Source organism: Lacerta agilis, chromosome 2 (assembly GCF_009819535.1).
Source record: "Lacerta agilis isolate rLacAgi1 chromosome 2, rLacAgi1.pri, whole genome shotgun sequence".
Lineage (NCBI taxonomy): Eukaryota > Metazoa > Chordata > Lepidosauria > Squamata > Lacertidae > Lacerta > Lacerta agilis.
Genome location: NC_046313.1, coordinates 101,570,933 through 101,709,518, shown reverse-complemented (window position 1 = coordinate 101,709,518; position 138,586 = coordinate 101,570,933). Strand labels below are relative to the sequence as shown.

Sequence of the window (138,586 nt, the reverse complement as noted above, 5' to 3'; positions counted from 1 at the left end):
TGGGCTTGCTCGGGGCTTGCCCGCTGGCAGCGCACTGCTACAAAGCATTGCACGCCGCCGGCAGACCCCGAGCAAGCCGCAGAGTGAAGCTGCCCGCCTGGGGCTCTCCCGCCTCCGGCGTGCCACTCCCAGCACGCATGCACAGCATGCTTCTGACGCATGCATCGTACGCATGCTGTGTATGCATGCTAGGAGCAAAACCATGCTCCCGGGTGCTTCCGGGTTTGCCGCCCTGGGTAGCCAGGCGGCTTCCTCCGCCCCGGTGCCTTCCGACCCTCTGCTGGCAACCACAGGGACCAGGAGCTGCAGACTTGGGCAACCCTTCTTTTGGGAGGGATTTATGGGGGAGGCAACTGCTGCCTTTCAGAAAGACCTTACCTAGCTTGCTCAGATTGAGAGATGCAGGAGGCTCCTGCTGATTTGAATGAACGCTGAATCGTCACCGGGCAGACTGATTCCATCTTCTTGAGTTGGTTAGATGTGAGTTGGGTAAGAGAACTGCTCATGGTGAGGTTTGGGGTCCCATCACGTTTCACTCATCTTAAGAGTTCCCAATCAAGCCCTTTTGAGAGATTATGCTATGTGTACTTACTGTATTTTTCCATGCATAACGACCCCTATTTTTTGGGACCGCAACAACAAAAATTGGGGTGGCAGGATTGACCAGAGTTCTTGCGCTTTTTCCGGGGGGGGGGGGGAGATTGCCCAGAGTTGTTGAGCTTTTTTTGGAGGGGGCACCACCGCAAAACGCTTGTCAGCCTACCCCACAATGCAAATCGCACACATCACCAGACACCAATCTTCTACACGCTCACTGCCCAAAGCCCAACTGCCCAATTGACGCAACCACAGCCTGCTGTCACTTGCTCATTTAGTCATGTAGATGAGTTTCCATCTTTGCTCATAACCCCCCTTGCCTTTTCCTATAACTGCCTGGGTGCCCCAGAGACTGCTGCCGCCACCCCATTCCCAACTAATGAGTTTCAGCACACACACACACACACACACACACACCCATGTACAGTGCCGTCTTAAGCATATCCGGCGCTGTGGTGCAAAGATCCCTCCAGTGGCCGCCCCCCCCCCCCCCGTTTCCCAGAGTTGTCAACCTTTTTTAAGGTGGGTGCTCTTTGGGTGAGGCATATTATATAAACAAAAATAAAAACAAAGGAGCAAAATATTAGGGGACTTAAAAGGTTGAAATAGGCTTGACATCCACTTGATGGGAAAGTTGTTTTGGTCTTTTCCTCCCTACCCCACCCCTCCATTCATACTACAGTGGTACCTCGGGTTACATACACTTCAGGTTACAAACTCCGCTAACCCAGAAATAACGCTTCAGGTTAAGAACTTTGCTTCAGGATAAGAACAGAAATCGTGCTCTGGCGGCGCAGTGGCAGCGGGAGGTCCCATTAGCTAAAGTGGTGCTTCAGGTTAAGAACAGTTTCAGGTTAAGAACAGACCTTCGGAACGAATTAAGTACGTAACCAGAGGTACCAGTGTATTAGTGAATGGATTAACTATAAGGTGTTCTATTCTAGATTAAAAATGAGCTTGTTCATTCAAACATCATTAAGAATAATACTTGTTAGTTTCCGCTTGGCATTCGTACTTATGCGGCTGAGTAAGATATACTCATATCCAGTTAACAATTATATACAGCAGTTAAAACAATAGGCATCTATGATGAAACACTAGGTTTTCTTTCTCTCCCCACACATACCACTATTGCAGGAGGCTGGACTAGATGACCCTCAAGATTCCTCCCAACACTACCATTCTATGATATGATGAAATACTATACTACGTGTGTGTGTGTGTTTATTTATTTTATAAAATTTATACACCGCTTGACTGTAAAAAAACCCCAAAATGGTTTACAAAAGTAAAAATACTAAAACTGATTAAAATTACCTCAACTTTCTAAGCATCTGGGTTGGTTTGTCTAAATAAGAATGTTTTTAAACAGGGGCAGAAAAGAGAACTGTGAATATATGTGTGTGTGCATATGCAGATGTGTGCCTTTCTCAAACTCGATTCTCCAGATGTTGCACGACTACAACTCCCATCGTCCCTAGATACTAGGATCAGTGGTCAGGGATGATGGGAGTTGTAGCTCAACAACACCTGAAGGCTGACGTGTGGGGCTGGTATATACCAGGTTTCCCTGCCCCTTTGAGCCACTGGGAGCCAGGGAATCATTCACTCCAAGAATAGTATTGAAAATAGCAAATACAATCCTCCAAGGTGGTGGTTGTTGGTTTTGGTTTTTTTTTTTAATGCTCTCAAGCCACACTATTCTTTTAGAATCAAATTCTCTGCTTTCGGATGACTAAGCTCTGAATATAGCCTTGGGTGTACAGTATGTAACTTCTGCTTTAAATGCAAAAGTCAGAAGAGTTTTCAAAGGAAAAAAAATCACCTGATGCTAAAAAAATAAAATGCCATGTTAATGACAATGTATTAAAACACACTTTTTTTAAAAAAGCACCCTAGGTTCTTTAGGCTGCAGTTCTTACCCAGGAGCAAGTCCCACTGATGTAAATGGGGCTTACTTTTGAGTAGAGCTGTACTGGCTTTCACTGTTACTGTTGTTTTTAACACTTGCTTCCTTCCTCCTTGCTTCCATAGCCATTAAAAAAGAGAACGAGATCTCTGCGGTAGTGGATGGAGCACAACAGCTGCCTAAGATTAATCACACAAGTGGGGGGGGGAGGGAGACCCTCGCAAATACATGGGAAGATTGGGGGAGGGCTTGCCTGCAAGGGCTTCCTTTGCTTTTATTTTGAAACAGGGCCCGAGCCCAAACCCGAACAACCCCTCCTTGGCCATTAAAACAGACATATAGATGTTCTGTAGAGCGATCCCCAGGGGGAGGGGATTTGAATTGGATTCGGAATATGCAAAAGGGTAAGGGGAGATAGGAAATTCCAGATATTCTAAGAAAAAAACTGCTCCTTTTCCCCTTACAGGGTACCCAAGAGCCCGTACAGAGTCCTTATGTAGGTTCTCTATCGGTAGGATAAAATAACAGAGGCCAACTAGAGATTATTGAGAAGCAAAGCAGCTAGTAAGCATGATCTTTATTAAACTGTTGCAACAGGGTCCCCCCACTTACTCCATGCAGGGAGGGAGGAGAGGAACCCAGAACAAGCTCTTACAGTATATAGACGGTTGAAATTGCCTACCCTGTAGCTCAAGACCACCCTCCTAAACATCATACATACATCACAGAAAGAGGTGGTCCCCAGCAAAAATTTGAGTGTGTTGCTTCTCTCCTGTCTGCCAGGATATCTGATAATGCCTTATCTGATTGCCTTTTCTGGGTAGCCTGGCCATTCCTTTGAGATGGTAAGAGCCAGTGTGGCGTAGTGGTTGAGAGCAGTGGACTCACAATCTGGTGAACGGGGTTCGTGGCCCCGCTCCTCCACATGCAGCTGCTGGGTGACCTTGGGCTAGTCACACTTCTCTGAAGTCTTTCAGCCCCACTCACCTCACAGAGTGTTTGTTGTGGGGGAGGAAGGGAAAGGAGATTGTTAGCCGCTTTGAGAGTCCTTCGGGTAGTGATAAAGCGAGATATCAAATCCAAACTCTTCTACTACTACTACTACTTAGTTCCTGAATCTCTTATGCATATTGATAGTGTGTTCAGCTTAACATATACTTGCCAGACTATTTACAGGGAGTTGTAAGCCCCTACAGTCCAAAGACAATTGGAAAGCCTTTCCCATTTCCTTCCTCCTTGCAAAGAAATATTTGAGGTAAATTTGGGAGAGTCAAAATGGCTTCAGGATTGTTCTCCTGGACTGTTTCAGACACTTGGTTTATATACTTATGTATGTGTTTGCCTTGTACATTTATGAACACACACACACATATATGACCTTAGAATTCCTATAACATTCTGAATCTGGATATTCTCTCCCTGACACATGAAGGGCTGCCAATCCAGCAGGCATCTATTATTTAGGGCTGTCAATCCGCACCTCTATTACTTAGGAATTGCCCACACTCACTGCAGCAAAGTAACAAGCTCTTCATAATATGGCTGTTTGGTGTCTCTGACTCATGTCCCGACTTCTACAGATTTGCAAGTGGTTGAGGCACAGGCTGCAACAGGGGCCTGGCACTTGAATCTCAATTCTGATTCATTCAGTGGAAATCCACAGTAGATAAAACCAAGGAGAGGACTCCCCCCCCACCACCACCCACTGAATGATTCTTTTCTTAACTTCATTTTGCAGTGTCTGAAAAGACTTATAACAAGCAATCCCCATATATCCCCCCACCTCCAATAAAAATTACATTTAAATATCGAGCTGGTTTGTACAATATTTTAAGAGTTATCAGTTAAGTGTCTTCTAATCTCCGCCTTAACAGATTGTTCCATAGCGAGCATGGGTGGGGAAGAGATAGCATTGTCCTTTCCAGTGTCATGAATAAACATACACTATACTGTTCCAAAATCATCTTTGGCCTTTGTGTTTCTTAGTGTTTGTTAGTTTCTCCATAAGAGTTGTGTTCTGTGGTCTGCCTTACCATGCCTCTTGAGTTAAGTTTGTAGCTGTTTTCCAATATTGTACTAACAGGTACAGTATCTTGTTGCAGACATGAGAAAGATTGGTAGGTTCATTAAACAGTAAATTTTTATGGGCATCTATAGACAGATTTAGTAAAGTTATCATTGGATCAGCTTGTGCTATGTGTCCTGTAACAGAAAAAAAAATATGTATTCAAATACCATTTCCCAAAATAGTTGCAAAGGCTTGTCGCCCGTTTGTGTTATCAATTTCACCGTGCAAATCCATTTCCCACATCGATTTTAATGAGATTGGATCCCCTCTCATCACATTGCAGATAATACTGTAGGCATCTGAGAGTAATTTTTTGATGGGTAAGTAGAATTTAAAATTGGTTCCAATAGGTTTTACTTTTCTAAGTAAAGGTGGAAAAAGTTGCTTGAAAACAAGCTAAGGGGATTTTTCAACTAGTTTAACACACAGTTTTTAATAGAGTCTGGGATGAAGGCAGCAGCATCTAATCGACTTAAATGCTTTGATGTTTCTTAGACCAAATTACTTTCCCCCACCCACTCTTTTTAAAATGTAGATTTTACCGCTTTTCTCCCCACACACGTCTTTCGTTTTTCTAGTTATAGCTGTTCCTTGCTGCTTTTGCTGTACTCAAATGATAGTTCTTTCTCCTCTAGTTGCTTTTGTACTCAATTCTTTATATGCACTGAATTCTTTCTCTTTAATTTTTTTATGGGTTTTATTTCTCCCCCTGGTTTTAAACTGCTTTTATGTGTCCTAGTTTAACCTGTCTAGCTGCTTTACTTTTTATCGTGCAAAACAATTGTTAAATGCCATTAACTGAATAAAAACACTGTGGTCTAAACCAGTGTTCCCCAACCTTGGGCCTCCAGCTGTTTTTGGACTACAGCTCCCATCATCCCTAGCTAGCAAGGCCAGTGGTCAGGGATGATGGGAGTTGTAGGCCAAAAACAGCTGGAGGCCCAAGGTTGGGGAACACTGGTCTAAACCACTGAGCCTTGGGCTTGCCGATCAGAAGTTTGACGGTTTGAATCCACGCGACGGGGTGACGGGGTGAGCTCCCATTGCTCGGTCCCAGCTCCTGCCAACCTAGCAGTTTGAAAGCATGTCAAAGTGCAAGTAGATAAATAGGTACCACTCCGGCAGGAAGGTAAACGGCGTTTCCGTGCGCTGCTCTGTTTTGCTAGAAGCAGCTTAGTCATGCTGGCCACATGACCTGGAAGCTGTCTGCAGACAAACATCAGCTCCTTTGGCCAATAAAGTGAGATGGGCACCGCAACCCCAGAGTCATCCGCAACTGGACCTAATGGTCAGGGCTGCCTTTACCTTTACCTTTAAAAACGCTAAAGGAAGCCTTCTTGTTTCTAATAGCTTCTTTGACCCTCCTTTGTCAACCATGCTGAAATCCCCTTGGCCTAGGTGTTACCTTTCCTGATCTGTGGTATAAATTATAGCTGAACTCCTCTTATTGTGGTTTTGAGCGTTCTGGAAAGATTTGAGCCTGTTCTTCCAGCTTCCTTTTGCCAATCCCCTCGCTTCTTTGGAAGATTCCTCATTCGAAGTCAAACTCTGCTTGGTTTTCTCCACCATTTGCAGATCTAATATTTGCTGAATCTGATAGCGCTATGGTCACTGTTCCCTGTTGCATACATAAGATTAAGTCCAGGGTTAGCAAACAAAGAAAGCGGTGTGACTTGTGCAAGTTGCAGAAAACTAAAGTAGTATTGCTAATGCAAATTAGAAAGTATTACTAAGGCGAGATCTCCATGTGGCCGAGATTAAATCTCTTGGATAGTGTAATAACATAGAACCAGCATGTGGCGTATTGCATCTCCAAGGACATCCTGTCATGGGAGGGGTGTGTGTAAAAGAGGCAGGCTGTGAAGGCCAGAAAGAGCCTGGAGGTTTGGGTGTGTGTGTGGAAAGGGGGTGGAAATGGGAGGAGAAATCTTGAGAAGGGCCGTGAGAAGACTCATAAAAGGTGATGCTTGCTGTTAGATGATCGGCAAATAAAGCTCCTGTTGCCTTCATAAAACGAATCGAGGTCCTGTCTGAGAAACAACCCCATAATTCTGGCCTGAATCAATGGAAACAAGAGACACAACTAAACAGAACCTGGTAAAACGTTCTTTTATCTTTTCGATGTATATTTTAAACATTGCATTATGTATGCTCTTATGATTGCGAATTGCTTTCGGACATGTTGTATGGAGTAATGGCAATTAACAAATGCTCATATTAATGACCAGTGCTTTTTTTCTGGGAGGGACGCATAGCCCTAAACATTTTGTGAATCTAAGTTTGGCGTCACTGAGGGGCAGTATTTCAATATGAGTAGGAAAATGAGAGTACTCCTAAACATTTAGGGGGAAAAGAGCACTGGTGGCGATATCCCTATTTTAAAATATACGTGATATTCCCATGTAGGGAACTGCCAGCCATTAATTTGAAATTCACCTGCCCACAGAGAATTTTAAATCAATATGCAGAGAGACAAGGGAAGGGTATGAACATCTAGTTAGGGCAATGCTTCCCAGTTCCCAGGAACTGCTTGATTATTTCACATCTGGGAGGAGACGCCTCATTAAAAAAAGGAAATGTAAAATGGTTTGAATCTTCACCTCAGAGGGTGCGCAATGCGCATGGACTCTCAGCCAAATACAAGTTGAGCAACCAATATGAAACTTGCAGCCAAGATGGTTAACACATTGGTTTTTTTAAATCATCTTCCTCCTCCTCAGTCTTCTCTCTCTCTCTCTCTCTCTCTCTCTCTCTCACATGGAGGCATATTTCCACATCAATTTGCATAGAAATTAAAACCGACATATTCAGTTCATCAGGTTGTGCTGGAGGTGGGTGAAGCTGCCTCAAATTATTATTATTACCTTAAATAACTCTATTAATTACAAAGAACATACACACAATAACTCAACTTGAAACCTACCAACCAGACAGCTTTCAAAGATCAACTCACACCCAAAAAATCTTTGCACATGTTGCCATGGGATTTCGGTGGATCGCGCTTACTGTCTCATGTATTCCAGAAGTGGTTGCCATGTGTTATTTTTTAAAAAAAGTGTGAGGATTTCCTTTCCCTTTGGGATGTGCCTCAAATCAGGCCTATGCAGAGCTTGTCTGAGGCCCAAGGCAGAAGTCTTGTCCATAAGATGTGCCACGGCCATGCCGCTGCCTAATCTGATCTGACGCTACTACACACTAGTATGCAATAATGCAGATCCAGATTTTACTATCGAAGCCATGCAGTGCATACAGCCAGCATGGCTGTTTTGCCCAATAAGTTCCCGGTTGGCTGGGAGGCATGGGGTCTCCTTGGCATGGCGGCTTGGTGGGGACCCCTGGCACTTAGCCCTTTGAGTGTACCCTGCTGCCTCCTGCCTTGCATGGGCCTGTCTCGAATTATTTTAAAGTTGCATAGTTGGCTGGGTAGCCTCGGACAAAAGACCCGCTAGCCCCTCCTGAGTGAAACCCCAAGACACAAACTAACACCCTGCAGGACAGTTTTGTCTTTTCCCTGGGTTTCCCCTCCTCATGAGCAGTTATATCCCGCTGGACCCAATAATCGACGACGACTGACTTACAGCAACAAAAGCTAGTCTTTATTTATTTAGAGCATAACAGTTTCAGTAAAACAATAGTTTAATCGTAGTTTCATAACAGCATAAAAGATTTTCTATTCAGTATAACATACTCAATCTTAAACCTAGCCTAACCTACCCACCACTATCCTGGCCTCTCACCCTCTCTCCCTCAGTCACCACTCACTCACTCACTCCTTCTCTCCCCTCCCTGACCAACTGCCGCTCCCTCCTTTTAAAAGGGCGAAACGTCCCGCCTGAGAGAGCTGCCATTCACACACAGTGAATTTTAACTCCTAACACGCTGGGGTTTCTTTACCATACCCTGACTTAGGACAGATCCGTTAAACTCCCCATTGTCTCTTTGCTCACAAATCCTGTCTTAAGGGCATATTGTGTATGAACAGGGTGAGCCTGTGACCTAGATTCAGGAACTAAGTATTTAGCATCTCAAAAGGAATGCCCAGGCTGCCCAGGTAAAGCAATCAAGTGACCATTATCAGTATCCTGCCAGACAGGATTTCTCCTGTAGCCCACCCCTTTGTGTGATGTATATATGATGTTTTGGGGGGTGGTCTCTGGTTACAGGGTGGGCAACTTCAAAAGTCTATATAAGGGCATGCACACCATTGTTCTGGGTCCCTCCTGCCTTCTGTGTGTGGTTGTGAGCACCCTGTTGCAACAGTTAATAAAGATCAGGCTTACTAGCCGCCTTGCTTCTCAATATTCTCTGGCCTCTGTTATTTTCTCCTACCGATAGAGAAGCTACTTAAGGACTCTATACGGGCTCCTAGATACCCCATAAGGGAAAGGGAGCAGTATTTTTCTTATAACATGGCACCTCTATTTGTTGTTGTTAAAAAATGTGGCACTTACCGAAACAACTTCATGGTGAGTTCTGCACTGGCCACCATCCTTTAATTTCAGCCCCTAATTTTGATAAGGGGTTAACAGTAACAATATTAGTAGTACTTGTAATACTACTACTGCTGCTGCTTGTTGTTGTTGTTGTTGTTTAGTCGTTTAGTCGTGTCCGACTCTTCATGACCCCATGGACCAGAGCACACCAGGCACTCCTGCTTCCACTGCCTCCCGCAATTTCGTCAAATTCATGTTGGTAGCTTCAAGAACACTGTCCAACCATCTCATCCTCTGTCGTCCCCTTCTCCTTGTGCCCTCAGTCTTTCCCAGCATCAGGGTCTTTTCTAGGGAGTCTTCTCTTCTCATGAGGTAGCCAAAGTATTGGAGCCTCAGCTTCAGGATCTGTCCTTCCAGTGAGCACTCAGGGCTGATTTCCTTCAGAATGGATGGATTTGATCTTGCAGTCCATGGGACGCTCAAGAGTCTCCTCCAGCACCATAATTCAAAAACATCAATTCTTCGGCTATCAGCCTTCTTTATGGTCCAGCTCTTACTTCCATACATCACTACTGGGAAAACCATAGCTTTAACTATACGGATTTTTACTACTATTACTACTACTACTAAAGGTTTTGGTACATATTATTAAGATAATCATTGCAAAGCACTTTGAACATGCCGAAGTGTTATATTATGCATTTAATCAGTAGGAAAAGAATAACTGGTTGTATGCATGAATCCAAGCATGAGTAAACATCACTGAGCAAAAAGCTTTCAGATGGAAATTACTATCCTTCCTTCCTTCCTTCCTTCCTTCCTTCCTTCCTTCCTTCCTTCCTTGCTTGCTTGCTTTTTACCTGCCCTTTACCGCAAGGTCCCTGGCTGTTTACAGCAATTTAAAAATACAATTTTAAAATGAGTCTAAAACAAATTAGCGGGGGAAGGTTCCTAAAATATGAATATTCTGTTTTTGTATCCTCAATTTCTCACGCAAGTGACCAACAGGATAAAGTTCTGGTCAGGCCAAGTCAAATTCTGCTTAAATTCTAGGAACACAGACAAGTTCTCAAGGTGGGCTTATTAGTTAAGTACAGTCTGGTTGTTTTATATACATCTGACCATAGGCTAAGATGGCTGTAAGTAAAGGCAGGCACAGAGCAATAATAGTATATGCCTACATCATGTCTTCATCATGGCTTCCTGACCGATGTCCAGGCAGGCTTGAACCCAGGACGTTTTCATTTTAGAAACGAAGCGCTGCTCAGGTTAATAGGGGAAAGATACTCCCCAGAATAACACATGATTATATTTAATTACATACTGCCTACAATCACTATGGATATTCAGGAGCTGCTCCTCATTGTGATGCTTTTAAAGCTTCCTTTCATTATGAAACTTGAACATTATTATATAAATGGCTGTTATCTGCCCCGATAAGACCTGGCAGGTTCTCACTATTACTGTGCTAAATATAATTGTGACTCCATGTGTTCCTGGACTGCAAATTAACCCTTCTCCTTATTCTGATAAGTTTAATGCCAGCTCCCCACTCATTGTAAATAAACTGGGAAGGAGGGGGAATGTTTATCAGGATAATGATAAGGGGTTTGAAGGGTTAAAAAAAACCTCCGTCCTATACTGTGGTCTTCATCCTGATTGGCCCACCACCAGCAGCTGCTGTTTAAAGTTTTAAAAAGAATCATGCGGACCAAACCGTGTGAAATGTGTGCCTATTTTATCCTTATCAGTCAATGTATCTTGCCACTAAGTAAGACTGCAGTGCTATGCATAATTATCTGAAAGTGAGCCCCACTGGAAACAGTGGCCCTTACTTCTGAGTAAGCGTACACAGGACCAGGTTTTGCATACGTGTATGGACTTAAGGAGGGACTTGGGTGGTGCTGTGGTCTAAACCACTGAGCCTCTTGGGCTTGCCGATCAGAAGTATGGCGGTTTGAATCCCTGCGACGGGGTGAGCTCCCGTTGTTCGATCCCAGCTCCTGCCAACCTAGCAGTTCGAAAGCACGTCAAAGTGCAAGTAGATAAATAGGTACTGCTCTGGCAGGAAGGTAAACGGCGTTTCCGTGTGCTGCTCTGGTTTTGCCAGAAGCGGCTTAGTCATGCTGGTCACATGACCCGGAAAAACTGTCTGCGGAGCGGACAAACGCCGGCTCCCTCGGCCTGTACAGCGAGATGAGCGCCGCAACCCCAGAGTCGTCTGCGACTGGACTTAACTGTCGTGGTCCTTTACCTTTACTTTTATGGACTTAAGGGAAGGGCTTTTTTCTCCAGCTGGAACTCGTAGAAACTCAGTTCTGGCATCTCTCAGGCCTTTGCCATTCTAAGAGAACAAAGGAGGTGTTCATGGTGAGTTCCGGCACCTCCTTTTCTGGAAAAACAGCACCGCTTGTGGGTATTGAAACAATGAATTCATTTATAACTACACTAATGAGAATAGGCGCAAAGGTGTCTGTGACATGAGAAAATGGCTCCAGGAACAGAGACCAAGGGTTCAAAACCACAACATGAAGAGTTGGTTTTGTATTATCAGAGGCATACTTAGGGTCCCTTGCACCATTGACAAAGAGCTGTAGTGGTTCCCCTCCCCAACTAAAAAATAAATACTGTAAAATGTCTCTGTACTGTGGTGGAAGATGGACAGTTTGCCAACCATGCTATTCCATTGACAAACAGGTCTTTTCCTTATCTCCACCCCTTTAAACAGGGGGAGAAGGGAAAGGTGTCTATGTATGAAAAGGAAAACAAGCAGCAGTTTTGGAGAGGCAGAAAAGGCCACAGACATTAAAGTGATGAGCATATGTCCTGCAACCCTCCGGGTATTCATGTGAGGTGTTTGTAGATCTGCCATATTTCAAAAAGTAAAATTCCTGAAACCCGCAAAGTTGTTGAGGTTTTTTTTTAGGAAACCACCAAAATTGTTGAGCTTTTTTTTTTAAAGAAACCCACCTTTGGGGGGGTAAACAAACCCAAATTCTTGAGCTTTTGGGGGGAAACCTAGCCCCCAAATAGTGATTTTTAAGGTTTTGAGCTGTTTCCGCTGCTTTTCCCATCGCATTGCCATACACCCGGGCTTTCCCTGACATTTTGCCGTTTCGGCAAAATTCCCCTTCGGACGCCATTTTTACACCCGAAAACCAGGACATGTCAGGAATTTTCCTAACGTTTGGCAAGCCTACATCTTCCCATTCTACATCTTCCCATTGATCATGTTGGAAGGGACCACGAGGGTCATGTAGTCCAACCTCCTGCAGGAATCTTTTGCCCAACCTGGGGCTCAGATCCAGTTTCCAGTATTAAAGAATTAGGTCTCTTTGCCAATCAGTCTTGTCGCAGCAGCCTGAACCACATTGATGGAAAAGGCCCCCCAACATACAGTGAGAAGAGAAAGAATGTTGATTTGATACCAACCTAGAAAGTGAATCCAAGGATATCTGTTTCTACAGGAGTGTCGGCTAGCTCCAAGCTACCTGGCTCGTCGCACGAAGGATGTTCTCGCATGACTCATAGGTTGGTGGTGGTGAAAGGTCCTGGTTGTATGTAGTAAATATGAGTTGTATTGGCACCACAGAACGAGATGCACAGAAAGAAGAAGAAGAAGAAGAAGAAGAAGAAGAAGAAGAAGAAGAAGAAGAAGAAGAAGAAGAAGAAGAGGAGGAGGAGTTTGGATTTGATATCCCGCTTTATCACTACCCGAAGGAGTCTCAAAGCGGCTAACATTCTCCTTTCCCTTCCTCCCCCACAACAAACACTCTGTGAGGTGAGTGGGGCTGAGAGACTTCAGAGAAGTGTGACTAGTCCAAGGTCACCCAGCAGCTGCATGTGGAGGAGCGGGGAAGAAAACCTGGTTCACCAGATTACGAGTCCACCACTCTTAACCACGACACCACACTCACTGCAGAAATAGCTGCAGTGTTGTATTTTCTGATGGGACAAATACCTGACAGCCTGCCTCCTTCCCTCCAGACCCCTCAGGTGTTAAGATCGGCAGAGGGGGCCAGTTGCACTACCCTCAGAAGCTGGGGGGGGGCTGGTGTCCCTGGAGAGGCCATTCTCTGTGGCAGCCCCTAAATTGTGGACCTCCCTCCCCACAGAGGTGTGTCTTGGCATTTTTGTTGTATACGGCTTTCAGCAAATGCTGAAGACACACCTCTCTACCCTGGGTTTTGGCACCCGAGTTGTACATCTTTAGAACCCGCCTTATTTCTTGTGATGGTATGTTGTTTTGAAATGTTTTCAATACTGCGTTTTAATTGTTGCAACCGCCTCGGGACCTTAGGGTGAAGGGTGGGCCATTCATAACAAAGATAGCAAGAAGAATAACAACTGAAATGCTAAGACTGCTATGAGTTTTCATTCCTCAAAAGGGAGGGGCTCCTTTTTCGGGCATCGGTATTTGGAGCAAAAGCGAAATCAAGCTAGATGTAGGTAACAGCTGCCATCCAAGAAGTCTTGTCGCACCATTTTTTTAAAAAAAAATATTGCGCGTTTTAGTTGCACGTTTTTCCATGGACATGAGCCCTCTGCAAGGTATCACAAGCTGGGTATGTTTAGCCTGGAGAAGAGAAGGTTAAGGAGTGATATGATAGCCATCTTCAAATATATAAAAGGATGTCATATAGAGGAGGGGGAAAGGTTGTTTTCTGCTGCTCCAGAGAAGCGGACACGGGGCAATGGATTCGGACTACAAGAAAGAAGATTCCACCTAAACATTAGGAAGAACTTCCTGACAGTAAGAGCTGTTCGACAGTGGAATTTGCTGCCAAGGAGTGTGGTGTAGTCTCCTTCTTTGGAGGTCTTTAAGCAGAGGCTTGACAGCCATCTGTCAGGAATGCTTTAATGGTGTTTCCTGCTTGGCAGGGGGTTGGACTGGATGGCCCTTGTGGTCTCTTCCAACTCTATGATTCTAAGCCTCTGTGTTGGTTTTGCTGCCGCAGACTGGAGATTAAGTCAGTCCTTGAACATTTCAAGGGCTGCAGTATGCACACTAACTTAAAATCATATTTAAGTTGTTGAGTTGGAAGGGACCCTGAGAATCATCTAGTCCAACCCCCTGCAATGCAGGAACATGCAGCTGCCCCATACAGGGATCAAACCTGCAGCCGTGGCAATATTGTCTTTACGCTCTAACCAACTGAGCTATCATCTGTGTTTAACTTGGAAATAAGTGCTGTGGAACTCAGTGGTGCAGTTAGATATTTTTAGATTCTGAACTTGATGGTGTTAACCGGGGTGGTGTGAGGGCACTATTCTTTTAGATGGCGGCGTGTATCACTTCACATTTGGAAATACAGTGGTACCTCGGGTTACATACGCTTCAGGTTACATACTCCGCTAACCCAGAAATAACGCTTCAGGTTAAGAACTTTGCTTCAGGATAAGAACAGAAGTCGTGATCTGGTGGTGCGGCGGCAGCGGGAGGCCCCATAAGCTAAAGTGGTGCTTCAGGTTAAGAACAGTTTCAGGTTAAGAACGGACCTCCAGAATGAATTAAGTACGTAACCAGAGGTACCACTGTGTAGACCACAAACTTGACATGAGTCAACAGTGTGATGCAGCAGCTAAAAAAGCCAATGCAATTCTGGGCTGCATCAATAGGAGTATAGCGTCTAGATCAAGGGAAGTAATAGTACTACTATATTCTGCTCTGGTCAGACCTCACCTGGAATACTGTGTCCAGTTCTGGGCACCACAGTTCAAGAAGGATACTGACAAGCTGGAACGTGTCCAGAAGAGGGCAACCAAAATGCTCAAAGGCCTGGAAACAATGCCTTATGAGGAACGGCTTAGGGAGCTGGGTATGTTTAGCCTGGAGAAGAGAAGGTTAAGGGGTGATATGATAGCCATGTTCAAATATATAAAAGGATGTCATATAGAGGAGGGTGAAAGGTTGTTTTCTGCTGCTCCAGAGAAGCGGACACGGGGCAATGGATTCAAACTACAAGAAAGAAGATTCCACCTAAACATTAGGAAGAACTTCCTGACAGTGAGAGCTGTTTGGCAGTGAAATTTGCTACCAAGGAGTGTGGTGGAGTCTCCTTCTTTGGAGGTCTTTAAGAAGAGGCTTGACAGCCATCTGTCAGGAATGCTTTGATGGTGTTTCCTGCTTGGCAGGGGGTTGGACTGGATGGCCCTTGTGGTCTCTTCCAACTCTATGATGCTATGATTCTATGGCAAGGCAGCCTTCCTGCATGGGGGGCGGGGTGCTACTTCTTAAGCCCTGGACTTCAAAGACCTGCTCAGCTGGCACTCCTGGTGGAATTTGCTTCACTGGGGATCCTGGTTGCCAACTTCTTTACTTGTTCCTGAGCTTTAAAACAGCCAATGCTTATCTCCAGGTTGCAAAAGGTCTCCTATCCCGATTTCTGCTATTAAAGGCACAGAGCAGAAGACCAAGGCAGGTTTTCCAGCCCTGGCCAGCTGGGCATCCGATTTGAAATGTACTGTTCTGTCATCTGAATAGGAACGTCACAGCGGGATGTAAAAAGGAAAAGTTAGGAACCAGTGGAGTCCAGTGGCCAAGTTGCAAAGCCACAGATCTGGAATCCGTGCTTTGAATCTTGCGCCTGCCATGAACTCACCTAGATCCTTAGACAAGCTGCTGTCTCTCAAGCTCAGTCTCTCGCATCTGCAGTATGGGAATAATCATACTGAACTACTTACAACGATTGCCGCAAGATAATATATGTGAAGCACTCTGAATGCTGTCAAGCATTATGTAAGTAATATTATTAACTTCTCAACTATTACCCAAGGCGAGGAAAGCTGAGAGTTATGAATTTAGGGCCCCACCTTAATATTGGTTCATCTAATCCTGTCAACCCTGACAGCCAGCAGGTCTTTTAAGGTTTTACACAGAGATCTTTCCCATCACATGTACTCCATCCACGCAAACTATGGATGGCCTTTTCCTTTTGGAAATATGCATGTCAATCAGGTTTTGAAAGGGTCACCCTCCGATCCCCAGGTAATACATTGAATCTGTATTAGTAGTAGTAGTAATAATAATAACTCAGAACTGAGCTGAAGGGTTGAGCCAGCCTGCTTATATAGTACTCAGTAACATGCAACAGTAGCAACTCTCTCTTTAGCTACCCAATCCGTGAGCAGCCCTCTCAATCCTTCATTTGCATGTGCAGACCTGAATGAGAACTGCAGCCACGGTAGGCAGAGTAAAACTATATACACAACACCCCTAGTGGTCTAGGGTGAGAACTTCAATACATAACAATAACAATAATATGTGTGTCTGTATACACTGACTTTTAGACATTTTGAATTATGGTGCTGGAGGAGACTCTTGAGAGTCCCATGGACTGCAAGAAGATCAAACCTATCCATTCTCAAGGAAATCGGCCCTGAGTGCTCACTAGAAGGACAGATCCTGAAGTTGAGGCTCCAGTACTTTGGCCACCTCATGAGAAGAGAAGACTCCCTGGAAAAGACTCTGATGTTGGGAAAGATGGAGGGCACAAGGAGAAGGGGATGACAAAGGATGAGATGGTTGGACAGTATTCTCGAAGCTACTAACATGAGTTTGGCCAAACTGCGGGAGGCAGTGAAGGATAGGCGTGCCTGGCGTGCTCTGGTCCATGGGGTCACGAAGAGTCGGACACGACTGAACGACTGAACAACAACAACAACAATGTATACACACCCCGCCCATCTGGCTGGGTCTCCCCTTCCACTCTGGGTGGCTCCCAATAGAATATTAAAAATACGATAAAGCATCAAACATTAAAAACGTCCCTAAACAGGGCTGCCTTCAGATGTCTTCTAAAAGTCAGTTGTTTATTTCCTTGACATTTGATGGGAGGGCGTTCCTTAGGGTGGGTGCCACTACCGAGGACTTTCCTTAGGGCGGGGCACCACTGCCTTCTAAACCAGGCTTCCTCAACCTCGGCCTTCCAGATGTTTTTGGCCTACAACTCCCATGATCCCTAGCTAGCAGGACCAGTGGTCAGGGATGCTGGGAATTGTAGTCTCAAAACATCTGGAGGGCCGAGGTTGAGGAAGCCTGCTCTAAACTGTAATTGACAACTTTGGGGTCATAAACTGAACCCAGGTTTAGAGGAAGAGAAGACATTTGGTGTATATCTCTCCACCTCCCCAACATTTAATTTCTGCCTTAGAAGGGTACTCTAGAGAATTTATTTCTTAACATGATGGGTTTACCTTATCCCATTCCAGTTTGCAAGAGCCATGTAATCTGATATAATCCCTTACCCTGCCTCCTTTGAACCAGGGTAGGTGAGCCTTCGTTTAAATAAAGCGTTCTGTGCAAGCATTCACAACGACGACAACTCGCTTAGCAGGGTCATCATGTAAGAAACAAGTGGGTTAGTGACGCTTTAAAGTCTAACCAACATGGTATGGCATAGGATCTTGCTGATCGGGATCAGATGAACGAATCTGCCATTTTAAGATCATGTGTCTGATCCAGGGGCATAGGAAGGGGGGCGGGCTGCCCCGGGCAGCGCCCTGCTGGGGGTGACACTTTGGGCGGTTGCCCTGCCCCCCTGGGCTTTTTTTTAAAGGCTATTTTCGGCACTGCCAGGGTGGAGCCACAGGGGCGGCCAGCGAGGCGGCATGTCACCCCCCTCGCTGGCCGCCCCTGCAGCTCCGCCCCGGCAGCACCGAAAATAGCCCCCCCTCCAGCGGCTTGTTTCACCGCGGCATGGAGGCAAGGGGCGGGCCAGCGAGGAGGGGTTGCTACCCATCCTCGCTGGCCCGTCCCTCTCCCTGCCCTGACTTGCACTCCGCTGAGGGAGCCTGGGCGGCGGCTTGGGGAGTCTCTGCACACTGCAGAGACTCCCCAAGCCGCCGCCCGGCACCCCTTCTTGCGGCAGCTGCTCACGCAGGCACGAGCAGCCACGGCACGAAGGGGTGCCGGGCGGCGGCCTCGGGAGTCTCTGCAGCCGCAGAGACTCCCCAAGCTGCCGCCCAGCATCCCTGGGGGCAGGGTGTTGCGCTGTGTGCATGCGTCATGACGTCATGACGCACGCACACGCCACAATGCCCCGTCCCGGGCAGCCAAGGGCTAGAAACACCCCTGCGTCTGATATTGTGTACTTTGATCCATGAAATCTTGTGCTGTAATGAATTGGCTGGCCTTTAAGGTGCTGTTAGCTTGGGATGGGGGAGAAATCCTATTCACTTCATATTTAAAGGTGTGCCTATCAAACTCGTGCTTTCTTAAACAATATGCAAACTGAAACAAAGCTGTCCTTTTAAATTCACACTTCTCTGAATTTTGCAATGAATTTCTCAACCATTGTTTACAAAAATGCATATATATTATAAGGGGGAAATGCAATTCTCCTTCTAAGCTACTAGTGTGCAATGTATTACTTGCTATAAAGACGCATTATATCTGGGGAAATTGCTTTGCAGAAAAGTGTACGTTATTCAAAACTGCGTAAAGAAAATGTGTTTATTAGGAGAAATACGTGCCGAGATGCTGATGAACGTTCCTGAGGATTACAAAAGAACCCACAAATTGCCGTGGAAATGTGCAGAACTGAATTTAAGTTTGGGGAAATGAGAAACTGCGAGAACTGTAATTGACAGATCCCTCCATCCCTTACTGCTAGCCCGTTTGTTGTTTTGGTCAAAGCAGGCTGACATTGGGGGGGCCCTCTGGAAATGGTCATATAAGTATCATTTCACCCAGTTATATTATTTTACCCCAAACACCCTTCTGTGAAGTAACCACCTTGCTGGAGCAAAGCAGGTTTGGATGGGAAACTGCCTGGGAACCTCCTGTAAGCCTAGACAGCTCAGTTGATGAGAGCATGGTGCTGATAACTCTAAGGTTTCAGGTTCCATCCCCGTATGGGACAGCTGCATCTTCCTGCATCGCAGGGGGTGGGACTAGATGATCCTCAGGATCCCTTCCAACTCTACAATTCTATGATCTCAAAGCCACCCTGAGTTCCAGCGTGGAAAAGAGGCAGGTTATTAATGCAACACACATCGGGAATGCTGCCCTGCCTCCCAAGTCTGCTGTGAATCTCTTGAGATCATTGGAGGCGTTTTGAATACTATGCATGCAAAGTGTTGTCATGTGGGACAGGCAAGGACCCTAGATAATGGAAGAAGGACGTGACTTCCAGGCTGTTCTGAGCTCTCTTGTTTCTGAAATGTAAACACTAATGTTTTGGGCCGATGGGACCTTGCCCAAGCTGTGTGAAAAAAACCCCAGGTTTCCTGGCCTGATCAACGTAACCTACAGGGCTTCCTGTTGCTCATTCTAATCAATGTGTATTTGTGCCCTTGGGAGGTACCAGCCAAGATCCACATGTTGATATTTGATCAGAGCATCACGGGTGTGGCAGAGCCAGGCCAGAACGGTTGGCTCCTTGACATGGCCTCAATGGAAGACGCTCCCTCCTCTCTTTCTCTGCCTCTCCCCACCCAGTGTTTCTGCTCGTGCTTCCTTTCACCACATCGGCTTATGCATTGCTGTTGGGCGTCCTCATTACCTGTAGAGTCAGCCCAACAGGAAACCTCAGCTAAACCAGGTCACCCTGTAGCACGTCCCCATTTCCCAACTTCAGTTCTTGTTTTAGAATATATATTTTAAAAAAACCCACACACAGAATAAAAAACCTGTAGGTGGGGACGGGGCAGAGAAGCAAGGAAGAGTTGACTGTGCAGTAGCTGTCTGAAAGAAGGGAATTTGATCTGACGGGGAGTCTGCCAAGGTAGGTAAGTTCAAGCCCCTTTTGGGGGGGGGCATTGCATGCAGGGCCGTCTTTAGCAGATGTGGCACCGGGGTGCAAATATCCACCCAGAGCCCCCAAATTACCACGGAAAGTGTTGGGGTGGCCATAGCTGCGCACTGCCAGCCATCGGGTGTGTGTGTGTGTGTGTGTGTGTGTGTGTGTGTGTGTAACTCTCCCCCATGCCGCTGCGGGACAGCAATCCCCGCAGAGGCTTGGGAGTGAAGTTGCGCCCCTTCCAAGCCTCCATGGGAGGAGAGTGCAGCTTCCTTCCCAAGCCTCCTTGGGAGGAGAGCAATCCCCGCAGAGGCTTGGGAGGGAAGCTGCACGCCCTCCAGCCTTATGGTTGGCGGGGCGCAGCTGGCGGGTGTGCGGGGAAAGGGGAGGCCGCTGGGAAAGCCGCACAGCTCCCCCACTTGCTGGGGCGCCCCTGAGAGGCCGGCGCCCTGGCACAACGCACCAGTAAGCCCTAAGGGAAAGACGGCTCTGATTTCCTGTTCCAAAGTGGCTAGGACTAAGCAGGAAGGCCATCAAACTTGCTCCCCTGAAAAGCTCTCCCTTTCATTTGAGCTTACTTCCACCTGCTGTAAGACTGCCACCCTTCTCCCCCAGGAAGATGCAAGACGCCTAAAATCCTGGATGCAGTCAGATGCCTTCACTCTCTTTGCAGCATTGAACTTGTGGTAGTCGGCGTGGGAACCTGCGGATGCTGTGGGCACCCAGCTCCCATGCCAGGATGGCCAATGGTCAATAATATTGGGGGTTGTAGTTGCAGGTCACTCTGTGGGGCTCTCCTTGGTATATAGTGCTGGCCAGGCTTGTGGTGCTGCTGCGGGAGAGCAATATTCCACACATGTGCCTGCTTGTGCACATTGACACAGGCAGGGCCGGATTTAGGTTTGATGAGGCCCTAAGCTACTGAAGGTAATGGGGCCCTTTATATGTCCAGCTGTCCTTTGTCAACAACAAATCGTCACTGCTTTTTTGTGTTGAATATATGCAATATGGTAACTTATGGACCTAATAGATATCTAAGCCATTTGCACATGCAGAATGTAGGCACCCTATATCTAGAAATGAGCAAACCAGTGATATTTTAGGGAGCAGGCTAGCAGGCGGGGTCCATCACTTACATCATAGGAGCCTACACAACACAAAACACTGTTGCTGTATGTAGGTTTTATTTTATTTGTTTTTTTATCTTATATTTTGGAAATGCACATCCAGTTTTCTTTTCTTTTAATTTTTTTTTGGGGGGCGCAAGAGAGTGGGGCCCTAAATTATAGCTTGTTTAACTTATACGTAGATCCGGCACTGGACACAGGCATCCATTTTTGGAAACCCTACTCTGTTTCGCTACTGGGGGAAACTCAACTTCGAATGTTGGTTGAGTACATAAATGGTTCAGACTGTGGCAGGAATCCACCCATGGGAAAATGTGCTGTGACCTTAGGGTAATCCAGTGACACTTCAATACAGAGCATGACAAAAGTCTGTAATTTAACTGGGGCGGGTTATTTGTTGTTTGTGGTATACCTCAGGTTAAGAACAGTTTCAGGTTAAGAACGGACCTCCAGAACAAATTAAGTTCTTAACCCAAGGTACCACTGTATAGCACACTTTTTTTTTTAAGAAGTAAAGTTTTTATGTCCCTGAATTCCCAAAGTAAACATTGGGTGCCTGTCCTTCAATATAAGCAATGTCCCCTTCGAGAACAACAGTAACTTCCTCCAGTCAAAACTTTTCATATGTGTGCGATGCTGATGGCTCTCTGATTGATCTGTGTTTCAAACCTCCATGCAGATAAGAGAACTGGAAACTACCAACGAACTTCAGGACTGCTTCTTTGCGCCGGTTCTCAGTTGCAGAAGAAGCAAGGCAACACAAGCAGCCCAGCTGTTCCTGATCTTGCAGGGTCCTTGCATTGCAACCAGGTGACACTCTTTATCTTTATCTCTTTATCTCATGTCGCAGAGATCCTGAGAAGTTGAGAGTGTTGCTAACCACCTAGGCAACACAGGAACACTCCCTTTCCCTTATTCCCCCCCACGACAAGGGACCCAGGTGGCGCTGTGGTCTAAACCACTGAGCCTCTTGGGCTGGCTGATTGGAAGGTCGGCAGTTCGAATCCATGTGACGGGCTGAGCTCTCGTTGCTCTGTCCCAGCTCCTGTCAACCTAGCAGTTCGAAAGCACGCTACTGCTGCGGCGGGAAGGTAAACGGCATTTCCGTGCGCTCTGGTTTTCTGTCACGGTGTCATGTTGTGGCAGAAGTGGTTTAGTCATGCTGGCCACATGACCTGGAAAGCTGTCTGTGGACAAACGGCGGCTCCCTCGGCCTGAAAGCGAGATGAGCGCCGCAACCCCATAGTCACCTTTGACCGGACTTAACCATCCAGGGGTCCTTTATCTTTATCTTGAGCTATTCCCCCACGGCAATGGGCAGATCCCTTACCTGGGTTGTGCCACAGTGCCTGCAAAGCTGCAGCAATGGGTTCCAGTCAGATCTCGCCAAATCTCACGAGATCTCGGGCATTGTGCAAGGACTCTCAAGAGCTCGCTGGAACTCACTGCTACTGCTGCTGCTTTGTGAACAGCAATGTGGAACCCAGGCAAGGGAGGCTTTGGCAGAGGTAATGTGGCAGAGGCAAGGCGGCAGTTCTTATTTTGCCTCAGTTTCTTGTTTTGCCCAAAGGGGGAATGGCAGTGCTATTTTTCTAGAAGCACTGGAACTCAGCCTCAGGCAATGGCACCCACTTTAAAGGTGCCGGAACTGAATTCCGGTGAGTTCCAGCTGGAAAAAAAAAAAGTCCTAGGGATTGGTTTCCATCTTCACAGGCCACAAATAGGTGAATTAAAGACGGGGGGGGGGGGGAATGAGAAGGTGAAAGAGCCAAAATTGACAAGATTCACTCATCTGTATAAATGACCAAGAAATAATAGAACTGGGCAGCAGAGGGGACAGGTTCCTAGATCTAAGCATTAGGCAGGGACATTCAGACCCCACATGACACTTTACCACAAAACTTTCCAAACTGTGTGCTTGACACATCAGTGTGTCGTGTCGTGTGTGCAGTGTGCAGGAGTGTCGCACGAACGCTTCCCACGCTCCTCACAGGGCTAGAAAAGGGTTAGTTTATACCTCTGGTTTGTCAGTAAAGCTGAATTATCGTGTCGCGCAATGCTGCACGTCTAAAAAGTGTGTCACCAACATGGAAAGTTTGGGAAGCTCTACTTTACAAGCAGCAGGATACAGTGGGCAGCACCCACCTAGCATCCCCTCATCCTCACTTCCATAAAACAAAGAGTGGCATACTCTGCAGGGCTGTTGTAAGGAATGAATGAAGCTTTGCTCCTCGGCATGAGCCTGGAGTGTAGGGTGGGCTTTAGCGCTGTAAGAGTTTACATGTGACAGGGAGAGTCCTCTCGGTGGATTCATAGGTCCTGGTTCATGGGCATAGCCAGGATTTTTGTTAGGGGGTGTGTGGCCTTTTGTTGTAGGTGGGGGGGGCAGAACCTCAGTTTGCTATGTATTTTCATTGCTTGGGGGCAGCTGCCCCTCCCTGCTACCCCTGGTTACGCCCATGTCCAGGTTGCCCTTTAACCCCTTACCAAGGGCTAGAAATGATTAAGCTGAGCTGGGCTGTGTTCCTCCTCTCAGAGAACCCTGCAAAGGCATGGGGGCAGAAGGGGAAACGGAACCCCTCTGAGTTGCGGGTTTCGCAGGCTGTCCTAACAACAACACCCAGCAGCTGCTGGAACAGCTGCAGCTGCAGTAGCAGCAGCAGCCGAGGAATGCAGGCAGGCCAGACTGGTTAGGTTGGGGCAAGGCAGAGCAGGGAACGGAGAGACCGAGGGGTGGAGACTTGCCTGCGGCTGCCTGGCCTAGGTGTGCTGAGATCTGACTCTTCGACTGTTTAACAACAGCCATGTTCCGGCCTAGCTGAGCTCCAGCCCGGCACTCCATGGGGAGGACCACGCTGAGTGCCCTGCTGCTGCTGCCCACCGCCTTCCTGCTGAGCCTCTTGCATGCTGCACCCCGAAATCACCTGCCTCCTACCCGCCCGCAGCTCCTCACCAACTTCGTAAGCATGTTTTTACTTTTACGGGCGCAATGATATTGTTTTGGGGGCAAGGGGCGGGCAGTGGACGTTGCAGACCTCGTGCAGTGCTGGCAATTTAAGACGCAGGGCAACCCCAAAATTTGAGCGCTGAACCTTTATCAGTTGATGGGAAAGAGGGACATGGAAGAAAGCTGGGCACCCTTCTGAGTGCCAGGCTGTTTCTTGCGCTCCCTTGAAGCCAAGAGTTGCCCGGGCTGCTTTCTTGTTTGTTGTTTTAATGCAGGTGACAGGAAAATGCCCTTCTAGCTTCCTCTGCTTCTTTTATATGGCTGTCTTTGGGGGTTTGGGGGAAGCATGAGGAGAGATAATGCTGTGGTACGATATACCTGCAAATGTGTTCAGTCAGGGAACTGGAAAAGAGGCAGTGCGCTTAAGTATTGTCAGGAATGTGGTTCATAGTCCGTTAACGATTATGACAGCAAGGCAGGGTTGCAGTGCCCCGCAGAGCAACTGAAGTGAGGGCTGTCCGTGGTGGAAGTGCAGGATAGGGACCCTACAGCGGAGGACTCTCAGAAGAATCTGACACTCGCCCTGCTCTTTGGCTCTCTGGTTGGTTTTTTCTCTTTCCCCCCCTGTTGTACACACAACAGGGTGTATTCAGCTAAGTTGCCCTCACAGTTCAAATCAATGGACGTAACGTCGATTTCTTTCTTTCCTTTATGGTACTTTTATTTTTCAAATTTATGTAATAATCTGACAGTTGTTCAGGAAAATCAACAAATCTGCCATAGGAAATAAAATGGCTCCGGATCATAATATTCTGCAAGAAAATACGTCTTAACATAAAATTCTCCTAAGAAACGCTCCAGACCTCCTTGTATTTTTTTTCCATGGGAAGCAGTTAGTTTATGATGGGGGGGGGGTCATATAGGGGACAACCAGTTACCCCATAATTTATTTCTACATTCACTTGTCAGAGTTGTCAGTCTCCTTTTTTTGCATTGGGAAATGGCGCTGGAAAAAGGGAATTTCCCGCAAAAAAGGGAAAGTTGACAGCTATGCTTGCAATTCTTGCTCTTAGTTGGTTTTTGCCATTATAGCCAAATCCCGAACTTGTTAAGCCATTCCTTTCCACTTTTGAGCCATTAACATCCTTGCAGCTGTTAACAACTGGATGTATAGATCCTTACATTCTTTCTTTATGATAGGTGTTAACTAATGTCAGTGGGTCTACTTTGAGTAAAACTTAGGGCTTTTCCACACTTGTGCTTGGCCCGCTGCTTTCCCCTGAGAAAACCCTCAGTTTATTGCTGAATCGGTCCAAACGACAATGGGGCTTTCTATGGATTGCTGTTTGTTCCAGTTCAGCAGTAAAGAGCATGTTTTCCTGGGGAAAACTGCATGGCAAACAAAAATCTGCCTAGAAAGCACAGAACAAGCAGAAAACCTCTCGGACCTGTGATTACTGGATGTGGGACAAGCAAAGTGTGGATGAGCTGTTAGTTGGCTACCAGCCCTTATATTTCACAGAATCCCAGAATTGTCGAGTTAGAAAGGACCGCGAGGGCCATCTAGTCCAACCCCCTGCAATGCAGGATTTTTTTTGCCCAACGTGGGGCTCGAATTAAGAGCTTCATGCTCTACCGACCGAGCTACAAAGTGCATTGGTTCCCCTCCCCTCCATAAATAATTGCAGGAACTGTAGTTTACCCCTCAAAGAGCTACAGTTAGCAGCACCCTTAACAAACTACAGTTCCTAGGATTCTTTAGGGGAATTCATGAGCTTTAAATGTGTGTAATGCAGCCTTAGCGATTCCCATATTGCTAAGATAAACGTGTGCAGCTGGTGCGATAAAAGTGAATGCCAGTGCTAGGGGTTGTTAGGAAAGGGACTGAAAATAAAACTGCCGATATCGCAATGCTGCCAACTCGTGTACCGTTCTGGTTGCCTCACCTCAAAAAGGATATTGTAGCACGGAAAAAGTTTCAGAAAAGGAAGATTCAGAAGAGACAAAAGGAAGTATTTCTTCACACGGCGCATGGTGAAGCTAATAAACTCCTTCCTACAAGATGTGAAGAGCTGATGGCCATCAACTTAGATGGCTTTAAGGGAATTAGATTATTGCATTTTAATGTTCTGTTGGAAGCCACCCAGAGTGGATGGGGAAACCCAGCCAGATGGGCGGGGTATTAAAAAATTATTGTTATTATTATTATTATTATTAAACACATATCAATCAGAGTAGAGTCATTAAAATGAATGGACCTAACTTAGTCATGCTCGTTAATTTCAGTGCGTCTAAATCTTAGTTGAATACCACCCACAAACCCCATGCCTTATAAAAATATGGGGGGGGGGAACCCACCTGCTAAAACATTCCTTAAATGTCTTAATGCACTCACTCAAGCGAATGTGATCAGCGTTTCACATTATGGTAGACTAGGGATTATGCAGATCGAGAGTACATGTCTCCCTCCTTCTCACAAACTTTTGTGACAAGGAAATGGCTCATTCCTTATGTTTCCCTTTCCAGTGATGTGGAGCAGTCACCCTTCTCATGTGCCCTTAACATGCGACAGTCATCAGTTCTAATTGGGACAGTTTTAACCCAGGGGTCAGCAACCTTTTTGAGCCGTGGGCCAGTCCACCGTTCCTCAGACCAAGTGGTGGTCCGGACTATATTTTGAAAAAAAAATAATGAACAAATTCCTATGTCCCACAAATAACCCAGAGATGCATTTTAAATAAAAGCACACATTCTACTCATGTAAAAACACGCTGATTCCTGAACCATCCGCGGGCTGGATTGAGAAGGCGATTGGGCCGCATCCAGCCCCTGGGCCTTAGGTTGCCTACCCCTGTTTTCTTATCCATCGTTTGTTTTCCTACCGGATTGTTCCCCCCCCCACTGCCTCCGTATGCCAGTATCCCTGTAGTTAACAGTGGCCTCTTGGTTTGGGCCTGCTATAGGACTAAATAGCAGCCTCACAGATGATTCAGGAAGAGGGGGGTATACAGTGCTATTTTTCTAGAAAAAGAGGTGCCAGAACTTGTCACAAACACCTCCATTGTTCTCTTACAATGGCAATGGCACTCACCTGAGAGGTGCCGGAATGGAGCTCTGAGTACATTTCAATTTAAACCCACGGCACCCCCCTCTCATCCGCAGGGGCACATATCTGATTGAGTAAAATTTCAGCGGTAGCGCATGACCGCCTATTTGCCAGTGATTTATTATCGCTGAGGTGTGAGATGTTACACAATCAGAGATCCCTCTCTCCCCCACCAAACTTTGTGTGTGTGTGTGTGTGTGTTGTGTGTGGATAGATAGATAAATAGAGATCTAGTGTGAGAGAGATCAGCCTCATACATATGGAGAAAACCACATCTGTCGGGGCATGATAAGTATCCCTCCTCGGTGAGAATCAAATATGTGAGAGTCGAAGATGGAAGCGGAAGCAGCTTGTAAATTGTCACTTTCCTGTGATAATGATCACTTGTGGGTGACTAGACAGAAGTGTTAAAATCGTGGCTTATTCCACCCTGCCTTCCAAGCCACAAGTGACTTAAGATAGGATTGGGTGGGTGGGTGAACTAGTAGACTCGTCGTTTTTTTCAAGGCCGGCTCTACCCTTAAGCAGAGTGAGGCAACTGCCTCAGGCAGCGGCTCTTGAGGATCACAAAAGGCAGCAAATTATGAGAGGCACTGGGTTGTGTTTTTTTTTTAATGCTCATTTTTGCCTCAGGTGCCAAAATACCTTGGGTATGCCACACCTTGACTTTCATAGGAGGAGGGGGCCATTTGCTGTTCCAGTTCAGGCAGTAAAATGCTTTTGCTAGGCAGAGCTTTAGCGAGGCATTGAAACACCGGAGGCCTAGGCTGCGCACACATTTAAAGCACCCCTCCCCACAAATGCTGGGAACTGTAGCTCCATGAGAAGAAAACTACACTTCCCAGAATTTTTTGGGGGGTGAAGTGTCTTGGCTTCGTTGCTGAACTAAAGCACCTGGGGAGCTTAGGAGCCAACTCTTAAGGGGCCGAGGTCCCTTTGCCCCCCCATAAAATATTTAAGAGGGCCACCCCCAAATTGATGGGCATTTCCATTCAAATGGTGTGTGATCAGTTCTGCAGGGTAGGGTTTACCTGCCCCCCCTTTTATTCAAGTTGGTAGCCCTGCTGGGGAATAGCAGTGGCAAAGTGAGTTTTGTTTTGTTTATAAAATTTTATACCACCCTGCACCTGAAGGTCTCAGGGTGGTTCACAGCATAAAAATACAAAATAAAAACACAAAGTACATAATAAAAACAAGAATACAAACAAAACAAAACAATAGCCCCCCCTTCCCCCAAAACATTTCAAAGGACATATTGTTTCATTAAAAAAGTGCTATCTCACTGGGCGCCAGCACATTCACAAGGTTACTGATAGTCATATATTGTGGCTTAGTGTAATTGCGTGAACCAGACCGGTGGGATCTTCATAAATGAAATGCATGTTGTGTGAAGAACTACAGTGGAACCTCGGTTATTGAACGTAATCCGTTCTGAAAGACCGTTCGACTTCTGAAACGTTCGACAACCGAGGCGCAAAGGGCTGTCGGCAATTTCAATTGAGAAAATTGAGAAACGCGCCTCGGAAGCCATTCGATTTCTGAGGCGCGTTCAAAAACGGAAGCAATTACTTCCGGGTTTTCAGCATTTGGCTTCTGAGACGCTTGAAAACTGAGGTTCCACTGTACTTTCTTTACCTCTCAGCTTGCTTGGACTAGCAAACATTTGTGGACCCTGCCTGTCTGCTTTGCTTCCGGCAAATATGCTCCTGCCTTAGGATTGCAGGGGAGAGATACTGATTCCACTTTACCCCACTGAACTTTTCTTTCTCTCTTGTTTCTTTTTTCCAGGAATGCTGGAATGCTACTGGTGAGTAAGAAAACAAGCGCCCCTGTACCGCTGCTTGTGTGGCGGCTGTGATTGCAGCAAGGAACCATGGGCATTTTGGGGTGGAAATTGAAGAGAAAAGATTTTGGAACTCCTAAACTCTAGGATGTTGCTTGGCCTGGAGTGCAGGAAGGGTCATTGTGTTGCAGAATATAACAAAGGGTCCCTCTGGGCAATGTGTTTATCAAGCATTCATTGTGATTTGTTTGCATGGTGGTTATATGACAGTGAGCATTTGATGGATTAATCAATCTTGTAAAAGTTATATACCACTTGATTGTAGGGGGGGAACCTTAAAGTGATTTACCAAAAAGGTAAAGCAATAAAATTATCTCTGAAAAATTTGCAACCACAATTGAAAACATACAGAAAGTTAAAACCGTGATAGATTCGGTTGAAGAAAATTAAGACTTCTGCAAGCGTTCTAAACATCTGTGTAGGCTGCAATAGTCCTGTGTTCTTCCTGAATTGTTTGTGTGGTACTTAGATGTCTCCCCGTCATTCATTTTTTTCATCCCACACTTTTCAATGCATTACCCCATCGCTAATCCAAACCGCCAAAATAAATAAATCCTGTTTTGTTTCTTAAATCCGGATTTGTTGCTCTAGGGTGACACATGCTTCAATCTGCTTTAATTGCAACTGAATTGCTCCCACAAAATACTGACAGTCTGGAGGTTCCCAAAGGCTCAGTGCAGGCCAGTTTATTAAAAGTGTCACAGAGGTGTGAAGGTACATGCTTGAATGTTCCCCCATGGAGGGGTGTGTGTGGAAACCTGCGCACATAGAAAAAAGTGTGTCAGGGAGGCTCAACTGAAGGCTCAACTGAATCCTCCACCCTGACATGCTAGCTTTCTAGGTGTATGGAGCCTTACAGAGGGGGAAGGGAAAGAGAGACAGGCTAATGGCTTTTGAGTTGGAGGAGATGGCAAAGTGCTGGCAAGTGTGCTTATAGCTGGCTGGAGTACTGGGACTATAATTCAGATTTCCAGAGAAGACCCATGTTAAATCTATTGCAACAGAAGCGACAGAAGTTAGTTCATAGCACTTTAAACCCTAAGGCACCCTCCAGACGGGTGGTTTTTTTGCAGGTGTGTAACAGCTGTGCATTCTGCAAAGTGTCATGGACAGAATAATGGTGCATTGATGGGGGATTTATACTGGGCTGCCCACACCTCATTCCTCTTGGCTGGTTGTTCCAAGATGCTTCTCCAGCGTTATCCCATAATTGCATTACTGTTCTTTTCTACAGTGTATGGTGCCCTGCCTCGGTCCAAATTCCGATGCCAGCGGAAGCTGCAGGAAGACCTATCGTTGCGTGTGCCCAGCCTTAGCCTAAGCCCAGTTCAGCTGTTCCGCAAGGGCCAGACGTGTGTGCGTGTTCGCTTGGCTTTGAACGCTACAGGTATGATGTGGGAGAAGGCGGGGTGGGCCAGGGCCTGATCCAGCCAGGGTTCTTACAACAGGTGTGGCGAGGAAGAAGATTACAGTTAATATTTTTATTGTCAGGTAGGTAGCCGTGTTGGTCTGCCATAGCCAAAACAAAATAAAAAATAAAAAAAATCCTTCCAGACACGAAAGCTCATACTTAGTTGGTCTCTAAGGTGCTACTGGAAGGATTTTTTTATTTTTTTATTTTATTTTTATTGAAGTGTTCTCATGATGCAATAAGATATAGAAAACGAATGCAAATTGGATGTCGTTCAGAAGGATTAGGAGCGTGTCCAATTCTGGGCACCACAATTTAAGAAGGATGTTGACAAGCTGGAACGTGTGCTGAGGAGGGCAGCCAAGACGATCAAGGGTCTGGAAACCAAGCCTTATGAGGAACGGTTGAAGGAGCTGGGTATGCTTTGCCTGGAAAAGAGGAGACTGAGAAGAGATATGATAGCCATCTGTCACATGGAAGAGGAGACAAGTTTGTTTTCTCCTTCTCTGCAGTGCAGGATTCAAATCAATGTCTTCAAATTACAAGAAAGGAGATTCCAACTAAACTTCAGGGTGGGGGGGACTTTCTGACAGTAAGAGCTGTACGACGGTGGAACGGTCTCCCTCTGGAGCTTGTGGTCTCTCCTTCCTTGGAGGTTTTTAAGCACAGGTTGGATGGCCACCTGTCATGTATGATCTAGCTGAGGTTCCTGCATAGCTGGGGGTTGAACCAGATGACCGTTGGGGGCCTTTCCAACTCTACGGCTCCCAAGCTTTGATTAAATTCTAGCACCTATTGGGCCCAGGAATTTAGGGGACCCTGGCACCCACAAACTCATAACAATATTATGTACTTGTTCAGTAGACCACCTTGTAAGCGCCAGGAGAGGTAGACTGCTTCTACTGCTTCGAAACTGCCGTATTAAGTGGCATACAAATTATTCAATAAAAGTAATAAATAATACCAGGGTTCAGTGAAGATTTGTGTTGCCTTGGACTGCCTCTCTCTCCCCTTGGCACTATTTTCTCTCTCTCTCTCTTTCCTGACCTTAGGCATTGAAGGACTGGAGCTGCATTTCCTGGTTATAAGTTCTAAACGCTCTGGCTGGCTTCAGATCTTCAGAGGAGCAAACGCTGGAACCTTGGTTAGTTATCACCATTCCTATGGACGTGTTGGAGTCTGATTGGGAGGCTTCTCTCCTGCCACTCAACAGGATGTAGCTGCCTTCTGTTTATTAGCTGTATGAAAGGCCCAAATTCAGCTGATTAAGTTCTCCTTTATCTCCGTGTTGGGAAATGCTTCAGAACTTCTGCTTGCCAGCACAGGAGTTCTGTGCCAGGAAAGAAAGGTGGAAACATATACACCACAACCCCCTTTTTGACGGTTGCTTTGGGAAACGACTAGTCTTCATACATTCATAGTGGTGTCTTTCAACAGCAGCGCATACATATTTGCAAAATGTAGGAGCAACGTGTAATTTTCTGGGTACCTAAATTCTTGGGGTGGGAGGGAGTTGTAGTACGGTAACCTCTGGAGGGTCACAGATTCCTCAACCTTGGCCTCGGTTTTAGAAATGGCAGAAACTTGGCTCTGCTTCCCAGTCCCCCATCTTTCGATGGTCCTAGCAATGTATCAGACGCCGAGATTATTTTGTGTTCTAAGGGATGTCTGTGGCCTGAAGTAGAAAAGGTACAGAGGACAGGACTGAACCCTAAAAAACTTGCTGTCAGTGGTCAACACAACTCCTTGAGAGAGCCAGTGTGGTGTAGTGGTTAAGAGTGGTAGACTCGTAATCTGGTGAACCAGGTTTGTGTCCCTGCTCCTCCACATGCAGCTGCTAGGTGACCTTGACACTTCTCTGAAGTCTCTCAGCTCACCTCACAGAGCATTTGTTGTGGGGGAGGAAGGGAAAGGAGAATGTTAGCCACTTGGAGACTCCTTCAGGTAGTGATAAAGCGGGATATCAAATCCAAACTCTTCTTCTCTTCTTCTTGTAAGTTCATAATGAATGGGGATGTCCTTGAGTTTGTGCACAGTGAGGACCTGTTGGGTGACGGCAACAAGCATGCATGCTCTTCTAGGCTTAGGGATCGTTGTGCCCTTGAGTTTCAGGCGGACTTGAGGAATGGCACCCCATCTCTTACGAGCAAGGCTTGTGGGGAAAATAATGTGTGGAAGTACAGTGGTACCTTGGTTTAAGTACAGCTTAGTTTACAAACAACTTGGATTAAGAATGCTGCAAACCCAGAAGTAGGTTTGTGAACTTTGCCTTGGAAGCAGAACATGTTCCGCTTCCTGTTGAGTGTGTTCCATTTATAAATTGAATCCCCCGCTGCTATGGGAAAGCATGCCTTGGTTTATGAACGCTTTGGTTTAAGAACAGACTTCTGGAATGGATTAAGTTTGTAAACCAAGGTACTACAGTGGTACCTCAGGTTACATACGCTTCAGGTTACATACTCCGCTAACCCAGAAATAACACTTCAGGTTAAGAACTTTGCTTCAGGATAAGAACAGAAATTGTGCCCAGGCAGTGCAGCGGCAGCGGGAGGCCCCATTAGCTAAAGTGGTGCTTCAGGTTAAGAATAGTTTCAGGTTAAGAACGGACCTCCGGAACGAATTAAGTTCTTAACCCGAGGTACCACTGTACTGTACTTCCTTTCTACAATTAACTGATGAAGAAGACTTGGGAATTAACATAATTTGCTTCAGCCTTTTAAGGTTAAATTCATGAGGGCTTTTTATTTTTATTTTTACAAATTGAAAACTGGTATGTTCAAGACCCTGCGCAAGTCACTGGATTTCATTTTGTACTCACAACTGCTGCTCCATTGCCAAGATATTCACGGTGACACCTCATACCCCAAAAAGCACTGGGTGTGATGATGCAGTAGAGTGTGAAGTCTGGCTTGTATGTTTTGTGGACTCTTGCTGTTTAAGAGATTCACCAGATAATCGCTTACAGAGCAATAGCGTAGCAGCAACAAGTTACAGGGGTTACTCCAGCTTGGGGCAGGCCAAGATTCCAGCATGATTTACAAGCAGGGGATATGGGTGAGCAGCACCATTCTCACTGTGGCATTCCCTTCTCCAGTGGCAGGTGCTGTTTGACTGTTTCCCAGCAGAGAGTGGCCGCCGGGTGCTTGTTTCGCTGGAAACCATTCCTGGCGGGGTGCTGAGCATGAACGAAAGCCTTTTCATCCCTCACAACCAATTAGGTAAGACATGGCTAGAATACACACAGGCCTGGCCTACTGCCATTGCTGAGGGGTCTGGAATTCTGTGCCTAGAAAAATCTTCAAATTCTGTGCTGGGGGGAAATGGTGCTCAGTAAACACTGGTCATAGATGGTATTCAAAGTGCCCTCCTTGGCATCCCAGAATTGTTCTGAGTAAAAGGACTCTCTGAGTAATACCCCTCCCCACTCTCTCACTATATACATAAGGGTCTGGTGACTTCTGTTTCAGTGTATCTGAAGAAGTGTGCATGCACACAAAAGCTCATACCAAGAACAAACTTAGTTGGTCTCTAAGGTGCTGCCGGAAGGATTTTTTTTTTTTTTTTTTTTTTTTGGCTATGGCAGACCAACACGGCTACCTACCTGAAACCAGAATTGTTCTAGTTACAGGTGGGTAGCCGTGTTGGTCTGCCATAGTCGAAACAAAAAAGAAAATTCTTTCCAGTGGTGTATCTGAAGAAGTGTGCATGCACACGAAAGCTCATACCAAGAACAAACTCAGTTGGTCTCTAAGGTGCTACTGGAAAGAATTTTCTATTTTGTTCAGAATTGTTCTGTGACCAATGCAGAAGGGAGAGAGGCCAAGGTCTTAGATGAGCATAACATATTTCTGTTACTTGCACATGCAAGAATTTAATCCTATATCAAAGTACACACAATGGCTGATAGCCAATAGAATATGCAATAATAGCAGGATAATCCTGTGTGGCTTTGCAACATTTCCATACCAACGCCATGTGTTACCTCACATACACAAAGCCTTGAAACACATCTGTTGCAGCAGCAGCAGCAGCGTTCCAAATGTCCTGCTCCAGGTTGGGTTTTCTCCTCTGCCACAGCCTGTTTTTCCTTCCCCAGAAGTTCCAGAGTTCCACCACAGATGGGTGCCAGCAGCACGGGCTATTGAGGTGTCTGTCACCGAGGGCCCTGACATCACAGTACGCCTCTGCCACCAGCTGGCTCTGGAGTGCGAGGAACTGCGCCAGCCTTTCCACCAGCAGGTGAGACCTTAGAGGGGAAGGATGCAGAGGAGGAACAGAAATGGACCCATCTAAAAGAAGATAAAAGTCCCTACCAGAGAAAAATGGCAGATCATGTTGATGGATTATGACGAAATGGCTAAAACGACCGGAAATAGCCAACATCAGGAAGACCAAAATTTTAATAAGGAATTGGGGGGGGGGGGAATTATAACTTACCTTAAAGACCATTGTAAACATTTAAAATCATTAGTAGGATTGCAATATCACTTGTAGGTTAATGGTGAATTTTGGACACAATGGAGATTTAAAAGATCTGGATCATCGTAAAAGATGCGGGAGGAAATGATTAACAATAGGAACCACAAAGGGGAGGAGGGAAGTCCAAGAGATTCCTTGGAATCTTGTTTTTATGTTTGGTCTATGTTTGATATATGACTGCAAAAGTTTAATCTGAAAAACCAAATAAATTTAGAAAGAAGGGAGGAAAAGAAAGAAAAGAAATGGACCCGTCTAGTAGGAAGGAAGAGCAAGGAGGCTGTTGCTTCCTGTACAAACAATAAAACAATAAAATAATGGGGGCGTGGGGGAGGAAAAGGCAGGACCAACAGACTGGAGGGATATGAAGGGGAATGTATGGGCTGAGTAAGAAGAATTACAAGCTTATATTCTGTGCCAGAGCCTCAATGTTATGGCCTTGTTCTCCTCTTCCCAGGTTCTGGTCTCCAAGCATCACCCTGCTCTGCTGACGTATGAGCTCCTGCTCCCATGCTTATGTATCGAGGTGCGTGCACATCATGCTGAGGGGCCCACCGTTCCAACACTTTTCAGTGGGAGGCACGTCTAGAGACACATCTCCCTTGTGGGTGGGTGGTTGGGCGGGGAGATGCACAAACCGAACAGGGAGGGGACAGAACAGGGGTCCCCAAACTAAGGTCTGCGGGCTGGATAAGGCCCAAGGGACTTGTTTATCCGGCCTGCGGTGACCGCTGCCACCGCCCGCTCTTACCGTTGCTGCACTACGCAGCTACCCACTTTCTGGTCGGAGGAGCACTGGAAATAACTTGTACGCATGCGCACACGCTATTTCCGGTGCACATCTGGGTCGGAGAAGGCACACAAGCTATTTCCGGTGCTCCTCCAACCCGGAAGTTCGCCGGAAATAGCGTGTGCGCATGCGTATGGGCGCGCGCTCCCCTGCCCTCCGGCCCGCCACGTGATTGGTGCTGGAGACACCGGCCCGAGGCGCGGTAAGTTTGCTGACCCCTGGGGAAGAAGGATTAAAATAGCCTTCTGCAACCTGGTTCCCTCTGACTGCTTTGGACTGTAACCCCCCACCAGCTGTTGTAGTCCAAAACAACTGGGGAGCACCAAGCTGGGGAAGGCTGGAGGAGAGGAACGTGAGCTGGGGCTTACTTCTGTGGCTCAGTCTTGTGGCAGGTTTCGCTTAGGTTTGTGGGTGGCTGTGTCTTTTAAAGATTCTGAGAGCCCCTCCCACCCACACCAGGCCCTCTAAAGAAAGTGGCCATGTGGCCAAGGCTGGCCAGGGGACAGAACATCCAAGAATGCTTCCAGATGGGTGTTGATTGCGGGATGGTTGCTCTTTATGCATGCAACTTTTGCAGCTTCGTTGGCATCAAATTCCAGTCCATCATTCCCCACGCCCCCACCAATTTCATCCGGATTTGACTTGTTTGTGAACGACCCGTTTACAGTGTTAAGCCCCCCACCCCAAGCCCACAATCTGGAAGCACCCCAGGACAGAATGGGCTCACCTGTCATTTTTTCTTGGGTGCCTCTTAGCACATGGGTGGGAGCCCCCCTGGGGACCGCAGAGGGAATCAAGGCTGGGAAGCAGCCCACTTGGATCTAACTTCCCTCACTTCTGTTCCAGGCATCGTATCATGAGCACCACGACAGCCTGCGCAAAAAAGCGTGCCCTTTCTGGGATCAGCCAGAGGCCTGTGAGTTTTTGCTTTATTCTGACAGCGGGGCTCTGCCAATGCTGTCTAGCTCTGTTGCTGCTAGGGCTGCATGGTGTGACGAACCTCCACCTCAAACTCTCCCCTTGTTACTAAGTTACGTTTTTACTCAGGTGTTCTGGGTTAAATTAACTCTCACCCCACCTGTCCCTTTGAGGTCCGTCTGTTACTGTCTTTCCCTTTATTTAATAAACTGGGAATCTCTTAGTAACAGGGGTTTTACTGTCCAGCGGACGGGTTATTTCCACTGCTCTGGGCTTTGGGGTTAAACCTCTCTTTTGCCTATAGTTCGGGGCCTCTCTTTATTAGATCCCCTCACTATACCAGTTGACTAAGCCCTCTTAGCAACTTTGTGGCAAACCCAGGTTTCTTGCCCACTAGCCCCTCCTGAGGGAATTCTAAGACACAAACTATCTTCTTTCAGATTAGTTTTGCCCTTTACCTGAACTCCCCTCCTCAAGAGCTTAGATAACCTGCTGGACCAAAAGAACGACGACTTGGCTCAAAAAACAAGAGTTCTTTATTTAATACAAAGCATAGCGGTTTCAGTATAGGTTCATAAGCTTAGTTCGTTATCAGTGTATATTCTTTGTTTCATCAACATAAACCTAAACACATCTTTAATGTTCCTAACCTAACCTAAACCTAACTTCTCCACACACCCTCCTTCTTCAGTCACCACTCTCCAACCCCCCAATCAACCACCCTAACGGCAGCTCCCTCCTTTTAAAATGCGGAATGTCCCGCCTCTCAAGGGTGTCTGTCACTCTACCTGGGGATTCCATTAACCCTTAAAACTCCCTGGGTCTCTAAACAGCCCCTAACTATAACCTGATTCATCACATACATGGCTATTATGGCAATAGTGTTTATTTTAGGTAGGTAAGGTCTGCTGTGGAGGACAGGCATGCCAAATTTATTTGCTAGTGTCAGGGAACTGCCACCGGGCAGCGGGAGTGGGGCTGAGGCTCTGTCAGAATACAGAGAGCCCCGATGCCACCTGGACAGCAGTACCTCTTCCGTCGCGGGAAGCAGCAATGCCTCTAGTAGGGAGGAGAGGGAAATGGGCAGCCGGGTGGGGAAAGGGCTTGGAGATACTGCGGAGAGCCCCAGCGCCTCATCTCGTCTGGCTGACCAGGAGGGAGGTACGACATTTCCAGCCCCAATTGCGCAGAGGGGTGAAACGCAAGGAGGGGAGGAGGAGGAGACTCGGGGTCCCAAAATTCTTACGTTGGGGATGTAGCCAGAAAGGGCCACTCCCGGATTCTGCGAGTGACTGAGATGGTCATGAACTTGCTTGCTCTGCACTGTAAATAATTTTGCACAATAAATCTGATAAAAGACATGCCGGAGTTTCTGCCTCGTTACTCCTGAGTAACCACCATAAGGACCTTACAGCTAGCCTCTGCTCCTGTGCCTTTGACGGGACCTTGGTGTGCAGGTGTTAGCAAGTATGCATAGCTTCTTGCTGTGAAATGTTCACCTGCTGTTTTCTGCACATTGAGCTGCTGTTAAAGGTGGAGAAGTAGAGCAGACTGCTTTTTCTCTGGTCAGTTAGCCCTAATGAAAGAATGCAGCCCCCTGTTCAATTAGAACTAAATTGCTCTCTGGCTCTGCCCATTAGACTAATAATGCATTTAAAAAGGTAAAGGGACCCCTGACCATTAGGTCCAGTCGTGTCCGACTCTGGGGTTGCGGCGCTCATCTCGCTCTATAGGCCAAGGGAGCCGGCGTTTGTCCGCAGACAGCTTCCGGGTCATGTGGCCAGCATGACAAAGCCGCTTTCTAGCGAACCAGAGCAGCGCACGGAAACGCCGTTTACCTTCCCGCCGGAGCGGTCCCTATTTATCTACTTGCACTTTGATGTGCTTTCGAACTGCTAGGTGGGCAGGAGCTGGGACCGAACTACAGGAGCTCACCCCGTCGCAGGGATTCAAACCACCGAACTTCTGATCGGCAAGCCCTAGACTCTGTGGTTTAAGCCACAGCGCCACCTGGGTCCCTAATAATGCATTTACTTGGGTATAAAAATGAGGTGCTATTGGTGTTCCTGCCCCCCTTGTTTTTTGTTTTGCTGGAAGTGCCTACTTGATTCAATAAAGAGTCCAGCAGACAAAGAGAGAGCCAATGTGATGTAGTGGTTAAAGGGCACAACTTGAACTAGGTAGTTCTGGGTAATAATAATAATAATAATAATAATAATTATATTATTATTATTATTATTATTTTCTTCTTTCTTTCTTTCTTTCTTTCTTCTTTCTTTCTTCTTTCTTTCTTCTTTCTTTCTTTCTTCTTTCTTTCTTTCTTTCTTTCTCTTTCTTTCTTTCTTTTCTTTCTTTCTTTCTTTCTTTCTTCTTTTTTCTTTCTTTCTTTCTTTCTTTCTTTCTTTCTTCTTTCTTTCTTTCTTTCTTTCTTTCTTTTCTTTCTTCTTTCTTTTCTTGCTTTCTTTCTTTTTTCTTTCTTTCTTTCTTCTTTTCTTTCTTTTCTTCTTTCTTTCTTTCTTTCTTTCTTTCTTTCTTTCTTTCTTTCTTTCTTTCTTCCTTTCTTTCTTTCTTCTTTTCTTTCTTTCTTTCTTTCTTCTTTCTTTCTTTCTTTCTTTTTTCTTCTTTCTTTCTTTCTTTCTTTCTTTCGTTCTTTCTTTCTTTCTTTCTTCTTTTCTTTTCTTTCTTTCTTCTTTCTTTTTCTTTCTTCTTTCTTCTTTTCTTTCTTTCTTTCTTTCTTTCTTTCTTTCTTTCTTTCTTTCTTTCTTCCCCGCCCATCTGGCTGGGTTTCCCCAGCCACTCTGGGCTGCTTCCAACAAAACATTAAAAATACAACAAAACATCAAACATTAAAAACTTCCCTAAACAGGGCTGCCTTCAAATGTCTTCTAAAAGTCAGATAGTTGTTTATTTCCTTGACATCTGATGGGAGGGCGTTCCACAGGGCAGGCGCCACCACCGAGAAGGCCCTCTGCTTGGTTCCAACAGCATGCACTAGGCCACAGGTTCCTCATCCCTGTTATAAGATATCAGTGTCTATTGGGGACTCAACAGTCTTAATCACCTCCGCTCCTGCCTCTCTTCTAGATGGTCCAGATCTGTGGTCCTCGGTGATTTTTCGCAACTACAGCAACAGCGGCAAGGCTGAAATGGCTATGTCTCTGAGCGGCCGCTGCCTGCTTCATCCCACTGCTTCCCTATGCTGGAAAGAAAGCGCCGCTCCGGGTGCGGCCTGTCAAGACATCCCCAATTCCACAGTCACAGGATTACGTCAGGTGAAGGGGTGGGACGGTCATATTAGCTCGGTGGGGTGGTAACGGGTAACGATCCAAGGGTGCTCTTATGGTGACGTTTGTTCAGAACTGATGCCTGCCTTCCCTACCTGCTTGTGGTAGAGCTCGGTTTGCCGCAGCAGGTAGGGAAAGGGAGCAGTAGAGGCACGTGGAGGGATATTTAGCTGCTGAATCATTGCTTGATGCCTTTGAGCCACCAAGGCAGGGGACTGGCAAGCCTGTTTGCACAAACAAGTGGTTCAGGCTTAAGCAGTATGTGCTCGTTAAGGGTAAATACTTATTGGTGCTCCTTCCCCAATGTAAAGAGTAAAAGAGGGGAGATTGGGGTGTTTAAAGGATGGCTGAACTGGAGGAAGCGTTAGGGCTTGTCAACACGTCCACTTGTTTCGTGCCTTGAAAGCACAGGTTCAAGCAGTTTCCCACTTGTCCTGTGCTTTTTTGTGCTGGGTGCCAGCGTGGCGTAGCGGTTAAGAGCGGTGGACTCGTAATCTGGGGAACCGGGTTTGCGTCCCCGCTCCTCCACATGCAGCTGCTGGGTGACCTTGGGCTAGTCACACTTCTCTGAAGTCTCTCAGCCCCACTCACCTCACAGAGTGTTTGTTGTGGGGGAGGAAGGGAAAGGAGCTAGTTAGCCGCTTTGAGACTCCTTAAGGGGAGTGAAAGGCGGGATATCAAGTCCAAACTCTTCTTCTTCTTTTCCCAAGGAATAATAATAATAATAAATTTTATTATTTGCACCCTGCCCATCTGACTGGGTTGCCCCAGGCACTCTGGGCGGCTTCCAACCTATAGAAAAACATAATAAAACATTACTCATTAGAAAGCTTGCCTTCAATGCTGAATTGCATCAAATGTCAATCTGTTGGCCCGGCTCGCAGGAGTGTATGGGAGTTGGATGCCAACAACATCTGAAAAGTCACAGATTCCCTCACCCTTGCTATGTCGGGTTGTGGAAATTGATATAGGAGAGAAGATAACAGAGTGCTTTTGAAATGATCTTACTGTGCCTTATTGCATAGAGGTCTTGCATACTAAGCGATAGATGGATATTGCGAATAAACGAAACAAGACTATCCTCGCATGTGTTTTTTTCTTTCTCTAGGAGTATATCTTTAAGGAGGTGGATGTTCACCCTCGGCTCTGCTTCAAGGTGAGGCCTGCTCCCCAGTCGCTACTCGCACCGGACACTTGCAAGTCGGTTACCTAGTGCCAGATCTTCTCTGCCCAAATCTGTTGCCACTTGCAGCCATCTGGACTCTGCACAGTCTCAGGAAAGCAATGGAAAGCTTGGGAGTTGTATTACCATCATAGGATTGAGTAGATAGCATTGGGATATAGATGTTTGTGTGCTTTAAAAAAAAAGTGAACTTCACTTCTGTTATTGCGGAAGGATATGACTTGGCATGCCCTGATCTGGACAAGGTGGTCCTCAACCAAGGGATGTCCTCTCAAGGCCTATCCAAGGCTCACCTAGTGTAAGGTCCTTAGTTGGTTGCTCATGAGTAAACAGGCAGGACTCCGCTGTTTCCTTTTATAGTTTTATTGTGCAACTATGTACAGTGCAGAGCTAAAAAGTTCATGTCTGTATCAAGTGGTGTCAGAATCCGGGAATGGCTCCTTCCGGTTCTGACCCCAACAAAAGAGTTTCGGTATACAAAAACCCCGCCTTCCATCCTTTCGTTTCACCCCATGACGCCTTTGGGGCGACGGAAGTTGCGTACCCCCTGTATCGCCCTTGGGACCAGGGAAGTGTTGGGTCTCTCTTACATCCCCAGAGCCTCAACTCCCCTTCCCCTGAGAACCATGCCCCTCCTCTCCATGCCCCTCCTCTCCCTTCGCTGCCAGAGGAGGAGCTGCTGGCCAGGTGGGACTGGGGCTCTCTGTAGCATCCTGAGAGCCCTTCCACCACCTTGCGCTGCATCGGGGACAGTTCCCTGACACCTAGGCTTGTCCCAATCCTAGAAAGCCCAAGCCTGAGGTACTGATGAGCTCTCAGTCCCTGCTGGGGGTTTTCCATACGTCACAGAGTATGAAAAAGGTTACACTCGATAAGCCTTCAAAAGCATAAAGCTTTTGTCCAAAGGAAGACAGACCATGTGATGTGCAGTGCAGTCATATGAAGGTTGACTCAGGAGGAAGTTCCACTGTGTCCAATGGGGCTGACTTTCTTATAAATCTTTTTTTTTAATTGTGTTTTACATTGCGAATTTAAATTCAAACAATAAACAACAACATCTTCATCATCATTGAGGATTCCCTGAATCCTTTGACTCCCCTCCACCCTTCCATGGTTACCATTTCCAATCTTTTCCAACTGCTTCACTTATTTTCTCTATTTTTCTTATATAATCCAATTTTACCTTAGTTTTTAGGACATTGCAAACGTTATCCAAATCCTGCTGAAGTTTTTGGTTGTTTACAATGTACATGGTGCTGACTCCCAAGTCTGCAGTCTTAGGGGCTCCGGATAAGCCATAGTCGTGGGCTCAAACTGCAAGCACAAAAATTCAGTTAAGACATTAGGAAGCTGCCTTATACTGAGTCATCACACCATAGGTCCTTCTACCTCCACATTGCTTGCACTGACTGGTAGCAGCTCTCCATGGTTTCAGGCATATTCTCACCCTGGTCTGGAGATGCCAAGGATTGAACATGGGACCTTCTGTGTGCAAGGTGGATGATCTGCCGCTGAGCCAAAGCCATGCTGTCCTTGCGACTGGCTAACTGTCTGGGTGTTGGTGCACTGGGACAGGTTGCTTTCTGGGGTGGCGTGGAATCTTCATTGCTGGAGCTCAGGGATGTGGCTCAGCGGTAGAGCATCTGCTGCTTTGTAGGCAGGAGGTCGCTGGTTCGATCCCCAGCATCTCCAGGTAGGGCTAGGAGTCTGAAATCCCGGAAGGCCATTTCCCAGCCATTGTAGGCAGTAGTGAGCAAGATGGAACAATGGTTAGACTCGTTAAAAAGCAGCTCCCCATGTCTTTTATTATAAGAGCAGGTTTGGATAAATACTTGATGGTTTTAGTTTTAAGTTGGCTTGATCGATGAGATCAATTCAAGTCCTACACAGTGGTACCTCGGAAGTCGAATGGAATCCGTCACAGAAGTCCGTCCGACTTCCAAAACATTTGGAAACCAAGGCACGGCTTCCGATTGGCTGCAGGAAGCTCCTACAGCCAATCGGAAGCTGCGTCGCACGTTCGGGTTCCAAAGAACGTTTGCAAACCAGAACAATCACTTCCGGGGTTGCAGCATTCGGGAGCCAAAACGTCCGACTCGCAAGGCTTTTGGGATCCAAGGTACGACTGCATTCAAGGTTGTCCGTCACTGGAGGAATGGGGAGGTGGGTTTTCTTTCCCCGCTAAAGGTGTTTGAAGGAAGGCAGGGGGGTAGAATTGAGGACTGCTGCTGATTTTGTTGTTCTTTCATTCTGTGAGTGTGAGTTGCTGGTTTGGTTTAACCAGCCCCAGCTCTTCCAGTGATCCGGTTTCTTTGCTGTCTGTCTTTTCTAGTTTTCCTATGGAAACAGCGTCCACATTAAGTGCCCACTCCAGACAGGTGAGTCTGCAGCTCAAACCCACTGGTTTGGTATCATAGGTTGATGGGGAGGTGATGATTGGGGCAAGGGAGGCGATTTCCTTCTCACTGAACCAGAGATCATGCTCATTAGGGTTGCAAGCACGGACCCAAAGCTGTTTTCTCTGCCTGTACATTCCTTTCCCATCATGACAGTAAGACACAAGTCGTCTCATTGCTGTTCAGCTGTCAATGGAGGCTGGTGCTTGTTGGGACTGGTAGGGCAGAAGGGAAGGAGGCCGACAGTAGATGGAGCCAGAGCCAATGGCAGGCAGAGCCAACTGAATCTGGTTTTGTGTCCATTCTCTGCCATACTAAGTCCTATAAAGGGAACACTAAGGAATAGGATAGAGGCTGTCAGCCACTGCTTTCTCTGTCTTGGCTGTAAGTAAGGAGACAGGCTTGTAAGGGCAGTCTGGGTGCCCCCACTCAGCTGTTAATGGCATGATAGCCTGCTTTGAGATTAGTCACTGGCAACCCCAGTGCTCAGACAGAGTCTCTGTCTTTGCCTCCCTGCAACATAATGTTGCACACCACCCCAATCTCATGAGCAGTGGGAGATTTCAGGGGTTGCAGACGCTTTCCCAGAGTCGAGAGCCCACCCTGCTACCTGTGATTTTTTCCCCCACCCCCTTTCGAGATGCCAGGAATTAACCCAGCACCTTTTACAAACAAATCACAGGCTGTACCTCTGGGTTACATCCCTTTTGCACGTCGTCGCTCAAGCTTTCCGTCCAGGGAAGCTGTCACTTAACCAAAGGGAGAAATGCTGTGCAGAAAAACTGATCTGTAGTACAGTGGTACCTCGACTTATGAATTTAATCCGTTCCGAATGCACATTCGTAGGTCGAAAAATTCGTAAGTCAAAAAAAGCGATTTTCCCATAGGAATGCATTGGAAACGAAAAATTCGGAAAAATTCATAAGTCGAGTAAACCGCATCTAAAATTCATAAGTCGAGTAAGCCCCATCTAAAACCGCCAACGGATGTCCATTCGTAAGTTGAAAAATTCGTATGTCGAGTAATTCGTAAGTCGAGGTACCACTGTATTTTTATTGCGGGGGTACAGGCCTCTGCTAGGGAGGAGAGAACCCTGATCAGCTGATGTTGTTTTCCAGCATTTTTTGTGACTGGTAGCTGCCCAGCTGTTAGTGTAAATCAGGGGTCAGCAAACTTTTTCAGCAGGGGGCCGGACTATATTTTGAAGGGGGGAAATGAACAAATTCCTATGCCCCACAAATAACCCAGAGATGCATTTTAAATAAAAGCACACATTCTACTCATGTAAAAACACGCTGATTCCTGGACCGTCCATGGGCCGGATTTAGAAGGCGATTGGGCCAGATCCGGCCCCCGGGCCTTAGTTTGCCTACACATGGTGTAAATGCACGGTCCTCTTAACTGGCAGAAAATGTGTTGACCATAAACAATGAACGAATGAAACAAAAGACTTCCTTGGTGTTTGTAGTAAGTCTAAAGCAAGGTGAAGATTCTCGCCCCAACGTTGTTTTGTGAAAACAGCATGGCTTGTTATGTGGATTTTAAAGTTGAATGTCCCTGCTTAGTTTTGAGCAGTCTTGTAACTTGTTTCCCTTTAATCTGGAAGAGCTGTGTTTGCATTGTTAACACTGAAACACAATTGCACCCTCATGTGGTGAAGTAGCAGAAACAGAATGCTCACAGCCTACAGTTGTCGCTGGTGTAAGTGGCGCTGAACTAACCGCAAGGATACCTATTTATGGTTTATTCACTTGCCCCTGCTTTAGTTTTTTTTTTATAAACCTGTGTTGATTTGGATGTGTTTTCAGAAGATGGCAAAAGGATTTATCTAAATTTATCTGGCAGGGGAAGAAACCTAGAATAAAATATAAGATCTTGACAGACTCCAAGGAGAGAGGTGGATTCTCCCTGCCAGACCTAAGGATTTATTTTGAAGTGGCAGCCTTTTGTTGGCTAAAGGACTGGTTTAAGCTAGAAAACACGGATGTGTTGGACTTGGAGGGACACGATAATGTTTTTGGCTGGCACGCATATCTTTGGTACGATAAGGTTAAGGCCCACAAGGCTTTTAAGAATCATGTCATTAGAAATGCCTTGTATCAGGTTTGGATTCGAAACAAAGACTTATTGGAGAGAAAGACCCCTAGATGGATATCTCCAGTGGAGGCTAAGGCCTATAAGAGTGATTTGGATGCGTTGCCTAAACTCCACCTTCTGGGATGTATTTTATGCATGTATGATGTTGTTACGCGGCTTACGCGGGCATTACGTTCCAAGGCACCGTGCGTTTATGTGAAATCGCGTATATTCGAAACACCATTGGAAAAGCCTAGAAACACCCCCATTTCACCTCCACCCTGTTCTGCCCTTTTCTGTGTAGTTTCTTTGACGTTTCCAGGTTCAGCGCACATGCGCAGTCACATGCATATCGGATGCGCCTAAAATTTTATAAGAATCTAATTTTTTGTTTAAAGTGCAAACATATGCCTTAAAAGGTCTGAGACATTAGAACAACTTGGTGCCGTTTTTTTCTTCCTAGACACTGCCTGGAATGTATCTATGAGTGTCAAGCCTTGGCAGCTCCACTTGCACTTTCATTCTCGCGTACCAGCATCCTTCAGCTCGGCCTTATGTCAGAAGCAATCTCCGCGCCAGTGTGAGCCTGAACCACCTGTCTACACCATCACCCATGTAAGTGACTTTTGGAGCTGGAGAGGAGGAGGGTTAACTTGGGTTGGGATCCACGCGGAGTGGTCCAAACCAACAAAATTAATTTCAGAAGGGAGAAATGTAAGGTTCTGCACTTAGGCAGGAAGAACCAGCTGCACAAATATAGGATGGGGGACACCTGGCTCGCCAGTAGTGCGTGTGAAAAGGATCTAGGGCGGGTCTTAGTGGACCACAAGCTGAGCATGAGTCAACACTGTGATGCAGCAGCAAAAAAAGCTAATCCTATTCTAGGCTGCATCAGTAGAAGCATACAGCGTCCAGATCAAGGGAAGTAATGTTGTTGTTGTTGTTCAGTCGTTCAGTCGTGTCCGACTCTTCGTGACCCCATGGACCAGAGCACGCCAGGCACGCCTATCCTTCACTGCCTCCCGCAGTTTGGCCAAACTCATGTTAGTAGCTTCGAGAACACTGTCCAACCATCTCATCCTCTGTCGTCCCCTTCTCCTTGTGCCCTCCATCTTTCCCAACATCAGGGTCTTTTCCAGGGAGTCTTCTCTTCTCATGAGGTGGCCAAAGTACTGGAGCCTCAACTTCAGGATCTGTCCTTCTAGTGAGCACCCAGGGCCGATTTCCTTGAAAATGGATAGGTTTGATCTTCTTGCAGTCCATGGGACTCTCAAGAGTCTCCTCCATCAGCATAATTCAAAAGCATCAATTCTTCGGCGATCTGCCAGAGTAATAGTACTGCTCTATTCTGCCTTGGTCAGACTGCACCTGGAGTACTGTGGCCAGTTCTGGGTACCACAATTTAAGAAGGATATTGGCAAGCTGGAACGTGTGCAGAGGAGGGCGACCAAGATGATCAAAAGTCTGGAAACTAAGGGTTGTGAAGAACAGTTGAAGGAGCTGGGTATGTTCAGCCTGGAAAAGAGAACACCGAGAGGAGAGGAGATATGATAGCCATCTTCAGATATCTGAAGGGCTGTCACGTGGAAAACGGAGCAAGATTGTTTTCTCCTGCTCTGGAGGGTAGGAGTCGAACCAATGGCTTCAAGTTACAAGAAAGGAGATTTCGGCTAAACATCAGGAAGATCTTTCTGACAGTACAAGCTGTTTGATAGTGGAACGAAATCCCTCGGGAGGTGATAGGCTCTCCTCCTTTGGAGGTTTTTAAGCAGAGGTTGGATGGCCATCTGTCGTGGATGCTTTAGCTGAGATTTCTGCATTGTAGGGAGGTTGGACTAGATGACCCTTGGGGTGCCTTCCAACTCTACAGTTCTATGATTCTATAATAGGTGAGGGAAGGTGCGGTAAATGGGCTGCATTTTGTTCTGGAGTGAGACAGAGGACTGGGCCTCATGTCCAACTCACCCTTATGTTTTGCAGCTAGAGGGATCAAGCCTGGGAGACCTGGACCTCATCCTTCCTTGGCGGACCTTGACAAGTTGTGTACTGGTAAGGACCAACCTAAGCCCCAACCCACCCTGTGTTGTAATATACATTGGATTGTATCCACTGCTAGTCCTGCCCAGAGGAGTCACCTTGGAGTTAATAGACATAGTCAAAACAAAATAAAAAATAAAAAAATTCCTTCCAGTAGCACCTTAGAGACCAACTAAGTTTGTTCTTGGTATGAGCTTTCGTGTGCATGCACACTTCTTCAGATACACTGAAACAGAAGTCACCAGATCCTGCATGCACACAAAAGCTCATACCAAGAACAAACTTAGTTGGTCTCTAAGGTGCTACTGGAAAGAATTTTTTATTTTGTTTTGACTATGGCAGACCAACACGGCTACCCACCTGTAACTGTTAATAGATATAGTTAGCTTAAGTTAATTAATTCCAGTGGGTCTACTTTGAGTCTTCTTCTTCTTTGGTGATCATTTGTAGCCGAGTAAGATTGTCTTCCATAAACACGGTTTTAACAGCGAGTCTGTAAGTGACTGTGGGGGCCAATTCTGGATCCATTCTGGAAACGGTAGGTTTCCAGGCGGGAGTTGATCACGGTGAGGGTTTGCCAAGCGCACCTTCCTCTTAGCACGTTTCTCCCTTTCATCCTGAGTTCGAGCGTCTTCAAGGCCCATGACACCTTAGGTAAAGGCTGATCTCCAATTGGAGCGCTCGCCGGCCAGTGTTTCCCAGTTGTCGGTGTTTATGTTACCTTTTCTTTTTTTATAGATTTGCCTTGAGAGAGTCTTTAAACCTCTTTTGTTGACTTTGAGTAGAACCTTGCTCAGTAGAGAACAGTTTCAGCAGTAGGTAGGGCTCGATCCCGGAGGCCGGCACCACTGGCCAACCATTGCAAAACGTGTGAGCTACTGCGGTCTTGTGTCACTAAAACCAGTTTCAAGTGTTCTGCCTTCTCTCTTCTTCTGGTTTGTCAGGTCTGGCGTTCAGATGTGCGCTTCGCTGGCAAACAGCTTCTGTGCCCAGATGGTAAGTTGCCATCCCGTATTAGTTTGGGAGTGGGAGGGATTTAAAGAACAGCACCTTGCCCCATTGTGGGGAGTGGCTGCGTGTGTCATTCCTTGCGAGACGGTGCCTTGTTGTTTTTCTGAGGGAGCAGTGCTGGGTCCCAGCCATGGGCGTAGCCATGATTTTTGTTAGGAGGGGCAGAACCTCAGTTAGCTGTGTATATTTTATTGATTTAGGGGGGCAGCAGCAGCTGCCCTTCCCTGCCCGCCCCCCACCACCCTTGGCTATGCCCATGGCCCCAGCTAAATGTGGAATAGTGAAAAGTCTTCTTGGAAAGAGTAATGAGTCAGAACTAGATGTTCTAGATCTTGTAGTATACGGAGACGGGTTGTAGTGCATGAATCACTTGTTCTTTTGTGCAGGCAGGGATGGGGAACCTGTTTTGTCAGCCAGCGAATGGGAAAAAATATCAGTACCCTCTGGGAGAACATAGAATCATAGAGTTGGAAGGGACAGCAAGGGTCATCCTACCCAACCCCCTGTGATGCAGGAATTTCAAATGAAGCATCCAAGACAGATGACCATCCAACTTCTGCTTAAAATCCTCCCATGAAGGAGAGTCCTCAGTGAAGACTCTACATTGAAGGACAGAGTCCTCAAGGCGTGTTGCTGCAATGCTAAGGCTCCCTAGTAGGGTTAGTCATAAGAGGATTAGTAGCACATATACATACCATGGAGAGAAAGGATGGCATCAAATCTTTATATTTTAGGATGGGCAAGTGGGCCCTGCAACAAAAGGTTGCAGTAGGGAGTGCTCCCATTCAGGTTGATACTGTTATTATTTATGGCACTCTAAGCAAAAGGACAAAAAAAAAAAGCTTGGTTGAAAAGGGAAAAAAGGGGTTGCCTGGTGCCTACATGTAGTCAGTGATGATGTCAGGCGGTGCCTCCCTAGGGAGAGCATTCCTTAAGTGAGGAGCCACCACTGAAAAGGCCTGTTCTCACATTGCCACCCTCCACACCTGTCTTGGAGAGGGCACAACATGAAGAAGGACCTCCGATGATGAATGCAGGGTCTGGCTTGGTTCATGCTGGGTTCCTGTCAGTCCTGCTATCTTCCATAATACTCCATTCCACCCCCCCCCCACCCTCCAAGAGGCATTCAACATTTTGTGGCCACTGAGCACGTTCAGTCTTCATTGGTCTGTTTTGGTTCTCCTTGACACACACACACACACACACACACACACACACACACACGGCCCTTAGATTTATTTATTTATTTTAAAGTGCTCCCGCATACCTCGAGGTTCCCCCAGAGCCTGGCGATACCTCCCACTGTTGTGCATGAATGGATGGTGCAAATTTTGGCTCCATGAAGATCCACACTCAGAGAATGAGTTTGCTAGGAGCGTTTCGGATGGAAAGGGAAACAACGTACATTAGATCCCTGAGCAGATGGAAAGGTAGTGCAGGATTGTTTTGTTTTTTCGTTGGTTTTTTTACACCTGCTTTCTCACCTCCTTTCCCCCCTGCTAGTGACTCACAGGCACTGGGGGCTGCTGGCCTTTGGAGTGAGTCTAGGACTAGTGTTGCTGCTGGTCGCAGTCGTTCTGCTAATTCGCTGTGTTCTGCGCAGGCTTCATAGAGGTAAGAAGCATCGGAGGGATAAGAAGAACTATTACTGTGTGTTTGTGAAAAGGCGGGAAATGCCTTCGAAATAATAATAATAATAATAATAATAATAATAATAATAATAATAATAGTTTATTTATACCCCCACCCATCTGGCTGGGTTTCCCCAGCCACTGTTGGGTGGCTCCCAAAAGAATACAGTGGTACCTTGGTTTGCAACCACTTTGGATTACAACCGTTTTGGATTACAACCACGTCAAACCCGGAAGTGCGTGTCCCTTTTTGGGGGGGGATTACAACCAATTTGGGGGGGGAGGCCCCATTGGCGAAAGCGTGCCTTGGGTTACAACCTGTTTTGGTTTACAACTGGACCTCCGGAACGGATTATGGTTGTAAACCAAGGTACCACTGTAATAAAACACGATAAAACATCAATCCTTAAAAACTTCCCTAAACCATGCTGCCTTCAGATGTCTTCTAAAAGTCAGATAGTTGTTTATTTCCTTGACATCTGATGGGAGGGCATTCCACAGGGCGGGTGCCACTGAAGCGATGGCCCTCTTGCCTGGTTCCGTGTAACCTCACTTCTTGTAGTGAGGGAACCGCCAGAAGGCCCTCAGAGCTGGACCTCACTGTCCAGGCTGAGCGATGGGGGTGGAGACGCTCCTTCAGGTATACTGGGCCGAGGCCATTTAGGGTTTTAAAGGTCAGCACCAACACTTTGAATTGTGCCCAGAAACGTACTGGGAGCCAATGTAGGTCTTTCAGGACCGGTGTTATATGGTCTCGGCGGCCACTCCCGAAAGGCAACACACTCTAGTAATTCAGTCCCGTGTGGTGAGACAGTGTCAGAGCAGTAGCATCCTCTGTATTTCATCACATAGGGCAGAGGTTCCCTGCAAATATTTTTGTGGGACTGCAGCTCCCATCCGTACTGACCATTGGCCATGCTTGCTGGGGTTGATGGGAGTTGTAGTCCAAAAACTTCTCAAAGACTCCCTCTGAGATAGGGGCAAATTTAGGAATTGCCCTAAATTACAGCCATTCTTATTGTTTAACACCATAAGTATACATAATGTTTCATAAAGCAACATAAGAAAAACTTCAATGTTTTTTTCAGAAAAGATGGGCTGAGAATGACAAAAACAATTCTTACCACGTGGTGGCATTTGTGTGTAAAAATGTTAGTCCATCTACTCTTATGCAGGTCTGTTTTTCCTTGCCTGAAAGAATATGGCAGGACAAAGTTACTGATTCATTAATTCATTTCAATTATGAAACTATTTCTGTAGTGCCTTTCACTCCACAGAGTGCCAAAACAGTTTACAACCAAGAAGCAATGACAGTATAAAAAGAAGTCTGAAAAAATACCCATAAAAACATATGAGTAAAATATTAACATCAGTTACAGTAATTGGGGTGCTAAAAACTGGCATTAATGGCCAAGGAATGCCTGGGCAAATAGGTATGTTTTCAAAGCATGCCAGAAGCACCCAACATTGGTGCTTGCCCAATCTCCATGGGGAGGTGCCACCACAGAGAAGGCTCTTTTCTGTACCAACATAAAGCAAACGTCTGCAGGCCATGCAGTTAAAAGCCTCTATTAATGGCTCATTCTTCTCAGCATCCAGCTTTTATTTTCATTTCTGCTCTAGTAGCTTATCATTACCAGAGCCTCCATTTGCTCTCCATTGAAGTATGATTTCATGGTGCAACCAGGAGCGGACTGCATTCTGATCAGGACACTTGTCTCAGCTAAAGCAGGATGATGGAAATAGAATAAACACCAGACATTGTCATTCCCATGATCTGCTGGGAAGGGCTATTTCATAGTCGCTGGCGGTTCGTACTGCTACACCCAGCCTCAATTGGCGATCCGTTGTAGCTCGTGGTTGGCAAGCCCCCATTTAGGAGGAACCTAAGAACTTTATTATTTATGTTTTAACGTAATTTTAATCTCTGGTTGTGGCACCTGCCCTAAGGAACACCCTCCCACCAGATGTGAAGGAAATAAACGACCTGACTTTTAGAAGATATCTGAAGGCAGCCCTGTTTAGGGTAGTTTTTAATGTTTGATGTTTTATTCTATTTTTAATATTTTGTTGGAAGCGGCCCAGAGTGGCTGGAGAAACCCAGCCGGATGGGCGGGGTACAAACAATAAATTATTATTATTATTATTATTATTATTATTATTATTATTATTATTATTGGATTCATGCCACACCCTTCCTCCCCAAGGAGCCCGTAGTGGCAAAGAGATGAGACAACTTTACAGATAAAGTAAAAGCATTCTAAAGCAGTCAAAAACATTTGAAAACAAGTGCGACTCAACTAAAAAGCCGTTAACAGAATCACAGAATTGGAAGGGATCCCGAGGGTCATCTAGTCCAACCCCATTTGGCGTGCAGGAATCAAAACTAAAGCAATCCATGACAGGTGGCCACCCAGCCTCTGCTTAAAATATTCTAAAATCAATTAAAACCCTATTTCTATTCAATGATCTTGAAGGTTGGCCAGGAACAGTATCCTCTCAGCCACCACAGGAACGCTTTCAAATTCCTCCTGAAAAATTAATGATGACTGAGAGAGGTTGCACCTCACTAGGGAGGGCATTTCACAGCTGGGGAGCCACCACTCGAAAGTCCCTGTCAAGGAGCAGCGCCTTCTTATGACAAGCATTCCTGATTCCGCTTTCTCCCTTCTCTCCCCAGACGTACCGGGCAAGAGCCATTCCCGCCCCATCCTGCTGATCTATTCCCCTGACTCGGAGGAGCACAAGCAGTTGGTGTGCGCTTTTGCGGCGCTGCTGCGCTCGGCCCTGGGCTGCCCCGTGCTCTTGGACCTCTGGGAGCTGGGCCACGTGGGGCGGCTGGGCATCTTGCCCTGGGTGTATGCCCAGCGAGAGCAAGTCAGCCGGGAGCAGGGCCAGGTCCTGCTGCTGTGGAGCGTCGGCAGCGCCCGCGCCTACGGGCTGTGGCAAGGGAAGGCCGCCAGGTGCGGCGGCGCGAAGGCACCGGAGCCCCACGACCTGTTTGGGGCAGCCATGGCCTGCTTGAAAGGCGAACTGCAGGGGGGGACTGGGGCCGTGCGAGGAAAGGGCGACTGGGTCATCGCCTACTTCAGCAAACTGTGCGGCCGGCGCAATATCCCCCGGGCCTTGCACTTCCTTCCTCGATACCGCCTGCCTCAGGAACTGCCAGGCCTGGTCAGGGTGCTTCAGGGCCCTTCCAGCTCAGCTCCAAGATGGCTCCGCGCCAGCGCTAAGGCCCTGGTGTGCCGCCTGCTCAAGGCCGAGAGGAAGAAAGCTCCGCAGAGCCAGAGGCATCAGCCTTGGAGGTCGGCCACGGAGAAGTTTGCGAGCTCCCTGGTCCCTTTCGCTCCTCATCCCAAACTGCGCAGGCCGAGCTGCGCTTGAGCAGCTACACTTGAGGAGAGACACGCATCCCGGTGGAGAACGTGTGGGGTTGTGAAATGGGGCTCTCCCCCGTTACAGGACCTAGGAAGCCAGGCGTTTGCAGCCTGCTAGGTCTGCGGATGTGAAAAAGGAAGGTCCAAATTCGTTGTCCTAAGCTAAAGGAGAGGCTGCTCTGCTTGATAAGGAAGCCCAATGCTACAAAAAAAGAGCAGCCAAACTTGGCCGAGTTGGAGGCTTCTCCACCGGCTAGGCCTCGTCTCGCACAGCGGTTATGGAAACGGTTGCCATGGAAATGATAGTGCGGTGCAAGTTAATGCCAGCCATGGCACAGGAAAGGTCAGGAGGCCGCGCTGTGTGGCATTGGCGCCAGAAGAGGGGCTGTGCAATATTGGAGTCGTGTCTTGCCATGAGTAATTTATGTGATGCTGCAATACCCCCAAGAGAAGTGCTCTGGAGGACAGTCATATCGACCCTACTGCAACTGAATTGGCTAACAGGAAACCTTAAACTGCTCACCGGCAGGTCATTTCAAGGCTGTAGCTGCAGAACTAACCTGCCCCCCCTCCACTCTCTGCATTTTCTGCTTTCATTTTAAAAGCGGGTTTCTCTAGCAATTTAACTTGTGAATATATGAGGGGAATTATGGAGGCAGCATTCTGCCCAACGGTAAGCTATTAAGGAATATACGATTAAATAACTACAAATCTATCAAGCTACCTGTTCTGGTCACCAACCTGCCTCTCGTCCGAATAAATACAAAGCAAGCATGTCACTAAGGATTACGTTGAGGGAACACTTTTTTGTTTTGTCGTGTGTTTGTCGAATGTGTTGGGGGGTATCTTTTATATGAATCCTTATGTTCTTTCCCCCCCTGTTTGGAATACGATAATAAAAATTACTTTAAAAACGCGCATGCATCTTTGATATATAGATCACTTCTGTGCTTGGGGTGTACATACAATACCATTCAACGTTGAAAAGGCAGATTGAGACCTGTGTTTGTTGCAATGCACACATAACTTGCTTATGTGTTACAGAACTTATTAAGCTTGCAGACGTGTCACCGAGGTATCACAAACAAGTCTTCACAATGAACATTAAATTACAGCTTTTGATGGTGATACCAGCCACGGCCAGGGGGTGGGGCAGGGTGTGTTAGCACCTGTTTTCAATTGATAGTAAAACGTACCACATGCTTGCTTTCTGAATTATTGCATAGCTGTCAAGTCTCCTGTATTGGCCGGGATTCCCCCGTTTTTACACGTGTTTCCCGCTCCTCTCCCGGATGCCTCAAAAACCCGTATATTCCCGGGTTGTGTGGAGGTGGAGTAGGGCCGGGAATGCCCGGGGGGAGGAGAGACAAGCCGTCGGCGCTTCCCTCGGCTGCAAGTGGAGCAGGAGAGCCAGGAGAGTGAGCGAGAAGCCGCTAGGGGGAGCGCTCTGTCGGCAGCCCGGCCAAGCGCTCTCTCTCTCTCTCCTCCCTGGCTGGCTGCTGCGCCGAAACCGGCAGCGCTTTCAGGGGCCGGGCGCGCCTCTCGCTTGGCGGGCGGGCGGGCTGGCCTGCTTCGCCCTCCTCTGCTCGCCAGAGGGACTGCTTGCTTGCCTGCCTGCCTGCCCGTGGTGGCCGCCACAAGCCCACAAGGGCGCAACGGGGCGGGTGGGCGGGCGGCACGTGGAGCATTCTGCTGAGACAGCCGGGCGAGGGAGCGGCGAGCAGACGGGACGGGCGCAGCGCCGACGCTGGAGCACCAGCCCGCCACACAAAAGCGACGGCCGAGGCGCATTCTAGCTGCTCCGCCCACTTTTGCTTCTGGCTCCGCCCACCACTGCCATGTGACTGTCAGGTGAGGCTGCTGATCCCTTATTTTCAGATCCGAAAGTTGACAGCTATGTTATTGGCATCTCCTCTAAGCCCTTGTAGGTGTAGATTGCAGATGTAAACAGAAGACACAATAAGTTACATGGTTTCTATGTGACACACACTTAGCGGTGCTGCCCGTAGCTCAAAAGACCTTTGTTTGCTGCTGGTGACTGAGGGTGTGGTGGCACCAGGCGCCAGTCTGTCCTGATTGCTTCTCTTGATTTTTGCCAAACAGAAGCGTACAGGTGGGAAAGAATAACCTTTTAAACCAAACTCTCTCCCCCCTAGTACAGAGGTTGGGAAATGGGGGCCCTCCAGATGTTTGCTGAACTACAACTCCCATCAGCCTCGGGCAGAATGGGATGATGGGAGTTGTAATCCAATGGCCCCTGGAGAGCCAGAAGTTTTCCATCCCTCCTGTAGTATACCGGTAACTGACGCCCTTGGGCGCAGGGTGTCAGTGGGCCCCTTGATTTCTTCCTCAGGCCACACTTACCCCTCCTTCTTGGCTTCACTCTTTCGAAGTACAGTGGTACCTTGGTTTACAACCATAATCTGTTCCGGAGGTCCGGTTGTAAACCAAAACAGGTTGTAACCCAAGGTGTGCTTTCGCCAATGGGGCCTCCCCCCCAAAATGTGTTGTAATAATAATTTTTAAAGGGTTGTAATAAAAAAAGGGACACGCACTTCCAGGTTTGACGTGGTTGTGATCCAAAACGGTTGTAATCCAAAACGGTTGCAAATCAAGGTACCACTGTAAAACAGATCTCAAGTCATCTTGCCAAAAAGAAAACAATGTGAAATGCCGAACTTTCAAAATGATGCCTTCCATAGTTCCAGTTACAGGTGAGTAGCCGTGTTGGTCTGCCATAGTCAAAACAAAATCAAACTCAGTTGGTCTCTAAGGTGCTACTGGAAAGAATTTTTGATTTTGTTTTTTTCAAAATGATGCTTGTCATTTCCTCGTTATTCAGTAGATACTCCACTCCCATGCATCTAAAAATAACCCTTGTGTCTCTCTGCTGTTCTGTCATTTTACACTTCCTTCTTTGGAGATGACATTTTTGTACAGGCAAAGTATGAAAATAAAAGTTTGTTTCTTTGTTTAGGAGTATTTATACTCCTATCCTGGTGAACTACGCAGTGGTCTTTGGGTGAAAGGCAGCATAAAAAAATTAATTAAGCAATAAATAAATTATACCCTGCCTACTGACCAAAGTTCTCAAGGCAGTTTAGAATATAGTAAATACACATCTTGCACGCATTTAACTTGTGTGCATTCAGCTTTATGTGTGTTAAAAAAGAGTGAAAATAACATTCCTACCCACGATAGATAGATAGATAGATAGATAGATAGATAGATAGATACCGGTATGTGATTTTGGCTTTAGGCGCGATCCCTGGCACATAACCCCCGCATAAATTATGGGTGTGAAAAAAGGAAAAGGTAAAGGACCCCTGGACGGTTAAGTCCAGTCAAAGGCGACTATGGAGTGCAGCGCTCATCTTGCTTTTCAGGCTGAGGGAGCCGGCATTTGTCCACAGACAGCTTTTCAGGTCATGTGGCCAGCATGACTAAACCACTTATGGCGTAGTGGAACACTGTGATGGAAGCCAGAGCGCACGGAAACGCCGTTTACCTTCCCGTAACAGCAGTACCTATTTATCTCCTTGCACTGGCATGCTTTCAAACTGCTAGGTTGGCAGGAGCTGGGACAGAGCAACAGGAGCTCACCCTGTCGCGCGGATTTGAACCGCCAACCCTCTGATCGGCAAGCCCAAGAGACTCACTGGTTTAGACCACAGCGCCACCCGCATCCCTTGTATTACGGGTGTACTGTACATATAAAACACAGTAAAGTAGATACAGAAGTTGCCACAGCAGGACAAAGGTATATATGAGAGCCCCCTCCCCTTGTTCTCCAATGTTCCAACAAATGCCATTCTGTGGCTGAATCTCCTGGATGTTAGTCCTCCCTGGGTGGCTGCTGTTGGTGTCTCCCACAGCCCTGGTGGCAGATATTTGAAAAAACAACATCCATAACATAAAAAGACCTATCTACTGCCACATCCTGTTCCCAAATGATCTAATGGGAAACTTGCACGCAGGCACCAAGTGCAACTGTGCTCCTTGCCTGGTGATTCCCACTGGTGATAAACAAGACGCATTTTGCTTCCAATGGTGGAGCATAACCATTCTGGCTAGTAGCCTCTGAAAGCCTTATTTCTTTAACAAAACAGGATCCTATATCACTTCAAACAACAAATGCATATATATAAAATGTACACACATATGAGCCGGATACTGCACAGGTTCTTAAGAGACTGCAGTTTTATATCTAGAATTATTCATGCTCCACCTGCCTACTATGTAAATGAAGGCATACGCAAAACCAATTTGTTTCTCCACGAAGGAAGATACATAAAAGTGTGATCCTAACCACGTCTTCTCACAAGCAAGTCATGTTGAATTCAGTGGCACTGATCCCAGGTAAATGGGATGAAGATTTCAGCCTAAACAAGGGTGGGGGGGGGGAGGGAGGGGAAGAATGTTGCAAAGCAAGCCTTGCATTATAGCTATTTCTGTAAAGTATAATATAATATAATATAATATAATATAATATAATATAATATAATATAATATAATATAATATACCAGTGCTGCATAAATGCCTCCTTAGCACGAAGAACATTGTAGATGAAAGAAAATATAGTATGTATTGGGATGTGTGATCTTGCCCCCCCAACCCCAATGTTTTCAAACACGAAATGCTCAGGTCGTAAATATAAACAAATACATGCTAGGCTACATCAAAGTTACATTGCAGAATATAAATTAAAATAAAATTATAAATAAAAATAAAAAATAAAAAAATTGTCCAGTAGCACCTAATAATAATAATAATAATAATAATAATAATAATAATAATAATTTGTTATTTATACCCCACCCATCTGGCTGGGTCTCCCCGGCCACTCTGAGCAGCCTCCAACAAACATTAAAATACAAAGTCACAAATTAAAAACTTCCCTAAACAGGGCTGCTTTCAGGTATTTCCTAAATTATCTCTCTGATGGGAGGGCGTTCCACAGGGCGGGCACCACTACCGAGAAGGCCCACTGCCTGGTTCCCTGTAGCTTTGACCCTTGGCGTTGGATCTCAGTGCTGAACGATGGGGGTGGAGACGCTCCTTCAGGTATACAGGACCAAGGCCGTTTAGGGCTTTAAAGGTCAACACCAACACTTTGAATTGTGCTCGGAAACGTACTGGGAGCCAATGCAGGTCTCTCAGGACCGGTATTATGTGGTCCCGGCAGCCACTCACAGTCACCAGTCTAGCTGCCGCATTCTGGATTAATTGCAGTTTCCGGGTCACCTTCAAAGGTAGCCCCACGTAGAGCGCATTGCAGTAGTCCAAGCGGGAGATAACCAGAGCATGCACCACTCTGGCGAGACAGTCCGCGGGCAGGTAGGGTCTCAGCCTGCATACCAGATGGAGCTGGTAGACAGCCGCCCTGGACACAGAATTAACCTGCGCTTCCATGGACAGCTGTGAGTCCAAAATGACTCCCGGGCTGCGCACCTGGTCCTTCAGGGGCACAGTTACCCCATTCAGGACCAGGGAGTTCCCCACACCTGCCCACCTCCTGTCCCCCCAAAACAGTACTTCTGTCTTGTCAGGAGATCTTAGAGACCAACTGTAAGTTTGTTCTGAGTATAAGCTTTTGTGTGCATACCCAGCTACTGGACTATTTATTTGTTTGTTTATTTATTTATTTATTTCGTCTACGTCAGGCCAACATGGCTATCTGCCTGATTGCATAATATAGTTATTGAGGGGTAAGTCATTGCAACCTCCAGTGGCATGTTCTCAGAGACTGCCTGCTTCTAGGCAGCAGTAGCCACAACAAGCCGATTGGGTCTATTAACAGCATAAAGGTAAAGGGACCCCTGACCATTAGGTCCAGTTGCGGACGACTCTGGGGTTGCGTGCTCATCTCGCTCTGTAGGCCAAGGGAGCCGGCGTTTGTCTGCAGACAGCTTCCAGATCATGTGTCCAGCATGACCAAGCCGCTTCTGGTGAACCAGAGCAGTGCACGGAAACGCTGTTTACCTTCCTGCCGGAGTGGTACCTATTTATCTACTTGCACTTTGACACGCTTTCGAACTGCTAGGTTGGCAAGAGCATAGAGCATAGAGTCCCCTAAAACACAGGGTCCAGGCTGTCACACTGATTGGCGAACCCTTTAAAAATCTACTGGTGAGGTTGTGTTGGAGCCAGTATGGGGCCCATTTGAACTCCTGGACCCTCAGCCAGTGCCCCACCTGGCCCACTGCTGGAGCCAGTTGGAAACTGGTTTTAAATTAAGCTCCTTAATAAGTGTGTCTTAATCAATAGTCTGATGTGGATGAAGCCCAGAGCAGATGGCTCATAGGGCCACCATACCGGCCGACTCTTTCTTCCTCTTCCAGCATGTTGTGGTCACATCCAATGTTTGGATTTATTTTGTCAATTTATTGCTGCTGTTTAATTAGGGTGAATAGCATGCCACATGATAAGAACAGCTTCATTGGTTGAAAAACTGACGGATGTTTATCTTGAACCTCCTAGTGACCTTGTGCGATAAATCGTAACGAATCCAGTTTTACGAATGATTAACCAGGACTGAAATAATCAGGCTAGCCACTGCCACACTGCCGAGTGACTCTATAGACTGCCAATATGAAGCCATATGTCTTGCAATCAAATCCACTATCCACTGTACTAAACTAGTTCTTAGAGCCATTGGGATCAACGGGTCTGGACAGAGCAATACTGTTATGTGTTGAAGTTCTCACCCTAGGCCACTAGGGGTGTGTGTATATAGTTCATTCTGCTGCAGTTCTCACTCAGGTCTGCACATGCAAATGAGGGATTGAAAGTGATGTTCAGGGATTGGGTAACTACAGAAAGTTGTTACTGTTGCTTGTAGCTGAGTTCTATATAAGCAGGCTGCTGAGCCCTTCAGTTCAGTTCTGTTCCAGCCTGAGAAAAAACAGAGCTGCTTGGAGAATCACTGTGTCGTCTGCTATGTCCACCCACTATTTAATAAATACAAACTACAGGACTCTGCGAGGGGGCATGGCTGCCGAAGATCTACAAGTGCAAAACACACTGCATCCAAGCTCTGTCTGATGGCAGATGGGTGGGCAGAAACCCCCAAAGCACCTACACTTGGGAACTCCCTGCCTGTTGATATCAGGCAGGTGCCATCGCTGTATTCCTTTTGGGGCCTGCCTAGAACATTTTCAGTTAGGCAAGGCACAAAGATGTGACATGCGTTTTTTTTGTTTTTTAGCTGGTTTTTTTAAGTCTTTTATACTATTCCAAACACCTTTTTTATATACCATATACAGTAATTGTAGTGTTTTGTGATATATTATTGTAAACCACTTAGAGGCTGTTGGCTTTTTCAGAAATCAAGTTTTGCTAAATACATACGTGAATACTGGAGTACTGGGACTTTTCGCAATGTTGTGACTATCAAAATGCCAGCTTGTACTCCCCTGCCCCCAGTTAATCCAGGTTTTTCATTATCATGGAAAACCCATTAACAAAAGCAACCCATTATGCACTCCTGGTCACCACTGGTATGAAAGCTTATTAGCGCATTTATTTGGGCTAGGGTTTCAGGAAGCCCTGTTTAGGGAAGCTTTTAATGTTTAATAGACTATTGCATTTTAGTATTCTGTTGGAAGCCACCCAGAGTGGCTGGGGAAACCCAGCCAGATGGGCAGGGTATAAATAATAAAATTATTATTATTATTATTATTATTATTATTATTATTATTATTAGTCTGGGAATTCCCGGACATGTACTCTTTTGGGGGTCCTACATGCCCACCCAAGGGGAATTTTACATTTTAAAGCAAATGTCCTGGATTTGGGTTTTTTATTATTTTATTTTATTTTAGTGCGCGGGAAGCTCTGATTCAAGCTCTGGCTCTGGCGTGGATGACTCTGGCTCTGCGGTGGCAGAGGGGCTATTGGGTGATTGCCTTTCTTATAGGAATTCTAAGGTCTTAAAAATAGAATAAATGTTGGTAATTGCACAAGGTAAATACACATCCATAAGTACATAAACCACATGTCTATAATAGTACAAGAGAGCAATCCCAAAGCCACCTAAAGATTCTAGGATGGACGGAGTATAAATAATAAATTATTATTGTTGACAATTATTATTACTACTACTACTACTACTACTACTACTACTATTTCATCTGCCTCGTTAACCCCCCCTTGCCTGAGAAGAACAGGTAGGCAGATAGTAGCAATCAGGGGAAGTTCCTTAAGGGATTCCTCTCCTATATCTATGAACCTCCTTTTATTAATTGTCATTGTTTGCCCAGATGCTCTGCATTGAGAGATCTCTGACGGGCATCCTGATTGTCTTATCAGGTTATTATTATTATTATTATTATTATTATTATTATTATTATTATTATTATTATTATTTATACCCCGCCCCTGGGGGCGGGGCGGGTTGGGGAGGGGGAGCCCGGTATGCCGGTGGGCGCACGGGGCGCCCCTGGGGGGCCCGGCGCCCTGGTGCGCTGCGCCACCAGCCCCTATGGATAAGACCAGAGTTTTCCTTCTCCTAGATGGGCTACCTTCTCAGGTTGACGAGCCCCATCTTTCCTGGTATTGATGTCAGGCTGACTGGGCGGTAATTGTTTGGGTCCTGTCTTTCCCCCTTTTTGAAAATAGGGACAACATTTGCCCTCCTTCAGTCTGCTGGCACTTCGCCTTTCTCCAGGAATTCTCAAAGATTCAAAGACCTCTGTCAGTTCTTTTAATACTCTTGGGTGTAGTTCATCTGGCCCTGGAGACTTGAGTACATCTAAATTAGCCAAGTATTCCTGTACTACCTCCTTACTTATTCTGGGCTGTGTTTCCTCTGCTGAATCATCTGCTCCATATTCTTCAGGTCGGGCATTGTTTTCTTTCTTGGAGAAGACTGAGGCAAAGAAGGCATTGAGGAGTTCTGCCCTTTCTCTGTCCCCTGTTCGCATTTCACCATCTTCTCCTCTAAGTGACCCCACTGTTTCCTTGTTCTTCCTTTTGCTACGGACGTACCCATAAAAGCCCTTTTTGTTGCTTTTAACCTCTCTAGCAAGCCTGAGTTCATTCTGTTCTTTAGCTTTTCTGACTTTGTCTCTACACGTACTGGCTATTTGTTTGAATTCCTCTCTGGTGGTTTCCCCCTTTTCCCATTTTTTGTACATATCCCTTTTAAATCTTAACTCAATTAAAAGTTCTTTAGATAGCCACACTGGCTTCTTTAGGCACCTTCCATGTTTCCGTCTCACTGGTATTGCCTGAAGTTGTGCTTTTAATATCTCCCTTTTAACAAGCTCCCAACCATCATAAACTCCCTTCCCTTTTAGTATTTCTGTCCATGGGATTTCACCCAGCATTTCCCTAAGTTTTCTGAAGTTGGCTTTCTTAAAGTCTAGAATTTGAGTCTTAGTATGCTTGGTTGCTCCTTTCCGCTGTATGAGCGCCGCAACCCCAGAGTCGTCTGTGACTGGATCTAACAGTCAGGGGTCCCTTTACCTTTAAGGTGCTACTGGACAATTTTTTAATTTATTTTGTCTGCTTGTAAAAATTAAGTTAGACCCAACAAGTTCCTTTGTCAGCTTTGATGGAAAACCTCTGCTAAAAATAAATAAATAAACAAATCAGGTTTGCTGTGTTGCCATTCAGGAAATCTGACAGCTCTGAACTTGGCTGTGAATGCTTCTTCCCGCATTTAATCCTTATACCCTTTGGGGCTTCTCTTAAACTAGGTTGCTGGCGCTATGCCCAGGCTATCCTGTCCTTCGCCCTCACTTCCAGTTTCTGCAACGCCCTCTCCACCTTTACTCCCCTTTGACGCAATTTCTCTGGTACTGTAGTAGCAAAAAGGGAGTGATATTGACTAAGCTGAGCCCTGTCAAACGAGTTGCCGTGAGGATTGTGGAGAGCTGGTTCCTTGGATCCTCAAGTTTTCTTTCGGATAGGAAACCTTTCCCGATCTTTCAGCTTGGATCTTTTGCACTGGCCTACTAGGGCCTGCCTGCCAGCACCTGCACCAGCTCCTTAGACATAAAACGCTGGAAAGAAACCAACTCCCAGGAGGTGGAAACAAGGAAATATATACATCAAGCTGCGTGCCAGCTGTGCTATTCAGGCACGATCTAATTTGTCCTGTGCAAAGGCAGATTCTGCGATGAAAGGAGCAGCGTCTCCATCCCCACAATGACTTGTGGGGTAGAGCCAGTGCTTGGCTCACGACGTATGGCGGAGATGTGGTTTTGGGTCCTGCCACTCATCCTATTGTGCCTGCCTTCTGCCTGCCTTCAGCCTGCAAATATTCTGGAGTCTGTCCACTGCTCTGAGGTAGGTACTAACCTTCTGAGAAATTGCGGTCGGGGAGGGAGGGTAAGTGAATGGAGTATCCAGAAGAAGGGCACAGCTGGCTGGCTGGCTGGCATCATTGACAGGGCCATGCCACACACCACACCATGTGCTTGGAAGTTCAGCTTATCATGGTTGTTCAAATGGGGGAATTGGTTTCATTTGTGGCATAGGCTGCATTCCCAGAGAAGGCATGCGTGTCCAGACCTCTTCAAAGAAAGGGTTTTGAGGAAGACTACAGTCACAGGGAATTTACTTCCAATTCTCTCATACCGCTCAACTGTCCTGATCTAAGCGGGGGGCGCCCTGGAATTCTAGAAGCCATTCCCTGCTTCGGATTGGATCCTGGAACATCCCATATTTTTTTTGGGGGGGGGGTCCAGCGCTCTGGCTTTTGGCTCTCATGCGCTGGCACAAATCAGCTTGTTCCCTCGAAAGCAAAAAAAAGAGAGTCCCAATTTTGGAGCTTTTTCCACCTCAGGTCCCAAGCCAAACTGCAACGCTTCCCTCCGCCACCACCCTCTATAGTTCTCTCAGCTGTAACAAAATCCCACGACCTTTTTAAATGGGGGGGGGATTATTTAAAAAACATGCCTGATGTCACATTTAAGCTAGGGCTGTGTGTACACACCATACATTTAAAGCACACACCCCAAGAATCCTGGGAACTGTAGTTTGTTAAGAACGCCTGGAATTGTGAGCAGTCAAACTACAACTCCCAGGATTATGTGTATGCAGTCCCTGTTAATATTGAGCTCTTTGCGCCCCTGCCCTGTTATGGCACTGCTTTTGACTCTTTCAGCCCTGAGGCTTCCCCTCCCCTGCCCATCATAGCCTCTCTGCCTAATTTTGGCGACTGCCGTGTGGAAGGGGAGGAACGATGTGGTTGCTAGGAGAGACTGAGGAGGAACTACCTGCTCTACCTGGTACTGTGACAAGGCCTCTTAGATTGCTGTTTACTCAGCAATTGCCACAGCCCGGCGGCTGAGGTGTCCTCAAGCTTGTGGCCATGGAGACAGCTATGGCAGGGACAAAAGATTTCGGCGCCTGTGTACCGAGGCTATGGCGCTGCAGTGCTTCCCGCTCCTTTCTTGGCCCTGCTTTTGTGTCCTTTAACAGCAAGCCTGGCATCGCAAAAACTAAGCAGGCCGCTCTTTTGCTGCCACCTGTTCACCTGCCATGAAAAGCGTCACCTGCTCTGGAAACTGCAGTTGTCAAGGCTCAGGAAACAAGGCCGCAAGCCTTTGTGCCAAGTCAAGTCGCCAGGACATTGCAAAAGGTGAAAAGTCCACCACACAGATACTGCCACTTAGTAGTAGTACTGCTACTCTCCCTGAGTGAGAGACAGGGGGAAAGTGTTTGCAACCACTTTGGGTAGTTTCCGACTGAGGTGGTTCAACCTGCCTTTTTTTTGTCTGTGTTCTGCCACTGTGAGTCGAGCGGGGTTAATTGCATGTTCTTTTGTAATTCAAAAAAATCTTTAGTAAAAAAATTATTTCAAAACCAGGGGGTTAACGTGTCAAGGACAGTGGGAGGAGAAGAATGGGGCTGCCATCCCTGTGATGGCATATCCTGTTGTAGCATGGGGATAGTGATTCAGCAAGTGATTTCAGCTCTCTGACATAGCAGGCAGGAGACAGCTTCTTCACATAACACTCTTTATTCAGGCAAACAAGACTGGGGAACTGAGGAGAGGGAAGCTACATTTATAGGAACAGAAGGCTGGCTAGAAAAGATACATTTTGGAGGGAACAATCTCAAGCAATCACAAAGCTGCCTTTTGGTGGGAACCAATAAGACTGAGGATCCAAATGCAGCAACTTGAATGAACCAACAGTAGCTGTTCCTTCTGGAACAGGAAGGCAGTTGCTTTCCCCTAATGTGAATACAGACAATAGTAATACAGATATGATAACCCTTGAATCAATACACAACATATCCCTCAACTGTCCTTATAAAAACGAGACATCCTATTTTGGGGGACCTCACATGAGAGCACAGAGCCAAAACATGTGAGAGATTGTGGCCCGGAAGATGTGCGACCCAGTTTTTGGCCAGGACGTGTTGGGGGATATGTGATTGGGGGGGGGAGAGAGCAAAGGTCTACTGAGGTAATGAATAGGGCTAGTTGCATCAAAGCCCTCGCCCCTTCTGCTTTGCCCCACTGTACCTCAGAATCCGGGGGTGCCAGTCAGCCAACCTGGTCTGATGGTGTTTCTCCTAAATTCCTTCTGGAACAGCTCAAGGAGGTGAGGGTTGAGGGCACTGAACCTCAGTGGTTCTGCTCCAAACTCCAGAGCCATTTCCAGAAAGTAGTGTAATAAACAAAAAAATCTGGCCCTTTTCCCCTTATGGGTATAGAAGAGCCCTTGTAGAGGCCTCCATCGGTAGGAGAATATAACAGGCCAACCAGAGAAGAATGAGAAGCAAAGTCTTTATTGAACTGTTGCAACAGGGTCCTTCCTCTCACGCAGGAGAACAAAGAAGGAACCCAGAACAAAGGCATGGCCGCCCTTTTATAGACATTTGAAATTTCTCCTGCCGGAGTTCAAGACCACCCCCAGAAACAGCATATATACGTCACAGAAGAGGGGTGTATCCCAGAACCACCTTCCCCAATACATCATACCTACATCACAAAAAGGCGGTCTCTGCAACAAATTTCAACAGAAATCTGATAAGTTTGTTTTTCTCCTGCCTGCCAATTTATATGATAATGTCTTATCTGATTGCCTTTCCTGGGTAGTCAGGCCATTCCTTTGAGATGGTGATTACTTAATTTCTGAGACAATGGGAAGGTTCCCTCACCCCCTTCCTCCTTGCAGAGAAACATTTGGTAAACATTTGGTCAGTTTTGAGAGTCAAAATGGTGTCAGGAGTCAAAATGGTGTCAGGACTGTCTGCCTCAAACATGTGGCCTTCTTTGCTTGGCACACTTATGAACATTTATATTATTGATATTCTTGCAACAGTAGCTATGGGGTTGGTACTGTTCAACACTATGACAGTTTTCCTATGGTGTTGTGCAGAATCCCACCTTGTACCATACACTGTTTAATATTCTATATGAAGCTACTGGGAGCAGTCTTCGAGAGTGTCACAATATTTGGGTGACACCCAGCTTTATCTTTGTGTTCCATCTGAATTAGGAGACACGGCTGATATGACAGATATTTGGAAATAGCGATGGTCTGGATGTGAGCCAACAAATTGAAACCGAGGTGTTAATGTGTCCCCAAGTTCTTGGCCCAATAGTTGGGGAATAGCTTGTTCTGGACAGCGTTGCACTCTCCTGGAAAGAGCAGGTTGATAGCTTGGGAGGAGCACTCCTGGATCCAACATTGTCACTTGAGGCCCAGCTGGTCTCAGCGGTTAGGAGAGCCTGTTTTCAGCTCCAGCTGTTTTGCCAGCAATTACAGTGGTGCCTCGCTAGACGAAAATAATTCATTCTGCGAGTGTCTTCGCATAGCGAATTTTTCGTCTAGCGAAGCACCAAGGCAGAATAGCGGTTTTCGCGATGAAAATTTTTTTTTTCCGTCTTGCGAGGCAGCCCCATTGACTTTTTCGTCTTGCGGGGCAGCCTTCCGCTAGCGAATGCCTTTCATCTAGCGAGTTTTTCGTCTAGCGAGGCATTCGTCTAGCGGGGCACCACTGTACCTGTTTTGGACAGAGATGACTTGAACACAGTACTCCAAGCTCTCTGGTAACTTCCAGATTGGGAACTTCGACTGGTCCAAAATTCAGCAGCCAGATGACAGGCTGGGCTTGCCTTTGGAACTCATTTAGCCCTTCTTCCAAAATCCAAGGTGTTTGTGCTAGCGTTTAAAGTCATAAATTACTTAGACACCCCCCCAAACAGGTTGCTGCCCCCATGAAACACACAATCTAACTTTTGATAGTGGCAATGGCAACAGAGGAAGGAGGAGGAAGGAGTAAAACCCTCACCTGAGTGAGTGGGGGGGGGGACTATTTAAATAACTGTATGTAGAAATAGAGTTCCCAGGGGTACGCTCCATTGTCTCTCCAGACAGACAGATGCCAACAGCAATATAGAAAGCATATTATTATTATTATTATTATTATTATTATTATTATTATTACTACTACTACTACTACTACTACTACTACACACCCTTCACCAGCAGGTCCCAGGGCAGCAACACAAAATGCAGCATTAGAAAACAGTCCAAAACAGATTACAGCAGCAGGAATAGGGTGGGCCCTGAATATACACATCTCAGGTGTCAACGGCCAGGGTAAAGAGCTGTGTCTTCAGCATTCCCTGAAAGCTGTCTAGTGAAGCTATGGGGAGGGAATTTCATAACTTAGGGGCTGCCACAGACAATGCCCTCTCCCTGGCCACTACTACCCAAATGTTTGCAGGAGGTGAAACTACCAAGATTGCCCCCTTTGCTGATCTTAACACCAGGAAGGGTCTGTAAGGAAGGAGGTGGTCTCTCAGATTACTCAATTTACTAGCTCTTGAAACTCCCTTTTGTTTCCTTCTATAGGGTCTTGGCTGCCAGCTATTGGGTAAGTGTTCGTACCCAAAAAAATTAAGAATTCTCATCCCTGTTCTTTATCTTGATAAATCTATGGGCTTATCAACACCTACTTTTTTTGCCCAGACACAGATCCACATGTGAAGGCTCTGTGTTGGAGCAATTTTTTACTCTTTAGTGCTAAATCGCTCAGTGAACTCAGGTTTTCTTCAGATTGCTGTATGCTCCGATTGTGCTTTAAAGAGCGGGTTTTCACGGGGTAATCTCCAGCGCAAAAAAAAGAAGAAGTGTGCTCAGACATGTAACTTTAAAGCACAGATAATCTTGCCTGGAAAGAGTGGAGGAAAAGTAAGCATGACTAAGTCCAAGTATGAAGGCTGCGGTTGACTTGACTTGTCCTGAAGCCCGATGTGTGGGATTATTTTGCTACAGGGTTTGTTTGTTTAAAAGCATTCTTGTCATCATTTGGCCGCAATTCACATCTTATTGGCCACATGGACGACCCAAAACGTGCCAAATATTTCTACTGCAGTGTTCCTGGGAAAGAGGGGAGAGTTTCGGGTGGGGATGGACATCGCCCAAGAAAACCAACTTTAGACTGCCTTAGTCTTGTGGCCCCTGGATTCAACACAAGCTTCTTCTCATCCACAAATGCTTCGGACTATGTTCTAGGGATGGAAGGATCTGTGAATTTTGGTTCAGGGCTCTTTTGACAGTAGTGAGTGTTCCTTCGAAATGTTTGGGGGGGGGTGCTAATACACATTCTGCTGGATGGGGCCCTTCTTTCACAGGGTAATTCTTTCTTTCTTTCTTTCTTTTCTTTCTTTCTTTCTTTCGCCCACTTTCAGAGGGTGGACTGTGTCTCCCTGGAGATGCCCTGCCAGCCCCAGGGGAAGACCCAGTCCTGGTGCTGACCCAGATGGAGACGAGGAACGGACTTCGGTGTCAGCAGCAGCGAGACTGCATCACCTGTGTGCAGGTGATCCTACGCCTTGGCCTGCGGGGTGAGAAAGACGGCTCAGGGCTCTGTGCCTGAACGTTGACCCTGACCTGCTGCTGTTGCTGCAATCGGCCTTGTACCTTGGCTTTCAGTCTTAGCTGGACCATGCCCCCTCTGCCACTTCAGGGCAAGCTGGCAGGGCGTGATTCTCATGTTGGGTTTGAGAGGTCCTGAGTTCAGTTCCTAGACATGCCCCACGAGGGACCAAAACATACAGAGGGAGAGAGACCAGAATTCAACAGCAGGACAAGTCCCAGGCTCTGTCATAAGAAGAGCTTGCTGGATCAGGCCCAAGGCCCATCTAGTCCAGCATCCTGTTCTCAGGATGCCTGCTTGGAAATCAGCAAGCAGGATTCAAACACGAGAGCTCTCTCCCCTCCTGTGGCTTCCAGCAACTGGTATTGCTGCCTCCATCTGTGGATGTGGCTAGAGCCCAGCCATTGTGGCTAGGAGCCATTGGCAGCCCTTTCCTCCGTGAATTTGTCCAGTCCTCTCATTAAAAATAAAAAAAAAGGTTTTCAATTAAATATTTTCTTGTGTTACAAAACAGACAAATAAGTGGAGAAAGGTACAATTGGTGGACAATTGCTGTACGGTGCTGTGCTGAGCTTTATTATTATTATTATTATTATTATTATTATTATTATTATTATTATTTGGGGTACACAGTCATTTTATTCCCTTGTAGAGCCACCTGCTTTGGGTTCAAAACAAGGCGAGGGAGCTGACAGGACCAGCCCAGAGCCCAGAAGACATCATGGCAACACTGAAAGTAAGCCAGAAAGGAGACTTTGTCTACAGCAGTCCCTATTATTATTTTATTTTATTTTATTTTGAAATATTGTGCAGTTATACAGAAGTCAAAGAGGAGGAACAAGAAAGTTGGTATCAATATTAACAATAGCAATTGCTGCACAGACAATAACCACCTTGGATAGCTCAGCTGGCTAGAGTGTGGTGCTGATAATGCCAAGGTTGCAGGTTCGATCCCCGTAAACAGTGCTCCCCCCTAAAAAAAATGTTTAGGGGTACTCACCTTTTCCTACTCATATTGAAATACTGACCCTCAATGAGACCAAGCTTAGAGTCACAAAATGTTTAGGGGTATGTGTACCCTTGCGCCTCCCAGAAAAAAAGCTTCATGTAAGGGATGGCTGTATATTTCTGTGTTGCAGGGGGGTTGGACTAGATGATCCTCAGGGTCCCTTCCAGCTCTGTGAGTCTACGAGCCTAATTAATTCTCGATGGCATGTCACATGAATGTGAGGAATGACTCAAACAAACAGCCTCATGAAGTATATTGATGGCTGTACCAGTCCTCCAGTTCGAGAATCCATATCTGCATTTATTTCCATTCCTCTTCGGACACCCTGCACTTCCTCCCTTCCTCTGTTCCCAGGATACCTGCAGGCGCACGTGCTGCTCTCAGCTACGACATACGCTTCCTCCCCCTGCGCTGTGATGAAGGTTTTGGTCCCCTGGGGTGGTGACCGGCACAACAGAAGCGATTTGGTAAGTGATTTTGGCCCACTGAATGTCCATTGCTGAAATCCAAAATTTGTAAGCATGGAGAACAAGTGGGCGGATCCACGACGTATATTTCAAAGCAATCAAAATCTTGGGAACTGTAGTTTGTTAAGGGTGTTGGGAGTTGTAGCTCTGTGAGGGCAAAACTACCATTACCAGTATTTTTTGGGGGGGGGGGGAATCATGCCCCTTAAAATGTGTGTTGGATGTGCTTTAAATGTATGGTCTACACTGGAGTTTACTGTGTATGTGAATGGGCCTCTTTTTTGAGGCGCTGTCTGTCTAACGGAGCCTTCAATCAGTGCCCATTTCATTTGTTTTTAAGCAGTGAATTCAGATTTCCTGTATCCTGGGATAATCTGAAAATTAAAATTAACCCTACTCCAAACTGCTGTTAATTGGTTATTGGATCCATCGCTGCTGTTCTTTTCCTTGGGGGCATGTCTGAACGTTCTCTTCTCCCACTCAGCTTTGCATGCTCTCAGCATTCATTGTCGCTTCTCATTTGTTTTCTGGTACCCATACTTCTAAGGGACACGGGTGGTGCTGTGGGTTAAACCACAGAGCCTAGGGCTTGCTGATCAGAAGGTTGGCGGTTCGAATCCCCACGACGGGGTGAGCTCCCGTTGCTCAGTCCCTGCTCCTGCCAACCTAGCAGTTCGAAAGCACGTCAAAGTGCAAGTAGATACTGTAAATAGGTACCGCTCTGGCGGGAAGGTAAACCGTGTTTCCGTGCGCTGCTCTGGTTCGCCAGAAGCGGCTTAGTCATGCTGGCCACATGACCCGGAAGCTGTACGCCGGCTCCCTCGGCTAGTAAAGCAAAACGAGCGCCGCAACCCCAGAGTCGTCCGCGGCTGGACCTAATGGTCAGGGGTCCCTTTACCGTTACCCATACTTCTGGCATGTGGTGAAAACATAAACACCGTTTTGGTAACTTTATTCTTGTACCCTCTGGTTTGCGCACGCGAAGAATTTCATACAACTGAGTTTCAGCAAGTGTCTGGGAAGGTGACTTAAAAATAAATAAATCACAGGACTGTGGAGTTGGAAGGGACTCTCACAGTCATCTAGTCCAGGGGTCCCCAAACTAAGACACCGGGGCCGGATGTGGCCCAATCGCCTTCTAAATCCGGCCCGCGGACAGTCCAGGAATCAGCGTGTTTTTACATGAGTAGAATGTGTCCTTTTATTTAAAATGCATTCCTGGATTACTGTATTTGTGGGGCATAGGAATTTGTTCATTTTTTTTTTCATGTCTTGCCCCCCACAAGGTCTGAGGGACAGTGCACCGGCCCCCTGCTGAAAAAGTTTGCTGACCCCTGATCTAGTTGAACCCCCTGCAATGCAGGGATCCTTGCTAAACAATCATACTCACCCGTCTTCACTTTTTTAAGCCTCAAATGTGTGCAACGAAGATCAACAAAGCAAGCAAACGGCATGAGATGTAGACTCAAGCCGATCTATAATCAGATATCTGCTTCAGTGCTTATCTGAAGGAGGAAATTTTAAAAAAAGATTCATGCGCATAACTAAATAGGTACCTGCACATACTCACTGGGTGGGAGGGGGGCGGTCAGTGAAAACAGAAGAGTCTTTTATTTTTTAAAAAAGAAAAAAAAATGTGCAGGTAAACAGTAAACATTTGTACTGCCACGGGTCAGCGAGTAGAATTTACTAGTTAAAAAGAGACACAGGGTTAAAACACCTACTTGTATGGACAAGGAACAATGGATTGGGTCAAATCCAAATATGCACATGCGGAAACTACTGAGATTGGTTTCAGACCGCAGGAATCTGGATTAGCAGTGAGGTAGTGCTCCATTATTAACCAGCCCATAAAGAAACTGGTATTTGTCTAGTCAGTGAAATAGATGAGGAGGAGGGAGGGATGGAGGGAGGAATGCAGGCTCTGTTTTGCTCCCTGGCAATTAACTCGCAGAGCTGGTTTTGGCTGCAGACAGGCACAGAACCCTAATCTACCACTAAATCAGTCTGACCACAAGTTCAGTTCCTCCCCTTTGCCCTACCCATACGCAGAGCTGGGTATTCCATAAACTGTATAAATGGAAATCCTTGCTCCCCAGACCCCCCCCCTCCCCTCTTTCATAATAGATTCTGCCTTATCATTACATTTTCATCCCTTCTTTCCTTCAAGGAGGCATATGTAGTTCTCTTCTTTTTATCCTAATACGAACCCCGGGAGAAATTGTGGAGAGAGAATAACAGATCCAAGGTCAGCCCGTGAGCTTCACGGTGCAGTGGGAATTTGAACGTGGATCTCCTTGGCCTTGGTTTGGAAACCCTAACCATTATTCCACACTGACTCCATCTGCTAGTTTTCAGTAGCTGTGCAGAGCACTGGAGCCAACTCATGCATGGGAAACCTGCTGCGAATCATCCTCACACACCATGCAGTTAAAGAACATGACTGCCCCCAGAGAACCCTGGGAAATATAGTTTGCTAAGGGTGCAGGGAATTATAGTTCTGTGGAGGGCAAACTGTTGTTCCCATGTTTCTTTTTTTCCAGGAGGGGGGATGCTCTTTCAATGTGGAGTTGCCCACACTCCAAGAAGCATCTTATCTTCGAGGGCTAGACACTTGCCTTTTGAAAAAGGAAAACTGGGTTCCTTGACAATGCTAAATTCTGCAGAGTGTGGTTTCAAAAATTGCAAAATGTATTAAGCCCCACTTATATACAAACGCATTTTGGAGGATGCCGTTTTAGCTGACCTTAACTGATGGGCCATAGAGCTGCAATTTAGGCCGTTGTTAATAATAATAATAATAATAATAATAATAATAATAATAATAATAATTTATTTATACCCCGCCCATCCAGCTTGGTTTCCTCAGCCACTCTGGGCGGTTCCCAACAGATTAAAAACAGGAAAAAAATCAGACATTAAAAATTTCCCTAAACAGGGTAGCCTTCAGATGTCTTCTAAAAGTCAGTTACAGGTAGGTAGCTGTGTTGGTCTGCCATAGTAAAAAAATAAATAAAAAAAAATTCCTTCCAGTAGCACCTTAGAGACCAACTAAGTTTGTTCTTGGTATGAGCTAAAGCTTTAGCTCATACCAAGAACAAACTTAGTTGGTCTCTAAGGTGCTACTGGAAGGATTTTATTTATTTTTTATTTTGTTCTAAAAGTCAGATAGTTGTTTATTTCCTTGACATCTGACGGGAGGGCGTTCCACAGGACGGGTGCCACCACTGAGTAGGCCCTCAGCCTGGTTCCCTGTAACATCACATCTTGCAGTGAGGGAACCGCCAGAAGGCCCTCGGAGCCTTCAGTGGCAGGGGTGGCTAACTGGCAGCCCGCATGCCCTCCAAACAATTTCAAGAGCCCCTCCACGTCAAAAGATCATTACCAATATGGTGTCTGGAGCAGCAGCACGCACAAAACGTTTAATGAGCCACAGCCGCGGAGCTTCTCTCCCTCTGAGCCTTGTGCTAGGCTGCTCTACCCAGCCTCTCTTGCACTGTCAGGATGCTAAGCAATGGTGACCAGTGTTTGGGGAGACCATTGAAGCAATAGCCCCAGATAAGCAGCAGGACTGCAGGCAGGTCCAACCTCCCACCCTAGTGGTGATGGTGGGAGGTGACACTTTGAGGAGGAAGTGGTGGTACCCAAAGACATCCCTTCCCATTGGGAAAGGCGAAGTGCAACAGATGACAGGCCCATTGGGCCCCTCTATGTGTGTGTTCCTGTCTGTGGGCGTGATAGAGAGTGTGTGAGAGAGAAAGAGAGGGGTGTGTGTGCTCCTTTCACCTTTGACACTCCTGCCCCCTTCCTTCCTAGGGCTCTCTCCAGTTTGACTGCTTCCCGGTGGCTCTCAGCGGGGAGTTGAATATCACGGCATTCACCCGTCCCCACTATCAGTTTGCACAACCCTTGCGAAGAACACACCGTGGGCCAGGTGAGTGCCTTTCAGGACAGCTCCGGAAGCGAGCAGCTGAGGAAATGGAGCAGAGCAACTAACCAGTGTGGAGCCAGTGTGGTGTAGTGGTTAAGAGCGGTAGACTCATAATCTGGTGAACCGGGTTCGCGTCTCTGCTCCTCCACCTGCAGCTGCTGGGTGACCTTGGGCTAGTCACACTTCACTGAGGTCTCTCAGCCCCACTCACCTCACAGAGTGTTTGTTGTGGGGGAGGAAGGGAAAGGAGATAGTTAGCCGCTTTGAGACTCCTTAGGGTAGTGATAAAATGGGATATCAAATCCAAACTCCTCCTTTCTTCTTCTTCTTCTTCTTCTGTGTTTTCTTCCCACAGACTGCACCTGGCACAGAGCAAAAGATGCCATCCGCCTCTGCCAAGGTATGTAGCAATGCCACCGGCTTCTTATCAGTGCCGCTGCCCTGACGCGCAGGCACCAGCCAGAGCCAGCCAAACTCCCTGCGGCTCATTTGATAGGGATCTGAACTTCGTTCAAAACATTCCCACGGCGGCAACCTTTCCTAAGGCTAAAACCGCCTCTTTTCCGGATCGAAACCAAAGGTCCAACAAAGACAGGGATGAGGAACATTCCAGCCCTCGGGACAAATTTGGCCCAACCTGAGTCACAGTTCGGGCCAGAGACCACTTCCTGCAAACGGTGCCAGTCTGCTCCAAATCTGACATCCTATGTCACATCGGGAGCAGGTTGGCTACACAACCAGGTTCCCTGTGCAGTCGATCTCTGCATATAGCAGGGTTAAAGCCAGGTGAGTTCAAGCTTGATTTATCAACTGCGCAAAATGAGTTTCCCATGGGGAACTTGACCACACAGCCAATCCCTGTAAGAACCAGGTTTACCAGCCCTATGCTGGCAAAGCCCCTGGTTGGTTCCTAGGCAACCAACACCCAGCTGGTTGCCGGGTGCTTGGGAGGCACTTTGCCAGGGACGCTGGCAGGCAGTTGGCATAACTCACCTGTCCATCATCTGATGTCTTAGGGGCATCAGGTGATGGACAGGAGGGTTGTCCCGGCCACCTGTTGTATCCAAGTAAATTCTACTCGCAGTTGTTCCTGACGGACCTAACCTAGTCACGTTCATTAATTTAATTGCTTCTACTCTGAGTAAAAGTGGGAACAACACCTTGGATGAGGTCCAAAGTTTGTGTAGTCCAGCTTTCTGTTTTTCCACATATTAAGGACTCATGTCCTTACCCTGATATGTTAACCTTCATACAGGCAAAGCAGCACCACGTAATTCAAATTTTATTAGTCAGGGGAAAGATGACCGTGCAAGAGCGGAATTTGGTGCGTATCCAGTGCGGGCTCTGGCATCTTGCTTTCTGAGAACCCTGGCTTTCATTCTTAAATAGCACATTCATATTACTCACAATTGCTGACTCTGTGACATAAGAGTCCACACAGAGAGAAGTTTGAAAATGCCATGTCTGTGCCTGACGAACACTTGGAAACGAATGTCGGTTTTGTAAAATGTGTCCTGTTTGCGTAATTTGGGAGTAACCTGCATGGAGCAGGTGAACTCTATGAACTGGGACGGAGATGCTTGCAGGCACAATTCCAGTGACTAAAGAAACGATGGAGACACACCTGATATCTGTAAAATTTGTAACAGGGGAAGACGCTGATCCAGTTTGCGGCAGCTGTGAAAAAGGCAAATTATTCCTATTATTGTTTATTGAATTTATATACCTGGAGGTTTCAGGGTTGTTCACAGAATAAAATCAAACTATAAAACCACAAAATACATAAACAAAATAAAAACAACAAACCAATAACCCCCTCCCCCCCAAAACCCACCACATTTTAAAAGGGCCTAGGATGTCAATCGAATCAGCCACAGGCCTGGTTTAAAAGGAACGTTTTTGCCTGGCGCCTAAAGGTGTACAATGAAGGCGCCAGGTGAACTTCCCTGGGGAGAGCATTCCACAGACGGGGAGCCACTGCAGAGAAGGCCTTGTTCTCATGTTGCCACCCTCTGGACCTCTCGAGGAGGAGGCACATGAAGAAGGGCCTCGGAAGATGATCTCAGGATCCGCGTAGGTCTCTGATTTCAGAAGATGATCTCAGGGTCTGGTCATCTCACATCAAAAAGGATACTGCAGTTGGAAAAAGTCCACCAAAATTATTATTATTATTATTATTATTATTATTATTATTATTATCCATTTCAAAAATCTCAGAATGGTTTGCAATACACTGAAACATTAAATAAAACAACACAGAATAAAACATTACTGAATGAATTTAAAGTATATGTTCAAAGCAACATAATTAAATTAAAATACTATCTTAAAGTTTTCAAAATAAAATGTTACGAAGGAGTTCAAGTACAGAATGCATGTTTAACCCTGAAATGTTAATGAAAAGAAATCTTAAACATTTCCAAATAAAACATGACTAAAGGAAGTCAACTATAAAATGTGCATTTAAATCAGCGCAATTAACAAGAGAACAAGATATTATCACAAGCAAATTGGCTGCTGTTGCTGCCAATCCTGCCAATGGTACCGGTTGTTTATGGTAGCTGTGGACGCTCAGATTCGATCTCCTGGGTCTGCACTAAGAGCCAGCCAAGATGAAGGAGATGAAGCGACTCCCCTATGGGGAAAGGTGACAGAATTTGGGACTTCTTAGTTTAGAGAAAACTAAACTAACTTCACTGGATGTCCACAATTTCTAGTGTTCTGTGAGAGGAATTAAAAAACAAATAAATCTCTATCCGCTTTCTCCATGCCACGAGTAATTGTATAAACTTGTATCATGTTGCCACTTAACTTGCTGTAAACTCTGAATTTATGCAGCGTATTCATGGCTGCTTCCTCTCTCCTGCAGTGCCCAGACTGGAGGTCTCCATGAAGCTAGACAAGGCAGTGGTGCATGTGTTGGACATCCCTGAGGGACAGCACTTTTCCATGTGGCTGTATCTGAATCAGACAAATGCATTCAAAGAGCTGGACGAGGACGCACCTAAATTGCTGGTGAGCAGAAGAAGACTCCACCGAGAAGCTGAATGCTCATTCCTCCTCCTCCTCCTCCTCCTCCTCCTCCTCCTCTTCTTCTTCTTCTTCTTCTTCTTCTCCACCTCCTCCTCCTCTTCTCCTCCTCCTCCTCCTCCTCCTCCTCCTCCTCCTCCTCCTTCTTCTTCTCCACCTCCTCCTCCTCCTCCTCTCCTCCTCCTCCTCCTCCTCCTCCTCCTCCTCCTCCTCCTCCTCTTCTTCTTCTTCTTCTCCACCTCCTCCTCCTCTCCTCCTCCTCCTCCTCCTCCTCCTCCTCCTCCTCCTCTTCTTCTTCTTCTCCTCCTCTCCTCCTCCTCCTCCTCCTCCTCCTCCTCCTCTACCTTTCTTGCTCAGGGATGCCACACTCTTTCTCCTCACCTGGGCTGGATTCAACTAATAAGTCCCATCAGCGGGACTTTCACATGTGCAGGAGGGCATTCTACTCCTCTCCTCCCCCCATGCGCCACCCCCCCCAAGAGTGGCTCAGCCTGGGGAGAGGGTCAGGAGAACCCCCAGAAAAGCAGGAGAAGAGATGGGGAGGATTCTGTCTGGGAAGCCTAAATACTTGCCTTGAGGGAACAATTGCCTTGGCCTGGTGTTGAATTCCTTCCCGCTGTTTCAAACCCAAAAATTGATGTGTAGTCAGTCGTAAAGGTGAAGGTAAAGGGACCCATTACCATTAGGTCCAGTCGCGGACGACTCTGGGCTTGCGGCGCTCATCTCGCTTTACTGGCCGAGGGAGCCGGCGTACAGCTTGCAGGTCATGTGGCCAGCATGACTAAGCCGCTTCTGGCAAGCCAGAGCAGTGCACAGAAACACTGTTTACCTTCCCACCAGAGCGGTACTTGCACTTTGACGTGCTTTCGAACTGCTAGGTTGGTAGGAGCTGGGACCGAGCAACGGGATCTCACCCCGTCGCGGGGATTCGAACTGCCATCCTTCTGATCGGCAAGCCCCAGGCTCTGTGGTTTAACCCACAGCGCCACCCGCGTCCTTGCAGTCAGTCATACATTTCACTAATTTTCTTATCCTAATGGTGTTGTTATAAGAAAAAACTGCTCCTTTCCCCTTATGGGGTATCCAAGAGTCCTTAAGTGAGTTATTGGTAGGAGAAAATAACAGAAGCCAAGCAGAGAATATGGAGATGCAAAGCAGCTAGTAAGCCTGTCCCCACTCACCACACGCAGGAGGGAGGAGAGAACCCTGAAGGATGGTGCGCAAGCTAAACTTTTGAAATTGCCCACCCTGTAGCCCAAGACCACCAACCCCAAATATCATACATACATCACAGAAGGAGGCGGTCTCCAGCAGAAATCCTGTCTGCCAGGATCCAATCATGGTCACTAATTGCATTACCTGGGCAGTCTGGCCATTCTTTTGTGATGGTTAATACTTTAATTCCTGAATCCAGGCTCTCCCTATTCATACACAAATATGCCCTTAAGACAGGTAAGCAAAAGGCAATGGAGGGGTTTTCCCATTTCCTTCCTTCTAGCAGAGAAATATTTGAGGTCAAAATGGTTTGGGAGAGTCAAAATGGCTTCAGGATTGCTCTTCTGTACTATTTCAGAAACGTGGTTTATATACTTATGTATGTGTTTGCCTTGTACATTTATGAACGTTTATTTTATATTTGGGACCTTAGAATTCTTATAACAATTTCTTGGTGCAGGAAGAATTTGAGACCAGGCAGGCTTTTTCTCTCTAAGCTGCTCTCTAAGGGGTGATATGATAGCCATGTTCAAATATATAAAAGGATGTCATATAGAGGAGGGTGAAAGGTTGTTTTCTGCTGCTCCAGAGAAGCGGACACGGAGCAATGGATTCAAACTACAAGAAAGAAGATTCCACCTAAACATTAGGAAGAACTTCCTGACAGTGAGAGCTGTTCGACAGTGGAATTTACTACCAAGGAGTGTGGTGGAGTCTCCTTTGGAGGTCTTTAAGCAGAGGCTTGACAGCCATCCGTCAGGAAAGCTTTGATGGTGTTTCCTGCTTGGCAGGGGGTTGGACTGGATGGCCCTTGTGGTCTCTTCCAACTCTATGATTCTATGATTCTATGATTCTCTCACTCATGTCACTTCCCTGTCTTGTACTTAGACCGGAAACGAGAATGTGAGCTTGCCTATCGACCAGGTGTTGCCCTGTCTCTGCTTGGAGGTAAGGATTTTTGCACACACCACAAAATTTCCTTCCTTGCCATACACCTGATGCACGTTTAACTTTAAACAAGTGTATGCCTTCCCCCAGAGAATCCTGGGAACGGTAGTTTACCCTTGCAGACCCACAACACCCAGCATTCCTAGCTAACTACAGTTCCCAGGAGTCTTTGCAGGAAGCTGGGTGCTTTCAGCATGCATTAAAGGTGCGATGTTTTCAGCCGTACCCTTCCTCACATTATTACAACAGTGGGAAACTTGTGGTCCTCCAGATATTGTTGGATTACAGCATCACCCCTCATCCTTGGCCATGCTTTCTGGGGCTGATGGGAGAGGCACCAGCTTGCCGCCCTGCACTGTCACCTGTGACAAGTTTGATTTGACTGTGGCCCAGCTGCTAATGTCCTAAAATAGTGGGTTAAGGTTTAAGTCTGACTAGGACCCTGATTTTTCAACAGAATTTTAATCCCAGTTTTCATACATGAATCATTTCATATAGCAATTGATCAGAGTAAGTCCCGCTCAGAAGTATTCCTCTTGAGGGTAGCAATACTCAGGAGGGCAGGGTGAAGGGGTTGGAGGTGTTAACTGTCATGAGGCCCACAGATTCACAGCGAGATTCAAAGACCTCCTTGTACTTTTTTTTTTTTTTGCAATTTCTTCATGAGTAAGAGCATTTTTTTTAATACCTCAAACCTGGTGGTGCAAGTCCCTAAATGGTGCTGTGGTTCGAGCCGTGGTTATTCCCAGGACTTTAAGGGCTGATTTACAAGTTGGAGACGTAGCTTGATTCTCGAATGGAATCCATTCCGGAAATCCGTTTGACTTCCGAAAACGTTCGGAAACCAAGGCGCGGCTTCCGATTGGCTGCAGGACCTTCCTGCACTCAATCGGAAGGCTGCGGGAGCCGCGTCGGACGTTCGGCTTCCAGAAAGAGTTCGCAAACCGGAACACTCACTTCCGGGTTGGCGGCATTCGGGAGCCAAAAGGTTCGAGTCACAAGGCAACTCGAGGTATGACTGTACTTTCACTCAGATGGCCTTGAGAACGGACATGCAAGCATAAATGGCTGAGGATACCATGTGGTAAGCTGCATGTGCACAGCCCATTCACCAAGTGATTTCTCTCCCCCCCCAACCCCCATTACACACACGACTGCACATCTTCCCCGCATTTGACTTCTTATTCTATTGGGCATTGTGTTCATAGGTCTGGCCTAACGTCGGAAGCCAAGAAGATGCGCCCCGAACTCACCTGTGCCCCTTTGCAAGCGGTATGCATGCGTTTTTGAAAAAAACCCATTCTACATCAGACTCAGAATTTCAGAAAGCGAAAATGTTAGCATTACCTTGGGGTGTGTTCTTCTGGGCCAGTCATACCATTAGGCAGAAGGGAACATCTACCTCAGGCAGAAGGAAGCCACTGAAGTGCAGGGAGTCTCAAGGTGGTGTCGAAGGTCAGGTGTGTGTGTGTCTCAGGTAGGCTGTTGCCTGCCTTAGGCCAACCTGTTACGATCAGGTGTGGTGAGGGATGCTGGCCAAAGCCCTAAATGGCCTCGGTCCAGTATACCTGAAGGAGCGTCTCCACCCCCATCGTTCTGCCCGGACACTGAGGTCCAGCGCCGAGGGCCTTCTGGTGGTTCCCTCGCTGCGAGAAGCCAAGTTGCAGGGAAGCGGGCAGAGGGCCTTCTCGGTAGTGGCACCTGCCCTGTGGAACGCCCTCCCACCAGATGTCACAGAGGGGAAAAAAACTACCAGACTTTTAGAAGACATCTGAAGGCAGCCCTGTTTAGGGAAGCTTTTAATGTTTAATAGATTATTGCATTTTAATATTCTGTTGGAAGCAGCCCAGAGTGACTGGGAAAACCCAGCCAGATTGGGGGGGTTATAAATAATAAATTATTATTATTATTATTATTATTATTATTATTATTATTATTAAGCAGGATTTAGCAGGCATCTTTTTGTACCAAGCGGGGGGGGGGGAGGTTTTGACATCTTGTTCTTCACCTCAGGCAGCAAACTGTCCTAGGCCAGCCCTGAACATGTTGACAGAGCAGGTCTTGCCCTGGTTATGTGTACTTTGGGAGGGAGAGCGGAGGGTGTGTATGTGTTGGAATAGTGTATGAAGGACATTCTTGCCTGTTATTACAAAGACTTGACTTCCTGTTCCAGATGCTGAGGCCTTGTCCAGGGCCTGGCAACAGAGCCGTCTGAAACTTAAAGTCTTTGAGGGGACGCTGAGCTGCTCTCTCTCTGCGCCGTGTGACCTCCCAGGGGAGCTGGTTCCCTGCTGGAGGGGGGCACCCCATGCCTCTTGCCACCCACTGCACCCCCAGCTGCACCTGGCCCTCACCCCACAAGTGAGTAGAGCAAGGAGCAAGTGGGGCGGGGAAAGGAGATGTGGGACGAGATGGCAAGAGTGGATTGTGTGGAGTCCAGTAAGTCTCCAGACCCTCCAACATTCTTCCGATGAAAATAGGGACACCCTATTCAATAATAATAATAATAATAATAATACCTCACCAATCTGACTGGGTTGCTCCAGCCACTCTGGGCAGCTTCCAACATATGTAAAAACACAATAAAACATAAAACTTCCCTATATAGGGCTGCTTGCAGATGTCTTCTAAAGGCTGGATAGTTACCATACTTATCTGCTTGGCTCTCGGGAATCCATACACTCTGATGAAAATAGGGGACGTCCGAGATGAGCGCCACAACCCCAGAGTCGTCCGGGACTGGACCTAACGGTCAGGGGTCCCTTTACCTTTACCTTTTTAAGGCCTTTACCTTTACCTTTAAGGGAAAGCAAGACATTCTAGGATCAAATCAGAAACTGGGGTGGCTTCTGTAAAACCCTGGGAAATAAGGGGACACTCGGAGGGTCTAGGATTCAGACTGCTTATGTGATGTAAAGGTAAAGGGACCCCTGACCATTAGGTCCAGTTGCGGACAACTGGGGTTGTGGCTCTCATCTCACTTTACTGGCCGAGGGAGCCGGCGTACAGCTTCTGGGTCATGTGGCCAGCATGACTAAGCCGATTCTGGCGAACCAGAGCAGCGCACGGAAACGCCGTTTACCTTTCCGCCAGAGCGGTACCTATTTATCTACTTACACTTCGTGCTTTCGAAGACACGATCAATTAAATATCCGGCACATGGCCCCTGTAAGTGAAAAGGTGGTGGTGACCCAGGAGGCCAGTTGTTGGGGCTTCCGGCGGCGACGCAATCGCCGGGTGGTCGAGGGCTGCTTCGGGTCCGAAGCGCCCTGTCCATCCCGGGGGTCAGGAGCCCCGCTACCGCAAAGCGGGGCTCCGGTTGGGGTGCGGGAAGAGCGTCCCGCACCCTGGGCTCCCCGGCAGCGCCCGCGGAGGCTCCGAACCCTTCCCTCGCTCCCCCTGTAAAGGGGGAGTGGGGGTGAAGGGACAACCGGAGCCGGGCTTCGGGGACATGCCCCAACCGGGATGCAAATGCGGCGACAGAGCCCGCGGTGAGCGTCTAAGTTCTACCTGTGAAGAATGGAGCTAAAGGAACCCGGTGGTCGTGAGTAAAGAATTTGAGTAGAAATCGTGCTTTTGGGACGATCCGGGGGGAAGGAGAAGGGCAGCCTGCCTCCCTCCCTTCGAGCTCAAGAATCTAACCAATTTGAGTGATTACTGCTACAGAACTGGTTACAATGTATTTAAAATCGACACATGAGACTGGCAAACTTTTCTTTCGGGAAGTTAACTAGAGGAAAATATCTCCATTTAAAGTTGCGGTATTTGCGCTCCAGCTCAGGAAAATGGCGACGAACAAAGAGGGGAGTAGAAATACGACACCCACTTCCTCCTCCTCTGCCAGTATGTTGGGTTTCGTCCTTGAACTGGTATTGAACTCTGGACTAACGGATGAACAGAGACTCACTGCCTTGAAGGTGGAACTGCTTTGTAGAAAAGTCAAAGTCTTGTGTGGGGGTCTGAAATGGAACCAATTGCCCACAGAGGAGGCTTTTAAAACTTTTGACATTTTGGAAGAATGCCTTGCCAAGGAGCTGAGAGGGTTGATGCAAAGTTGGAGAGAAATGAGTGAGCTACTTCGGAGAAGAAATTCGCTTTCTGGGGGTGGCAGCCCCAAGGCGACGTCAAGATTTCTTATATCCAGTCCCCGAGGTGTGAGCTCGGGGGCCAGGGACAGAGAATTAAGGTATTTACAAGAAGAAAAGAAATGTTACAAAGAACCGAAGAAGCTGAGAGATGATGAGATGGATACCTCTGATCTCGTGGCAAGGAGAGATTTGGACTGTGCCTGGATCTGTGGACGTTTGGAGAGGGAAGCTACATGGAAGTTTAGTGCTGAAGCCACCAGGAGAAGAATAATGGACAGAGGGGGTGTGGGGTGAAGCATTAAGTAAAATTTAAGGTAGCCTGATATGGTAAACTGAAATCGGAGGGTGAATACTGTCAACAATTTTCTGTTATATTTTTTATTTGAACATGAAAGGAGATATTTCAAGTTATCATGTTATTAGCAGCAATCTTAAGGATAGAAGAGATAGATTTGATCGAATGAGTTGTGAAGATCTGTGAGGGGGAGTATAAGTAAAGTGAATTTAAGTGGATTAAGTTTATGGATTAAGAGGATTGAGATCAAGATGTAGATTAAGATAAGAAATCGATAAGAATAAATGAAGAAGAATTATGACGAGGTATTATTATGATGATGTATTTTTAGTAAAATGTTGAAGATATAATTGATTGTAATTATACAACTGAATTTAATTTCTTTTTTCTTTTTTAGGAGAAATGGTTATAAAATAGATTAAGGATATAAACTCGAAGGTGAAAAGGCAGGGGAAGTCAATAGTCAAGATATGGAAATAGAATTTTTTTTTTTTTCTAGAAAGATGCAATAAGAAAACTTGACATTGTTTGTATTTGTTTTATTTGTTTTGCATTTGTTTAATTGTAGGTGTGGGTGTGGGTATATGTTGTTATAGAAAAATGCCAATAAATTCTTATTAAAAAAAAAAAAAAAGGAGGCCAGTTGTTGGAGAACTAACTCGGGAGGTATGGCCTGGATGGAAAGGTGGGAGTTACTACTCTGTGCAGGCTCCCGAGCCTCAGAAAGAAAGAAGAGAGTTTGATTTGCCATTAACTTGGCTTGCAGTGAGTTCCTAGTGAGAAGTCTTGTCACTTGCAGAGGGCTTTCGAGGTAAGGCTGAGGACCACATCAGCCCCAGAGCTGCAGATCGCCCACCTGCGTTCTGTGGAAAGGTGGACATAATGGGACATCTACGTGTTGCAGCTGGGATGGGGTAGTCTGGTGCCCTCCAGTTGTCCTGGGACTCCAGCTCCCATCACACACACACCCAGACTATTGGACCTGCTGGTTGGGGCTGATGGGAGTTGGAGTCCAACAACATTTGTAGGGCCACTGGTTCCTCATTCCTGTGTTACGGGACTGTGGTGAGCTGGGATAAGAAGCAGCCCTTCAAACCAAGAGCATCTGACAGCAGGCCTAAAGCGTGAGGGGTTTGAGGCATTTGCGCCAGGAGTTCCCTTCCGATGGGGAGTGGCTGGGGTAGTGGTGAAGACATGGGTGCCATAGCTGTCAAGTTTTACCTTCTCTCACGAGGAAGCCTATTCGGCATAATGGAATTTCCCTTAAAATAAGGGAGAACTTGACAGCTATGATGGGCGCGGATGGATGTGCAAATGAGCTGTGAGTTTTGTGACTGTGAGTGTAGTGGTTAATAGCGGTAGACTCGTAATCTGGTGAACCGGGTTCGTGTCTCCGCTCCTCCACATGCAGCTGCTGGGTGACCTTGGGCTAGTCACACTTCTTTGAAGTCTCTCAGCCCCGCTCACCTCACAGAGTGTTTGTTGTGGGGGAGGAAGGGAAAAGGAGAATGTTAGCCGCTTTTAGACTCCTTCGGGTAGTGATAAAGCGGGGTATCAAATCCAAACTCTTCTTCTTGTTCTCTTCTTTCCGAACCTCTTAGGTGCCGCAGGAGTTCCCAGGACTGACACCCCACCCCAACCTCTGTGTGCAGGTAGGACCCACATAATTAACTCCCAACCCTATGCCACGTAATTACCGGTACAACCCATTCAAAAACAATGACTAAGCCTCTATTGTCCAGCTTCCTGAGGTCCTGCATAATTTTGGCCTGCTTTCTTAAGGCATTTTGAAAGTCAGAATTGGGCTCCCCTCCTCACTGTTCTTATCTGGAGCTCATTTTTTTCTGACTCGCAGAGAAAGAGACCAAAGAAAATTTCCTTACTAGAGTGATTCCTTCACGTGGCAAAGGTGTAGTGGTGGTTGGTCAGCCATGGGGACTGGTAGGGGGGGCAGAAAGCAGAGAGACCAATAGGAGGTGATGCCAAAGAGCCAATGACAGGCAGAGCCACCTGCTTCTAGTATTGCCCCTCAATCTCCTCCCTGTTTGGGTCTACAAGGACAGAACTGAACTGAGGAGGAGGAGGAGGAGGAGGAGGAGGAGGAGGAAGCTGCCAGCCCCCTGGACTATTTCTAAGCAGGCAGGTCTGCAGATCAGGGGGCTGATGGGGGCAGATTGAGTTTGATGGGGCAGTGTCCTGTTCACTCTAATTGCCAACCTCTGCTGTAAAGGTGGCCTGATCTCTCCACCTCCTGTCTTCAATTTCCTTATCACAAAATGTCCAGTCAGGGTATGGGGTTGTTGTTGTTGTTGTTTTTGCTGCGCAGCATTTCCAAATTGTGCAACCTGAATTTGCCAGTATGTTATACTGAGCTCCACCTGAAAACAGTGACAGTCTGGAAGTGCCCCTCTGTTTCCATTTTCCATTGGGACTGGGTCCTAAGGTGCTGCCTTGTGAATGGAGGCTGTAGGTTTATTGAAGCAAGTTAGGACGGTGATGGTGTTCGCCTTGGGAAGAAGGAAAGGCAGTGGCCTGTTTTCTTGTTATCTCTTTATTTCGTGTGGATTCTTTTTCAATGAGGTACCTTGGTTCTCAACGGCTTTGGTACTCAAACAACTTGGAACCCAAACACTGCAAGTGCGAACTCTTTTCAGAAGCTGAACATGCTCCATTTTTAGTGTTAGGCTTCCAATTTGAGTGTTACGCTGAGGTCTGTCTGTTTTTGCTATTTATTTTGCATTTCTGCTTTTGCGGCTCTTTTTTTCGTGACCATGTGGAACTCAGTTCAGCTACTGATTGATTGATTGATTGTGTGACTGCAGTACATTGTTTATTGCTTTCATTTGATGGATGGATGGTCTCGTTTAGATTGTAAAATTCATGTTAAATTGCTGTTTTAGGGGTTGTTTTTAAAAGTCTGGAACGGATTAATCCGTTTTGCATTACTATCCATGAGAAAGCGTGCCTTGTTTTTGGAACGCTTTGGTTTTGGAAACGGCTTCCGGAACGGATTAAGTTTGAGAACCAAGGGGCCACTGTACTTAAAAGCAGAAAACTCAAGTTGGCTTAGAAGAACATGCCCACATGAAATTGCTTTCTACCAAGTAAAGCCATTGATGCATCTAGTTAGTTCATTGTTGGCTTCACTGCCTGACAGCAGCATCCCAGGATTTCAGGCAGGTGTATTTACCTAGCTCTGCTTGGGGATGCCAGGGATTGAACCCGGCTCTGCCGCTGAACGACAGACCAGCAATTTAGTACACAGCTAGATCTTGCCTCCTTACATGTCTAACCAGTTTAGCTCCATGTGATATACTTTCATAGGCGAAGTGTGTGCGAATTGTAGGATTAAGCCCAGTGGATGAGAAATGCCATAACTTCAAAGTGCCTTCGGGCTTCAGATCTAGACTTTGAAGCTTTGGTTAGAAGCGGCAGCAACTGATATCACAGAGGCACAGCCCTGTTTGTCACAGCCTCCCTCTGGTGTCATGTGTCTGGTGTCACGCCCATGGATTTTCCTTTTTGCGACTTCGATATACAACAAATTGTTACTGCTTTGATCTCAAAGAATGAAGGAGGGAGCGCAACCCAGCTAAAAGAAGGATGTCTGGTTGCATGGGTTTCAATGGGAGAATTAAGCCCACGTGCCAATGTCTTTCAAATCTGCCTTAGCCTTCCATTTCTGGCTAGGTGCCTCCAGGAAAAACTCACGGGCAGGGCATGACAGCACCTCCTACTGACCCATGCTTTCCCTTTGTGCAGGTCAGGAGCAACGGAAACACCTACCTCCAAAGCTGCCTGCAGGAAGGTGAGTGCCACAGTGGTCTCTGAGCGCCAGGCTAGACTAGACTAGAGGTATTTAACATACCTCTGAATGGCAGTGGCTGGGAATGGCAGGCTTGTTGTGCTCATGTCCAGTTTGCAGGCTTTTCATAAGCATCTAGTCGGCCACAGGATACCGGTGTTGTAAGAAATTAAGTTACAGGTAGGTAGCCGTGTTGGTCTGCCATAGTCAAAGCAAAATAAAATAAAAAAATCCTTCCAGTAGCACCTTAGAGACAAACTAAGTTTGTTCTTGGTATGAGCTTTCGTGTGCATGCACACTTCTTCAGATATCTGTGTATCTGAAGAAGTGTGCATGCACACGAAAGCTCATACCAAGAACAAACTTAGTTGGTCTCTAAGGTGCTACTGGAAGGATTTATTTTTTTTTGCTAGAAATTAAGGTTATATATATATATATAGTTCATAAGTGTTCCAAGCAAACAAGGCCACATGTTTGAAGCAGCACAGGAAGACAGGTTTGACACCATTTTGACTCTCAAAAACTGACCAAATGTTTACCAAATGGGTCCCTGCAAAGAAAGAGGGTTGAGGGAGTTTTTTTCCCATTGTCCCAGGAATTAAAGAAGATTACCATCTCAAAGGAATGGCCAGGCTACTGAGAAAAGGCAATCAGATAACTGCCTTTTTGTGTGATGCAGGTGTGATGTATCTGAGGGATGGGCTTTGGGCTGCAGCTCTTCTGTGATGTATGTGTGAGCTTTCTGGGGGTGGGGCGGACTCCAAGGGGGGATTTTTTGCAAATGTCTTTTTAAGGACAGGCAGCCCTTTGTTTGGGGTTCTTCCCTGCTCACCTGTGTGTGAGGAAAGTACCCTGTTGCAACAGAACAATAAAGATCAAGCTTACTAGCTGCTTTGCTTCTCAATCTTCTCTGGTTGGCCTCTGTTTTTTACTCCTACCAATGGAGAATCTGCAAAGGACTTTACAAGGGCTCTTGTGTACCCCATAAGGGAATAAGGGCAGATTTTTTCTTATAACACCAGACTAGATGGGCCTTGGGCCTGATCCAGCAGGGTCTTCTTATATTCTCTCTCCTCCCCCCCCCCATAATTTTTATTGATTTTCATACAATTTAACAAAATTCAGTTCTATTTCAATACAACATTCCCTTAACATTTTGACTTCGCATCCTTGCTTCCATGACGTTTCTGTTCAAATCCTTTATCAGCTGCCTTAAATGTAATACTTATTTCTGTAACCTGTGTCCTACATTACATCCCTTTTATCATTCTCATGCCTTTGCTTATATTTCAAGTCCTGCCTGCGATTTCCATTTGACTATCAGAGCTCTTCTCATATATTCCCAAGAACGGAGATGAGACCCGGGGACTGATCCTGTGGCCAAGCTATTTATTGAAGCTTTCTTTTCTCTTCCCCTAGACACCACAGAAAGCACTTGGAAAAAAGAGCAACATTTGCTGCTTCGGAAGACTAAGCATTCCCAAGGGAGCTCTTCTACACATGTCTTGGAGGAGGGTACCTGGGTCCCCATCGCCCAAGCTGCCAGCACAGTAAGGCCTGGACTGCCACTCTTTTTACCCTCCTGCTATGGTTCAGATGTGAGACGCGGGTGGCAGTGTGCTCTAAACCACAGAGCCTAGGGCTTGCTGATCAGAAGGTCGACGGTTCGAATCCCCGTGACAGGGTGAGCGCCCGTTGCTGGGTCCCTGCTCCTGCCAACCTAGCAGTTTCAAAGCACGTCAAAGTGCAAGTAGATAAATAGGTACCACTCCGGTATAGGTACCACTCCGGTGGGAAGGTAAACGGCATTTCCGTGTGCTGCTCTGGTTCTCCAGAAGCAGCTTAATCATGCTAGCCACATGACCTGGAAGCTGTCTGTGGACAAACGCCGGCTCCCTCAGCCAGCAAAGCGAGATGAGCACCGCAGCCCCAGAGTTGTCTGCGACTGGACCTAATGGTCAGGGGTCCCTTTAACTTTATGGTTCAGACGCTGTTCTATGGGGTGGGGGTATGTAGCTGTTCAGCACTCATTGCATTTTCTTTTCCCTGTTCTCCACAGGGAAATGGGATTCTCGAGGACGCCCTGCTGAAAGACTTGCAGTCAGGAGGGTGCATGAAGGTGAGAGCGGGGACGGGTGTCAGGAAGAGGGAGGGCATGCCTTTAGGAATTGCCACATGTTGGATGGTGTCGAGCTGACTCCTCCAGAAGACCTATTGAATGAGCACACACCATGGTTTGCTTGCACAGAGACTGTCCTGGATGCTTTAGCTGAGATTCCTGTGTGGCAGGGGGTTGGACCAAATCACCATTGGGCTCCTTTCCAACTGTACAGTTCTATGATTCTATGACCCTTCAGGCCAGTGGTTCTTTTTGCGAGTATGTTCTGCAACATGTCATGGACTCCATCCTAATGCATTCATGATGGACTTATAGTCCATCTTCCACAGAGCATTCCACTTTATTGGCTGGTGCTTCTTTCCCAGTGTTATCGCATTACTGCCACCAGGAGGGTTGCTCTTACACTAGAGTGTAACAAAAATGGGACTCGCCCATGTCAGACATTTGTGGTATAGAAAGCTACAGCAGAAAATCACGGGATGCGCACTGATTGGAAACCGTATGCCCGCCCTGAAACTTCTGCAGGCTCAAAAAAGAGTACTGAAAGCAGGATTGCACAAATGAACCTCCATGAATGCATAATAATCAGGGTGCCTGGAGGGAGCCTCTGTCTGGTCTTGATTATGCATGTGTTCTTATTTGCTTGGGGCAGCCTTATGACAGCGAGCATTCGTTCAGATTTACACATTTTCCCACGGGTCATTCGTTGACACACACACACACACACACACACACACACACACACACCCCTTTTCAGTGCATCTCCACATCACTTTTCAAACCACAAAAAACTGTTTTGTTTGTTTTTAAAGTGGATTTGTAGCACAAGAGAGACAGAGTGCTTTAACCCACTCTTAATTGTGCAAACTGAAATTTCCAGCATGTGCTTGAAGCCCTCTCACAGAATGCTAAGAATCTGGAGGCTCTTTTGCAATTTCCTTCTCCCCTGATGGAGTCACTGGAAACATTGTTTTTTTTACTTTTGTTAGTCATTGGCTAATGGCTGATTGCTCCAGCCGTATCATTCTTTATAAAAACACCTTGTTCCTTCTAGGTATTTTAATGCATACTTTGGCACTCTTTAGAGATGTTTGGTTTGTGAGGTTATCTTAAACACACACTGGTTTAACGATTGATCATAGGACAAAGGCTTTGGGCCGTGTACACAGCTTGTGACATGGCTGCAGGTGTGCAGAAACCTGTTTACCATCTTATCTACATCAGGGACAGAGATTCCTTGGCTTTATACTGGTGCAGTAGCTGCTGAATCCTATGCCCACATCAAGCAGCCTCTTGCTGAGAAAGGAGACCATTGGAAGGCACAGGTTGGGCTAGCTCAGGCATAGGCAAACTGGGCCCTCCATATGTTTTGGGACTACAACTCCCATGATCCCTAGCTAACAGGACCAGTGGTCAAGGATGATGGGGATCGTAGTCCCAAAACATCTGGAGGGCAGAGTTTGCCTATGCCTGGGCTAGCTCCTGCCAACCGACCCAGTCTGTGCCTTTAAAACCCTCAGTTGAGGAGGCTTTTACACTCTGGGCATCTTCCCAGCCCTAGAAGAGGGAGGTTTGAAGGCCACACACCCCGCTCCCATGAGCCAAAGTTTATTTGCTGGTCCCAACTTGTATCATCTATTCCAATACATCCCTTGTGGAGGCTGTATCCTCCTAAACAGACACATGGAGAAAGAGGAAGCAGAAATATTTCCTGCTATCTATTCATGGCTGCTGGTGGCAGTGGCACGCAGTGATATTTTTCTTAGGAGAACGAGGCCAGAGGCACCAGCTTGCAAGGGTGATTGGGGGAGGGGGCTGGCGTTGCACGCATGACAGCGTGACATCCCGACATTGCACGTGTGAGTGTCACACTCCCCCCCCCCCAAGCTGGACAGAAGCTCATTGGGCTTTGGGAAGGAGGCACAGGATACTGAAGCCGGGCTGCCTCCTTCCAAAGATGGGAGGGCTTTGGGGAAGTGGTAGGAGGGCTCTCGGAGCCTTTAGGGAGTGACTAGCCTGGTCCCCCTGCTCCACTGACCACACGCCGCTGGCTGGTGGTTGAAGTATCGGGGCTCAGCCATGGGACGCAATCTGAGATGAGCCAGGAGTTGTGCATGAATGTCAAAACTGAGGGACTAGCAGGATCAAGATGCAAGCCAGAAGTCAGGACTGAAGGGATACAGGCAGGGCCGTCTCATCCATAGGGGCTGGTGGCGCGGCGCACCAGGGTGCCGGGCCCCCCAGGGGCGCCCCCGCAAGCCCGCCGGCATACCGGGCTCCCCCTCCCCTCCCCAACCCACCCCCACCCCCACGGGCAGGCGGGCTGGGGCTCCGGGAGGCGAGGGCGGCCGGCTTTGCACGCCTTTCCAGCACTCCAACTGGGGCTCCGGGGGGCGAGGGCGGCCGGCTTGCAGCCCGCCTGCCCGACGGTGCGCGAGCGCCCGCCCGCCCGCCCCTTATCCCTCGCCCGCTGGCGCACGAGCGCCCACTCCAACGCCACGCCCCTCATCCCCCGCTCGCCCACCCCCCCTCCCGAGGGGCGGCCAGCGCGGGAGGGAGGCGGGCAGAGAGGCAGCAGGCCGGGGGCGCCGAGGGATCGCTGCACCACGGTGGCCGATCCCTCTAAGACGGCCCTGGATACAGGAACACGCCAGAAGATCCAGTTGGTCAAGGAAGGCTTATCTTGAACAGGAAGCCCTCTTATGCTGCTTCCTGCTGAGGGGATCCAATTGTCATCCTGGGTGTGGTCAAGGCTGGGCTTGAAGATAATAAGCTGCCCACTCAGAGGCTGTGATGTGTAGTTTGCTGGTTCATTGTACAGGTATCTTTGTACTCCAACACTCCCAGTTCAAGGGCATCCTAAGGATTATGATGGATGGCTGTCCCAGGCATCTTGGTGAATTGCCTTCGATGTACAGTCGAATGGAATCTGTTCCGGAAGTCCATTCGACTTCCAAAACGTTCAGAAACCAAAGTGCGGCTTCTGATTGGCTGCAGAAAGCTCCTGCGGCCAATTGGAAGCCGCAGAAGCCCTGTTGGACGTTCGGTTTCTGGGTTTTGATCCCGGGAGCCAAGTCATTTGAGACCCAAGGTATGGCTGTATATAATTTATAACCAGTGCTGGAACAATCTCCTTAGAGATGTAACCTCCTCCTTTGGGCATTGTTCAGTAAAAGGTTGAAAGCTCCTGTAGTGTGGTAGCCAGTAGATTTCCTCGCCTATTAATAGGTTCAGTAAGTGGCCTTGAGCTAGCCACAACTCGTTTGCAGCATGGTGCAGTAATAATGCAGTGCCTTGCAGAGGTTGCTGTAAGCATTACTGATGTGTGAAGTGCTTTAAATGCTCCATACCTGCGGTGGCTAACCTGTGGCTCTCTGGCTGGACTACAACTCCCATCAACCCCAGCCAACATGGTCAAGGATGATGGGAGCTGTAGTTCAGCAACATCTGGAAGGCCACTTCCACACAAACCAATGAGGACAAACTCTCAATAAACAGAGGTTGTTATATAACCTCCCTGCAAACAAGGCAGAGCTTCTGCTCAATAAAGAGCAGGCATTGTATATTACCTCCAAGACATTGTGCAAACAAACCAGGATGAATGCTTAATAAACATTCATTTCCAGAAGTGGAAGTGGCCTAAGATAGTTGCCAGGCTAGCTGTGCGACTCTGTGTTCCCAGGCAAACAAGACCATGAGCCAGCTGTTCTTTTGTCTTTGTTTACAGGTGTGGCATTCAGAGGACGGTGAGAACCACGAGCTCTGGGCCTGTTCACTGCAGAAGTGTGAGTGCACAGGGATGTCTCCTTGGAGGAGAGTTGACCTTGAATTCCTCCAAGGGCAACTGGGGAATAGAGGTTGCACAGGGGTGGATGGATGGATGGGTTTTTAGACCATTTCTCTACCACTTCATATCTAAAAATCCGTTTTAGTGGGGTACAGAAAGCTAACAACAACCACAACCATCTATTTATACCCCACCCATCTGGTTTTGGGCAGCTTGCAGCATATCTAAAACAGAATAAAAACACCAAGCATTAAAAACCTCCCAATATAGGGCTGCCTTCAGATGACTTCTAAAAGTTGTGTGATTCTTTATCTCCTTGCCATCTGAAGGGAGGGCATTCCACAGGGAGGGTGCCACCACTGAGAAGGCCCTCCTCTGCCTAGTTGTTAAAGCAACAGCTGTCACAAAAATACGTGACAAAATCATTAACACAAATTACTAACAGATGTAAACAGAGAGCAATCCCTTCTCCTTCTGACACACCTTCCCACTCAATTCCTCTCTGCTTTCTGGCTCTCAGCCAGAGCTCCACCTAGGCTGTTGCCCTGGGCTCAAACAAATTCTCCCCCCAAAATGTCACAACAAAGAGAGTTCCTGGAACCTGCTGGCAACATCCTAGATGTTTGCTCCAGGCTCACTTTTATAGGCAGGCATGAATCAGGATCCACCATACAGAACCAGTTCCATGTCATATCAGCTTTGCTTGGATGACTTTCCCAGGAGCTTCCAAAGGATGACAACTGGGACACCTCTCCACTCACAGTTCTTTCTCTGCCCTCTGCCGCCCACCACCCTGGTCCTCTTCCAGCTGCTTGCATAGCTTGAAGAACACAAACCCCAGTTTGTGGGAGGTGGAGGAGGATGTAGTCATTGGATATTCACTAAACAAACCACACAACTAAGAGCTCATCCACACTTGTCCTGTGCCTTGTGTCCAAATGGTTTCCGCTGCTTTCCAGGAAAAAAAACGGCTCTTTAGTGCTAAATTGGAGCAAACGTCAATCCACAGAAAACCCGAATCTCTGTTTGTTCCGACCGAGCACTGAAGAGCAGCTTTCCCCAGGAGAAAGCAGCAGGGCAAGGAGAAGTGCGGATAAGTGCTCTCTCCCTTCAAGCCTGATAGGGTTGTTGACTTGACTTGGTCCCCAATTCCAGCGAGACAAGCGCAGTATTTAAAGAATACGTCTGGACTGGGAGGCTGCATTCTTCAGTCTTAAAACCATTGGGGCTGGGGGAAATTGCCAGCCACTGAGCAGAGGGTGAAAGGGCCACACGTTGCAGGAATGGGAACCGAAGATCACCCAATGATTCCCTCTCCCCTCCATGCTTTACGTGCAGATTTCCGAAGACGCTGGGCACTGGCCTGGATGATGGCTCTCCTGGCCACCTGCTCTATCCTGCTCGTGCTGCTGCTCAAGAAAGAAGCACTGAAAGGTACAAGGCAGACTTTCTGTGGCTCCCAATGCGCTACCCACAACGGTTGCTTATCCCTTTTGATCTGTCTCCTGTATTCCCCGCATTCATCACAGCTTCTGCTTCACCCGCTCCGATATTATGAGCCTGCCTTACCTCTCCAACAGGGATGGATGAATCTTTTATCAGTTCCTCTCCAGCTCCCTGTTTTTCTAGTATTAATTTCCATGCACCATTATTTCTAAGTCACAGAAATTCACCAGCATTTCCGTGTGCATTTCTCCTACTGCACACATATTTGTATGCAGTTTGGCCTAAAATATGTATGATTGCAAGCCCTACTAGAATGCACCACAAAATTCAGAGAAGTGTGAGTTTTGAAGGATAGCGATGTTTTGGTTCTCATGCGAACGGAGCCAAATTTCTCTCCCCCCCCCCCTGATTTCTGTGCTTTTTTCAGCACTCCCCTGCTGCCTTGCGATCAGCTGGGGGGTAGAGCACCCTCTTCTGACCCCTCCTGTAGCATAGCCGTGTCATTTATGGAGGAAAGCATTCAAAAGTGTTACACCCTAAGGGCGGTCTTAGGCATTCTTACAGATTAAAATGCTACCAGTTTATGTAGCCACTTCACTCTGTTTCCTTTCGGAGGCGTGTCATGACTCAGAGTTGCCTTCCAGCAGGGTGTTTTCTTTTCATGCATGCCTGTCTTCTTGGTTGAAGAGCTCTCTGTGACATCCCTCCCCCCCCCCCCCACAGGATGGCTCAGGATCCTGAAAGAAGATTACAGTTCTGGAGGTAAGACAACAAAGGGTCTCACAGCATGTAAAGACTAGCAAATATAGTTCGGTGTCAGCTTTCATGGACTAGAGTCCGCTGCTTTGTCAGATGCACAAAGTGTTATTCTCAGCTGGTGTATACACACATGGGTAGAGAAGAAGAGTTTGGATTTGGATTTGATAACCCGCTTTATCACTACCCGAAGGAGTCTCAAAGCGGCTAACATTCTCCTTTCCCTTCCTCCCCCACAACAAACACTCTGTGAGGTGAGTGGGGCTGAGAGACTTCAAAGAAGTGTGACTGGCCCAAGGTCACCCAGCAGCTGCATGTGGAGGAGCGGAGACGCGAACCCGCTTCCCCAGATTACAAGTCTACTGCTCTTAACCACTACACCACACTGGAAGGAAGGAAACAGTAGTTCAAAGTGGTGTTGAACGGCAATTAAGTGCGAAAGGTGCGGGCTGCAACAATTTCACCTAGAGCTGTTACGTTTGCATAGTCAGCCCAGTGACCCTTCACAAGAGCAGTGATAAGTGGTTGTGCAATTTACTAAGTAAATTAATATTTGTAGTGGGAACAGGAGAGCATGGTCTCCACCCAAACATTGATAGAATTCCAGGAAGGCGCATGGAAGGGCCAGAGAGAGGAGAGTCCCGAGGGCCATAGATAAGAGTCCCGGAGACCCACATTCTCCCAATAGAAAAAGAGAGCGTTTGACGATTGTTTGAGAGTTAGGATGAGAAGTTCGGCCTTGGTCATACTGAGCTTTGGCATGGCAAAGTGCGCAAGTGGCTGATCATTATCTATGGAACACCAAGCCGTGGTGTATGCCGAGGTTCGCCTGGCACCGTCACTACATATCATCTCTTTCTTCTCTCCCAGGAGCGCTTCGGGGACGGCACATCCTCGTTCTCTACTCTCCCGACCACACTGGCTTTGAGCGCCTGGTGGGCACCCTGGCTGGCGCACTGGCCCAGCTGCAGCTGGCTGTATCCCTGGAGCTGTGGAGCCGCGGGGAGCTGAGATCCCTGGGGCCCATGCAGTGGCTCCATGCTCAGCGGCACCGGGTCCTGCAAGAAGGCGGAGCCGTTGTGCTGCTTTTTTCCCGCGGCGCCAAAGCTGCTTGCTCGGAGTGGCTGGGTTGGGAGCATCAAGACAGGCTGCTGGCCACCAAGCCTGACAGCACTTTCTTGGCCTCCCTGAACTGCATCCTGCCAGACTTCCTGGCTGGTAAATCCAGGGACCGGTATATAGTTGCCTGCTTTGAGGAGCTCTTCCCTGCGGACGAGATCCCTGCGCTTTTCCGTTCGGGGCCTGTGTACTCTCTGCCGTCGCAGCTCTTCAACTTCCTGCTAGCGCTGGCTGGCCCCGGTGTGAGCCAGGAGAAGAGGAACAGCCTAAGGAGACATGCGGTGTGGATCAGCAAGCGACTGGAGGATGTGGTGCGGGACTGCCGGGAAAAGGAGCCAAGCTGGCAATATCCACCACTGCTGCCTTCTCCAGTCTGACGACACACAGCTGAGCTGACGGGGACCAGCATTCGCCCTTCCGTAGATTCCTGAGAGGAAACGCTTTCAGAAGTTGGCTGCGTTGGGGGCCCTGTGTGGTTCCAGGAAGTTAATAATAATAATAATAATAATAATAATAATAATAATAATAATTTATTATTTGTACCCCACCCATCCGGCTGGGTTTCCCCAGCCTCTCTGGGCGGCTTCCAACAAAGCTTAAAATACATTAAAATGTCACACATTAAAAATTTCCCTAAACAGGGCTGCCTTCAGATGTCTTCTAAACATCAGGTAACGGTTTATCTCTTTGACATCTGATGTGAGGGCGTTCCACAGGGCGGGCGCCACTACCGAGAAGGCCCTCTGCCTGGTTCCCTGTAGCTTTGCTTCTCGCAGTGAGGGAACCGCCAAAAGGCCCTCGGCGCTGGACCTCAGTGTCCGGGCAGAACGATGGGGGTGGAGGAATGCATGGACATGAAGGCTCCGTGCTGGGACTTTGGACAAGCAGCCCAGGTGATCCATCACTGGCCGGCCTGCTCCCAGTAGCTGTGATGGCACAGGATAGCTGGACTATGTGAACGGATGCATTTGGGCACAGCAGTGAAGTGGATAGGTGTATCCCTGTGGAGTGCAAGATGTGTATTAGCTTGTTTGGAAAGATCCTGACATTTTTCTACCAAGTGTGCAACTACTGAATATTTATCGTGCTTGCAAGAACGGAGGAATCCCATCTACAGGGGCAGGGAGCAGTATACCATCAAGTACCGTATATGAAGGGCAACCAAAGTGGGTGCCTATTGCTTTAATGCTCTGGTTAGGAACCCATAGAGTAGGAGAAGCTGGGAGCCTCCAGATGTTGTTAGACTCCCATCTTCTCTGACCATTGGCCAATCTGACTGGGGCTGATGGAAGTCAAAGTCTAACATTCCCAATTCTTGCCTAAGAGGCATCTGATTGGCTGGTTGCTTCTGGAAACAGAAGATTTTTATCTTTATTATTTATTAAATTTGTATATCACCCTTCACCCCAGACGGTTTGCAACAGAGAAATTCAAAATGAGAAAACAAAACACATATTTGGCCCCTAGCCCAATCCAGCATGACTTGTCCTTAAGATTCCTAACTGGACTTAATGGTGAGATAGCTGCTGAGCTTCACTCAATGCAATGAGAGAAGGCTAATTTTTTTTAAGTGGGAGGGTCTTGTTTTAGGGAACAGCACCTAGAAAAACCCTAAGCTTTTCTCTAATCCCTACCAGTATGTGTTTTATCTGAGCCAAGGAGTGGAACACAAACATGTTAAGGCAAGACTTTCCACTGTAGGTTCTCAGTTGTGGGATATCTATTTAAGCAATATTATCTTTTTTGGGGGGGGGAGGGAAGTATATTTCATTCTCTAGGGTACCTTTCCTCAACCTGCTACCCTCCAGATGTTGGAATCCAACTCCCATAATCCCTGACCACTGGCCATGCTGGCTGGGGCTGATGGGAGTTGTAGTCTATATAACATTACATTTGCAATTATTTTTGAAAGGCAATTGCATCAAAATACTGGACTACCTCTCTCCATATGAACCAATCCAGCCCTGGCTATTATAATCTGAGGCCCTTTTTTGGTCCGGAGGGTGGCAACACAAGAAGAGGCCTTTTCTGTGATGGCTCCTCGTTTGTGGAATGCTCTCCCCAGGGAGGTTCGCCTGGCACTTTCACTACATATCTTTAGGCACCAGGCGAGAACATTTCTCTATAACCAGGCCTTGGGCTGATTAACAATCTATGACTTTAAATGTGTTTGTGAGAAGGTTTGCTTTTGTTTTATGTATTTTGTGTTCTCATTTTGTATTTTTCTGTTGTGAACCACCCCAGGATCTTTGGATGAAGGGTGGCATACAAATTCAAATTCAAATAATAATGGCTCCAAAATACATAACAGGCACCAAGCTGGGGCTTTGTCCTTCAGGAAACAGACCATGCTTGAACTGTGGGATTGTTTTTGTTTGTTTATTTGTTTGTTGTTGTTTCTAAACAAAATAAATAAATGGCCGATCATCTATGTCTTCTTCCCCTTCTGTCCCTCTGTTTTCTTCTATTTCTTCTGAGCAGTTTAATCACAAAGAAGCATGCTATATGTTGTAGTCATAATTGCATGCAAATATCTTTTTGACCTGCTTCCAAACTAGAGTGGAAGTAGCAGGCAGCTTCCACGTTCAGGTTACTGGAAGGGCTGCAGGATGCAAACTGGATCTTGCCAGTTCTTTTGGGGGGTGGACAACTCTATGGGACTCTTCTGGGATCCCCCACTTCCGGCGTTGTTCAGTCGATAAACTGGTGATTTAATAATGCAGCTTCAGAGTTCTATGTTCCCCAGAGCCCTGTCTAGCATCCCATCTGAACCTTGCCCAGTTTGCATTTTCTCACACACCGGTTAAGGCCTTGCCTTGCTGCCCTGCAGAACACAACATCTGCTTGACCAGACAACAGGTCCACCTAGTTTAGTGTCCTCTTCCCCACAGTGGCTGACTGGGGGGTGCTTTCAGGTTGCGTAATTATAGCTTACTGGGTGGCCTTGCACAACAAACTCACTTCCCTAAGATATCCATCACACTATAACAAAGTGTTTTCCAGCACTGAAACTTAAATTCTGAGTTCACAAGGAAACTCATCTCCCTTCCACCCAGCCCTGACCTGTCTATGTTTGCACAGTTGCAAGATTTGGTAATCTCACAAAGCACTGTGAAATCCTTCTTACTGGCTGTATATAAAATATTACAGAAACACCTGTCATTAAATGCAGCAAATGTCTATTGGGGAACGTGTTTAGGGGAATTCCCCAGTGTTCTTTGGGGCTCAAAATACTAAGGCTGCATACACTGTGTGTGCGCCCCAAGAATCCTTAGTATACCCCTCATGGTGCTACAATTCCCAGCACCTGTAAACTACACTTACCAGGATTCTCTGGGGTGGGGGAATATGCTTTCCAATGTATGGTGTTCACCAAGTCACAGATTTTGACAGAAAAGAAAACTCGTCTCCCCTCCGTTTGTCAGACATTTTACGCCTGAGGTTAGACGGAGGATGGGATCTGGTATTGTCCAGGACCGCCTGAGATCTGCTTTGGCGAAACAACAACTGGGCCACGCTGCGCAGCACCACCTTCCCTTGCTTGCTGCTACTGCTGCTGCTATTCTGCTGCAGAGGCGCAGCGCTCAGCCGTTTGCAGCCCAGGCTCTCGCCCCTCCTCGAAGCCGCATCCTGGGGCCGAGCTGCGTCTTTACGCGCCCTGACAGGTGCTGCTGCTCCACGGGGCGGCGGGGAGGGGACCGGACGGAAGCTCGCCGATTGGCAACTCGCGGGGAGATCGGGATGATGTAACCGCCTATGTCCCGATGCCATTGGCGGAGAGGCGGGCCCGGCCAGCTGACCGAGGTCCATTGGGCAGGCGGAGGTGTACTTCGCCGCTCCTAGCCTCGGTTGCTGCAAGCAGCCCCGTGCGCAAAAGTGGGCGCTGCTCCCCGCCGGGCTCGCCCCTGCCGGCCCGCGCAGGCTCCCCGGAAGGGCGAGCGGGGGCGAGGGAAGGTAGGTGCCCCGGACGGGGGTGGGGGAGATTGGAACAAACAGGTCCTTTTCCCCGCGGGGAATGGAGAATGGGTGGGCATTGCGCTTCCCCCACCCTCCGGTCCGTCTGCAGCCTCTCCTCTCCACCATAGGGTGCACCGTCGCCTGCAGGAGAGGTCAGAGCCACCATATCTATCTATCTATCTATCTATCTATCTATCTATCTACCTCTCTCTCTCTCCCTCCCAAGGCCTTCGTGGGTGGGTTCGGGCCACAGGCCTAGCCAGGGTCCCATGCTGCTCCCTCCATAAATTACGATCCCCGGTTAGATGCGGCCGGGCGGTGCTTGTTTTTGCAAATAAATCCCCGCTGGCATTTATAGCGGACTTGCTCCCGAGCCAAGCGCGCGACGGATTGCCCTGGGTGCAGAAGGGCCGCCGGCTTTCTTTCGTGCGCCGCACGCGATGAATGGCAGGATTTTGCTAAATTCAAACCAGGCCTCAGATGTCCAATTCCACCCATGACTACACTCACGTGTGGTGGGAATTTGATGGGAAAAAGTTTTTGCTTTATTTCACCGTTTGTTGTTGTTGTTGTTCAGTCGTTCAGTCGTGTCCGACTCTTCGTGACCCCATGGACCAGAGCACGCCAGGCACGCCTATCCTTCACTGCTTCTTGTAGTTTGGCCAAACTCATGTTAGTAGCTTCGAGAACACTGTCCAACCATCTCATCCTCTGTCGTCCCCTTCTCCTTGTGCCCTCCATCTTTCCCAACATCAGGGTCTTTTCTAGGGAGTCTTCTCTTCTCATGAGGTGGCCAAAGTACTGGAGCCTCAACTTCAGGATCTGTCCTTCGAGTGAGCACTAGTGAGATGTAATAATTTCACCGTTAGCGGTTATTATATAAAAAACTGATAAATTTCCAAGTGTAGATCTAGTGGATGTATGGAGCGTAAATGCTGGTGTTGCATCAATAAAAATGTTGCCAACCGAAGCTGTTCCTGGAAACTACACGTGTAATATAGAACTGGACTCTTAAGCACGCAAAAGGCCCAGAACGTGATCGCGGAAATCATACAATTGAACTTCAATATGTTGCAGTCTTATACAGTATGGAAATCATACAATTGAACTTCGATATGTTGCAGTCTTATTCGATATGTTGTAGTCTTATACACGTAAAAATACGGTTCTGGGTTGCATTTTGAGGAGATTGACAGCGTTTCCTTTGGTTTCTGCAATAAATCCGAAATTATCATACCATGCCGAGTTCTCATGCCTCAGATGTCCAAACCAGGCGTTGGGCAGGCGGAAATCGGGTGCCAGGAGTTCCAACTTGGAAAAATAAATAAATTGTGGGGGGCCAGGTAAGCCCCAACCTGTATAATCAGTCACATGACACAGGACACAGACACAGACAGACATCCACCCACCATTTCAGTGGGAATGCCCACCAACTTTGTGGGGGCCAGGGCCCCTAGGAGTTGGCTCTTATGTCAGGTGAGTGGCTGCTCTTAACTCGCTTCAATAAATGGCGAAGCCTAGCGGGTTATCGTTTTCATTCTGCATAAATTAATCCCAAATAATGGTTGTGCAGTGTGAGGATTAGCGCAGGCTGCAAGATCAAGTTCACTCTTAATAGGTGGCTCCACCCCGGATCCATGGGCCCAGGGGCGTCGCTGGGGAGGGGCGGTGGGGGCGGTACGCCCCCAGTGACAGGGTGAGCAGCGGCGGGTGGGGGCGGCCCCTCCCGCCACTCCCAGGCGCCGCTGCGCCCTCCATCACCCCGGGAGCAGCAGCACACGGATGGGGTGCTGCCGCCGCTTTTTTTCGGCGGGGGGGGGTCGACCAGCGGGGGTGTGTGTCACGCTTGTCACCCCCTCATCGCTGGTCACCACCCCCCGCCCAAAAAAACGCCGGGGGGGGGGCGGGAAAGGAAGCAGAGCAGGCGCGTTTAAGCGTCGCTCTGCTTCCTTTTCCCCTTTCCGCTGCTTTTTTTTGGCGGGGGGGGGCGACCAGCGAGGGGGTGTGTGTCACGCTTGTCACCCCCTCCTCGCTGGTCACCCCCCTGCCGAAAAAAACCCGGGGGGGGGCGGGGAAAGCCTGGAAAGGAAGCAGAGCAGGCGCGTTTAAGCGCCGCTCTGCTTCTTTTCCAGGCTTTCCGCCCGCTTTTTTTCGGCGGGGGGGGCCGACCAGCGAGGGGGGGTCACACTTGTCACCCCCTCATCGCTGGTCACCACCCCCCGCCGAAAAAAACCGCGGGGGGGGCGGGGAAAGCCTGGAAAGGAAGCAGAGCAGGCGTGTTTAAGCGCCGCTCTGCTTCTTTTCCAGGCTTTCCGCCCGCTTTTTTTCGGCGGGGGGGGGGGCCGACCAGCGGGGGGGGGGTCACGCTTGTCACCCCCTCCTCGCTGGTCACCACCCCCTGCCGAAAAAAAGCCTCGGAAAGGGGGAAATCCCCCCTTTCTGCATACACGTGCGTCGTGACGTCATGATGACGTCACGACGCACGCGTCGTGCACCTCCCCCAGGGGGGTGCCTCTGCGCTGCCGCCGCCCCCAGCAGCGCAGAGGCTAGCGACGCCACTGCATGGGCCACCAGATTGGGCCTGGTTTCTCCCATCAAATGTGGGCTGGACACTCCTGGGTTTTCCCTTCTGTTCTATAGCAATGTGATGCCCTCCAGTTGTGGCTATACTACAGCTCCCATCATCCTTCACCATTAGCCATGCCAGCCTATTTGTTGTATACCCCACGAGGTTGATTAGGTTGAGAGTGAGCGACTGGCCCAAGGTCATCCAGTGAGCTTCATGTCCAAGTGGAGATTTGAATCCTGGTCTCCCAGATCCTAGTCTTAACCATTCTTAACCACTACACCTCTCTGACTCATGGGAACTGTAGTCCCAAAAGCATCCAGAGGGTACCACGTTGATTACCCCTGCTCTATAGATAGGAAGTTGATGGGCAGAGGCTCGAAGGCTTCTGTGTGGGTGTGTTTTAAAACGCCATGTGAACTGGTTCTTTTATTTCAGGCTTCCTCAAACTCGGCCCTCCAGATGTTTTGAGACTACAGTTCCCATCATCCCTGACCACTGGTCCTGCTAGCTAGGGATCATGGGAGTTGTAAGCCAAAAATGCTCTCCCCAGGGATGCTCATCTGGCACCATCATTACATAGCACCAGCTGCCAGGTAAAAAAACATTTCATTTTTTGCCAGGCTCTTAATCTTATCTGTGGCCACCTTTGAGTGGGTGGAATGTTTTAATCCTGCCTTTTATAAAATAGGATTGTCTTTTTAATTTTTCACCCATTTTCCCTTTTATGCCAGTTTCAATGTATGTAATTGTTTGGTTATTTATTGTGAGTTGCTTTGAGTTACCTTGATTTTAAAAAAGTGACCAATAAATTTAATAAATAAAAATAAATGTAGGGCAGACCATTTGTAATAATAATAATAATAATAATAATAATAATAATAATTTATTTGTACCCCGCCCATCTGGCTGGGTCTCCCCAGCCACTCTGGGCGGCTTCCATCAAATATTAAAATACATTTAATTGTTCCTCTAAGAGCATCAGGTTCTGTACCCTGAAACTCCCTGAGGTAAAAATGTTCAGGCCCCTGGCCAGAGTAAGGCTCTTGAAAGCAGATAAAATGTTATTTCGTGATTTCAAGCCTACATGTGTTTTGGATTCCAACTTCCACCAGTCCAGGCTGCATGGCCAGCTGCCAGGGTGGATGAGATTTGCAGTCCAAGCACACGTGGAGAGCATCATATTGGGAAAGGCCTAACCCTGATTCTTCTCTCCTGCCCAGAGCAATTTAACAATGAAGGACCATTGTCCTCCATATGCACCACACGTGCACCCTGGGCCCACTATTTTGTATCTCTTACCATAGAATTGTAGATTTGGAAGGGACCCTAAGCACCATCTAGTCCAACCCCTTGCGATGCAGGGAAATGCAGCTGTCCTATTCGAACCTGCAACCTTGCCAGTATCAGCACCACGCTTTAACCAACTGTTGACATTGTAAGGGCTGTAATGAACGAACCTAAGTTAGCCGTGCCCATTAACTTCAGTGGCTGTATTCCGAGTTGGCATAGCATTGAATCCAATAATTCCAGCGGGCGGAGAGTAGCCTGTAGCTTGCCATTTTTCGTATCCTGAGCTCTAGGCTGGGATTTACCAGTGCTGCAGGTGTGTGTAATCGAATCCTCCTCCTCCTGGCTTTATTTAGCAGTGAGAGCACTTTGACGGCTATGGGGACCCGTTTCAGGCCTTTATCTTTAGGCAGAGATTCCTTTGCTTGAATCCTGGAAATGGCTTCGGAAGCTGGCATCAGGCCCTGGGATTTGAATTTGCAGTATCCGGTGCTGGCTGGGGGCCTGTTCTCCTCTGCAACAACTAGCCTGGAGAGTCTGAGCAGGCACTTTTTCCTCACTACACAACATGCCTGCTCAGCTTGCGAGACAGCAAGATGGCGGCCATGTACTGTGGTCTTCCTGGTGCTTGACAGCCCCTCTCCTTCCCCTCCCAGCCCTCAATTGTGAAGGCCTCTCAGGCAGGTGGCAAAGACAGGTTTCTGTGACAAGCGTACTGCGCTGGCTGCTACAGAGAAAGGCCTAGTCAGGCAGCCCAGGTGCATTGTGGGCCATTCGGCAAGGTTTCCGAGTCATAAGCACAGTTTCTGGGTAGGCCTCAACCCATAAGATCATAACAGTTGGAGGGGATCTTGTGGCTCGTCTTGTCCAGGCCGCGGGCCCAGTGAACGGGATCCAAAGCTAGGGCACCCCAACTTCTAGCTGAAGGCTTCCAGAAAGCAAGAGCCAGCAAGCAACCCATCTAATGGCATGCACGCCATTCATTTAAAGCAGATTACTTCATGGGCGTAGCCAGGATTAATGTTGGGAGGGCAGGCTTTATGTTGGGGGAGGTAGCACCTCAGTTGGTTAAGAATTTTTATGCATGGCTTTCCCTCTAGAGCCCTGGGAACTGTAGTTTACCCCCTCGTGGCACTACAGTTCCCAGCGCCCTTAAACTACAATTCCCAGGATTCTTGGGAGGATATCAGGTGCTTTAAATGTATGGTGCTTTTGCAGCCCGACTCCATTGCTGAAGAAAAAGCAACGAGTGTTCAGTGTTACTAATTCACTGCAGCGCATAAATATTAAAAAAAAAAATAAAAAAATCAGAACAATCAGCTTCTATCACAGGAGGGGTGTGTGTGGAGATCTCACATCCTGGCATTGCCGGTGAGATTTGCAAGCTTTTCCAACAGGACCCACCCACTTGAAGGCTCTTCCTCCTTTCTTCCAGCCTGGTCCCTGCCCTCCTGAAGATGGCTTTGCCCTGGAAGAAGATGCCGCCTGCTTGGCTCCCGCTTCTCTTGCTGCTCTTCGGGGTGCCAAGCGGGAGCCCTTCGCAGCAAGAGCCCTGCCAGACATGCCGCGACCTGGCCAGCAACTTCAATAAGGTGGGAGGCTAGAAAGAGCATTTCGGTTTGGGCTGGGGTTGTGTGGCCGCTCTTGCACAAAGTATGGACTTGCAAGCATTTTGAGATGGGATGCCATGCAGTCTCTAGCCTAGCCCCTGAGCTCCTGTCTCCAAGGAGGGCTAGGACTGGAGCAAGAGAAAGAAAGACAGACAGACAGACAGAGATGGGGTGGCGGTTCAAGCAGAGGGACTTAGTGAGCCTGTGTTTTAAAGATCAAGGATATGTGGGTTGCTGCATGCAGGTTGTGGGGTTAAAGGGTTGCTGGGGGAAGGGGAGACAAAAAAAAAATTAGTTTTGGGATTGCTGTGAGCCTTCTCCTGCCTTCCCAGGGTCTGGAGCGGACACAGCGAGAGAACTTCGGGGGCGGGAACACAGCCTGGGAAGAAGAGAAGCTTGCAAAATATGCAAACAGGTGACCTGAGGTCTGGGCTGGGCCAGGCCGTTGGTGAGATGATGCTACCTTGATGGGAGGGGGGGGGGAATGGCAAAACTTCACTAATAACCCTGATCATGAAAGACCTCAGAAAAATCAGCATGGTCAAGATGGCGCCATTAAATGTAGTCTGTGACCTCTGCTGCAGAATTAAGCGGAGGACGAAAACCTCAGGCTGAAGCTGAGGCTCTTGATTGTTAAAAGCAAGTTACTAGCCCTCAGGATTATACGGATTAGAGAAGGAAATGTTGTCAGCCCTGACAAACATCTTGCCTGTTTATTCCATGATAGCGCAGCTGTCGCCCACAAGCTCCCCAGGGTGGCTTGCCTGCCATATTGCCGCCACCTCTTGACTACTCGGGGGAGGCAAAAGGGAAATCCTTAGGGACTGGCTGCTTGAGCAGAGTAAACGCAAGCTCTCCTGGTGGAGTTTTGAGAAGAGTATAGGGCCAGCCGGGCTTTGCTGGTCGAAAGAGGGGCAGAGGTTTACGAATGGTTGACTGGGCAGTAGACTGGTTAGTAGGGGAAGCAGAGATGGCAGACTTTGTAACGCTGGTGGAGGGACTTGCTTTGGTTTTTCCCAACTGCCTTGATGTTCACCCGTCCTCTTTCCCTCCTTTCAGCGAGACCCGCCTGCTGGAAGTCTTGGAGGGTGTGTGTGCCACATCAGACTTTGCATGCCACCAGCTGTTGGAGCAGGGAGAAGACCATGTGGAGCAATGGTGGTTCCATGAGTGAGTGGAAAAGAGCAAGCGTTTCCATCATGGAATGATTCCTTACGCATCCCAGGACCTGCTTCTGGTTCCATGCTCAATATGTTTGTAGCTATAGGCCAGGGATGGGGGAATCTGTGGCCCTCCAGGTGTTGTTGAACTACAGCTCCCATCATCCCTCCCTGTTGACTGGGCCTGATGGGAGTTGGAGTCCAGCAACAACAGGAGGGCCCCAGGTGTCTCTATCCTTGCCTGATAGAACATCTCTTCCGAGGGGCCTTCCCTGACTAATTCTGGCTGCTCCATTCTCAGGCGCAGTGGAAGAGCTGTGCAGGGCCTGTGGTACAAATAAGTCCCAGCATGGGACCAGGGCAGTAATGGAGGCTCTCTTCTCCCCAGGCAGCAGCAGCACCCCGACTTTTTCCAGTGGCTCTGCATGGATGCACTGAAACTCTGCTGCCCTCCCGGCACGTACGGCCCTGACTGCCACAGTAAGTGGTGACGCCACAGTGGCTCCCTGTGTTGTTGCGATGATGGGTGCTCAGTGTCATGTACCTCAAACTCATGTCACTTTTGCAGTCGTTTACAATCAGTCATTTTACAGCCCTCGGAACTGTAGTTTGGTACAGGTGCTGGCATCACAGAGCTACGACTCCCAGCACCCTTAAACTACAGCTCCCAGGATTCTCTGTAAAGTGGTGTAATGGCACTTTCAATGTGTGGAGTAGATGTGACCTCTGAGTTTATATGCTGGGTGCCTCAGTTCCCTGTTGGGGGTCAAAGACACTCGTTTGCACTGTGGGATATTTCTTTGGCTGGTTCGCTGGGAGTGGCTTCTTTCCAAATCAGCCCTCCATTGCCAAAGAGGACTTGTCCTGAGGTACTTTATTGTGAAAGACTGATGGATGGGAAAGGGGGGAGAGGAGTCTTGTTTTTCCTAAAAAGCTAGGTCAGTGGTGGCGAACCTATGACACGCATGCCAAAGAACCTTCTTTGTGGGCACACGCCGTCGCCCCAGCAGGGCCGTAGCTTCTGTGGTGGGGGTGGGGGTGGGAGAGGAGGAGGAGGAGGAGGCCTCGCGCACACCTGAGAACCCCTGCACCACCTGAAGGCAGCCAGGCGCTCCATTCCTGCTTGCACACAAGTAGGAGCGGGATCGGGCAGCTCAGCTGAGTTATGCCATAAAATTATATATCAATGGAAATATAATTTAATGAAGAATGTAGTGCAATAACTTTTATGAAGGATTATTTATTACAACAGCAGTCATAAAGAAGAAACGTGGAACACACAGAAAAAATGAAATATACAGGTTAAATTGCCGTGTTGGCACTTTGCGATAAATAAGTGGGTTTTGGGTTGCAGTTTGGGCACTCGGTCTCCAAAAGGTTCGCCGTCACTGAGCTAGGTGCATTTAGGATTATCAGCCCTCCCAGAAAGTGTGGCTGGTTGATGGCATCCAGCAGTTGTTAATCATGTTGTCCACCTCTTGGGACTGAGGGACAGCTCAGTTGGTAGAGCACGAGACTCTTAATCTCAGGGCCGTGGGTTCAAGCCCCACATTGGGCAAAAGATTCCTTCACTGTAGGAGTTGTACTAGGTGACCCTCATAGTCCCTTCTGACTCTACAGTTCTATGATTCTAAGGGAAGTTGGCCAAATTGAAGTAGGTGGGCAGCTGGGGCCTTTGCACAGAGTGAGACAGATACAGAATTGTTACCGTTCCAGAGTAATCGAATAGGGTCATGTGTTGAATCGGACGGTCCGCGCATCGCCATTTAAAGTCAAGTGACTGCTGACCCCCGGCATTTACTCACATCTCTCCACAGCCTGCCCTGGGGGTGCCCAGAAGCCTTGCAGCGGTTATGGGCAGTGCGACGGTGACGGCACACGCAGGGGCACCGGCCTGTGCATGTGCCAGACGGGTTACGGTGGCCCCTTCTGTTCCGAATGTGGAGATGGCTACTACGAAGCTTCTCGCAACGACAGCCACCTGGTATGTGCGGGTATGTAGAGTGCCCGTGCTTTGCTAGACTGGGGGCAGGGTCTGGAGATGGAAGCTCTGCTGCCCGTGCTGGCTAGTGCTGGTTAGTGACTTGGCTTCCTACCACCCCCTTCCTTCTTTTTTCCTTTGAATACTCACAACCACACTCTTCCTGAGCTTCGCCCTGTCTGCGGTGGAATGGGGTTCCGGAAGTCTCCACAGTACTTCGTTAAATAAAATGTATAAACCTCATTGTATCCATCTGTCTGCTGATACTTACTTGGCAGGGGAGACACCTTGATCATCTGTCTGTTATATAAGCTGGTGTACACAATCCCCTGGCATCCCTAGGCATGCACACACACTCTAAATAAGGCAATATAGTAATACGTTGCGCTGTATAATTATTATTATTTATTAAATTTGTATAACACCCTACACCCGTCGATCTCGGGGCTGTTCACAGCATACAGTGTAATAATAGTTATATTTATTGCTTAGAGTCACTGTTAGCACGTATTACTAAAAGAATATTTAGGAACACAGGATTCTGCTTCATTCCAGGTCAGACTATTTGTTTATCTAGCCCAGGGATAGCCGACGTGGCGTCCTCCAGATGTTGCCGAACTACAACTCCCATCAGCCTCAGCTAGCAACAATCAATAATCAAGAATGATGGGAGTTGTAGTCCAACATCTGGAGTCCTGTCTAATCTGTCTGGCAGTGACTCTCCAGAGCTTGAGGCAGAGAGGGATCTTTCCCCCGTTTGATCTTTTTAGGTGAATGAGCCAGGTGTTAAACCCGAGCCCTCCTAGGTGCTCTGCCTCTGAGCCCTTGAGGTTGGGGCTGAATCCTTGTTACCACCGTACCACCTGGCCTCCTTGAGCCCTGTTTCTTAAAACTGGTTTTAATCAGCTGAACACTGGCCCTGTCTGTAGGTAGGGTCGCCACAGCTGATCACTTGGGACAAGAATATTTTTCAATCTGGGATGAATTAAGTGAAACACGTAGCGAGCTGCCTTTATACGAAGTCAGACCAATGGACCATGTGCCTCGGTATTGTCTACACTGACTGGCAGCAGCTCTCTCGGGTTGCAAGGTAGAGAACCACGCCAGCGATGGAACCTGGGGCCTTTTGCATCCATCCCAGGCAGATGGCTTTACCACCGAGTTACTGCCCTTCCTTGAAAGCGGAAGTGTCACAGACATGATTTTACATCCCTCACCACTGTAACGTGTTGAGTGATGCCTGCCTTTTCTGTTTACCTCCTCCTTTCCTTATCATCTTAGGCCTGCGGGTGTTGAAGGTGCTGTGTAGGCCCCCCTATGCTGGGGAGTAATGTCTCCCTCCCTTACTCATCACAGTCCCCTTCCGTAGTTTGTATCAGTCCTTCGTGAGCTATTACTCTAGCCTGGGCTTGGAAAGATGGGGAGCTTTTGGCTCATGCCCCCTACACACTAGGCTCTCTTCTCCTCTCTAGAGTGCTACCGGGCCTGCGGACGCTGTTCAGGCCCCGAAGATTCAAGCTGCCTTCGCTGCAAGAGGGGCTGGATGCTCCACGACCGAAGGTGCATCGGTGAGTTTGTGGGACTAGGCCGGAAAGAATCCATGGTTGCTTAGCAACCAGTGAAAAAGGATTTGCAGGGTGGTGCTGATTATTTGTGGGCGGGGGGGGGGGGGGAAGAAAGTTGATTCCCACATGGGGAGAGAACAGGAACTGCTCTGCGTGTCCCCTGGGTTGACAGATCTCTCTTTGTCCCACACAGACATAGATGAATGTGGCACAGACATGGCGCACTGCCGGGCCAACCAGTTTTGCGTCAACACCGAGGGGTCCTACGAGTGCCGAGGTAAGAGCCCACCAGCCTTAAAAGTGTGCTGGAAATTTTGGATGTAGAATGTTCAAGAATGTATTGGAAAATTTATATATGAAGGTTTGTTGTTTGGATCACATTCTGTATCAAGCGAGGTAGATGCAAAGGGATTTAACAGGAAGTCGGACTCGTGAAACTATTTTTTTGTGAATATGAAGCTATGTAAGTTTATATATATATAGAGGTGTTTTATTTTTATTTATTTTTTTACATTTTCCCCTCTTTTTTCTTTTTCTCCCCCCCCCCACTTCCTTCCTTTGTTGAAAGGGGATTAATTAAGATACAAAAGACAAAATACAGACAAGATAACGCTGTATGTAAAATTTTAATTTGTAATGTCATACAATAACAGTTGGACTCAGATGTTTTTCCCTGTTTTAAATTATAATAATCAATAAAAAATTATAAAAAAATAAAAAATAATAGTGTGCTTCCCTTGGACAAGTGACCCGACTCTGTTGAACAATTTATAGCACTGTACCCTCTTCCTCCACCCCAACCCCCTTCCTGGACAAAATAAATATATATATATGCCAGGTTGGACTGATCACTCTTTTGCTGAGGTGGAAGAGGAGGTGAAATATAAGCAGCAAGGGCTTGAGAACAAAGCCCATTTGGAAACCTTCATTCGTCACAGGAGACAACGCCATCTCTCTCTCGCCACAGAACTTTAGCATTCCTTGTTTCCAGACCTTAATCTCTTAATCCTGCCTTTCCCTTTCTGTTCAGATTGTGCCAAGGCGTGCATTGGGTGCATGGGTGCCGGGCCTTCCCGCTGCAAGAAATGCAACAAGGGTTATCGGCGCGATGGTGTCAAGTGCCTCGGTAAGTCGTCTCCCCAAGCCGTTACCTCGCAGCTAACCCTTCCCTGCATGATGAAGCTAGTAGACAAAGCTCTGCCTTTCGTTTGGCCTATCAGTGAAGGATCATTTAAGGTTGCTGTACTATTCCTGCCGGTCATCTGACTGCATGTTGTCCCTGTAAATTTGGGAGCTTTTCTCTGCCTCCCCCCCCCCCATTTTCTGTTTCCTTTCTGGAATCCTGGGTCCCTTTTATCGCTGTGCAGTTTTCAGCAATCAATTTCTTCGTACCCTTTGGAACTCACTGGCTATTGACGCCAGGCAGGCACCCGCTTAAAACATTTCTGTTCAGGGAAGCCGATCTAGCCAAGTGGATGTGAATGTGCTGTAATTTTGTTTTACTGTTATTTATTAAATTTGTATACTCGTAGATGTCAGGGTGGTTCACTACATAAAATTACAATATAAAAAACACAAAATACGTAATAAAAATAAAAGCAAAGGTGACCCAATAATCCTCCCTTCCACACTTAAAAGGGCATTGGATGTCAGTCAGCAAAAGACCTGGTTAAAGAGGAATGTTTTTGCCTGGTTGTCGAAAATAATGATGGCGGCAGCCGAATCTTCCTGGGGAGAGCGTTCCACAAATGGGGAGCCTGCAGAAAAGGCCCGTTTACTCTTAATTTTCTTTTACTCCTCTAATTTTCATTATTTTAAATGTCTTTGTTTTTAATTGATTATTTTTATTGCTCCTTGGCAATCACTGGGAGGTTTTGCTACAGCCAAGTGATAGAATGCTCTCTGTCTGTATATAAGGTTGGAGGGTCAGGGCCTAGAAAGGTTATTCCACCCTCTGTGGATAAATGGTTCCCAACCACCTAGTGTGACTCATGTGAGGGATCCCACTCCCTCCCCTTTTCGATACTTCCCCAACCGTGACTCTCCCTAAGTTTCACTGTCCACTAGGATGAATCCTTCAGTGGTTATATGGGAGTGTCTCTGGGGTACCTCAGTGCTTTACGTTCGAAACAACTCTTGCCACCTTTGGGATCTCCCACCCTGGGTTCCCAAACTACTGCAGCTTGCCTTCCCTTTTTGGCAACTGCGTGGCACCTTTGGCTTCCCTGCCCAGTCCTCTGTATGCCAGGAAAATAAGCCACCCGTTCCCTCTATCACAGGAAACCCTTAGTGCTTTTCCCCTCAGCCACACCTCTTGAGGCACTGATGCGCTGCCACAGTCAGCGAACATTTAAGCACTTTTAACTTTATTAAGGTAACTTGAAAACATGGATGTCTTGAGTTATTACTGGTACAAATCTTCTTATATAATTCAGCTCAGTTATAATCTTTCCTGCATCCCGTTAGCAATGGTAATGACCTTTCCTCCCATTCCCCAAAGCCTAACCTCGCAGTTTCTCTTTCTAAACCTCCACACCCAACTGCCAAACCCCCAACTGCCTTTCCAGGTTGTTCCCCCCTCCTTTTAGAATGCCAAGTAGCTCCGCCTCCCAGGGAACACCTACCTAACATGGGAGTGATAGGTTAACCCATGATGAACCAGGCCTTATTCCGCCACAACTCCCATGCCCCCTTCTCCCAGATGTGGATGAATGTGCCGGGGACATGGAAGAGCCCATATGCACAGGCGCCAACGAGGCCTGTGAGAACACAGACGGCAGCTACCGGTGTGTCTGCGCAGAGGGACATGTTCGCAAGGAGGGGATCTGTGTGGAAGACAAGCCCCCAGGTAAACCTCGGCCGCAGCAGCATCACTCTTTACAGCACATGTTCTCTAGCTGGGGAATTGGAGGAGGCAATGGCAATGGTGCCCTGTGGGGGTCAGTCTCTAGGGCTTGCCTTCTACCCCGGAAGCAGTTTCGTCGGCCATTTTGTAGGTTGCTGGGGACCAATGTTTGGTTTGTCCAGAAGATGACGTTTGCCTAACAAACCAAGTCTCTCATGAGTGGTCTGGCTCCACAGAAAAGTTAAAGCTACCTATCAGACAAGGCTTCCTTCTTACGGAGACAGGCACTCAAGATACAGCATTACATGCAAATATAAACACTTTAATACGAGTTTTCAGAATGATGGCGAGAGTCTGCTTCACAAGTGAGGAGGGCCAGGCCAGTTGGTGCCATCAGCTCCGGAAGTTCGCCTGAGGATATTTTTTGTAGCATTGCTTATTCTAATATTTAAAATCGCACGCTGTCTTTACAGAAAGGCGGCATACAATAAATGCAATTAGTAATAAATAAATCACCTGTTGTAGCAAAACCACCAAAGAGTTTTGTGGCACCTTGAAGGCCAGCACATTTATTATGCCATGAGTCATAGGGCGGTGGCCACAAAGACTTGCGACATGATAAATTTGTTAGTCCTTTCAGTCTCTCGTGTTTTTAATTTAATGCTAAGTGCAGAGGTGAAATGCAAAATCAGAACAAAGGTGTGGCTTTTATTAAAACTTGGTGCAGCCACTAGGAGGCTCTAGTTGACAAAAGCTGCCGGTTTCCCTTTCTTACGACTTGTTCCTTCTCCCATAGATGCTCCCGAGAAAGGATTCTTTGACGACATCACGGACGACGAGGTGGTTGTGCTGCAGCAGATGTTCTTTGGTGCCATCATCTGTGCGCTGGCCACCCTAGCTGCGAAAGGAGACATGGTCTTCACCGCCATTTTCATTGGTGCCGTGGCCGCTATGGCTGGCTACTGGCTGTCTGAGCGCAGTGACCGCGTGCTGGATGGCTTTATCAAAGGCAGATAGTGCACGGGGCCAAGTGAACGTCCCCTTCTGTGTCCTGCCTCAGAGAGCCAGCTGGTGGGCAGAAATCCCTTGACTTCACCCCTTTAAAAATCCAGATTAAAGAGGCAGAAAGGCCAGGCCATATCCCACTCTGGGCTGTTGGTAGCCTTGGCCTAGCATGCTATGAAGGTAGAAAGGGGACATGAGAGGAAATGTGCTCTGCAGTCCCAGTTTGGCTTGAGAGGAGGGCTCTTGGCATGACTTCAGATTGGGGGGGGGGGAGAAGTACTCCTTAATGGTGCAAGAGGACTGATCTGGGTCACCATCGGTGGGGCCTGAAAAACAGGTCCTCGTTACTCTCTGACTGGCCTGGCCCTCACTGCATGTGGGATGATCTCAAATGTGTCCCTACCCGTGAATTCCTGTCTCCCCCCCACACTGGTCAACTCAGATGGACCAGGAAAAAGGTTGTCTCACTGTGGAAAGAAACACGGGGTGGTGGGCTTGGAATTGCTCCCTGCTGGCTCTTTGAGGGGCTGCCTCTGTGGCTGGGAACCGATCTACACATTACGCTGGAGGAAATGGCAAAAACTGAGACAGTACCATTCCCGACTGTTAGCACTTTGAATGCTTCCCCAACCTTAAAAAAAAAAAAAAAATCTCCATGCATTCAATGAGCCAGCATCATCAGCGAGAATGGTTTAAGGCATGGCTAGGGAACCTCAAGTTCCTAGTTATTGGTGAACCCCCATCATTCCTGATCACAGACTCTGCTGGCTGGGGTTGATGGGTGTCCCACAATATCTGGAGAACCACATGTTCCCTATCTGATTCAGGGCATAACCTTCTCCCTGATAGGCTAGCTTACTTAATGCAGGGAGTTTTATTGGACAGTGGGGAGGGGGAGAGCATTCAAAGATAAGGTTCCACTCACCCCTGCCGTCTGAAGTGATACAGTCCAGAATTCTATTTTCCCCGCCCGTCTCTCCTGCCGCCTCCTGCATAATGTGTAGAACAGCTCCGGTGCTGCCAAGGGGCAGCGCGTGAGGCAGAGGAAAGCTTGACTGGCACGCATGCCCATCCTTGCCCCTTTACATCTGTCCGCTCAACCATTTGTCCATCCATATCTCAGGAAATTAAAGGTCTCTCTGTCCACATCTTTCTCTTGCGCTAATTCCATCCATTCTAGTGCAGGGTGTGTGTCAAAGCTTGGGACAAGGCCCTCTATCTCAGCCACTCATAGATTTATTCTAAAAATAAACACTGAAAAATCTGACCGGTTACTTCGCACACACGTGGCACATACACAACCGCATACTCAAGCGGCTCTCGGAATATCCTCTTCTTCCTCCCTTCGCAACCTGCCCCCGCCAAAGTCCTTGTGGCTGTCCTCTCATATTGTGCAGATAAACTGCTGGCATTTCCAGCAGGGGCAAAACAGGGTAGCAAGGGACTATTTCCCTCTGCAGGCCTTTGGAGAGCTCAACACTTATTGTGCTTGTCAGAGGAGGCCCTTCTCTGTGCTCCACGTTTTGGAGAAGTACATAGGGTTGCCATATTCCCAAAAGTGAAAATCTGGACAAAGTTGTTGGGTGTTGGGGAGTTTTGGTCAGTGTTGTTGTCCCTCCAAAAAAATATAGTTTTGGGCTTTTCTTGGATTTTAAGGCATTTATTTTATTTTATTCATATTTTATTTTCAATTTTCAATAATTTAACAATTTGACATCCATATTACTTACTTATTCATCCCTTCTAGACACCCCTCCCCCTGGTTTCCAATTTCTCCTCTTTATTACCTTACACATCTTTAGTTTTCCATTCAGTTACAAGTCCATTGATAACCCTAATTCACATGTCTTCATAGATGCTATGTCAATCCTGCTAATGTTTTTAAGTCTTTACAGTGGACCTTAAGATACTCTATAAATTTAGTCCAGTCTTGTATAAACTTTTTTTCATCTTGGTCCCGGATTTTCACAGCCCTCTTTGCCATTTCGGCATAGTTTTAGTTATCCATTCCTCCTTCATTGGTACTTCCTCTTCTTTCCATTTCTGGGCAAGTAGCATCCTTGCAGCTGTATTTAAAGCATTAAAAAAAAAAATCCCCTACTTGCCATACGTCCGGGCTTCCCCAGACATTTTGCCAATTCTGCAAAAATCCACTCAGATGCCGTTTTGCAACCCGATTCCCAGACGTATGACAGCCCTATGTGCAAAAGAGAGGGACTTTGCTCTGGAGGTGTCATCCTGACTATGGAATGAAAGCTGTCTGCCCCCTGTGGGAGATATGTCTGGCAACCGCCAGTGCATTCATTTTGACACCAAGTTAAAACCTTTTTATTTCTCCAGGTGTCTTGCACCACAATTATTCTTTTTTTAGCTAACTGGGTTGTGTTATTTCTCTTTTAAGTTTGCTTCATTGTTTGTCAACCTAAAAAGCTGCCTTTAGACTGAGTCAGACTCTAGATCAGTATTTCCTACACGGATTGGCAGCAGCTCTTTGGGGCCTGGCATTCAAACAGGACTCTCTTCAACTGCTACCTGGACACTGAACGTGAGGCCTACTGCCACTCAGCTAGGACCCTTCCCATTTTTTTTATTTTTGCAATTTCACATTTCTTGTATGCTGGTGGGAAATCACTTTTGATGAAGGCTAACTTTACCCCTTTAAAAAAAAAAAAAACACACAAGTAAGATAAGCATTTGGGAATTGGTCGCTGAAGTGAAGCCTCCTGCTCACTCCCCCCACTTCACAATATCATTATTTATTAAATTTATAACCCACCCTTCCTTCCAAAGGAGCCCAGGGTGGCAAGGATGAAGTGTGCCTTCTGGAAAGGGAAGGGTGAGCAAATGAGATTTCCCTGCAGAGTTTAAGGGGTGGCAGGTGATAAACCAGCTGCTTTGAAGCAAGTAGATGACCGAAGCTTCTCCGTTCCCACCCCACAAACCTTTGCTCCCTTATCCCTCTTTCCCCACACTTATTCCAATTGCTCAAAACAGTGCAGCCAGAGATTTAGTCCCCGACTTTTCAACCGGATTCGTCTGGGTAGCTGCTGCCTCTCTCTCTCCCCCTTTATCAGTCCATTCATAGCTCTTGGGCTCTTCAGAGGTTCTGCCCTCCGTCACACCTTTGGTGTCAGTTTCCGATAGCTCTGCAGTGTTTCAAAAGACGCCTCACGCAGACAACCACCCATTGTTCCAAGGGAAGGCCGGTTGATCTTTGTAATCTTTGCTGCCCCTGGTTACAGCAGCCATTCCCAGAATTCATTGCTTCTGAAAGCATAAATAATATTTTCTCCCCCTAACGTATCAAGCCAATGAGCCTCTGAACAAGGTCCTGAGTTACGGTAAATGCCTTTGCACACAAGAGAGAACCTCTTGTAGCTTCTAATGAGAGGTTTTCTGTCACCCGCCCACCCAAATGTGAATATAATAATCTCCTGAACCACCCCCACGGTACTCTTTTAGTCAGATTTAGTTGTCTCACTCCACGTACAGCGTGCAGTCGCCAATCTTGAGTTATCAGAATCCTGCTTTCATCCATAAACAGTGAAACGGCTGCGGGGGAGAATGACTTGGGAAATGGAAGCACTTTGTCGAACTGAAAATGCTTTGCGTGACTGTAAACGCCTTCTCTTCATAATAAATGCCTTCTCTTCATAATAACAGCTTGGTTTTCTGAAAAAGGGGATGGTGCCATGTGACAGCAATATCTTCCAAGGGAAGAAGGCAAGCTGGCAGGTGATGTAGCTTCATGCCTGATAAGCTGGCCTTTGAATTGCAAATCGGGAGCAAGCCTGGCGGGTTGCTTAGCAGGGAGTGCATAGCTCATCTCAAACTGCGCCACTGCAGCTGGAAGTGGGGCCTTGGCCTGCAGAGACGATACACCCCACATTTCTGCCTTTACTGTTGCATATGCAGTCAGCACAGTATGTATTGCCTTTCACGCAGGACTCTGTGGTGCCCCGATCTTCAGAAATAAGCAAGGAAATAAAAGATTCTGCCCTGACAAGCTGGATTCTGTGGTCTTTAAATCGTACCAGTCTGCATTAGATTGCTTTCCTTTGCATACTTTTATTATTCCGCATTTGCTAGTCGTAGTGGGGAGCTGCGCTGGACACTGAAATCTTATGCAGACCTCCCCCTCTCTCTTTCCAAAAAGTGTTACTGGGATCTTTTAAAGAAAAAGGGAAATTAACCCCCAAGTCTCACATGTGGACAAACGGTCGATTCCAACAAAGGCTGTGTACACGTTACCAGTTTAAATCGCAGCTTTGAGGGTGTTCTTTTTTCCTAATTCAGATCGAAAACGGTTTTGAGGGGGAAACGCATGAAAATGAAGAATTTCATAAGAAATGACAGGACAGATATGGATCGGGGCTGCCACTGCTTCCCAAACACATGGTGTGAGCTCACTGCATGCAGATGATGGTGGTGGTGGTGATTAATTTGTACCCTGTTTTTCTCTCTGACGAGACTCAAGGCAGCTTGCAGATAAAAATAAAAGCTGCAATTCTGTATGTATCTACTCAAAAATGACCCCCATGGAGTTCAATCAGACTTAATCAGATTGCGGTCTCGGTTGGTCTTAAAGGCCCATATATTTTAAAACCTATCTTCATGAGGGTTAGAAACTTGCTTTAAAACAACAACAACAAAACACACAAAGGCTGATATTTCAATTTCCACTAGTCTAAAAGTCTACAGTTACAAGCGAGTTGCAAGGCTTTCATGCCTTGTAAGGACACCCAGCTACCAAATTGTAGGGTGGTGGGGAGAGAGAAAGGTTAGCCATAGACCACATATGTTATATGCAGAAGATCCTGGGTTCATGGCGTAGCCAAGGTCTGCTCATTGCAAGAAGAGTAGAAAGTGGTCAGTTGTTGTGTGCAGCTAGCTGAATGGGATAAAAAGGTTTTAACAACCTATATTCGTAACACTATACTGCTGCTTCATTTGTGAATTTAATCTCTGCTGCTGGGGATCTCTCCCAGCAGGAGAGTATGCAAAGCTCCACATTTTGAATCCAGGTACCCAGCCGTTTTTGCTTTTGCCGTTCACAGGGATTCATAATAATTCCCTCACTGCAAGAGACTGCAGATGTTGGCTCTTTGCTGAAATGCCGGGAGTTGCTTCTACGATTGGGCTGCCACACGTCCGGGAATTGGGCAGGAAAATGGCGCCCGGGATGGATTTTCGGCAAAATGTCTGGGGAAACATGGACATATGGCAAGTTGGGCTCAACAAGAAGAAGAAGAGTTTGGATTTGATATCCCGCTTTATCACTACCCGAAGGAGTCTCAAAGCGGCTAACCTTCTCCTTTCCCTTCCTCCCCACAACAAACACTCTGTGAGGTGAGTGGGGCTGAGAGACTTCAGAGAAGTGTGACTAGCCCAAGGTCACCCAGCAGCTGCATGTGGAGGACCGGAGACACGAACCCGGTTCCCCAGATTACGAGTCTACCACTATTAACCACTACACCACACTGGCTCTCAACACCACCCCCCCAAAAAACCCTCAAACCTCTGTCTGGATTTTCACTTTTGGGAATATGGGAACCCTAGCTTAAGGCCTGTTTGGCTAAGTCTGCGCCACAGCCAATATTGCCCTTCCATGTGAGGGTGCCGTTCCAGTTGAAAGAATTGTAACAGAGCAGCTCCTGTTCCCTCAGGCCTCCCATAGCCTCTCATCTTGCCACTGCAATTCAATCAACTGGGGAAGGGAAGGCAGGCAAATATGTCTGAGAGAAGCTGGAGTGCTATTTTGGGTTTCAGCTGGGAGCATAATTCATCACGTTTCAAAGATGTTCGTTGCCCCCGCTTTTATTTATTTATTTTTCCTCATAACTGTAGCCCGTAGGAATAGCTTAGGCCACATGTGCAGAGACACGCACGCCAATTTCTGCTTTTTTTGAAATCGAGGGGTTTTGTGCCATTGACATGAATAGCTGGCACGTGTAACCCATGGTTACACAAGCCTGCTCATGTGCATTAACAGATGGAGGTGGTGAAGTTCTGAGGTGACAGAATGGACCGAAGGCAGGACGTCACATTTCTTAAATATTTCCTCACATGAAAATATTCCCCCCTGCGTGTAGCGAGCCAGCACATTATGATTTATGGGGCAAGCGAAAGCAGAAGCAGGCTTGGAAGAACATACTCGGTAACTCGCTTAGTGTGACGGTCCTACAAATGTGAAGGCCATCTTCAAATATTTGAAAGGCTGTGTCACACAGATGATTGAGCAAACTGGTTTTCTGTTGCTCCACAAAGACGGCAAGACCTGAACCAACAGGTTCAAACTCCAAGAAAGGAGATATCGACTAAACACTAGGAAGAATTTCCTGATGGCACAAGTGGCTTAACAGTAGAAAGACAGTGTTGGAAGATCATACAATCCGTAGAGTTGGAAGAGACTCTGCCTGTCATCTGGTCCACCCCCCTGCAATATCTCAGTGTTAGATGGAGGATTCTGGCCCCATCTGCACTATATCTTTAAAGCAGGATGATACCACTTTAAACAGTCACAGCTTCCCCCAAAGAATACTGGGAACTGTAGTTTGTTGAGGGTGTTTAGAGTTGTTAGGAGGTCCATAGCCCTCTCAGAGTTACATTTTCAGAGTGGCTCAACAGCCAGTCCCTCTTCCCAGAGAACTCTGGAAATTGAGGCTCTGTGAGGGGGATAGGGATCTCCTGTCAGCACCCTTCTGAAACTACAGTTCCCAGGATTGGGGTGTGTGTGTGTGTGTGTGTGTGTGTGTGTAGTATTTAAAGTGGTATGTAAAGGTAAAGGGACCCTTGACCATTAAGTCCAGTCACGGATGACTCTGGGGTTGCGGCGCTCAACTCGCTTTACTGGCCGAGGAAGCCGGCGTTTGTCCGCAGACAGCTTCCGGTTCCTGTGCCCAGCATGACTAAGCTGCTTCTGGCGAACCAGAGCAGCGCACAGAAATGCCATTTACTTTCCCACTGGTGCGGTACCTATTTATCTACTTGCACTTTGACGTGCTTTCAAACTGCTAGGTTGGCAGGAGCTGGGACCGAGGAACCCGCTGCGAGGATTCGAACCGCCGACCTTTTGATCGGCAAGCCCTAGGCTCAGCGGCTTAGACCACAGTGTCACCCACGTCCCGTAGTGGGTATGAGCCTGCTTTATAGTGCAGATGAGGCCTAAATGACCTTGTGCCCCATAGCAACGCACAACCAGAATTTTGCAATGTACTTCATTTTGCATAATTTAGACAGGCTGAAGCTGAATCCAGCTTCTCTTGGTTCAGAGTTTGGGCTGCTATTGCACAGAATTTAGATATTATTTCACACAGTCCTGACCACCACAGCCCTCCCTGCCCTCCAACCCCTTCCCAGCAAAAAGCCTCAGCAGCTCTCTGCTATTTCACACACACACACACAAAAACCCGATTGCTAGACTGCAGCCCTTAGCAGGTGCCCATCTTGACTTCTGGTATTACTAGCCATGGCGCCATGTGCACTGTTTCTGCTCTTTTCCTGCATTGGCTGTTGGCAGTGTCATAACATTGTTTTATACTCTGTGTAACCAGCAAGAGATGGCTGCCTCTCTCGAAGCATCCAATTCTGCCTTAAGTGGCTTGGCCTATTTATAGCTTAGGCTGTGCTAACCTTATCCACAAAGAAAAGAACCAATGCAGGAGTTACAGCCAGGAGGGAGGCCAAATTGGGGCTGACGTCTGGATCTCCTCTGGGGAGGAATGGGGTGGGGTTTCTTGGGAATGAAGCCCAATCTTAAAAAGAAACAGGAGGATTCAGAGCAGCTGGCCTGCAAGATCACATAAATAACGGACATGAAATAAATCTTTCATCAAGCCTCTTAAAATCTTCCTCTTCCCCCCTGCCTCTTTCTTGGTTTGTAGTTTTTTCTCAGCTGGGAGTGGGGATTCATACACACACACACAGGTGAATATAAGTATTTGAGCAGTAGTGTTGGGTAGTGGTTACGCAGGACCAGAAACTAAGGAGACCTGGGTTCAAATCCACGCCACTCAGCCATGAAGTGGCTCACTGGATGACTTTGGGTCAGTCATTATTGCTCAGCTTGACTTACCTCTCAGGGTTGTTCGGAGGCTCCAGTGCGTGCAGGGGATTAAATATATTTAAGGGTGCACTCATTGCAATCAATGAACATGACCAAGTTAGACGGGCTCTGAGTAAAACTTATGTTAAATACCACCCTCTGTGTTTAATAAACAAACTGTGCACCAGGGATCAGATCTAGGGGACGATTGCCCCTCATGTCCTGCATGTGGGCTCCCTGGAGGCATCTGGATGAGGCCACTATGAGAACACGATGTTGGTCTAGATGGGGCTTTGGCCTGATCCACCAGGGCTCTTTTAATATTCCCAAGTGTGGCTTTCAAATTCAAAGACTATGATAGGACTGCTATGGCTGGAGCCCATTGGGGCAGAAGCCAGGAAGACCAACATTAGGTGGCGCCACTCACAGAGCACAGGTAATTCTGAGACACCTTAACTTGGAGGAAATATTGTTTTAACAGAAAGCTGAGTAGATAGACGTTCGCATAGACTGAAGGTTTTAAATAACAATATTCTATTTTTTATGTAACCAGCAGATGGGAAAACGGAAGTTAATCTTCTGCAATTTTGGCTAATGTTTCTTTTCTTATGCCTTCTTTATTTCTCTCCCTGGAAAAGACCCTGATGTTGGGAAAGATGGAGGGCACAAGGAGAAGGGGACGACAAAGGATGAGATGGTTGGACAGTATTCTCGAAGCTACCAACATGAGCTGACCAAACTGTGGGAGGCGGTGGAAGACAGGAGTGCCTGGCGTGCTCTGGTCCATGGGGTCACGAAGAGTCGGACACGACTGAACGACTGAACAACAACAACAACTTTATTTCTCTCTTTTTCTATCTCCCTCCTCTTTATCTCAGTTGTCCCTTTCTTTCCTTTTTCTTCTTTGTTTTGTATTATTTTGTAACTGCAGTTTTGTTGTTTTATGGAAAATATTAATTAAAAAAACTTTGCCACCCCCTGAACAGGTTGTTAAGGAGGCAGGCAGGTGCAGGGCTGAATGAAGGCAGGCTACTCGCCCTAGTGGACCAGCTTCCACTGTCTGCATTCCCTCAGAGCTCCATCCTCACAGGCCTTCTTCGCTCTTCCGTCACAAAGGAGGCGTGTTGTGTAACCCCTCCAAGTCCCACAGAATTGGGCAAGAAACTGTATCCGAAGCCAGGGTTAACATTCTCCGACAGCTTTATTTATTTCTTTTTTTTCTTTTTGGCACAAACAGACCACATGGACATTCGACAGTACCCTTGTCCAACCGCAGATCCGGACAGTTCCATCCTTTCATTCCCCACTATCGCCCCGTCAGGGGGAGAGGTAAGTTGCCAGGCAAGTTGCAAAATTGTGCTATTAGCTCCAATCTGACAAAGTAGCATTCCCGTGTGAATTTCAAGCTCGTCCTGCAACATCTGTTCTCCCGCTTCCACCCCCCGCACGACTCCGGGCCAAGTTTTGAGTTTCAGTCAAACTCTGGCAAATTTTGATTATTATTATTTTTATATAAAAGAAAGACACAAGGGATGGAGAGCACGGGTGCATGTAGACTACATCAGACATGGGCAGAGGGTCATGGAAGAAGATGCGGGGGGGGGGCCCTCAAAAAAGCTAAGAAATAAAAGGCCCCCCCCCCAGGCTAGCATATTGAAGCATAACCAAGCCATGTGCCTGGTGGGAGAGGAATGGGAGATGTTCTTCTTCTCTGGTTTTGCTAACGGGAAAGAAACCAGCTGCATGGATCTCCACCTTTTCCACAGCAGCCATGAGACCTAGAAACGAGTTTTGTCTTTTAGAAAAGCTAGATTAAGGCTGCAATCCTATGCACACTTACCTGGGAGCAATTCTAATGAGACTCAGTAGGTGGGTGATTACTTCTGAGTAGACCTGTACAGGATTGCACTGTACGTTTCCCAACATCTAGGAATCAGTCACTGCGGCTTGGCCTATGGATGCCGAGCCAGAAAAATTCAGCTCACGGAATGATTTTTTTAGCATGAGCTGGTGCCGTGCAGATATACAGACTCAGAATATTTATTGCTCTACCGAGCTCATTCGTATCTACTATGACTGGCACGTCCCCGGCAGAAATCCTTTCTCAGCTTTTTTTTAGTGCAAGATCCTTTTTAGTGCAAGAGACCTAGCAACTGAATTTGGGACCGTTTGCATGCAGAGGGTAGACTCTACCACTGAGCTACAGCCTGCAGCACCGCCTTGCTCCAAGATTGCTGCAAATACTTGGGGGCCCATCACGGCGGCGGCAGGCCCTCGTCCTGCCCCTCCTCAGCCTTGCCTCCTCGGGCATCTTTCTATGGCACAATGTGGGCACTGCCACAAACAGTAACGGCAAGCTGAGCCTTTTCGGGTTGGGGGCTGGATTGGAGAGTGCCGTCTGAGCTGTCAGGCTGGCAGTGCCCTCCCGCCCTGTTCTCTCCCCACACGGCATCCTTCTTGCAGCCGGAAGAGTTCCTGGTGCCCGCCTGCCTCCCATTCCCATATGCTACACGCGGGAAAACAGGCGGCTACAGGAAATGGTGAGCGGGCGCTTGGTGTTCCTGGCACTACAGAACATGGGAACGGATGACTGGCTTGTGCTACGTTTGTGGTTGTCACAGAGTGGATGGCTGGCTGGCGGTACTATTTATCATGTGGCTGACACTAGAGGAGCCCAGCTACGGATTGGGGGCCACTACGTGAGTGGCACGTACTAGGCCGAGTCGAGGCAAAAGGCGCCCCATGGCTTTTTTGAAAGGAAAATGGGAGTCTTCCTGGGGAGAGCCGCCTTCTCCCACCTCCTCCGCAAAGAAACAGGCCGGTGCGCCTCAGGCAGGTTGGGATCCCGAGCTGTTTTTCACAGTTCAATGGTGTCGCTCGAGAGGCTGCGAGAATCCACCTGCTTGCTGAGGGCCAGGAAGCTCTTCCGGGCCTCGCGCTCTGAGTTTGGGGCGCTGCTGGAAGGGGCCGGGGGCAGTTCGTCTGGGAGCAGCTGGGCCTGGTTGGGCAGCTCCTCAGGGGGCAGGCTTTCTGGCGAGGACAGGCCGTGGCGCCAGGGGTTCCAGCTGAACTTGAGGGAGGCCCGGGAGAATGAGGTGCGGGAGAAGCTGTCGAAGGAGGTGTCCGTCGGGGGTTCGCTGGCCAGGCCGCGGCTCTGGGTGGTGAGCTCGCCCATGGAACTGGCACGGGCCAAACTGTAGAGGCAGTCGGGGTCGCTGCTGCGGCGTGGACGCGACAGCAGGGGCTGGGCGGTGTGGGAGAGCGTGGAGCAGTCGCCGCGCAGAGAAGAGCAGGAGTCCTGGCGGGCCAGGCGCGAAGGGAAGTGGAGGCTGGAGCGGAGGAAGATGGAGTCGCGCACCAGGTGCTCGCGGAAAAGCGCCTCATCGATGCTGCGGCTCAGGTTGATGGGCGACGGGGGCCGGAACTCCAGCTCCGCCAGGGAGAGGACCGAATCCCGCTCAAAGCAGATGCTGGTGTAGGAGCGGCCCATGATGGCCACGGCGGCGTTGGGGCACTTGGGGCTGTAGACGGGGCGTGCGGGTGATGGACTGGAGCCCTGGACACCCGCTGCCCGCAGCTCATTGCTGTCCTTGAGTGCCCAGAGGCGCCCGCTGCCACCCCCGGGAGGGTTCCGGATCAGGTTCTTGCTGATGTCGTTGTTGGGGACCTTTTCCAGGATGCCTCCGGCCCAGTCGTAGCAGTTGTTGGGGTACTCGGGAACCTCGGCCTTGCGGTAGGCGCAGAAGTAGCGTAGGAGCTTGGCCCAGCAGGAGTGCTCGGCCGAGCCGTAGCGCCAGCAGAGGGACTGCCAGGCGAGCAAGACGAGGGCAAAGGAGAGCACCAGCTCCACGATACGGAACCAGAACTGCACGAACCACCAGCCCCAGGTGAAGAGGTCCACCTGGCCCAGGAGGCCCGAGAGCCACAGCACCCCGTAGAACTGCAGCCCGCAGCACGGGAGGGCCAGCCCGCTGCTTGCCAGCAGCAGCCACGCCCCGCTCCAGACGCCCGGCTCCGGGGTGCCCTCAGCCGTCTCGGCCACGCTGCGCCGCAGCAGCCAGTAAACGAAGGCCGTGAAGGGCAGGAGGCAGATGCCAAGGGCGCAGGATAGGATGTGCAGCCCCACCGGCACAGCCGGGTGCAACGGAGGAGAGAACAAGTCGGCGGCCAGCAGGGCGGCGCTCTGCACGGACCCCAGCGCAGCCCAGAGCGGCAGGCTCTGCCACTTGGGGGGCAGGACCTCCAGGCGGGCCTGGCGGAAGAGGCGGAGGAGGAGCACAGCAAAAGTGGTGAGCAGCAGGGGGAAGGGCGCCGTGTAGAGGACCCTTACGGCGGCGGCCGGGAGGCGTTCCCTCGCGCCGTACGGGTCGGCCAGGAAGAAGGTGGTGCGCAGCAGCCCGAAGGCCAGCAGCAGGGCGCTGGCAGCTGCGACGTGCGGGAAGTGAGCCACCCGCAAGGCGAGGGAGCCCCCCAGGCAGGCCAAGCTCAGCAAGCTCAGCAGCAGGAAGAGCACGCCGGAGCCGTAGACGTGGAGCGCCCAGGCAAAGCTGAGCGTGCGCTCGAGGTCCCCCCAGCGGATCAAGGTCTGGTTAGGCAGCAGCTGGCTGCAGGCACTGCCAGGGCTGGGGCAGGGGGGGCTGGAGGCAGTGAGGACGGTGGGCAGGCTGGGCTGGGGGCGGGCCAGCTGGCGGTGCAGCACGACTCTCTGCGTGGTGACCCGGATCAGGCCACGGCGGGGGGTGTCCAGGAGGCGGGCAGACGTGGTGGTGGTGGTGCTGCTGCTGCTGCTCCGCTTAGCGGGACGGGTCCCAGCTGCATCTGTAAATGATAATGGAAAAATAGCATGATGGGGGTCAGAAAGGAAGAAGAAGAAGAAGAAGAGTTTGGATTTGATATCCCGCTTTTCACTACCCGAAGGAGTCTCCAAGCGGCTAACTCTCCTTTCCCCTCCTCCCCCACAACAAACACTCTGTGAGGTGAGTGGGGCTGAGAGACTTCAGAGAAGTGTGACTAGCCCAATGTCACCCAGCAGCTGCATGTGGAGGAGCGGAGACGCGAACCCGGTTCACCAGATTACGAGTCCACCGCTCTTAACCACTACACCACACTGGCTCTCCCCGAAAAGACCATTTTTGCAGAAATATATGCAGTGCAAAATCTGCATTTTTGTTCCTTTGTTAAAATCATTATTATGACACGCATACATGCGACTCTGTCCAGAATCGACATTTTCATCAAGGAGAGGGGGGGGAAAGGAGTAGCAAGTACGAGCTTCCCTCTCTTTCCAGCACGGTTGAAAGCATGTGGGCAAAGGATGCATTGTGAAGTCTAAGAAGCCGGAGGGGAGGATCAAATCAGATTTCCAGTCTTGGAAAGGCTCCGATGCCGCGCATAGTTCCTCCGCCCCTGCCTCTCCGCAGGACTAATAAAAGCAAATTATAAGATGTAAAAATAGCCAAAGATTGCTACTCTGCTTCATTTGCATGCTGTGCGCATAATGTACGGAGCCTGGCTTCCGGGCTGCAGAATTTGACGTAGTTCTTGGTTGTTGTTTTTTTAAAAGCACAGAATACACAGGAGCACATACTGAGTCAGACATCCGGTCCATCTAGTTCAGCATTGTTTGCACTGACTGGCAGCAGCTCTCCAGGATTTCGGGCAGGAGTCTCTCCAAACCTTACTGGAGATGCCAGGATTATTCACTACTCTTGCTAAGACTCCAGACCCCTTCCCTACTCAACGACACACACACACACACACACACACACACCCTGCCGGTGCAATGCTATTAAATCCTAATTTGTGCCCCCAGGAGTATGTGCTGTAATTGATTGATTTACTGTAGCGAAATGAGCAGTTCTCTCAAACGACACACAGTTTTGGACTGACTGGCCTTGCTATCCCCACTGACTGCTCTCTCCCAGGTCTCAGTCCGAGAGATATATCTTTCCCCGAGATGCTTTAACTACTAGACGTGCCAGGGATTGCAAGCTTTGCCCTTTGGCATGCCCGGCATGCGCTCTGCTACTGAGTCATCTATGCTGGAGGGGAGGAGGCACGAGATGACTATTTATTCCTCTCCCGAACTGGAGGCGACAGCAGCCAAATTAAGCTTCCTCTGCCATCTGCTCCAGGGGGCCTTCCCGACAGCAGGTGGGTGGCCCCGGCCCATTCATTACCCTCCTCCCGTTTCACCATCCTGCCACCTGGCAAGTTGCAGCAGAGCGAGCGAGAGAGAGGCGAGCAAGGCTGGCATGCAGGAAGCGGGACAACGATAACCGGCAACCATCTATGCTCATGACTGAACGGCACAGCTCTCCAAGCGTGGGTCCTTTTGTAGCCAAAATGGCACGCCGTCCACACACAACCGGGAGGCGTCAAGCCTGATTGGGGGAACGCTGGGGTTTGCAAATGCGCCCAAAAAGATATTTAGGAGAAAGAACCCTAATTGGTGGTGATTAGTGGTGAACCCCAAAAACCAGCCCAATGGGGACTGAACACACTCAGTGATTGTAAATGCTGACTCGGGCATCCCCAGACTCAGCCCTCCAGATGTTTTGGGACTACAACTCCCATCATCCCTAGCTAACAGGACCAGTGGTCAGGGATGGTGGGAATTGTAGTCCCAAAACATCTGGAGGGTCAAGTTTGGGGATGCCTGTGCTAACTGTTGGGAATGAGGAACTGAAAACTGGGATGGAGTATCCTAGAAAATAGCTCGGCTGAGGCTGGCATACCACACGCTGCAACATTTTGTTGCAGCTCTCCCGCTTGTAATAACTAGTAATTTTTCAGCCTGAAGATGAGCCCAGGGGAGGGGAGGGGAGGGGGTGATTAAGGAAGACTCAGTAGATCATTCAGAACTGGTAAGGCAGGCTAAGAGGCCACTGCTGAGATAAGCCTGGAGGATATTGCACTAGGGATCCAGAAATGACTGTGGAGGGACTTTGTTTTTCCAAGCTACACAGGAGGAAAGTAAAGAAGCTTCAGGACAGGCCACATGCAGAGAAGCCTACAGTTGTAAACAACTGACAAGCTATATGGGCTAAATGGAGAAAAGCCGCGGCTCAGCAGCAGAGCATCCTCTCGTTGTGCCAAACGTTCCCATATTCAGTCCCTGGCGTCCCCAGGAAAGGCTGAGAATATCCCCTGCCTGAAACCCAGTCGCCGCAGAAAATGCTGAGCTAGATGGAGCAAACAGTCTGACTCAGTAGGCAGCTTCCTCCGTCCCTAAGGTGCATCTGTTTTACAGGGATTATGCTGAGCGTGGTGGAAATTCTGAAACAAGAAGCACTAAAGCCAACTTAGTATGGAGGGAACAAGCAAAGGATCCAGAAATTGCAAATGCAACAGTTCCCCCACTGAGTACGGCGTAGTTGTTTTTTTAAAAATTTTATTTATTTTATTGAATTTATATGCCCACAGGTCTCAGTTCCACCCTACTTCTGAAGTCAGTGAGTCTGAGTGTGAACCACCTAATGGCAGATTTTTTTGAGGGGGTGGAATCTGCTGGCTTGCAATCTGGAGAACATCCATGCAACTTTAAATCCTCCGCTGCAAGTGAGAGACAAGGCAGCCAGACCTTCTTCGCTGTCTTTTCCCTGCCATCCATTCCCCAGTTTGCTGGAACTGATCCAGGCGTGAGTGGATCAGCAAAGCAGAGGAGCACTGGGGGGTGAGGTGGGGGGGGGAGAGATCAGGGGATAGGGAGGCAAAAACTGTGCCAAAGACAGAAACTGCCCGGCAGGAAAGGGGGGGGTGTCTGCGTGGAAAAGGTGTCAAATCACTATTTGTCCAAAAAAATGATGGGGGCAGTGCTGCTGGATCACCTTGGCTTCAGGAGAAAAGCATGGCCTACTATTGCACCCAAGGCAAGGGAAGGAAAGAAAGTGGGTAAGCAAGGGGGAGGTGGGAACTTCCTGAGTCAGGCCCTTCTACATCAGTAGGGACACGGGTGGCGCCGTGGTCTAAACCACTGAGCCTCTTGGGCTTGCCAATCGGAAGGTCGGCTGTTCGAATCCCTGCAACAGGGTGAGCTCCCATGGCTCTGTCGCAGCTCCTGCCAACCTAGCATTTTGGAAGCATAGCAGCACACGTAGATAAATAGGTACTACTGCGGCAGGAAGGTAAACGGCGTTTCCATGCGCTCTGGCTCTCGTCTTGGTGTCCCGTTGCGCCACAAGTGGTTTAGTCTTGCTGGCCACGTGACCCGGAAAGCTGTCTGTGGACAAACACCGGCTCCCTCGGCCTGAAAGTAAGATGAGCGCCGCAACCCCATAGTCACCTTTGACTGGACTTAACCATCCAGGGGTCCTTTATCTTTTCTTTCTTTCTTTTTTACCTCTACATCAGTATTGTCTACACCAGGGGTCGGCAAGGTGTACCTCACCTGGGCCAGTTCACTCCAGCGGAGATCCCTCCGTGGGCCGGATCGCGCATGCAGGCTGTCGCGATTTCTGGTGCCGGCGCCTGCGCAGATGCAATTTTCCGTATCTGAGCATACGCAGACGTGATTTCTGGCACCACGGAAGCGAGTCCCTGCGCTGCGCTGTGCCAATTTAGCACAGCGCATGGGGGGACTCGCCTCGGTTCGGGGGCAGCTCATGGGCCAGTTAAACGACCCCCATGGGCTGCTTGTGGCCCATGGGCCTTAGGTTGCCTACCCCTGGTCTACACTGACTGGCAGTGGCTACCCAGAGATCAAAACTGGGGCCAAGTTATGTTCCTGCCCTAGGGGAAAGTGGCAACTTTGGTCTCGCGCGATCCTCTCCTATAACGTGTTGTGGGCTCAGGGATCCGAGGCCTAGCCAAGGGAACGAAATAGCTCAGGGGCAAGAGGTCCTCTCTGGACCGGCACCCATCCTGCCTCGTCTTCACAGAGATATCGCCCTGGGAAGGAGCAGCCAGCGAGGAGGACAGCCAAGCTGGCGTAGTTAGCGCTAATCGGGTCCGGAGATTATCCTGATTAGAAATGGCACCGAGCTCAGATATAAACAGCACCCCCCGCTGCCTATGGAACAATCCATTTAGGGCAGAACTAGGTCCCTCACACGTCAGCCTTGCTTCTTCCCGGCCCACCCAAATCCTTCCTGGGCATCTGGGGCAGAATTCCAAATAGAGGCTCTAAACGGGTATCAGCCTTTGTCCCTGAGTTTGGAGGGGATTCCAAGTATCTGCCCAGAACCAGGGGGACGGGGGGAGCGTGTGTGCCTTGCCACTCTGCCCCTGAACTGACCACACAGCTGTATGTCTGGATGGGTGCCAGCACCCTGCACCTGCACCCCTAAGCACCCTGTACTTTCTGAACGCAGTCGAAGGTTCTCTTCCGAGCACCTTCGTTCTGGTGGGGCTGGTGACCATGAACACGAACCCACACCTGTCCAAGTATGGTGCTGAAAGGTCGAGTGGGCCAATTTTACCGCCCAAAGCGAAGTCCATTCCCATTCTACAGGGGAGAGACTGCTGGAAATAATTGAGGGAAAGTATTTCCACCTGTCTCGTGCCACCCCCCTCCCCCACCCTCCTGCCGCCCAGGCTGGGACCCTTAATAAGGCGGAGCTGCTGGTTAAGTATTTGCTTTTGTCCTTACATGCTACTGCGTGCCATTATCGGAAGGACAAATGCACTTACACACAAAAAGGAGTTTGCGAAGCAAATGGTCTGAGGTGGCTCGAGCAAGCAAGCCAAGTTACACAGGGTAAGCAGAGCTGTGGGTTTGATTGCCACCGTTCTGCAGAGCTCGCGTGTGGCTGCGGAAGGGGGTGCCGGCTGCAGCTTCTCCACTTTTTTTGTTTTTGAAAGTTTGTGGCTTGCAAATATATTGCTGGGAGTGCGTTTGGGCAGCGCCAGGCGAGAGCTCAAATAAATGCCAGAGAACTTGCTGAATGGGCAGAAGGCAGAACCTAGAATGGAGAAGGACTGCAGCTTCATACCGTACATTCAAAGCTACCTTATGCTGAGATGGGCCTACCTGGGCCAGGACTGTCCACCTGTGGACCTCCAGGTTTTGCTGAACTACACATCCCTGACCATTAACCGTGCCAGCTGGGTTGTGTTTAGAGCTGAACAGCCAACCTTAGCCTAAACCCATGGCTTTCTACAGGCAGTTTAACATGGAGCTGTGTCAGAAGCGGGATCTATTCTCTATTCAGGGAGCAGGACACCGGGTGAAGGCAAAGCCTTGAGTCTTAAGGCTGCTCGGCCATCCAGACACTCGTTGAGTGCCCTCACTGTCCTCCGTCCCCCCGCCGCCCACAGTCTAGGAGAAGCAGAATGAATTATGCAACGCAATAATAATAAATTTAATGCTAGTCAATTCAGCATATTTGCAACAGTGGCGGATTTAAAATCTGAAACGAAAGCCCAGCAGTAAGGCAATCCACCTCCTTCAATAACACATCCAATCTATTACTGCAATGTATTATGTATGGAGAACCGACAAGGTGCACAGCACTTTACGGAGCGAGATAAGCAAAAAAGAGAGGGCGAGGCAGGTCGTTACGCCAACAAGATTACACGTGAGACGGCGCAACCCCTATGCATGTCTGCTTAAAGCAAATCTCATCGAGATCAACGGAGCTTACTCCCAAGTAAGTCTGCAGCCTAAGTGTGGCATCCAAGCCATACTCAAAATGGACCTGTTGAAATATAGTTAACCACAACTAACTTAAATCCAGTGTTAAATTCTGTTCTGAGTGTGACTTTGTCAGCTACGAACCCCAAATTTCAAAAGTGGAGGGAGATTATAGAGGGAGGGGGAGAAAGGAAGGGAAGAGCAAAACGGCTAGGGGGGGGGGGCAAATAGGTGAGTAAATGAAGTTATATGTACTTATGGGCCAAAATGTGTACTATGTTGTTCATGGGGTTTTTCTTATAAAAAAAAGCAAATGGCAGCTGCGGGAGGGATATTCCGAAGGATTCCAGGGACACCCGGGCATCTCCGAACCTGAATTCAGTGCCACGGGATATGCTCGATCATGGAGGGATGATTTGAGGGGCCCTATTAGCAAACTCCTTGTTCAGAAGCAGTGTATCTCTCTCTAAAAAACAAAAGCCTTGCCAGGGAATCATAGTGCCTTCAAGCCCTGTTTGTGGCTTCTTGTTTGACCATGCTGGCTGAGACTGATGAGATTTGGAGTGCCACCTTGGCTACACAGGCATGGCCCACTGGATCCCGGCCTAGATGGTCTGATCCAGCAGGCCTCTTCTCACGTTCTTAGTAAACATGCTCGCTGCCCTGTTCTCACTCACCTGGGGGCTTGGTTTCCGGGCTGTTCCTCACCACAGAGGTGCCCTGTCCAGGAGTAATGGGCCCAACGTACGTGACAGGGACCTTGGGCATTACAGCCCCCCGGACTCGTTGGGGGTTAATATCAATCGCTCCCAAAATCCCTGAGGAGAAAAAGAGAGGAATAGGCTTTGGATGGATCCAGCAACTACACAGGTAGCTCTAAGCTCAGGCGAAAGGAAAACCCCACCATGTCAAACTGCTGCCTTGTTTTCTCCCAGAAGCATTGTTTTTATTATTACTGTTGTACTGTTAAATTTATATCCTGCATTTCCTCTCAAAGGAGATCAGGGCAGTAAACACAAAATAGTCAAAACCATTCGATTGATTTTTTAAAAAAGTCTAAAAACAATCACACGCCTTCATAGTTAATAATTTCAAGGTTGTCATCTAATGTCTGGATAAACTTTTTTTTTTAAATCCCTCCTGGATGTTAATGTTCCCCTTGGCAGCTGAAGAGATTATGAGGTGAGGAAAGTTATCCCACCCCAAGAGGACTGATTCCAATAGGGGTTCCAGGTAGCAGAAGAAGCCTTACTAAGTAGCTAAGGGTTCTTAGCCATACGCAAGAGTAGACCCATTGAAATTGATGGGCCTGGCTAAGTTGGGTCCATTGATTCCAGTGGGTCTGCCCTGAGTACAGCTGGCTACAACCATTTTGTTACTTTTCTGCTTGCGGTGAGCATCCGAAGTCGCTTACAATAACAATATTTTTTAAAAAATTATGTTAGCTATTTAACAACAAAATATATAGACCACTTAGTAGAATTAATAAACCTCTCAATGGTTCACGATATACACAGTGATCAAATAAAAATCCAGTGAGCACTCAGGGCTGATTTCCTTCAGAATGGATAGGTTTTATCTTCTTGCATTCCACGGGACTCTCAAGAGTCTCCTCCAGCACCATAATTCAAAAGCATCAATTCTTCGGCCTTCTTGATGGTCCAGCTCTCGCTTCCATACATCACTACTGGAAAAACCATAGCTTTAACTATACGAAGCTTAGTCGGTAAGCAGTCATAGCTTCCCCAAAAGAATTCTGGGAACTGTAGTCTGTTCAGGATGCTGAGAGTTGTCAAGAGACACCCCACACAAACCTATTCTCCTCCCAGAGTTCCCTGGGAATTCCCAGAGTTCCCTGGGAAGAGGGACTGATTGCTTAACCACTCTGCAATTGTAACTACAGGTCTCCTAACAACTCTCAGCGCCCTGAAAAGCGATGACAAACCTAGACAGCATCTTAAAAAGCAGAGACATCACCTTGCCGACAAAGGTCCGTATAGTTAAATCTATGGTTTTCCCAGTAGTGATGTATGGAAGTGAGAGCTGGACCATCAAGAAGGCTGATCGCCGAAGAATTGATGCTTTTGAATTATGGTGCTGGAGGAGACTCTTGAGAGTCCCATGGACTGCAAGAAGATCAAACCTATCCATTCTTAAGGAAATCAGCCCAGATCCTGAAGCTGAGGCTCCAATACTTTGGCCACCTCATGAGAAGAGATGACTCCCTGGAAAAGACCCTGATGTTAGGAAAGATTGAGGACACAAGGAGAAGGGGACGACAGAGGATGAGATGGTTGGACAGTGTTCTCGAAGCTACTAACATGAGTTTGGCCAAACTGCGGGAGGCAGTGGAAGACAGGAGTGCCTGGCATGCTCTGGTCCATGGCGTCACGAAGAGTCGGACACGACTAAACGACAACAAAGTGGTACTATACTGCTCTAAGCATATGGTGTGAATGTAGCCTTAAGAGAGAGCAAATTGGTCTATTTACCAATGGTTCCCAATTAGCTAAGCACTACGGAATCCCCGTTTTTCAGAAGCCAAGCCACGGACCCCATACTTTTGAAAATTTTTATATTGCTATGGTAATCTTTGTTATGTGAATGTTGTGATGAACCCCCTGGGTGTGTTACACGGCTCCCCCCCCCCCCACAGACCACCAGTTGAGAAGCACTTGGCTATTAGTGTGACCAGAAAGGGGGGTGTATTGCTAGTAAGATTGTAACCCAAAGTAGAAACAACTTAAAACCTACCTGGGGTCGCTGACCCGCCAAGAGAGTGAGTATTTTCCGTTCTGGCCACTTCCCAAAGTCCTGTTTGCTGCGTTGTGTGGACAATCAGGCTCCAGTGGGTGCTTCCTTGGTGCGTAACTGGCCCCTGGGGGGTCCCTGCTATGTCCCCTGCCGGTGAAGAGGTGGAAGGGCTCGGGAAGACCTCCGAGGCTGGCTGAGGGGAGCTTGCGGAGGCCAGGGCCCCATCCAGTGGGATGGCTGTACCAGGCCGGGAGACAGAAGCAACAAGCACAGTGTCCCTCCCCTGCCCAAGCGGGCTCTGGGTGTATCCAGCCGCCTGTGTGGGTCTAAAAGGAGTGGTGGAGAGCTCCTCCCGTCCCTGCGGGCCCCCATAAGTCCGTGTGCTCCTGTACGAAGCCATATATTTGACGGTGGTCTGGTTTGGGCCCACCAGCTCCTGCTGTGGACCCCCGCTTCCCAGCTGTCCCATGGCACTATCGCCCCTCGGGCCGGTACGCTCGGTTGCCATCCACTTTACATGGGACCCGTCAGCAGGTAACGTCACCAATGGGATGGTGGACACGGTAGGCTTGGGGCCTAGTGTGGTTGCCATGGAGATATCTTTGAGCACCGCCTGGTGGCGGCTGTGTGTGGTCTCGTCCTGGGAGGCAGGTAAATCCGAGGCCTCGACCCCAGATGAGGTTGGCAGGGAGTCCATCCCAGGAGTGGCCACGCTTGCAGCACCAGGGACTGAGAGAGAAGTCCCATTATTTCCCTGCTCTGGGCTTATTTCCACAGGTGCATGGCCAGTGGTCACCTCAGGCTCTGTTTGAACGCTGGAAAGCCCCACTGTTGACGGAGTGAAGCCCTCCGCCTGAGGAAGCCCCTGCACGGTGAGGCGGGGAGCCAAGCTCCCTTCAGAAGCCCTAGCGGGTGTCCTCAAGCCAGAACGGGTCACTGGAAGGAAGTCAAAGGGCACCCGGGGTATTGGAGTCCCGGGATGTCTTGTGGGATTCGCCCCATCCCAAATCTCACTGCTCGGCTCCCCATCACCACTGGAGATCTCATGGGCAAAGGGGTCTGAACGGGTTGGTGATATGCTTGGGAGAAGCTCTTGGGAGGGTCCATTCAGCGGAGGCAGCCGTGGGGCAGAACTCAAGGGAGGGTCCCAGGTGGGGTTCTTTGGGGTGGGGAGGCGGGATGCCTGTTGTACGGCTGGCAGGAGCAGGCTCCAGGCCAGGAAGAGTCCCACGGAGGCCATCGCTGCGACGTGAGGCAGCCCGCATCCAGCGTCGTCACAGCTTCTCAGGCTTCACCCTGCGGGACAGAGACACGGGTGAGGAAGGCGGCTGGCTGTCGCAAGCGAGGAACGGGAGCGAAAAAAACGACAGCAAGGGAAGCAAGCGAGTGAGCTTGGTGACAAACGGCTGTGATGGGCAAAGCGGGGTTAAGCCAGGGGACTGAGAAACACTGTGGAGCGAAAAAGCGGCAACATGAACGGAACGCCAAGCTGGGTGTACGGAGAGCCGCAGGCGGGAACGAGTGAACAGCTGTGCATGGCACATGGATGCAAACATGAAGCTGGTCACATGTATAGGCAACTCGTCTCTCCCAATGCCGAGAGGCTGCTTCTCCGGCATACAGCTGCAGTGTGTATCTCCTCCCCTCCCACTGCCGGTTTTGGAGGGACCTCAGATGGCAGCAGCCCAACCCCCCCTTTCTCAACTCTGGGCTTTGCCACTGCATCTCTTGAGCCAGAGGAGGCATGACAAGGCAGCTGCCCCATCTGAAAAGAAAAATAATGGCGGTCTCATTCTGGGGCTGGTGGGGTTCTTGTGCCCTGCAACATCCTTATAGGATTACGGCCATCTTCTGCCTCTCGTTGCCATTTGGGCACAATAGCAAAACCTTAGGGAGTAAGGGGGCTTATGTAAGCAGCTGCCTGGTCCATGCAACCCAATATTGCGCACCCCAGCAGGCAGCAGCTCCCCAGGGCTACCAAGGCCTTTTCTGCTCTTGTTAAAGATCCT

At 48.0% G+C, this 138,586-nt stretch overlaps 4 protein-coding genes across 5 annotated transcripts in view; 3 read left to right on the top strand and 1 right to left on the bottom strand.

Moving 5' to 3' along the window:
- The first annotated feature begins 23,420 nt into the window (after nt 1-23,420).
- IL17RE (interleukin 17 receptor E) lies at nt 23,421-54,261 on the top strand. Its single transcript, XM_033141406.1, has 16 exons — nt 23,421-23,836; nt 28,718-28,736; nt 30,007-30,159; nt 31,236-31,327; nt 33,278-33,401; nt 34,280-34,422; nt 35,117-35,185; nt 36,296-36,365; nt 39,452-39,639; nt 40,760-40,807; nt 43,167-43,212; nt 45,770-45,921; nt 47,287-47,355; nt 48,288-48,339; nt 49,858-49,968; nt 52,666-54,261. Exons 1-16 carry the CDS (start codon nt 23,717-23,719, stop codon nt 53,367-53,369), a joined length of 2,160 nt encoding a protein of 719 aa, XP_032997297.1. The 5' UTR covers nt 23,421-23,716; the 3' UTR covers nt 53,370-54,261.
- Nucleotides 54,262-63,014: 8,753 nt separating this feature from the next.
- On the top strand, nt 63,015-97,718 carry IL17RC (interleukin 17 receptor C). The gene is made up of 19 exons (XM_033141405.1): nt 63,015-63,656; nt 68,186-68,207; nt 69,025-69,180; nt 69,865-69,948; nt 70,576-70,688; nt 74,505-74,622; nt 74,975-75,019; nt 77,489-77,634; nt 79,753-79,812; nt 81,021-81,084; nt 81,986-82,173; nt 85,797-85,847; nt 87,958-88,003; nt 89,420-89,550; nt 90,060-90,119; nt 93,847-93,904; nt 95,245-95,340; nt 96,076-96,114; nt 96,979-97,718. Exons 1-19 carry the CDS (start codon nt 63,516-63,518, stop codon nt 97,602-97,604), a joined length of 2,244 nt encoding a protein of 747 aa, XP_032997296.1. The 5' UTR covers nt 63,015-63,515; the 3' UTR covers nt 97,605-97,718.
- Nucleotides 97,719-100,965: 3,247 nt separating this feature from the next.
- On the top strand, nt 100,966-116,354 carry CRELD1 (cysteine rich with EGF like domains 1). 2 transcript variants are annotated; one of them, XM_033141403.1, is made up of 11 exons: nt 100,966-101,185; nt 106,476-106,632; nt 106,983-107,065; nt 107,710-107,820; nt 108,199-108,290; nt 109,628-109,804; nt 111,264-111,359; nt 111,550-111,633; nt 112,387-112,482; nt 114,058-114,204; nt 114,998-116,354. In XM_033141403.1, exons 1-11 carry the CDS (start codon nt 100,992-100,994, stop codon nt 115,216-115,218), a joined length of 1,458 nt encoding a protein of 485 aa, XP_032997294.1. In that variant the 5' UTR covers nt 100,966-100,991; the 3' UTR covers nt 115,219-116,354. The 2 variants fall into 2 exon arrangements, with proteins under 2 accessions (XP_032997294.1, XP_032997295.1); XM_033141404.1 differs by having other exon boundaries at nt 101,080-101,181.
- An 8,949-nt stretch (nt 116,355-125,303) lies between these two features.
- The window catches only part of PRRT3 (proline rich transmembrane protein 3), a 14,983-nt gene continuing 1,700 nt past the window's right edge, over nt 125,304-138,586 (bottom strand). Inside the window, exons 2-4 of the mRNA XM_033141402.1 lie at nt 136,578-137,873; nt 134,501-134,641; nt 125,304-128,068 (exon numbers count right to left, since the gene is read on the bottom strand). Coding sequence (XP_032997293.1) covers nt 126,108-128,068; nt 134,501-134,641; nt 136,578-137,817 — 3,342 coding nt within the window. The 5' untranslated portion in view covers nt 137,818-137,873 and the 3' untranslated portion in view covers nt 125,304-126,107. The remainder of the gene's footprint in view (nt 128,069-134,500; nt 134,642-136,577; nt 137,874-138,586) is intronic.

Excerpts from the sequence above, each read along its gene's own strand:
- IL17RC (XM_033141405.1), top strand. The coding sequence starts at position 63,516 with ATGACTTGTGGGGTAGAGCCAGTGCTTGGCTCACGACGTATGGCGGAG. Across the intron at positions 68,208-69,024 it reads TCTTGGCTGCCAGCTATTGG|AGGGTGGACTGTGTCTCCCT; the intron begins GTAAGTGTTCGT and ends GCCCACTTTCAG. Across the intron at positions 90,120-93,846 it reads AGTCAGGAGGGTGCATGAAG|GTGTGGCATTCAGAGGACGG; the intron begins GTGAGAGCGGGG and ends CTTTGTTTACAG.
- IL17RE (XM_033141406.1), top strand. The coding sequence starts at position 23,717 with ATGGGGAGGACCACGCTGAGTGCCCTGCTGCTGCTGCCCACCGCCTTC. Across the intron at positions 45,922-47,286 it reads CTGTCTACACCATCACCCAT|CTAGAGGGATCAAGCCTGGG; the intron begins GTAAGTGACTTT and ends TATGTTTTGCAG. Across the intron at positions 49,969-52,665 it reads TCTGCGCAGGCTTCATAGAG|ACGTACCGGGCAAGAGCCAT; the intron begins GTAAGAAGCATC and ends TTCTCTCCCCAG.
- CRELD1 (XM_033141403.1), top strand. The coding sequence starts at position 100,992 with ATGCCATTGGCGGAGAGGCGGGCCCGGCCAGCTGACCGAGGTCCATTG. Across the intron at positions 107,066-107,709 it reads CTTGCAAAATATGCAAACAG|CGAGACCCGCCTGCTGGAAG; the intron begins GTGACCTGAGGT and ends CCCTCCTTTCAG. Across the intron at positions 114,205-114,997 it reads TGTGGAAGACAAGCCCCCAG|ATGCTCCCGAGAAAGGATTC; the intron begins GTAAACCTCGGC and ends CTTCTCCCATAG.